Below are 144179 nucleotides of genomic sequence, written 5' to 3' on the forward strand. Positions count from 1 at the left end.
CCCCATGCTCAGATCTGCCCCCCATTGCTCAAATCAGACCCCCCCCCCCCCCACCCCTATGCTCAGATTAGAACCCCATGCTGAGTTCTATAATTAAAATCTCTCCCCTCTCCTGATCAGGCACTGGGCTCCTGCTAGTCTGCAGGTCTCACACGCTCTCCACGGTGATCCGGTGAGCACAAGGTCAGGTCATAGTGCGAGTCTCCACGTACTACGTTCTCACACTGTGTGCATCAGGACGGAGTGGAGAGTGAGCTGGAGCTGCAGTGCCCGATCAGGAAAGGAGATCTGAGCATGGGGTGGAGAGTGAGCCGTCTGACTGCTTCCCGGCTCCACCGCTAGAGCCGCACTTGAAGAAGCAAAGAGCCGCATGTGGCTCAACAGCCACAGGTTGGCCACCCCTGGTCTAGGGGCTGTTTTTGTTTAGGTGGTCTGGTGTCTCTATTTGTCTAGGGGGTCTGATCTGGTGTCTCTATTTGTCTAGGAGGTCTGGTCTGAGGTCTCTTCGTCTGGGGGTCTGGTCTAGTGTCTCTATTTATCTAGGGGGTCTGATCTGGGATCTGTGTTTGTTTAGGGGATCTGGTGTCTCCTATTTGTCTAGGGGGTCTGGTCTGGGGTCTCTAGGGTCTGATCTGGGAGCTGTGTTTGTTTAGGGGGTCTGGTGTCTCCTATTTGTCTAGCAGTGATGGCTAACCTTGGCACTCCAGCTGTGGTAAAACTACAACTCCCAAGATGCCCCCCATGCTTGGCTGCTCCCAGAACTCTATAGAAATAAATGGAGCATGCTGGGAGTCGTAGTTTCACCACAGCTGGAGTGCCAAGGTTAGCCATCACTGGTAGGGGGTCTAGTCTGGGGGCTGTGTTTGTTTAGGAGGTCTTGTGTCTCTATTTGTCTAGGGGGTCTGGTGTCTCTATTTGTCTCTGGGGTCTGATCTTGGGGCTGTGTTTGTTTAGGGGGTCTGGTGTTTCCCATTTGTCTAAGGGGTCTGCGTTTGTTTAGGGGGTCTGGTGTCTCCTATTTGTCTAGGGGGTCTGGTCTGGGGGCTGTGTTTGTTTAGGGGGTCTGGTGTCTCCCATTTGTCTAGGGGGTCTGGTCTGGGGGCTGTGTTTGTTTAGGGGGTCTGGTGTCTCCTATTTGTCTGGGGGCTGTGTTTGTTTAGGAGGTCTGGTGTCTCTATTTGTCTAGGGGGTCTGGGGTCTGTTTGAGACTCATCTCTGTACAGCATTAATCCAAACTTTTGAGTGAAGCGACTTCAGCTCTAGGATATGAAGTTTGCTTTGCTCATCCATAATGGTCAAAGAGACTCAGGAGGCGATGGGGCAAGAAGTATTAAGTCGTTCTATGGCGGTGCCAAAACACAGCCATATTGGATACCCTGCCTCTGGGAGTCCTCACTTTTCTACATCTCTTCCACTATGTGGTCCTCAGCACTGGTCCAGACCTACTACAATCCACATCATCCTGCAAGAAAATAAGAGTCAGGGAGACTAGGCCATCTTCTATTTCTTTTATTCAGATCTAAAACAGCGAGCGACGCTGAGAACGACAACGACACCAGAATTTCACAGTCACGTTAAAAACATTCAAATGTAACAAAGATACAAAAAGAAAAAGAAAAAAAAATTCAAGTCCACAAATATTAATTTAATAGTTAAAAACATAGAATTGCCCCGGGAACAGTTCCTTCCAGGACGTAATAAATACAGAAATTCATATTTTATACAACTCGACATGCGAAAGGCGGAAAATTCATATTGTTTTATTAAATTAATACAAAAAAGCCGTAAAAAGACGTTAAATACAGTTTGTAACCAGAGCGCTGCCGTGCACCCACACTTTAAAATACTCAGCAGGTTTTTTTTTTCACTTTTTTTTTTACAGTCAAAAAACTTCAATCTCAAGCCACAGAACATATGAGGTAAATAAATTAATATATTCATTCCACATAGAAGAAAAATAAAATAAAATAATCACACATAAAATAAATTTACTTCCCAAAAACAGAGCTTCAGCAGACGGCCATATATTGCACCATGCGATAAAATAAACCCATATTTTTTTTTAATAATATGTAATAAAAAACTAATTCTTTTGCATTTTTAAAAAAAAAAAATTGTTCATGCCTTCTTTCTGATTGCGGATAACAGAGTGGGGGGGGGGGAGGGGCACAGTTCTGAAGATGCAAAAATGTAAAAGGCTAAATAATAATTTTAAAAAAATTATAATATATATATTTTATTTTTTCCCCCACTAGTTATTCCCCAAAAGGAGGACCCGTCACTTCTCCTGACATGTCATTCTTAATAAATCATTGCATTCCTTATGTAATAACCATTCTGGAGCATCTTTCTTTATAGTTCTGAAAAGTGTCGACCCTTTGTTATTCCTCTTATCAATAAGTTAACATCTGGGTATTACCATTCATTCCCCTTGTCAAAAGGGGTGTGTCCCTGCCGTGTCTGACACCGCCAGAGCTGACTGATATAGGGACATGCCCCAAATTTATTCAACAATTTCCGGGAGGAATAAGAGAGGAACAGCACAACACAGTATTATGAGAAAAGATGCTCTGGAATCTTTATTTCATAGGGGAGACAAATATTTAGTAAAACACATGTTAGGAGAGGGGTTATGTTGCCATTCACTGGAACTACTTCAGGCGCTGCGGTAACCAGGCCCGGCCACTACACAATGGATGGCGCTGTGGCGCCTGTTTCCACCTGATCAGGAAGGGTGCTGGGAGTCAGACCCCTGCCAATCTGATATTGATGACCTATCCCAAGGAATGGCCATTAATATAAAGGTCCCAGAGAACCCATTTCAAGGAATTGTCCTATTATAAGAACTTATCAGTATAAGAGTCCAGTTACAGTACGATATTCCAGCCCCACCTGGCGGATAACAGAGAATAAGGACGTAGACGTGGCTGCCTTTTCCCGGGCACACAAGGGGTTACGCTTTCTGCCATGGCTCCCTGAATTCCTGTCGCCCTGTCTGCTGCTCTCCCACGCCGGGCCCTCAGTCATTCATCTGTGGAAGGAAATCTCAGAATGCCATTTAGTGGGAGGATTACGAGAAAAAATAAAAATCCTTCTGTTCACGTCCGCCTACCTCAAATTCTAATCTTCTGAGATTACAAAGTGGCGGCACTAGCCACCTATAGTACTATTCGGATGCAGCACAGCAACACAATGGCGGCACTATCCACCTATAGTACTATACGGATGCAGCACGGTGGATAAACCCTATATACAGTCATACAATACAAAGAAATCGATTGAGTGACGTACAGGCGACTGTACCTTCAACTAAAGGGGTTGTGCAGCGAAATACTATTGATGGCCTGTCCTCGGGATAGGTCATCAATATCAGATCGGTGGGGGGTCTAACTCCCGGGACCCCCACCCATCAGCTCTCTACCTCTACAAGCGAGAAAAAGCACAGGTAATTCTAAAACGGAAGCAGCCTTCTCGCATGAGCTACCGCTTCAAACAGCTGCTTGGGCAGCACGGTGGCTCAGTGGTGGGGTCCTAGGTTCGAATCCGACCAAGGACAACATCTGCATGGAGTTTGTATGTTCTCCCCGTGTTTGTCTGGTTTCCTCCCACACTCCAAAGACATACTGACAGGGACCTTAGATTGTGAGCCCCATTGGGGCTGTAAAGTGCTGCGGAATATAGTAGCGCCATATAAGTGCATAAAATAAAATAAAAATAAAATAATAATTGGCGGGATCTGATATTGATGACCTATCCTGATGAAAGGTCATCAATAGTCTTTAGCTGCACAACCCCTTTAGTGCACTTGCATAGGGAAACATAACGCAGAAAAAAACAAAAAAAAAAAACAATGTAAAATTAAAAAATTGTAAACTAAGAAACAAAATTAAAAAAAAAAAACAATCTAAAACTAAGTAAAATAAAAAATAAAATTAAAAAAAAGAAGATAAAAAAATTAAAAAATGTTATTCCTGAGAATTAAGATAGAAAAAAAACTGCACATAACCGGCCACATACACATTGCATTTAGACTTCTGTGAGGGGAGATGTAGTCCTGCCCCCCGAGGTTTAGGGTGCGCACCTAGGTACGGTTTGTATAGCTATAGGACATGGTCGGGCGCACTGTGAGTCAGGCGTCATATTAGGACCAATGACCAATCAGATCACTGGGTGCCAGTTATATCTGCTTTACTGGCTACTAGGAAGCGACACTGTTATTAAATCAGTAAAAATGGCCGCTGTCCGGGTGCGTGGTACTGGCTGCTCACATACGTGGCATCATATGGTGAGGCACGAGGATAGTGTAAGGAGTGAAGCTGCGCCACTTGTCCGTCCCATACATTATACTTTTCTACCTATGCAGTTCTAAAACGGCCGCCAGGTTAGGATCCAACATGGAGGCGAGCTGCGGGGGGGTCCTGCCCTCTCGGTCCTGGTGCTGTAAGTTGGAACGTGAGGCGAGGTAGGCGATGACGGGAATATGACCCTCTCGGAGAGCCAGGTGGACGGGGAGACAGCCCGAGGCATCAGGAGTGTTGACGTCAGCTCCATATTGGACCAAGACTTGCAGGGTGTCCAGGAAACCCATCCGGGCGGCATCGTGGGCTGGGGAGATGCCGTACGAGTCCTGAATATTTGGGCTGGCGCCCTGCTTCAGCAGCTCGGATGCCACCGGTGTACTGCCAAACATCATCACCTGAGGGGACAAAGGGGAAGGTTGTGAAATTAAGGGTCCTCACTACACAATCTATTCCTTATCGCCCCACACCCACATGTAGAAGGTGCTACAGAGTGCCCCCATAAACTTTACTGCCTGCAGGGCACCTACCTTCACACAGTCATACAATGCATGAGGAAACATTCCACTAGGGGGAGCTCTATCCATCCATATTCATACAGGAACACTACATAACCCGCTCGCTCCCTCCAGTGGCCGCTGTCAGCACTGATCTATCTAGAGTCTCTAGGAGATCTCCTCTATTTCGGGATGGAGAAGACAAGTATGCCCTAGAGCAGGGGTCAGCAATCTCCGGCACTCCAGCTGTTGTGACACTACAATTCCCAGCATGCTCCATGCATTTCTATGAGAGTTCTTAGAAGAGCAGAGCAAGTATGCATGCTGGGAGTTGTAGTCGGAGGCACTAGGGCATCGATGTCCATCTGGTGGAAGTCTGGGAAAGCAGGGCAACAAGCCTCAGATAAGGGGCACCTACCTGCAGGGCGGTCCTCCCAAAGCGGTTCAGACAGTCAGGATGGATGCGTTCCTGGTAGAGAAGTCTCTTCACCTCAGCCAAGTCTCCTTGGGCTGCGGCTCGTGTCAGGAGGTCTCCGGCACTGGTCTCGTGCAGCAACATGAGGAGCAATGATGGGGGTAGTAGTTCTGATCTGAGAGGACAGAGAACAAGTCAGGTCAGCAGTCATGAGGGATCATCATATGTCACACACAATCTACAGCTGGTCCTGTCTGGTACTGCACCCCACCCAATTCACTGGAGAGGGGGAGCAGCCCCCTGCTGACGCCGCTTATGAGGGTGGATTGAGGCGGACCCTGCTGCTGCTACTTATATCGGACCACTCTATTGATGGAGGGGCACTCTGCTGACGCTGTTAATGAAGCTAGGGGCACTATGCTGACACCACTCATGGGGGGGGGGGTGCTTGGCTGACACCGCTCATAGGAGGGGGGGGGGCACTCGGCTGGCGCCGCTCATAGGAGGGGGGCACTCGGCTGTTTTATGTGGGAGTGTGTCCACAGAAGTCTTCTAACTCCTTAAACATTAGCCTTAACATACACGGCAGCGTGCCCGGGGCAAGAATGCGGCCGTCCAGCGCTGAGCCCGCACCTGGCATGTGGTAAGAATAGCGCCCAGCTGTCCGGAGGCCGATCCAGGAGGAGCCTGCACCGCCCAGCACTGCGCCTATACATCCCATCCTGTACAGTATAAGGGCACTGGAGGTCATACCAGCGACCTACAGAAGCACTAAGGCTGCAGGGAGCCCCTCCTATAGCCTCTGCTGCTGCAGAACCTCTTTACGAGGAGATGTAAATCAGTGATTCAATGGATAAACCTGCAGAGCTAATATATATATATATACACACACACATACTGTGCCGCCCTCCTACTACATGTACATACAGGCTCGGACTGGCCCACAGGGGTACAGGGGAATCCCCCGGTGGGCCCCTGGTCTCCCACCCCCTGCACCAGTGGCACATAACACAGTAGACTTACTGCACTACATACATATATACAATGTACAGCACCACAACCAGCCTGTGTTCATATAAAACACTTGACGGAATGAATACCGGAGCCTGGTAACGGGATCCAGAACGCAGTTCAGTAAATACCGGACCCCCAGTCCTCACCGCTCTGATGCGTTATAATTTATAAAATAAAAAATGGCATCAACTTTGCAACTTTTTGGGTCACCATGGTAACAACCCTGTATAGTCCGACTCCCCCCCCCCATTCACACTGACCTATAGGCTCCGCACCTGCGGCTTGTCTTCAGGGGCCACTTCTACGTGGGCATATGAGGGTTGGGGGGCCCCTCGGATGCCACTGACGTCACGGCAGTCATACACCCTGAATGGAGAGGCCCTTTAAGGACGTACCCACAGGTGAAGATAAGGCTCTGTGACAGGAGCTGCGCCCAGTGACAGCTCCCCCCGGGTCCACACCGCACCCTCACCCGCAGCGGGCCCCCCTCACCTCACCTCCTTTGTAGTCCTGCGTTCCCGCCTCGAGCACCGGGTGAGCCGTCAGAGAGGAGGCGACCAACGGACGCAGCGGCTGCCGAGCTCTCACCCACCGGCTCTGTTTCGTTCTCTCTCTGTGTGTCTCTGACGTCACCGCCCCACGTGGTACGGGTGTGTTTTTTTTAAAAATGCAACTGTGTATCCGCGAGTCTCAAAGCCGAGGCCGTCGCTTGTCACCTCCAGCCACGCCCACCGCCGGCACGCTCGGCCAATGAGGACAAGCGAGGCGAGAGGGCTCGCCGTTGCTACGAGGTAACCTAGGGAAGGGCGGCCAGACCGGAGGTCATTGGCTAGCGAGGAAGCCAATCAGAGGGCAAAGCCGCACGTGGGCGGGGCTTGCGGTGTTTTTTTTAAACGCGGAGAGGGCGGGGGCTGCGTTAGTGCTCGGTGTCCCTGAGGCGCGGGGTCAGGCTGGTGTCAGCAGCCTCACCTCCCCGTAACCTCGGCTGCGGCTGTTTACGTTTAAAAATTCTCCTTTGAGGGCGCAATGAAGGAGCCAGCCCCCTGTACGATGGCGGCCGGGCATGCTGAGACATGTAGTCCATGGTGCAGTGGCAGAACTACAACATTTGTCACTAGAATAATAAACATTTTCCACAAGGCAGAATTTTATTTGGCATAGGACTGCTTTGTGATGCATGGGAGCGGATGACCAAATCAGAGTGGTCATGTGATTAAAGCATGTGACCACTCCTTAAAGGGGTTGTCCAGGATTAGAAAAACATGGCCGCGCCCTTCCAAAAATAGCGCCACACCTGTGGACAGGTTGGGTGTAATATGGCAACTGCTGTAGTACCCAACCCGTGGACGGGCGTGCGATGTTTCTGGAAGAAAGCAGCCACGTTGTTCTAATCCTGGACAGCCCCTTTAAGAATTTATTTAAAGGGCTATTCCCATCTCAAGCATGGATGGCAGATCACCAGGACTGCGGGTCCTGTCCATGTCCACAAGAAGAGGACACATGCACGGCTGAGTGAGCACGCTCCCATAGTGGAGGTGTGCCCTCCGTTCACTTTGGGGGGCCCATTTTGGAGGTAGGAGTGGGTTAGCCTGTGGACAAGGGTGGTGCTGTTTTTGGAAGAAAGTAGCTGTTTGTCTAATCCTGGACAACCCCTTTAACTGACGCTACTGCTGAGTGTGGGCATAATAGGAGGCCGGAGCGGTGCGGAGGCGTGAAAGGTGGAATTATTATTGAATTGGGATCACTGGCGTAACTATAGGGGTCGCAGCGGTGCGACCGGGCCCCAGTGGTACTGAACTTTTCCCTTTATAAGATGCAGCTTCCATAATAGATGCGCTAGTCTGCAGGAGGAGGGGGGGGAGAAGCGCTGTGAGCGCTGTCCAGTACTTACCTCTCCTCCTGCTCGCTCTTCTCAGGCCCCGCGCTGCGGTGTCAGGACGTACAGAGCGCGCTCTGACCTGACGCTGCAGGAGGTCAGGTGACTGAGAAGAGAAGACCGCCCGGACAGGGAGAGTGGCGGCAGGAGAGGTAAGTACTTTATTATTTTACACTCTGATCTAAGGTCTAATGGGGGCTCTGGAGAGGTCTCACTGGGGGGGGTCTGGAGGACTCACTGGGGGTCTGAAGTGGTATAATGGGTCTGACTGGGGGTCTAATGGGGGTCTGGAGGTCTAATGGGGTCTGATATGGGAGTCTGGAGGTCTAATGGGGGTCTTATCTGAGGTCTAATATGGGGTCTGACATAGAGGTCTGAAGGGGGTTTGGTCTGAGATGGGGGGATCTCATTTAGGGTTTTCTATGGGGGTCTGATCTGAAAGGAAGGTGTTTTTTTTTAATTACTGGCGCACAATATAAAGGGGTGTTTTTGTAGTGACGCTCTGTGTGGTACCGGTATTCTGCAGGGGGAATGTTTCTGCAGGATAACATTGGAGGCACAGCGGACACAGTATTGGGGGTGGTAGGACGGGGTGTTGAGAAGGTGAGGAGGATGATGGAAAAGTAGGAAAGTAAGATGTCTGTTTGTTAAACTCTGCAGAGATGAGACACGGCTGAAAGAAGTCACCATGGCGGTCTGGTCTGAAGGAGAGGAAAGAGAATATGTACATCAGAGGAGACATCACTGGATGGAAGAGGTACATATGTGGCGCTGTATGACCCTGTATGTTCTGTAGCGCTGTATGTAATGTTTTCCAAGTAGGTCTTTAAAGGGGTTGTCCTCTTTTTGTTGTACGAGCGCTGCCTTCTCTGCTCATCACTGCAAATGCTACGGAGAGCAGGTGAACAGAGCAGAGAAAGCAGCTCTCATATCAGCGCTGCCCTCTCTTCAAACAGCTGATCGTCGGGGGTGCTGGGGGACCCTGCCGATCTGATATTGATGATCAGTAGTAAAAAGAGGACAACCCCTTTAACAGTAGGACTGGAGGGAAGGGGGGGATTTCAATATTTGCCTTGGGCAGCAGAAAAGCTAGGTGCAACAGCGCTGAGTGTGAGGGGGTGGGGGGGCAAGCTGAACTCTTGCACCAGGGCCCATGAGCCTTTAGCTATGCCCCATTATTACTGAGAGGGGGCGCTATTACAGTTTTGGGCACTAGGTGGACCATGGGAGCACTATTAATGTGTGGGGTGCACCACTGAGGCCAGTGATTGACTGCAGAGGTCATGTGTTAATCTGGAGCAGTGGTGCAGAGTCTGCCACGTATGTCCTTACCAGTTCTCTGTTGTAGGCCGATCCAGAGGGTTGTCTGGTTTTTACCCTGAAAACTGGACAATTGCTTTAAAGTAGAGCTTATAGGTGGCATGGAGGGTGGCATTACTGCCCTCTAGGGCACTAAGGAAAGGGTGACAAATGAGGAGCCAAAAAGATGTGTGTGCGTGTGAAATGCTGCAGAAACAAGTCACGGTCTGGAGAAGCCATCATGGCAGCCTTGGCCGGGTGGAGAAGAAAAGGGAAAGTGAAAGCTGTAATCAGAGAACACAGGCTGTAACTGTACTGTACTCTCTCATACTGTATGCAGAGCGCCTTGTAGCACCAGTTCATACCGCTGTTGGGTCACTGTATGGTGGTATTCCGTAACTATGTGGTGGTACTATGCTGTCATGATCTGGCAGAATTATTTGCCCCTTGTAAAGTGTTATGTTGGTCTTGGTACAGTGGGTTTTGATCAGTTACATTATGACGGTAATATGTATAGTGATACTTGGGGGTAGCTTGTACCGCTCAGGCGATCTACACCACATGCATGTTTAACCCCTTCTACCCCGGAGGTTTTTTTGACTTTGCGTTTTCTTTTTTCGCTCCCCGTCTTCCCAGAGCCATAACTTTTTTATTTTTCCGTTCACATAGCTGTATGAGGGTTTATCTTTAGCGGGAAAAGTTGTACTTCCCAACGCCACCATTTATTATCGCATAGAATGTAGTGGGAAGTGGGAAAAAAATTGGTGGAATTGAGAAAAAAAATAAAAAAAGCCATTTTCCCAGCATTCATCATGCGGTAAAATTGACTTGTGATATTTATTCTCCAATTCAGTACGAATCCGGCGATACCGATACCGCATATGTATAGTTTTCCTTGGGAAAAAAAAACCACACAAAAAAAAGGTGAAAAACTTTTTTTGCTGTCATTTTCTGACCCCTATAACTTTTTTGTGGGCTCATTTTTTTGTGGGGCGATCTGTACATTTTACTGCTACTATTCTGGGGCGTGTACAACTTTTTGATCACTTTTTATTACATTTTTGGTGGGAGGATAAGCGACCAAAAACGGCAAATCTACCATTTTGAACCTTTTTTTTTTTTTTCTTCGCCTTTTTCTGTATGGGATTGATACTTTTATATTTTGATAGTATGGACGTTTACGCACGCAGTGATACTCATGAATGATGTGTATTTCTTTTTTGATTTTGATTTTTTATTCTCATTTTGGGGAAGGGGGGGTGATTTGAACATTTATAATTTTTTTTGTAAAAACTTTATTACTTTTTTAACACTTTTTTATAGTTTCAATAGGGAACTAGAACAATCAACCACTTGATTGTTGTTATTAGAGATGAGCGAATTTCATGTTATGAATCTGACGATTGCATGTTGAGGTTCCCTTGGGGGCCTACATTTTTTTTAAATAAAAATAACATTTTTAAAAATATAAAATTGAAATAACCCCTCTTTCCCCAAAAATAAAAAAATAAAATGGAATGGAAATGGCCGTACTATTAAAATCTGAAAATATTTCTTGCATATCCCGAATGGCATGACGGGAAAAAAAAGAAAAAATCAAAATGGCCGATTTGCCGTTTTTTTTCATCACTTCATCTACCCAATGAAATTGTATAAAAAGTGATCAAAAAGTCTTACGCACCCAAAATGGTATCAATGAAAAGTACTGGATTTCCCCACCCAAAAATGGGCCCTCATACAGCTCCACAGACGTAAAAATAAAAAACTTCTGGGGGTCAGATAATGGCAATGAAAAGAAAACAAAAAGTTATTTTTCCCAAATTTTTATTTTTTTAAGTACTAAAACAAATTTGGTATCGCTGTAATTGTACTGACCCAGAGACTGATGGGAACAGGTCCGTTTTATTGCATACAGAACCTGTTAAAGCGAAACCCATAAAATTGTGGTGAAATTAGTTTTTTCAAATCCACCAAATTTGGAATGTTTTTCCAGCTTTCCACTACATTGTATAGAATATTAAATGATGCTATTAGAAAGTACAACTTGTCCTGCAAAAAACAAAGCAAAGAGGATGGTACAGACCCGTGGCACAATACCGGCACTGATATGGGGGCACCCTGGACCATGGAGATCATCATCGCTCACAGATGCTCCTCTGATGGTCTCAAGTCTGGGGAAGGTCTCCTATGTCTAAGCAGCAGCTGGTGGGTATACCGGACTGTGCTCATGTTACTGCGGACCCGAGGACTACAGTCATCCTCCCTCATAGACTATTTTTCTAGAGCTGCCTGGACCCCCAGGTTTGCCCCCCACCAATGATTCAGATGGGCAATAAAAACCATTCTAGAAACGTACAAATATATACTGTAAAGTGGAACGTAGTGTGGAGCTGGGGGCGCTGTTGCATAAATGTCTATGAGAAATGGAAGGTCTTGCAATGGTGAGAAGTGGTACTGCAAGTTTTTTTTTTTTTCTTCCATATAGGTCGTCAGTATCTGATTGGTGGGGTTTGCACCCAGGACCCCTGCCAATCAGCTGTTCGAGAAGGCACGCAGTAGCACCATGGCTTTCTCTCAGCTTTTTCCCACCATACACTGGACAGCGCTGGTAACTGCAGTATTCTCTTCCAGTATTGCCAGCTCCAGCTTAATGAAGGCCCAGGCCTGGCTGCAGTGTATTCTGGGAAACTATATCTCCTTATGGAGAGCACCTAAACAGCATGAGGGGTCTTATAGGCCAGACGACGCTCCTCTGGAATTCTGGGAAGAAAGGGAAGCAAATGAGCTGTTAGCAAGCTCTGCCTCTAATGCCACCAGAGCCGAGCCTCTCTGGTGCGGCCTGCTGGTGACTGTCAGTATTGCACTGACAGTGTACGGTAATTTTCTTGTGCTGCGTAAGCAGTACAGGAGAATGATAGAAGTGATCAAAAGATTGCCTAATAAAGTCCCTTTTGGGGACTGTAAAAGAGTTTTTTTACATAAAAAAAACCTGCAAAATTAAAATCTCCACATTTTTGGTATCACTGCGTCTGTAACGACCCGCACTATGCAGTTATCATGTAATTTATCCCTGTACGGTGAACATCTATATGTTGAATGGCCTTAAAAATAAAAATAAAAAAAAATTCAGAATTGCTGTTTTGCTCTCATTTTCCTCCAAAAACAGAATAAAAAGCGTTATGTACCCCAAAATGATACCAATGAAAACTGCAAGTCTTCCCGCAAAAATCAAGCCCTAACACAGCTCCGCAGAATGAAAAAGAGAAAAGATAAAGTTTTGGGTCTCGGGCAGTGTTCCCTGTAAGGTGCGCGGCCGCGCAGCTCCCTTTATGCCTCCGCTCAGGACCTCTGCAGGCCCGCTGACGAACGGCGGATTATTAGAATAGGGGCTTTTGGGTCGGCAGCCCCGGGCCCCACGTTTCCAAGGGGCCCCTGGCTGTCAATCTAAAGCACCCTCTCTCTTAAAAGCCTGCAGTGTATTGCCAGTCTTCATAAGCAGGCTGTTACAGAACAAGCAGAATACTGGAGGGAGGGGGAGGGGTGAATGAGGAAGGTCAGGTGACCTCTGGACGTCAGGTCACGTTCTGACCTCGGGGTCATTTTCACAGACTATTCCCCGCAATGTAAAGCTGAGAGTCTGTTGGATGTAACTAAATATGGCCACTAGTGTTGGAGAGCGAATCAGGGGGAGTCCGGGCTCCTGCTCCCCCCAGAAGTTCTCCCTGTATAAAAAAAAACATAAAAGAAAAAAAAGAAGCTCTGTCCTCCTGCGATGGGGCAGCAAGGTAACGGCCCCTTCACCTAACCAGGCTTCATGACAGAAGAGAACACGAGTAAGTATATATATATACCCACACACTATAGTTATGTGAACAGCCCCGGGCCCATGGTACACTTAGTCCGTCCCTGCCGCAGCCCGGACTTCATGTAATGGTGTATGCCTGTTCCGTACTCTGCGGAAGCCCACCCTGGCAATGCACACTGTGTTCATTGCTGTAGTGGGTGGCCCTAGAACTCAGGGCAGGTACCCACCATACTGCCCACAGTGCCCGTTATCCAGTGTCAGGCTGTTCCTGTGCGGCGCTCCAAGCTGGCCCCGCCGCCTTCCTCATGCGCTGCTGCTACTGGAAGAGGAGAACATGTGCAGCGCAGCAAAAGAGGAGAAAAGAGGAGGGGATGGCGTCTTCTTAGACAGAGCCCCCCGCCAATGTGTTGAAGTGGCGTCCAAGATCCCCAAGGGCCAAGCCAAGTAATTGTAAGTTTTCATGTGGAATATGTTTGTCATACACATATAGCCTACACTGTGCCCCACAATATACAGTATACCGCTACACTGTGCCCCACAATATACAGTATACCTCTACACTGTGCCACACAATATACAGTATACCTCTACACTGTGCCCCACAACATACAGTATACCTCTACACTGTGCCCCACAACATACAGTATACCTCTACACTGTGCCACACAATATACAGTATACCTCTACACTGTGCCACACAATATACAGTATACCGCTACACTGTGCCCCACAATATACAGTATACCGCTACACTGTGCCCCACAATATACAGTATACCTCTACACTGTGCCCCACAATATACAGTATACCTCTACACTGTGCCCCACAATATACCTCTACACTGTGCCACACAATATACAGTATACCTCTACACTGTGCCACACAATATACAGTATACCTCTACACTGTGCCCCACAATATACAGTAGACCGCTACACTGTGCCCCACAATATACAGTATACCTCTACACTGTGCCCCACAATATACAGTATACCTCTACACTGTGCCCCACAATATACAGTATACCTCTACACTGTGCCCCACAATATACAGTATACCTCTTCACCGTGCTCCACAATATACAGTACACCGCTACACCGTGCCCCACAATATACAGTATACCTCTACACTGTGCCCCACAATATACAGTATACCTCTACACTGTGCCCCACAATATACAGTATACCTCTACACCGTGCCACACAATATACAGTATACCTCTACACCGTGCCCCACAATATACAGTATACCTCTTCACCGTGCCCCACAATATACAGTACACCTCTACATCGTGCCCCACAATATACAGTATATCGCTACACCGTGCCCCACAATATACAGTATACCTCTACACTGTGCCACACAATATACAGTATATCGCTACACTGTGTACGGGTTATACTGTTTATTGTACAGTATGGCGCAGGGGTTATATTGTCCGGCATGGTGTAACCTCCATACTTTTGCTGTACAGTACACATTATAATCCCTGCACCATGCCGTACAATATACAGTATAATCCCTGCACCATGCCGTACAATATACAGTATAATCCCTGCACCATGCCGTACAATATACAGTATAATCCCTGCACCATGCCGTACAATATACAGTATAGTTCAGATACCATGCTGTACAATATACAGTATAAGACCTGCACTGTGGGGTTATTGTGTATATTGTACAGCATGGTGTAGGGATTATAATGTACATCATATTGTATGGTGTATGGATTATACTGTATTACACAGCATGGTGCAGGGATTATACGGGATGGCGCAGGGGTTACACTGTATGCTCCTAAATATGACAATTATCTTAGGTTTTCCTATCGCCCACCGTTGATGGCGCTGTGCCCAGCTCTGAGCCGACCCCGCTCAGCAGCTGCCAAGTCTTAAAGGGAACACTGGTCTTGGGATATGGCGATGGAAAATATTTTCTTAAAAAATTAAAATAAAAATTGAGATTGTGCAAAAGTAGTAAAACATAAAAAGTTGGTATTGCAGTAATCATGATGACCCAGAGAATACAGTTATGTCCTTTATGCCGAAAAATGAACGTCACTAAATTAATAACAGACACTCGAAAGAGCTAATAAAAATTAATCAGTAAGTTATGTCTACCCCAAAATGGCGCCTCTTTCTAACAAAGCTAGAACCAGCCCTGTACCTCACATGGATCCAGAGATCTCCCCACTCATTGCTCTGCTCGATTCATTTGAAGCTGGCTGCTCAGGGGTGTGTCCTTTCTCAGGAACGGTGTGTCCTTTCTGCTGCAGCTAACGGCAGTTGAAGGATATAACTGAGCATGTGCGGCCATCTCAGTGAGCAGGACAGAGACATTTGAAGAAGAGCAAACAGCAGGTGGCGCTATACAGATAGATTTAAGTGAATAACTCAGGGGCTATAATACATTCTTAATTACATGTGATTACAGAAGAGTTCAGATCCAAGCGCTGGCTTGAAAAAATGTAGAATATTTTTCATGGTCCAAAAGGCACAAAACAGGCCGATCATTAAAAGGGTTAAAAAATAAATAGCTGCCTTCAAGAAAACCACAGACTTTCCCTCCCCAAACAGAACATGACATATTTAAACTACTTTCTTATCACTTTACCAAAATTTAAAGATTTATTAAAAGTAATAACATAATTATATCATTCCAAGTTTAAAAAGGCAAATATTATTTAATTAGATTTTTGTAGAATTATTTTAAGACAAAAAAATAAAAAATATCTAATATTCCATTTTTAATATAGGAATGGGAATTTCAACAAAATCCATCTTCCTTATTGCAGTGATCTCCGGCCTATAGTCTCACTGCTGATTGGAGACCATTGGCTCAGAGATTTTTATTCTTTTTTTATTTAGGAAAGGGCTGTGTTTCCAGACTGTGACCTGAGGAGGGCACCATTCATCTAAAATTTACATCATAAGTGCCCACAGCAAGGCGCAGACCCCTCCCGGTGACAGGTGGAGCGATCGGGACTCGATCAGTTACTGCAGAAAGATAGCCACTCGATAAAATAGAAGAGCCGCCCGGGTAGCAATCTAGTGTTCAGCGCTCGTTTTCTACACTGTATGGGAAGCAAAAATAGGATTCTTCTTTCTCCACATGAAAACGTAGGACAGGAGCTCCACACACACACACACACACACACAAGGATGGATTCTCGGCTGCATTCAGTTTGTGCGGAGCTGGTAATCTGCAGGAGGAAAGAAAAAAGTGAAAAAATAAATAAAAAATAAAATAAAAAATTAGAAAACATATGCAAAGTGCATTATACTAATGAGCCAGACAAAATTTGAGAACGTGGTGTTCAGAATTTTATGGATTGGTGGTGGGGTCCAAAGGATCAGGCAGAATGAAATCCAACCTCTTTTTTTTTTTTTTTTTTGCCGAGAACAGATATGGGGGTCTGTTTATCTTAACGGGGTTATTCCATCATTGATGTAAGAAATGAGAATCAGACATCATATAGCACATGATCATACCTTTCTAACAAAGCTAGAACCTGCCCTGTACCTCACATGGATCCAGAGATCTCCACATTCATTGCTCTGCTAAATTTATATCAAGCTGGCAGCTCAGGGGGTGTGTCCTTTGTGCTGCCGCTCTCTCCCTATCACAGCTAAGAGGGTGCATTTCCCTATGACAGCTCAGGGGGAGTGTCTTTCTTGTATACAGTACAGACCAAAAGTTTGGACACACCTTCTCATTCAAAGAGTTTTCTTTATTTTCATGACTATGAAGGCATCAAAACTATGAATTAACACATGTGGAATTATATACATAACAAACAAGTGTGAAACAACTGAAAATATGTCATATTCTAGGTTCTTCAAAGTAGCCACCTTTTGCTTTGATTACTGCTTTGCACACTCTTGGCATTCTCTTGATATGATAGAAACTTTTAAATACATAAAGGGAATCAACTCGGTAAAGGAGGAGAGCATATTTAAAAGAAGAAAAACTACCACAAGAGGACACAGTTTTAAATTAGAGGGGCAAAGGTTTAAAAGTAATATAAGGAAGTATTACTTTACTGAGAGAGTAGTGGATGCATGGAATAGCCTTCCTGCAGAAGTGGTAGCTGCAAATACAGTGAAGGAGTTTAAGCATGCATGGGATAGGCATAAGGCTATCCTTCATATAAGATAGGGCCAGGGACTATTCATAGGATTCAGATATATTGGGCAGACTAGATGGGCCAAATGGTTCTTATCTGCCGACACATTCTATGTTTCTATGTTTCAAGAGGTAGTCCCCTGAAATGGTCTTCCAACAGTCTTGAAGGAGTTCCCAGAGATGCTTAGCACTTGTTGGCCCTTTTGCCTTCACTCTGCGGTCCAGCTCACCCCAAACCATCTCGATTGGGTTCAGGTCCGGTGACTGTGGAGGCCAGGTCATCTGGCGCAGCACCCCATCACTCTCCTTCATGGTCAAATAGCCCTTACTTTCAAAGTTTTCCCAATTTTTCGGCTGACTGACTGACCTTCATTTCTTAAAGTAATGATGGCCACTCGTTTTTCTTTACTTAGCTGCTTTTTTCTTGCCATAGTACAAATTCTAACAGTCTATTCAGTAGGACTATCAGCTGTGTATCCACCTGACTTCTCCTCAACGCCACTGATGGTCCCAACCCCATTTATAAGGCAAGAAATCCCACTTATTAAACCTGACAGGGCACACCTGTGAAGTGAAAACCATTTCAGGGGACTACCTCTTGAAGCTCATCAAGAGAATGCCAAGAGTGTGCAAAGCAGTAATCAAAGCAAAAGGTGGCTACTTTGAAGAACCTAGAATATGACATATTTTCAGTTGTTTCACACTTGTTTGTTATGTATATAATTCCACATGTGTTAATTCATAGTTTTGATGCCTTCATAGTCATGAAAATAAAGAAAACTCTTTGAATGAGAAGGTGTGTCCAAACTTTTGGTCTGTACTGTATGGCTGGTGTCAGTTGAAGATTTTAACTGAGCATGTGCGACCACCTCAGCGAGGTGGACAAAAACTAAGGAAAATAAACAGCAGGTGGAGCTATACTGATGCATATTATTGAATAACTCAGTGGTTATACTAAATTTTTTAATTATAATCAATTCCAAAAATATTCAGATCCAGGGGCTGGTGTGAAAAATGTAGAATATTTTTTGTGGCACAACCCCTTTAAGCTGACCCTTTAAAAATGGTCAGGAAAGACCATCCCATACCCACAGTACGGTACATACATGTAACCACCGTTTATGACTGCTATTCATCTTTTTTTTTTCAGCTTTAATGTAAGTTCTGTGTTGGTGACCAGTAGGGACCTCTGGTCAGACAAACCATATATTGGGAGGTTTGGGGAAGTTTTCTGATGGTATCACATGGGTGACCGGCGTATAGGAGGCCTCGAGTTGGATCAGGTCTCTACAAGAGGCTGTAATTCTGTTCTCTGATCATTGAATATTGAACCCTTCTAATCCATACGGGTCACGTACCTCCACTTTGGGTTATGTATCTGACCCATGGAAGCGCTTGGTATCCACTTTTTTCAATTATCTTCATGTAACGAACCTTGGAGACAATGAAGATAGCAATTAATACAATTATTTTAGTTGTAACATAATGTAATAATGTAACATATTAACCCTTTTACTACCCAAAATCACTATGGATACTGGAAATAACCCTCCCACTGTGCTAGACCACCAGGGATTCTGACATTACCCCCTTCACTGCCCCAGACCACTCAGTATACTGACGTGAATGCCATCACTGCCCTAGTCCACTTGGGTGGATCCTTACACAAACTCCCTCACTGTCCTAGACCGCAAGGAATACTGGTATTAACCCCTTCACTAAGCAGGCAGCCAGGAATACCTGGCTGCTGTATGGTTAAATATTAGGGCACTGCACATTAAGGAGCATCTGTCAGCATGATTAACCCTAGTAAACCAGGTGTGCTGCCTGGTAGGGTTGATCATGAAAATTAAAATAATAACTATGTTATGTCTAAAGGTAGAACCATTGCAGAGATATCTAGTGATATGCAAATGAGCTGGTTTGAGCATGAAGGGCCTGGTCGAAGCCCTTGGAGCACCGCATACTTTGGAGCACTGCTTTAGTAACACCTCTCTGCTCTGGGCAGCACCCCCTCCCCTTGCTTGATTGTCTAGCCCTGTTAATTAAGGGGAAGGAGGGAGTGCCAAGATCAGAGGGACGTTACAAAAGCAGTGCTCCGAGGGCTACGGCCAGCCCATTGTGGCTCGAAACAGCTCATTTTCATATTACAAAAAATGCAGATATCTTGGGAACAGTTCTACGTACAGATATAACAAAGGTATCGTTTTAATCAGCATGTTCAACCCTACCACGTTTAATAGGATTAATCATGCTGACAGATCCTCTTTAACATTTATGCGATGCAGACCTGTATTATTTGGTTTAGATGTCCCTAACTGCCCTGCACACTGCCTACAAAGGGTTAGAGGGAACAGTGGTGCTGCTTTAAAGGAGGGCTGCCGCTGGTGGCCATGAAGATAAGCTGTGGGGGGGGGGGGGAATAATTCCCTGAACACATACCCTATATATTGTCACAGCATGTTATCAGACACCACTTACCTGGATTCCAGAGACTGTGAAATAAGGAATTTCGAACTTGACGCTGATTGGAGGTTTTCCTTCAAGATCTTCTGTCTCCACGCTGGGTAGTCCAAAGTGCGCCCTCATCAGGTACTCCTTCCCTCCCTGCATAATGACGACTAGTGTTAGAAAACATTAATTCACATTGAGCTCTGAGACATTCCTGGTGGTCCAGCGACATCCCAGACATTCCTGGTGGTCCAGCGACATCCCTGGTGGTCCACTGGGCTCAACTACTAACATACATGACATCTACTTGAAGAGCATCAAGTGATAAAAATACACAGAGTTGTGACAAAAGCTAGCCACGTACAGTAGATGCCATCACTCTTCATGATCCAACTGATATGAATGAAACGATAATGAATTAAATCTCCAAGTTCTGCTCACCGGAAACGACTTGATGGTCCACACGACCACATTCCTCTCAGGATGATATTTAGCATTGCCCACGCTGGTCTTAAATTTTGGAGAATCTGCATCACTTGGAACAGGAACTGAAATCTCCACGTTGTTTGCCACTGATTGTTTCTTAAACTGACCCTTTGCCTGGTAGAAGAGAAACCAAAGAAATAAGACCAGGAGGCTTCATGCAGTGTGTTACGTGAACGGGCTGGGAGACGCATCGTAAACCCCCCAGTATCAGACCACACATCACATCGCGCATCCTCCCCGTCTGTGGCGGTAAGAAACCATTCCGTAATTTCTCCACAATTTTATGGGGCCTTCTTACCTTCACCATGATTTCCAGTCGACTGTGGCTGAATTTCTCTATGACAGATTCGATCCAAATCAGAGGTTTGACCTGCACAGATTAAAAGACAATGGACCATAACTACATAATCACCACAGTGTATGACTGCCAAGAATTACAAGATTGTTGCAATGCTGGCCCGGGTGCACCCCTGTCTTGTTCATCTGCTTCAGTGCTCAAGGTCCTAGTGGCATGGACCCGTCTGCCGCTCTGTACCCTTAGGGTGGGCAAACCCTAATCTTCACCAGCCTATGGCTGGCCACCTTGGGGTAATTAGCATACCTTCCCCTGTGGGAGGGTGTCTGAGCAATAAGGATCCTAGTTTGTTAGTTCCTGATAAAGTGTGCTATATTTGTCTGTCCCAGTACCGACCTCTGCCTGTTTCCTGGATTCTGACCATTCACTGCCTGATCTGACCTGTGCCTGATCATCGTATTGACCCTTTGCTGTCTGCCGTGACGTCAGACTGTTTCCTGGATTTCATGAACTCTGCCTACCCTGACCTCGGCCTGTCCTTGACTATGATTCTGCCTGACGCCTCAGTGTTCTGCACCGGTGTCTCAAATCTCTATGGGTCAGCTGTCAACCAAACAGAGACTACTCCAAGCGGCCTGGTGGTTCCCCTGCAGCAAAGTTAAGATCCCTGTATAAGGGTTAAAGGGTGAAAACCAGAGGACTGCCAGGATAACGCCCTTAGGGGTAGCCCAAAGTCAAATATGTTCAGTTGACACAGTGGTTCCACACCCACTGCCATAATACAGATGCATCAGATGGGAATCTACGAAATGGAAGTCCAAAAATGAGTCCAATTGTACTCACTGACCCTTCTCCGCTGCCTTTTAAAAGTATTATTTTTTTTTTTCGTTTTACATTTCCTCTTTCATACATCTCACTTTTCCGCTGTGCTAACTGGATGTTACTAGAAGGCTCCTCCAATTATCACTAGAGGTCAGGGAACTGAATAAAAAAATCTATTGTGGCCATCTCTAAAGCCACTCAGAACAAATTTGCTACAGGAGACTAGATATGCAGAAATACACAACCAACAACAACAGAGGGCTGACTGCATAGTTACTCAAACTGGTACCTGCGTATTCAGACGGTAAGACATCAGCTCAAAATCGCCATCTGGAGGTATAAACGAGATTGTGCGATCATTCTCAAAACGGGAAAGACGGACGCACTGGTGGAATTTCACATCTTCAAGCTCCACGGTCTTATTCTTATTACCTAGACATCGAATGTGGGTAAATCTCAACGTCACTACTGTGCTGTGATTTCACCTTCAATAAAACACAAGTATACTTGCCGAAAGTCTCATTTTTTTGTCCGAGGATCAGACTGCAAAGGGTTGGAGTTTACACAAGCTCGCATTAACAGCTCAGTTCTTCGGGCATTATGGTGGTCATTGGCAGCGGCAAAATGCCACAAATTCCAACAACTTTTGTGGGCAAGGAATTTGGGTAATCCCATCGTTCTAGAAAGATCTCAGTGTCAATGCCATCACCAGTGAAGCCCCAGCTTTGACATTTGCTAAGATGATCCTTTAAAGAAGTTTTCCACCTACATTCATTGGCATATCATGGCTACCAAGCCACTATCTCCTTCAAAACCAATCCAGCTATGAGGCAGACTGGTCGCTATGGATAGACTTTTGTGGATGCCCTAGCAGGCACTCTTTCTTTGGGCCTCCACCTTTATGCTTAATACTCATGATGCTAGAGACCAGGGTCTTGGTTAGATGGTATCCACCTGTGACATGTAGTTCCAGAATGCTCAATGGTTACCCCTCAATTTTTTTTGTCGTGATGTCTGGTTCTGGTGGACATGCTCCATATTTCACAGCTCTGTCTCAGGCCTGGTGGATCTGAGTAGATTTCTATTTTTTCAACATGTAGACCCCTTGGAAACTCTTTGCTTCTCAGAGGTAAAGGGGTGCCTCTCAAGAGAGAAAGCTACAGCAAATGTGGGTGCCTTGCTCTACCTATATAAGCAATAATGCTTTTACACCATCCATCTCATCTCCTCATACCTCGTCAGTCAACGGATCTATTTTACTATGCCTAGTTGACTTAAAGGGGCTGTCCAGGATATTTATATGGATGACCTATCCTCAGGATAGGCCATCAATATCTAACGGGCAGGGGTGGAGACACGTGTTTGGAGACAGCAGAAGCCCCCATAAGTTATATGTTGGGCCAAACAACCTCATTCCAGTCATTTCCCTTGACTAATACTTACGTCCTGTTAGCTCGAAGAGGACCCTATCGTTCAATCCAAGCCTCAGCTCCGGCATCCCCGATAGGAAGACTTTGAGTTTCACGCTTCCCACTATCTCGCTCAGTAGAACACTGCCATTAATGTTCACCTGAAATACAACCATTTGGCCCATAACATACAGTACTAGAATGCAATTTACTAGCATCACAAACGAACAGGGTTGGTTCTTGGTAGGCAAGTCTTGATATGGAGAAATTACCACAACACATGACATTCTCATTTCTCCAAAACGAAGACTCCAATAAAATAAAAAAAATACTCACCAGCAAGTTGACAGACTCAATCACATCTATGAAGACCTCGTTCTTCTTGTACTTGAGTCCCTCAGACCTCCAGGACACTGCATTTGTCACAGTGGTGGGAACTCGAGACTTGGCAGTTTCCAGTTTATTGCCTTGTTGTGTGATGTATCTAGACCAGAAGAAAAGGTAGTTGAGCGATGAAGAAGACTGACTGTACGGACAACCACGTGATGACCTTCACACAAAACCCTTATGGGCTCCACATGAATCACTCTTGTAACTTGAAGGATGTAGAGCGTATATCCATACTTTCTAAGGTCTCAGATAAGTTACAGTCATGTGAAAAAATTAGGACACCCTTTGAAAGCATGTGGTTTTTTGTAACATTTTTAATAAATGGTTATTTCATCTCCGTTTCAACAATACAGAGAGATTAAAGTAATCCAACTAAACAAAGAAAACTGAAGAAAAGTCTTTTCAAGATCTTCTGTAAATGTCATTCTACAAAAATGCCTATTCTAACTGAGGAAAAAGATAGGACACCCTCACATGTATTCCCTCTTAAATTGGCTCAGATCTCACACCAGGTGCACATAATTAGTAGATCGTTACTCTGCATGTTGAATGAGGCTTGCCCTATTTAAACCTCAGACATTTAGTTTGGTGTGCTCCTGACTGTTGAAGTGAGAGTGAGCACCATGGTGAGAGCAAAAGAGCTGTCAGAGGAGTTCAGAAAAAAGATTGTAGCAGCCTATGAGTCTGGGAAGGGATTTAAAAAGATCTCAAAAGATTTTGAAATCAGCCATTCCACTGTCCGGAAGATAGTCTACAAGTGGAGGGCTTTCAAAACAACTGCCAACATGCCCAGGACTGGTCGCCCCAGCAAGTTCACCCCAAGAGCAGACCGCAAGATGCTAAAAGAGGTCTCCAAAAACCCTAAAGTGTCATCTCGAGAACTACAGCAGGCTCTGGCTACTGTTGATGTAGAAGTACATGCCTCAACAATCAGAAAGAGACTGTACAAGTTTAACTTGCATGGGAGGTGTGCAAGGAGGAAACCTTTGCTTTCCAAGAGAAACATCGAGGCCAGACTGACATTTGCCAGAGATAAAGTTGACAAAGACCAGGACTTCTGGAATAATGTTCTTTGGACAGATGAGTCCAAAATTGAATTATTTGGACACAACAGCAGAGGACATGTTTGGCGTAAACCAAACACAGCATTCCAAGAAAAGAACCTCATACCAACTGTGAAGCATGGAGGTGGAAGTGTCATGGTTTGGGGCTGCTTTGCTGCAGCAGGACCTGGTCAGCTCACCATCATAGAATCCACGATGAATTCTACTGTGTATCAGAAGGTGCTTGAAGAACATGTGAGACCATCAGTTAGAAAATTAAAGCTGAAGCGGAACTGGACCATGCAACATGACAATGACCCAAAACATACTAGTAAATCAACCAAAGATTGGCTGAAAAAGAAGAAATGGAGAGTCCTGGAATGGCCAAGTCAAAGTCCAGATTTGAATCCCATTGAGATGCTGTGGGGTGACTTGAAAAGGGCTGTACGTGCAAGAAACCCCTCAAACATCTCACAGCTGAAAAAGTTCTGCATTGAGGAGTGGGGTAAAATTTCCTCAGACCGATGTCGAAGACTGGTAGATGGCTACAAGAACCGTCTCACTGCAGTTATTTCAGCCAAAGGAGGTAACACTCGCTATTAGGGGCAAGGGTGTCCTATCTTTTTCCTCAGTTAGAATAGGCATTTTTGTAGAATGACATTTACAGAAGATCTTGAAAAGACTTTTCTTCAGTTTTCTTTGTTTAGTTGGATTACTTTAATCTCTCTGTATTGTTGAAACGGAGATGAAATAAGCATTTATTAAAAATGTTACAAAAAACCACATGCTTTCAAAGGGTGTCCTAATTTTTTCACATGACTGTAATTACATGTAAACTATTTCCAACCAGGTTCAGAGTGTGAGTTTAGATATTGGCAAAAGGATTCTTCTGGATCGGAGGGTGGGCAAAACAAAAAATTAGCTTGACACCTACATGGTCAAAAGTAGCTTCTCTATTGGTCTTCATATTCAGCCGATTCCATCTACATGGCTAAAAGTAACTTCTCGTTTTTTTTCTAAACCAGTGGTGCCCAACCATTATTCGTCTGAGGGCCGCACTAGACATGGTATAAATTTCACGGGCTAGAACCAGGTAGCTTTGCCAGAAAGAAATGTGAGGGGGCACGTGTAAGCATTACTAAAATACATAATACGTAGGCCTTCAAATCTGCATTGGAGGCTGCGTTTGGAGCCTCTGTTGCAGATTCTGTAGAAAGACTAGACAAAAAAGCCTTGTATGCAGCACTTTTGTGTCCGGTAAAAAGACAGGATCCCAAACGGAAACTGAACGGATCCCATCATAGTCGGTGGAGTCTGTTCAGCTTCTTCCCTGTGGGGTGACAGTAGGAGGGGGGAGCAGGGTCACTAGTGAGGTGACAGGAGGAGGGGGGGGGAGCAGGGTCACTAGTGAGGTGACAGGAGGAGGGGGGGGAGCAGGGTCACTAGTGAGGTGACAGGAGGAGGGGGGGAGCAGGGTCACTAGTGAGGTGACAGGAGGAGGGGGGGGAGCAGGGTCACTAGTGAGGTGACAGGAGGAGGGGGGGGAGCAGGGTCACTAGTGAGGTGACAGGAGGAGGGGGGGGAGCAGGGTCACTAGTGAGGTGACAGGAGGAGGGGGGGGGAGCAGGGTCACTAGTGAGGTGACAGGAGGAGGGGGGGGGGAGCATGGTCACTAGTGAGGTGACAGGAGGAGGGGGGGAGCAGGGTCACTAGTGAGGTGACAGGAGGGGGGAGCAGGGTCACTAGTGAGGTGACAGGAGGAGGGGGGGGGAGCATGGTCACTAGTGAGGTGACAGGAGGAGGGGGGGAGCAGGGTCACTAGTGAGGTGACAGGAGGAGGGGGGGGAGCAGGGTCACTAGTGAGGTGACAGGAGGAGGGGGGGGAGCAGGGTCACTAGTGAGGTGACAGGAGGAAGAAGGAGCAGGGTCACCAGGGACCTGTCACATGAGTCCACGGCTCGTTACCTATCCAGCGGCCCTGTCATGTTTCCCAAGGTCCTCAGGCAGCATGCCCCGCTCTCCTTACAACAGCCACCCCGGGAGCCGGCCCCTCCTCCTTCCAGCTCCCGCCGGCTTCCCCAGATGCAGGACCTGTATAGCTCCGGCGCGCGCCTATACCAACCAATAACAAAGCTCCTTGCTGTAAGGAGCTTTGCTATGGGTTGTTTCAGGCACAGTCAGCATCGCTGCGCTGCCTCTGCCGGTCACAGTGCTCACTGCGCCGATGAATGTGGGGGGAAAAGTCTAAGGCGTATTGGTACACCTTAGACCTTTTCCAGGGAGTATCCCGGGCTGCATGACACAGCTTCGCGGGCCGTAGGTTGGGCATCACTATTCTAAACTATACTTTACGTTTAAAATTATGTGGACATCACACCTGTATGGGTTTATTGGACGTCTCCTTCCAAAACCATGAGTGTAAAGATAAAGTTGGGTCCCTTTGGTGGCTGGAACAGCCTCCGCTCTTCTGGGAAGGCAGCCAACAGTTTTTTGGAGTGTGTCAATTCAGCCAAAAGATCATTTGTGAGGTCAGTCACTGATATTGGATGAAAAGGTCTGGCTCACAATACACCTGCCGTCCACCGCAAACCCATCACGCCATGTGTTTATGGAGCACGCCTTGTGCACAGGGTCACAGTAATGCCAGAACAGGAGAGGTTACCACAAAACTGGAGATGACAATTGTGTAAAATGTCTTTGTATGCTGTAGCGCTAACTTTCATTTTTGCTGGAGATAAGGGATCAAACTCTGAAAAACAGCCCTACACCATTATCCCTGCTCCACCACATTTTTCAGTGGGCACTATTTATTCTGGTAGGTATCCACCATACACAAATTCATCTATTTGACTGCCAGATAGTGGGAGGTGATTTAGCACTCCGGGATACATATTATCACTGCTCCAGAGTTGTCACGACAGGCTTTACACCAGTTAAGCCAATGACTGGCATTGTGCATGGTGCTCTTGGGTTTGTTGGCAGATGTTCTTCCATGAAAACCCAATTATGGAGCCCCCGACTCACAGTTCTTGTCCTGATGTCACTTCCAGAAACCGTATGGAACAGTGAACCAAGTGATGCAACAGCAGATAGGGAATTCTAAAGCATTTCAGTTCTGGGTGACCTCACTCTACTGACTTCTGACCCCATCTCATGGCAGACCTATTGTTATTCCTAGACACTTCCACTTCACAATAATAACACTTACAGGTAACAAAGGTAGATCCAGAGAGTCACAAACTTGTGGCAAAAGTTCCAGGTTTAAAGTCACTAAGCTCTTCACCACGACCCATATTACTGCCAGTATTTGTCTATGGAGAGTACATGAGTGCTTGATTTATGTACCATTTTGCAATGGGCGTGACTAAAACATTAGAACTCAATAATTAGGTGCGGTGTCCACATACATTTGGCCATATATGTATAATCTATACTAATATATCCATGTCTACATAGGGGATAAGAGTTTTGGTGATGTTCTATTACAATATGGCACATAATTGGACCGTAATTGTGTTCCTTCAAAATAAGACCATGTAGAATGGGAACGACCATCAACCACATGATGGCCATGTCCTGGTGGACTAATCTAGTCCACAGCTTTACAAAGGAGGTCTGAGATATGGGCAAGTGTGGGAACAACCCACCACTACACGTTGGGCACGTTCTGGTGGACTAGTCTAGTCCATAGTTCTACAAGAAGTCTTCTCAGATATGGGCAAGTGTGGGAACAACCCACCACTACACGTTGGTCACGTTCTGGTGGACTAGTCTAGTCCATAGTTCTACAAGAAGTCTCCTCAGATATGGGCAAGTGTGGGAACAACCCAACACCACATGTTGGCCATATTTTAGTGGACTAGTCTAGTCCATAGCTCTACAAAAGAGGTCTCCTGTGGAATGGGCAAGTGTATTTGCAAATCTACACCAGTCCAGTTGTCTGGATTTAGAGAAGTCCAGCAATGGAGTAAGGAGTGTAACAGTCTAAGAAAATTTTCTTGGAAAGGTCAATAACTTACTCTTGCAGAATTTTGCTTTCTGTGGTCTGAGGAAACCCAAAATCCATCACTTCATCCAGCAGCTCATAGACAATGACGAAGTTGTCACGGATGCTTTCTTCTTCCAACTCCTTAAAGTACTCAGTAAAAACCTACGTCCGGGAAGAAAGGATGGACACGTATAACCCATTGACCTCAATCCTAGCTGCACACGTGGACCATCCCCGATGGATGGCGCTAGTCCTCGGGTGTGATAGGCTTCAGTCTAGGGTAACTACTCTCAGTTGCATTCTCTTAAGTCAAGGGGAACATAAATCTTATCGTCCAGGATGGGTGGTCGTCTGATCTAGGTCTAGGCAAGGGATCAGCAACCTCTGGCACTCCAGCTATTCTGAAACTACAACTCCTAGAATCCTTCATTCATTTCTAAGGGAGTTACTAGAGCAGCCAAGCCGGTATGTATGCTGGGAATTGTAGTTTCACAGCAGCTGAACCCTGGTGTGGGCTAATTCACGATCACTTACCTCTACAACTTTATACAGGAAGGAATAGACCAGAGCTGCATTCGCGTTCTTATTGGTTAACGCAACCACTGAAGAGAACGTTAAGGACTACAACCCTACAGATGTCATAAGATTAGGAGTCTTAAAGCGGATTTGAAAAACATGGCTGCTTTCATTTACAAAAATAAAAAATAGTGCCCCACCTGTCCTCAGGTTGTGTCTGGTACTGCAGCCCCCCCAAACACTTACATGCAGCTGGGCTACAATACCAGACGTGTCCCACAGACTGGTGTGGAGCAGTTTCTGGATGAAAGCAGTCATGTTTTTCTAACAACCCCTTTAATAATAATTAAAGGGTAACTCCACCCAGGGTACAAGACCTACTGATTCTGTTGGGTTATTATATAAGATTTTGCTCAGTGCCCAATATTAGATGAAGAACCTTTAATTACTAAGGGTGACAACCACTTTCATGGAAAAGACAGGTTGTCACAGCCACGCCCCTGCTACCAGACAGTAAAGCGGGTGTCACGGAAACAGGAGCAGCTGCTATAGCAACCAATCAGATCCCAGCTCTCATTTTTTTCAGAGGTCCTTGGAAAACGAAAGCCGCAACCTGATTGGCTACCATAGGCATTCCCATTCCAATACTTTTTTTGGAACATTTGTCCTTAAAGGGGAACTCCACTTAAAATAATTTTTCTATTGAATGATGATTTTGGTGGGGCACAACAGCTTGGCTCCCCCTCATTTACAAAAAACAGAACATGAAACTGTATTTCTATGGCAGAGGAGGATTTTAGGCAGAACTCCCCTTTAAATAAAGGAGGCTCCAGGGTGTATCATTCTCTCCAGCAGTGGTCTCCCAGAATTAGAACTGTGGATTATTCCTTATACATGTTCCTGGTCTGGCCGTGACAACCCTTGCCCGCTTGGCATGTAGGGTACCTCCAGTTTTTGCCAGGAGCCTCATTTTGGCTGTTGGGTCAGTCTGCCACGTGACCATCCTAAAGGGGGTTGTCCACTTTTTCAAAGGGCAGGTCCCACGAAAACGACCAGCTGCAAGATTCCTCTAGAGCAGGCATGCCCAACCTGCACTGTTCAAGCTGTTGCAAAACTACAACTCCCAGCATAGCCTACAGCTATTATGGCATGCTGGGAGTTGTAGTTCTGCAGCAGCTGGAGGGCCGCAGAGCTCCATCTGCTGTGAAACTACAACTCCCAGTATGCATTCTTGCTGGGCTGTTCTCAAAACAACCACAGAAGTGAATGGAGCATGCTGGGGGTTATAGTTTACCGACCGCTGGAGGTGGCCGAGCGGTTTGTAACGCATCCAGGGGCATGCTGGGAACTGTAGTTTCTCAACTGCTAGGGTCCGGGCCCCTGCGCCGACACAGATACACCACGCGCTGGGTATAGCGGTCGCTGTGCGACGTCAGGAAGGATACGGTACAGGTTGCTGTGCTTGATCCACAAGAAGTGGACTTTCCCGTGGATGAGAAGCGGCGTCAGGTTGCCTTCTTCCTCCCTTTGGACGATCAGCGGCATAAAATGATCGATCTCCGCCATGTTGATGTCCCCCTTGTAATTGCGGCAGATGAGCGGCTGCACAAAGACAAAGGGTAAATAGACATGGTTACAAGGTGAGGTAGGTACTTACCGGCCTGTAGGAAACTTTATGGTCTTCCCCTTTAAATCCATAGTGCTCACATTGATTGGTTGCCATAGCGACTACCATACATTTCAATGCAGAGTGACCATTGCCTCCCCTAAGTTACACGGGTGTAGTGCTGTGGCACTACAGGTCCCAGCAAGCCCACAAAAACAGAGCTTCCCTGTAACGTGGCCTATTACAGTCCAGTGCCCATTATAAGCTCCTCGTATAATTTAAAAAAAAGGCGTCTTCTATGTCGTTCCTGTCACGATAAAAAAAAAAAAAAAAAAGTTTCTTCTTTTCTATAACGTTAATGGCTTTATGGAACTACATTTCCCGGCGTCCCCTCCCATTGGAGACCGCGGAGGGCATCATGGGAAATGTAGTCCCGTCACAGCCAGGGTGGACGGGACGCGCTCCAGCTCTGCACGCGACGTGGCAGCAGGGACACTTACCTTTCCCTTCAGGTCCAGGACGAAGACGGCGGAGGCGGACATGGTGACACTTGTGCTTGTAATGCGGGGGAAGGGGACCGAGCTGCTAGGAAGTGACTGCCACTGTGTCAGCTCCCTAATGGCTGCCACCTTCCTCTTCCTGTGTGTGCACCTGTCCTACGTCACCGGCTCAGGTACAGGCCAGGTGTGGGTGCTTCTTAAAGGAGCCTCCCCCCTGCAGGCGGGTGCGGTCAGCCAGGCACACAGGGGATCACTTTTCAGGTTTTTCAACCTTCAGCTACAACTCCCAGCATGGCCCTGATGAGCGCTGTAGTACCACAGGTTGCAGAGCAAACCGCAACAGCAATAAAAAAAGATAAAACAAAGCGTAGTCGCGGTCTGCTCATCCCATTTCCATCCAGACTTGGCTTTTTATAGTGTTCTCCCACAAACCATTGCAATTCCTTATCTGTTTGGGGGGGATTGTGGGTGAAGAGAATTCCAGAAGGGCAGTAAAGACTGACACTAGAAAGGAAGAACAGTGGCATAGCCTGTGTGCGCTGTCATGGCTGACTCTAGGAGTTGTCTTAGGTTTCGTCACCTCACGACGTTACTTTGGAAGGAAGCGTCTATTTCAGGGCGATCTGCAGACAGGATGTGTTTCGCCATTATTCTCGGCGTCACAGTTTGTGGAAGTAGGGGGCGTCACAAGACCCCCATCAGCTGCATATTACAGTGGTGGAAGGAAGGGGCAGGGGGTGTGACCTCCTGAGCGCCACGCTTAAAGGTGTCAATTAAAGGGACGTGTGGTGCCCTAATCCACATAAGGCTACATGCACACGACCGTATGTGTTTTGCGGTACGTTCTGTATGGCATCCGTTTTTTTTTTTTGCGGATCCATTGTAATAATGCCTATCCTTGTCCGTAAACTAGAAAAAAAATAGGACATGCACTATTTTTTTTTGCGGAGCAACGGAACGGACATACTGATGCGGACAGCACACGGTGCGCTGTCTGCGTTTTTTGAGGACCCATTGAAATGAATGGGTCCGTATCCTATCCGCAAAAAAACGGATCGGACATGGAAACAAAATACGGTCGCGTGCATGAGGCCTAACAGTACTGCTCTATGGTATATGGTGGGGCAGAGGCGTAGCTTTAAGCCCAGGGGCCCCCACTACCATATGTCATCCATGATACCAGTGTGTGTGTGTGTGTGTGTGTTAGCTATAGGGGGGCAGAGGGAGCAGTCACAGACAGGACCCCTCTGTGCTATGAATGGTACAGGGAGGGGAGGGCCCAGCCCACACCCAAGTGATTTGGAGAATCCAGTATGGCGGTTAGCGGCCTGTATGGGCACTGCTATAGCGCTCCATTGCACAGGATGATGGTCTGATGACAGAAATGTGGCGCAATTTGGGCACAAAATGCCACATCTTAGGCCCGCCCCTTTCCTGTACAGCCCCACCCCCATTGGGAGCAAGTCGGAAAATAATGTAGAAACTCCATTTGTGCCAAATTGCTCCACAATGGCCCTACTTTTTTACGTAAATTCTAGGTTCAGACGCATTAAAATAAAAACGGATCATTGGGGGTTTTTGTCGGTGCACGAAGGTATTTTTTGTCCAGGTCCGTTCTGTTTTGTTTTTTTGTGGCCTGTATGCGGAACCATTCATTTCAATGGGGCCACGAAAAGTCTGTTCTGCAAAAAAAAAAAACAACCCTCTTCTTGTCATCCCTTTTTTTTGCGGATTAGTGTTTTGCGTCCGCGTTACAGTCGTGTGCATGAGCCCTTATGAGATGTGCTACAAACTGGGTTTTTTTCTGGCTTTTTTTTGTTGTGCTTGAAACCGGTTAAAAAAATTAAAATAAATAAATAAATAAATAAAAGTCCCCTAAAATTCCGCATATAAAAAAAATAAATATTTTTTTGGTTTATGAAAAAAAAAAAAAAACGTGAAGGAAGTGTAACGGTCACGTTTACATGGCGGTTATGTTACGGAAAAATCCACAGCAGAAATTAGAAGCTGACCCTTAGATATCTGCTGTGAATCCGCAGGCAGAGACGAGAATCAGCAGGTCAGGTTTTTTTTATTTTTTCCCCATAACGTGGATTATTATTCCACGCCGCGCAGATTCCCATTGAAAACAATGGAACATGAGTTAGGTGGATTCCACTTGGACTTGGATGTGGAATACCCGCCATATAGTGGAATCACAAGTGGTCGAAGGGTGACAGAACACCCTCCGGTGGCCCCAGGCACTGTCCCAGTAATGGGCCCAAAAGTCCAGCAGAAGACAACCCACCCCAATTACAGAAGTATCATATAACCCCACCCCCGACTGGCACGGCACCGCAGACGTAACCCTGGGCCAAGCATAAACTAAAACCACAAAATAAGAGAGGAGGATCTGTACAAAACCTTTATTATCAGAGGAGTTCATTCCTGAAGACGTTTTTAAGGCGCAGGTTCATACAAACCGCAGGGAGCAATGACATTTGGTATCGTAAACATGGCGGACAGAAGTATATATATATATATATATATATATATATATATATATATACACAAATACATAAAACACTCTCCATGCAAATATATATATAAAAACTATAAAAAAAAAAAAAAAAGACAAAGGACAGTCCAGTTAACTTTAGGTAAAAATATGGCGTTGGCATGTGACCACGAGGGTGGGCAGGGTGGTGTAAAAGCAGATTCTGCCTTCAAGAGCAGCGCCCCCTAGAGTAAATATCTGGGAAAGCTGGGTGACAACTAATAGTTCTTACAGTAGTCCATCCATCTTTCCTAGACTTCTGAATGGTAAGTCTGCCTAGTCATGCCAGGATCTGAGACGACAGATATTTGTTCGTAACCAGCCCGACTCAGGAGTCTAGGAAAGCTGGGAACAGTCCCAACCCAGCTTTCCCAGAAGCAAATATCCAAGTCGGAGTTAATTTTTTCCCCCCATGATATAGAGCTCCCAATTCCCTGCAATGACCTGATTAAATTCTGTCTACCTGCAATCACCACTAGAGGGAGCTCCCTGCACTAATGTTTATACTCAATAATAAAAGCGTGCGCAGTGAGCTCCCTCTAGTGGTGACTGCAGGTAGACAGAATTTTATTAGTCATTTTATGGCTTATGCAGCGGATTTGGTGCGCTGTATCAGAAAGAAAAAAAAAAGATGGCGCTACAGAATGTTAGACCTAAAAATTTATATGATTAACCATAAAGCTGGCAGAGGGGTGTACAGGATTGGAGACACATGTCCGCCTGCCTCTAGAAGCAGCACCACGCCTGTCCACAGGTTGCGTGTGGCTCAGTTCCGCTCACTACAATGCAGCAGAGCCACAATACCACACATATCCCTTTGGGCAGGGGTGGCGCTGTTTGTTAAAGAAAGCAGCCAAGTTTCTCTACTCTTGTACAACCCCTTTAAGCAATTTCTTAAAGTGACACAACATTATGTATATACATCCTGTATCTTCGTGGCTGGACACTAGTATGGCGCCCTCGCGTCCGGCCCGTGAGGTCATTACATGCAGTGGTGACGTCACAGCAGTCTTTTCCCGTCCTCGTCTTTGTTCTTTTTGTTCAGCAGTTTCTGTAAGTTGGCGGACATGTAATAAGGTTTCTCTGTGGAGCCGTCGTTCCTTTCCAGATCTTCCACTGTGCAGGAGGGAATGGAGACGTGAAGACGGGGGTATGTAGGGTACATGGAGGGCACTGACGTGTAAAGAGGCACATGTTTGTGTGAGCTCAGGTCATGCAATAGGTAAAACAAGGCACTGGGTGTTGATGAGTTACATACAGGATGTGTTTCGTACACACGTGAAGAAAGGTACTGACAGGTTAACCCTTAGTTATCCCAGGCCTCCAGCCTAACCCCAGCTCCATTAAATCTATAGCCCACCCGACGCTGCCAAGTGCGGCGGTCTCTCTCCGGGCATGAGGTACAGAAGGAGGAGGGCTAGTAGTAGCAGAGAGGCGAGGTACGCTCAGCACCGCCGGCACCTTCAGCTTTGGCTTTCACTGGATTTTAGGAGCTCGGCGTCTTTTTTCAGCAAAATCCGGCTGAGTTCCGGAGACATGTAATATGGCCGCTCCAAGGAGCCATCATTCCTCTCCAGATCTTCACCTTGTTAAGCATCAGCCCAGTCACAGAGGCAGATAGAATGAAAGACAAAGAAAGGGGGTGAGAGGAGCAGAGAAGGGGGTGAGAGGAGCAGAGAAGGGGGTGAGAGGAGCAGAGAAGGGGGTGAGAGGAGCAGAGAAGGGAGGGAAGGGGCACGAGGAGGAGCAGAAAAGCAAGGAGGATCAAAGAAGAGAGGGAAGGGGCGCGAGGAGGAGCAGAAAAGCAAGGAGGATCAAAGAAGAGAGGGAAGGGGCGCGCAGAGGAGCGAGCGCGAGGAGGAGCGAGCGCGAGGAGGAGCAGAGGAGCGAGCGCGAGGAGGAGCAGAGGAGCGAGCGCGAGGAGGAGCAGAGGAGCGAGCGCGAGGAGGAGCAGAGGAGCGAGCGCGAGGAGGAGCAGAGGAGCGAGCGCGAGGAGGAGCAGAGGAGCGAGCGCGAGGAGGAGCAGAGGAGCGAGCGCGAGGAGGAGCAGAGGAGCGAGCGCGAGGAGGAGCAGAGGAGCGAGCGCGAGGAGGAGCGAGCGCGAGGAGGAGCGAGCGCGAGGAGGAGCGAGCGCGAGGAGGAGCGAGCGCGAGGAGGAGCGAGCGCGAGGAGGAGCGAGCGCGAGGAGGAGCGAGCGCGAGGAGGAGCGAGCGCGAGGAGGAGCGAGGGAAGGGGCGCGAGGAGGAGAAGGGAGGGAAGGGGCGCGAGGAGGAGAAGGGAGGGAAGGGGCGCAAGGAGGAGCAGAGGAGGGAGAGATGAGGAGCAGATAAAGGAGGGAAGGGGGCGAGGAGGAGCAGAGAAGGGAGGGAAGGGGCGTGAAGAGGACCAGAGAAGGGAGGGATGCAAGAAGAAGCAGAAAAGCGAGGGATGTAAGGAGGAGCAGGCAAAGAAGGTGCAAGGGAGAGCAGGTAGGGGAGTGGCATGAGGAAAAGCAGAAAAGGCAGGGAAGGGGTGCAAGAAAGAAGCAGAGAAGGGAGGGAACAGATGTGAGGAGGAGCAGAGAAAGTAGGGAAGGGGGGTGAGGAGGAGTAGAAAAACCAGGGAAGGGGTGCAAGAAAGAGCAGGGAAGAGACATAAGGAAGAGAAGGGAGGGGAAGGGTGAGGCGGACATGCAGATAAGGGAGGGTCGACAGGAAGAGATGGAGGGCAGGGTGCAGAGGGAGTACAAGAATTATTTAGAAACACAAAAAAGGGAGCAAGGATGAGGAACAGAGACAGGTTGGAGAATTAGATAGAAGTGGGGAAAAATTGAAAAAGAAAAACCAGGATTAGTATAGGATAGGTCACCATACCATTAGAGGATATGGGGGTACATCAGACAGCCCCCCTTCTTTAATTAGAGCCCTAATGTAGCACAGTGGTGGGTGCAGAGTGGAGAGCTGTCAGGACTTTGACGGGTGGCGGAGGGCAATGCCTGGCATTGTCTGGTCAGACAGGAGCCATCCAATCAGCTGCATCGTCCAGTACATCGCTAGTAAAGGGTTAATCCTCCAGCTCTCCCCCTGCATCAGTCACTGTGCAGCTGTACGATAGTGGGCCCAAGAAAAAACAGGGAGGTCTGTGCTGAAGGAGCCCCATGAAGAACGGCAGAGACAGAAGAGTGCAAGCTTTTCAGTCCAGCACTAGAAGTGTAACCAACCGGCGATACTTACAGAAACACAGGAAGAGGGTGTCCACGCACATCCCGTACACGCTGAAGAAGCCGTGGGCGATAAGGTAGGAGCCGATCACCACTGTCTGTGCGGAGAGAAGGGGGGGTGGTCAGGTCGGGAGCGGGTCCTGTAAGGCTGCATGTAATAGGGGGCACTCACCAGAATCGGCACCCAGTAGTAATTGAGAGTTGGCGCCGTGTCCTGAACGATCTGGATGCGACGAGTGAAAAAGAAGAAAGCCAGGATTCCTGCAAAATTACATGAAAAATAACGTTTTTCATAGAGAATTCTGGATTCGGTCATTTTCGGGTCATCATTTGGCTGCACAGCCATGTAGAATGTCATCTTGAGTTTCATCCAGTATTTGACTGTCACTGGAAACCATCAGCAAGCTTGTCGCTTATGTAATTAGTTTTGCTTACAGTGCCTAGTGTAAAGAAATTACAGAATGCACTGAAACAATTTCAGCTGCAGAATTGTGAATGCAGCTCTGAAGTACAATTTAATGCTGGAAGCAGTCAGCACATCACAAATTCAGGGTGCCATAAACATCTTCACTTTGTACTCTGGTACTGCCTGGGGGCACCTAAAAAAAAAAAAAAAAAAAAAAAAACAAAAAAAAAAAAAAAAACGGAGGCAAAAAGGGCAATCATGCCCTTCCCCCAAGCATAGGTTTCCCATTTTTCACTTTGGGTGAGTTCACAGTGCCCCTAGTGGGGAGGCCACTTACAGCCCACTTGTGGCTGTAATCATACACTTACCCACACAGCCCACAACCAGCAGCTTTCCTAGGAACAGCAGGAAGTCAGTGACTTTATCAAGGACTGCAACACTGCAAGAACAGAAGGGCATTACACTATCGCACCACCAGAGGGCAGTATTGTAAAAGCACATTTCAGTTAGCTAGAAATAGAGGTCAAACAGATCAGGCATATCAGAGTAATGAGGATATGTATACTGCATGTATATAGCGGTTGGTATATCAGCACTATGTTGTATTACATGCAGCTAGAGGCCACACATGAAATTCACTGACCGAATTATGTTTCGCATAAGCAAGAAGAAGGCGTTCCGGGCCGATGTGCAGAAGTTGGTCCCGTAAATGGCAATCTGGCAAAAGAGAGGTATGTTAATATCACGGCATGATGGGAGTTGTAGTTTGCAACCAGCAGTATTCTCCATCAGGCATCTTTAACTCCATGTCCAACGATTGTGCAAGTGATGCAGAAAATATATACATTGTACTACCACTGATGACCACTAGTGGCCACCACTAGATTAGGAAATTTGCCTATGAGTGCACAAGGGATAAGGCGGTTTACAGATTTGTGCCTCTTTCACCACATAACATCACAGGGGAGGTGCTTCACCGTAGCTCTCTTCTTACCATGATGTAGGCATTTCGATTGAGGAACTTGATGAATTTTTCGAGACACCAGAAACAGCACTTGAGACAACACAGGAGGAAACGGGCAAACTTATTATCCGCCCCTAGCAAGAAAAAAAATAAAATAGGGTAGTCATTAGGTATACCCTCAGCTTTGTAATAAGCCATCTTTGGACTGCTTTTCCAGTTTTTATGCTTGGAAACAGTCAGCAGGCAGGTCTTTATGTATGAAATCTTTAATTCCGACTGGTTGACGGATTCAAATATTCTGGACACAGATATGCTGAGAGGGGTGGTGCGTGAAAGAGGCAGGGGTCTCTTCGAATACCTGTGTCATGCACTGCCCCCCACCTTCAGGCCCATCATTATGAAGCCAGAGTGGCGAGTGTTGAACTTTGGAGGACAGCCCATGCGTGGTCACCATGTAATACTTCTTTTGCCCTGTGGTGGCGCTGAAGAAGAACTGAGGTTGCACCACAAGTAACACCGACTCCATGAGGATCCCAACTCTAGGAACCCCATGAGTGGACAACACCTTAAAGGGCTTCTGTCACCCCCCAAACAGCAATTTTCAGTATTGGACTTCATATAATTGCTAATGTACGCAGAGTCCATATATACCCCTCTTACCTCTGGCTGTGCTTTAAAAATTCTTTAAAAATAGTACTTTTGTGATATGCAAATTTCTTCACTACCAGCAAGTTGGGCGGTTACTTGCTGGTAGCCGCCGCATCCTCGGTCTAAAAAAAACGCCCCCTCCTCCACTTGATTGACAGGGCCAACGCTGCCCTCTCTGTCCATAAAATCCCGCCCCTGCGCAGGCGCTCTGAGAGAAGGACGCTCGCTTGCCCGCTCCTTCCTCAGTGCGCCTGCGCCAATGACGTCAGCCTACACCCGATGCTTCTTTTCCGGGTGTAGGCTGACGTCATCGGCGCAGGCGCACTGAGGAAGGAGCAGGGAAGCGACAGCTTCCAAAAACTCAATGCAGAGAGGAAAAAAACAACTGCACACAGCTACAATGTTATTGAACAACACATGGCTGGTTTCACACTGACATAAGGGGATTTCAAAAAGGTAAGGGGGTCGGTAGGGAAAGTTCCTGTGCCCACTGTTTGTCAGCAGCTTGTTGCTGCCTCCTATGGCACCCAGAATAGTGAAAAAAGGGCAACTCTATAATTCACCTTTTAGTTTGTGGTCCAGATATTCCAGCATGATCCTGATCAGCTGCACAATCGCAAGGATAAGAGACCCGAACGCCAGGGACCCTGTGTGGTATCTGAAGGGAACAGAGGGGTACCAGTGAGAAGAGGGCACCATGGCTTCTGCAGGAGGCTCTGCAGTCACGGATCCTACGGATCTTCACACTTAAACGTTATTCTCATCTCAGACATTGATGGTACACCGCTAGGATATACCATCAATGTCAGCTCTGGGCCCCGCACCCATTTCCTGAACGGGGCCCCTTGAAGTATACGGTGAGCAGCTGCGCATGCGCAGCCATCCTCCTTTCACCGATATGGGTATAGCAAAAATAGCCGAGCAGGCCCATAGCAGTGAATGGAGTGGTGGCTGCACTCCCCATTCAACGCCGTGGGACTACCGAGAACAGCTTAACGCATTCGTAACTCCCATAGTGGGTGGGGGCCGTTCTGGAGATGGGTCCCAGAGGCGCAAAGCAGGCTGCTGGGAGTTGTAGTTCTGTAACTGCTAGAGAACCACAGGCTGGAGACCATCAGTTGACCAATGCGCCAAGCCAATATTGGAGCAGTCGTATAACGTCTCACCTGAGAGCCCGGCCCAAGGAGGAGAAGATGGGGAAGGCCGGCATGTCGTCTGGTTTCTTGAAGGCCCAGTAATAAGAGGCAAAAGCCCCGGCGAGGGTCACCTGACCCAGGGCGATGACGAAGTTTGCCAGCCAGAGGAACATGAAGGCATTATAGATCTGGAAGATGATCAGGTACTTGTGGTAGTAGGTCTCTCCGCCGTAGAAGGCAAACTGGCAGGTGGCATCCGGGCAAATGCGGGAAGTGTTGGTGGTGTTAAAAGTCTGCAAGAAAGAAAAGAAAATGTCTACATAAGGCACAGAGAGGCCGGGTGAACAGCCTATATCCCGGCACGGAGAGGCCGGGTGAACAGCCTATATCCCGGCACGGAGAGGCCGGGTGAACAGCCTATATACTGGCAAGAAAATGCTCACCAGCTTCTGTATAGGCAGAAAAATGCTCAGCTTGTGGATGATCAGCTTATGCCTTGGTAGGAACACATTCAGTGACAGCCTAAGACACTGTGAACGGCCTATGTAGTGACAGACACCCGTCCATGAAATCCCACATGCCCAGCAAGAGGCACGTTGTGGGCGAACAGCCTATTTACTGGCAGGAACATGCACAGAGTACTTGGGAATTACATTTTTGGGTGCACAGCCTAGATGGCGGCAGAGGCATGTCCAGGAAATCCTGAGATACAGGATTGTGCCTGAGCATGTGGTAGATTTCATCCTGGGGTAACCTGAAATCCTGATACAGATGTTCCTGCAGATACACTGCCTGTTCACCCACTTGCTCAGGAAGATCTTCGGTACTAGCAGGAACATACCTGTATCTCAAGATTTCATGGACATGTCTTTCCCACTACTTGGGCCGTCCACTCACAGCGGGTCTCAGGATCTCATGAAGGGTATCAATTCCAATTTATAGAAAGAAAATAAATCACACTCAACTGATCCATTTGCTTGCAATGGGCTGGCAGCTGCCATCTTGCTTAAAAGATCTTGCACAAAATCCTGTGGGCTGTGACGTATGAAGTCATCTTGGGCTGCATGAGATTTTGTGCCAGATCTTCAAGCAAGATGGTGGTGGCCGTCCCGTCGCAAGCAAATGGATCAGGTGTTTTTTTTATTTTTTTTTATACTCTGTTATTTATAATCAGATGCCGCGATCATGTATGAACGCGGCATCTGAGGGGTACAATTGTAACGACCCAGAGTGGCATTACCACCTCTTTTGTACCTCCACTATCTTGGTTAGTGTAGCAAGTGTCACCATATATGTATTTATTGCCATTTCCTGCAATATGTGTATGTATTTCCTTGCAAAAGTAATGTTAACATGTAATGTGCCTGGTTCACCAGCAGATGGCGGCAGTCTGTGCAGAGTTAGTGTCCCTGGAGAGGAACCCTCTAGTGCCATCCCAGCCCTCTCTAGAGAGGGAGGAGTTAGTGTTAAGCAGTCTAGCCTACCCCCTCCTGGTGAAAGGTTGTGTGCTGGCTAGCAGAGCTCTATCTGCTCTGCTAGGCCCAGAGGCCCTGCCTCTGAAGTCTACATGGTTGCTTGTCCCCTCCTGGGCTTGCATTGCCTATACCCAAGCTAAGTATGCTTGAAGCCAGGAAGAAGTTCCTAGGATTAAAGTAAGAGACAGACTACAGACAGCTAAGCTAAGTTCCATCAGAAGAGGAAAAGTTCCTATTTAACCCAGCTAGTATAGCAGAGCTGAGAAAACTACAGATATGTTTACCTGCCAGAGTTTAGCCAATACCTGCTGATGACCAAGATACAGTTTGGAAAATGAATTATCGTTTATGCCAAGTAAAGCTGTGTTCAACGTTACTACAAAGTCTGAACTCCATTTATTCTACTTATTCATCACCCAAGTTCAACAACCCCTTTTTGCACTTGCTTTAGACCACTACATCTGGGATCCAAGGATATCCAGGTAGGAGCACCGTGACACGTGCATACAACACCTTCAGAGAGACACATTACCATCTACAAAGGGGACTCCATGTCCTCGTTGCTTAATTGCAACTGTCGTCACGATTACTTGCTCTATAAGAGGGACATATTTCGTAGAAACCTCCTAAGGGGCAAGGGATACCCCAGACGCCTGGCTATAGGTATCGCTGCACAATGATGGGGGGCGGCGCATTTACCGTTCCCTGTCATTGTAGCCACTACTTACAAAGAAATGCGCTTTGTGCCGAAAAGTGATTTTTTTTTGTAAAATTTGGCGAAGCAGCCGAATCAAATTTTCCATTATTTTGCTCATTCTTACCACTGACAGTACAGTATAAATGGGTGGAAGGACTTACCTCAGGGTCACAGGTTTTTCCAGCATAGTCACACTGCGTCTCATTGAACACTTTATAGACTGCATCATTAGAGGTAGAGAGGAATCTGTGGAGAGGGTCAAGGACAGATAATACGGGTCTGAAGGGACGTCAGTCCTCAGCTGTCCACATGCATGGACTTCCTGGTGAACTCGTGCTTCTACACAGGAGCCAATCTGAACGAGCAGTGCTGCAGTATAAAGCTTAGTTTTAAGATGGGGGGTGGCAAACCCTCTGATGGAAGGTCAATATAACAGGATTAGGATGGGGTCCAAGAGCATAAAAAAGGATACACTGCTGTGATGGCCCAATAGGCGATACAGAGACACACCAGAAAGAACGTAAAGAGGGGGAACACCAAGGAGCACATGACATGTCCGACCGCCCTGAGAAGAGAGAGACACGCAATCATTAACCTGCTAGTGGCATCCCACAGACATAGCAGAACTGAATTGGTTAGGAAACACTTTGATGCAGGAGGTGTACCTGCAGTCCTATGTAAATCCACAAATAACATCTTAATTATCACAAGCGGTACTTTGACCTAAATCTGCCAATATCTGCAATTTTTTGAGGATTAATCTTTTTTAATGGTCAGGTTCAAATCCCTTACTACCTGCATTCACCACTTTATACTTGGGATATAAACTGTATGCAGTAAGCTCCCTCTAGTGGCAGCAACAAGTAGCTAGAATTTTAATTCTACGCAGCTTTGTTTGAGAAAAATGGAGCTCAGATTACTATAAGGGGACTAATGAGCACAGATTGGCACAGTATTGTCCCCGTCGATAGCCTACAATATGCAGCCTGCGGATTATGTGCCACACCCAGCAATCTGGTCCTCACCTGCTGGATTCTTTGATGAGAGCAATGGCGATCAGGATCCTTTTCCGGAGAAATATCAGCAGCAGGATGATGACGACTTCCATAATACACAGAATGATCACTGGAGAGACAAGACTTAGTTGTCAAATGGGGCACAGCAGAACAGTATCCCCGCACGCTGGTCACATGGCACCACTATACCCCCCCCCCCTACTAAAACCCTGTTAGGTGGACTCCCACTCATCTGAACATTATGGGTGGGACTGTGGCAAAAACCCCCATGTAACTTGTGCATTTTGTGGGTACAGACTTCACAAGACAGAAATACACGTCGTGTCGTGGAAGCTGCGGCAGGAATCCAACTTTAAATATGGCACCCGCTTGCAAGCGTTATAGCAGCTGGGTTATCGGTGAGGACGCCGATCTCTGACATTTAACCCCTCAGATGCTGAAGTAAATTGTGACGGCATCCGAGTGGTGAAAATCCAGGAGTGCTGCTCGCCGAGATCAGGGAAGCTGTTCCTTGGTAATGATAGGCCAGAGCCTGGTAGAGGCTCCGATGCTTCTCACAGGTATATTCCAAAAATGTAGGCCTGCAGGCGGCAGCACTGCATTGGAATATACAGAATTTCTATGCAGCAATACATTAAATGCCATTGCTTAGTAGAAATGGCAATCTAATTGCATGTTGTTAGGCCCTTGGGTGCCTTAAAAAAAAAAAAAAAAAAAAAAAAGTTTAAAAAAAAAAATCAAATCATCCCCCTTTCTCCAGAATAAAAATAATAAATAAATATGCCCAAAATATTAAAATATAGAAATATTTATCCCAAAAATCAAAACCATTTTGCAGTTTTTTCATCGCTTTACCTCCTCCCATGATTAGAATAAAACATTATAAAAAAGTTATACCCCACACATGGTATTTATAAAAACGACATAAAATTTTTTAAATATTTCAGTATTAAAACACAATAAAAACTATATAAATGTGGCATTGCTGTAATCGTACTGACCCAGGGAACCAGACGGTTGTACCACACATGGAACACGGTAAAAGCAAAACCGATAAAACTGGAGTTTTCTAGGGTCCACTGCTGTCTTCTACAGACTTCCAGCACCGCAGGTAAACATCCCAATGACTAGGTGATGTGCTGTTTAAGTGGCACGTCACTGGGCCGCATGCTGCTTGGGTACATGCCATCGCTGGGGCCAGTCTTGAGCTGCAGCAGCGCATGCGACCACCATCCATAGTGATAGAAGAAGACAGCGGTGGACTCTAGGAGTCAGAACCAAGCATCACGCATCTGGTAACCATGCTTCACCAGACACCTCCTGCAGGGTGGGGTGGGGGGGGGGGGTTGGGTATTAAAAACAGATATCGGGCTGGAGAACCCCTTTCATTAGGGACTTAGGATAGGATTTGCCACTAAAGTCAGATAGGTGTGGGTCTCAGAGGTTGGACTTGTACCTAGCTCTAAAATGGGCCCCCGAAAGTGAAGTATAGCGCACCACGCATGTGCCTAGCGATATGCCACCAATGTCTTAGATAAAACAACCCGTTTAAGTGGTTTTTGGCATGAAAAACACATAACATATCTGCCATGTTAACACTGCCATCTAGTAAGTGCCCATGGGGTGGATTTTTTCACCCCGATTCCGCAGAACGCTCCATGAATATCGCAGATTTTGTTGTGGATTTGCAGCCGATTTTACCCTTCACATTGTGTAGATGCAAATTATTAAAATCTCATCTACTTTGTTGGTACTGTATTCAGCGGCGGATTTTCCGTTGATAAATCTGCACATCACGCGCTACATGTGATTGAAACAGCAAGGTGAGCAACCCGCTCATTACTCGTGGAATACAGCCTCAGCATACCTTCCAGGAAACCTGGTCACTCCGCAGCAGTACCCATCTCCCAGTATAACCTGGACTTACAGCATTTGGAACCTCAACCAGTATAAACCAGTCACCCAGCACCAGGAACCAGTGAATCTAGGCTTTCGTATAAAATCCAAATTTTTGGGAATTTTTTTTTTTTTTTTTTTTAGAAATGCCACTTACTGAACGCCAGCCACGTCTGCCGCAGGTGCAGGTACACCCGTAAATCGCTCTGAAACCCAATGTCCGTCAATTTGACATCAGACCCCGACGTTCCCTTCAGGCGGGCATATTCCATGTAACAATGGAAGATTCCTGTAGGTGCCGAGAGGTAAGTAGGTTGTGAGGTTGGTCATGGGGAAGAAGCAAGAAATTTAACAAAAAGATGTAAGAAATTACTCACCGTATCCCATCACCGCGATCAGCAACACAATCATCACCCAGACCATAATCCCCGCCAGAAACCTCAGCAGGACCACGAAAAGGAGGCTGATCAACATGGCGATGACAAGACCGCTGCGAATGAGTGGTATACAGGTTAGTTCCTGGAAGGTACTGGTTCTCCTTGTGGAGATCCAGATGGTGCAGGGAGTCTTACAGGCAATGCTCCCTGGGAAAAAATATGCAAATTAGCTCTCCTCCAGAAGGAAGAAAAACGTCTCTCCAGCACTACCTAGAGGTTTTGTACATAAATGTGAAGGAACTTACAGGATTATCCAGTACCACGACACGGTATAGTCCTCGAATATCTTCATGGCCACCTGCCGAGCCTCCAGCACCACGTTGGCTTTCCTGTATGGAGAGAAATATCCGGCACTTGAAAAGTCCTCCGATAGACACCTGCCAGGTGCCCGGGGCATGTGCTATGTGCCGTACTCACTTAGCTCCCTCCACCAGGTCAGTCACGTTGCGTTGTCTTTGGTCTCTTCCATCATCGAAGGTTGTTGAGTTTCCAACCATGACCACACCTTTTTTGATGTTAATAGCAGGGAAGCATCTTCTAGTGACTGGAAAAGTATGGTGAAATGAGAAGGACTTATCAGTGGGACACAGACAGGAGGAGGAGATATGTGACATGGAGTCTGCCCCTCCCACCACGGGGTGATACAGCCAGGAGGAATCCATGAGATTCCAGTTTTTCATCCCATATGCTGCTCTACCACCTTCTGCCACAAGGGGGCAGTTTGGAGTCAGTACTCACATGGTTTGCTTGGTGTGATCATGGCCGGACAGTCCCGGTCTCTCAGTACTTCCACTCCACTCTGAGAATAAAACAGAGCAGTGATTAGAGATATAACAACTCATCCTACAGGTTACTACTGCTGCCATAATGTCTCATCTAGTGCTACTTCCAAAGAGCAGATGGGCGGGGTGTGAGGTGTTGGACCCCCATCGATCAGATACTGTTGGACTGTCCTGAGGATAGGCCGTCAATATAAAAGAAATGGATGACTCCTTTAAAGGAGGTCCGGATATTAAAATGGTGTGGCTCAACCTTGGATCCCTAGAATGAGAAGGTCCAAAGGATCTCCACCTTATGTGGTAGGACGATAGTATCAGGCATCAATAGATTTTCATGAGCATATATTATATATAATATACTTCTACTATTCCGGAGGCCATGGAGTCCGATTGTTTACATCTCAAATAGGGGATCACTTGGGGTGCAAGTACCTGGACTGCCATAGATAAGTCTCCATGGTACATCAGAAGATCTATATGTGGTCAACACCACAAGTACCATAGAGGCAGACCATGTGGCCCTTTGAGTGAGAGAGGGTCCAGCCTTGGTTAGTCACACGCCATTTGCCACTAGGCGGTGAAGAATGGCTTACATCTCCCCTATCCAGAGAAACTTCATTATGGAACTTCATAATAGAAAGGCGGCAAAGGAAGAAACAAGCATCAGGCCCTTCTGTCTTGGATGGCAACATAATGGGGAGCCCAGTTTCATGGGGGCCCACAGTGGCCAATACCAGATATAACCAGACATCTTGTTACCTTGGTGAAGTCGTTGAAGCCTTCCCTGCAGAACTGCTTGTAGTAGTCAAAGTTATCCTGGGCGGTGGTCACGCTGAGATACGTGAGGAATCTGTCCGGACATTTCTCCACACAGATCTGTCAGAGAAGAGACAATTAGCATCGAGGTGTCACCTACAAATGTCCTCATGTTATCCTACGCAGGTGGGCGCATTTAGAAGAGGTGGGTGCAGTACTGCCCCCTATATCCTAGACAGGTCCACCAGTACCATCTGCTATGGATGAGCCTGCACGGGTTTCATCCAGTGGTGTCTAGGAGTAGACTATAGTGAAGGAGCCCTTTAAGATGGGGAAAAATACCCCTGGAATCTGATGATCTGGAGGTCCTGCTAATCCAGCATCCAATCAAGAAAAAGTCCCGCTGCCAGATTAGAAGGAACTTATCCAATGGTTAATGAAAGAAACTGGTCAAGACCTCGGGAGGTATTACACAGCATTCAATGGGTTTGCCAAGCATTTTGGTGGCCCTCAATATTAAAACTAGTAAAAGTTGGTTAAGGTACAACTTAAATGGAAGCAACTAACCAGTAATGGCCTGTAGTATATATCAACTGCCACCAAGGTATTGAAAATACAGACAAAAGAAAGGTTATAAAGCCTCCCACATGGACAGAAACCTCCTTAGTCATCCGAAGAGCCATCTAGTGTTAAAGTAACTAGAAGATAGGAAGGAGAGGATAGGAGGGGGATGTGGCTGCAGCTTTTTACTAAGGGCTTCACTGTAACAGTGTAAAGAGGAGGAGTGCCACTAGGGGGAGACATCTGGTTTGTCAGAGCTTAAAACACAACACTAGGAAGAGTCAGCCCACCCACCCACCCAGTATGGAGAGAAGACAATCAGGCCATACACAGCTCATAATGAAACACCTGATGCCCCCAACAGAAGGAAGTAAACATGGGTATGAAACTAGGATGTTTGTCTCACCTGTGTAGTTGGGCACTGGAATTCCAGCAGGACGAGGGGGCTGGCGCATTTCATGATGTTGAAGTAAAACAAAAATGGCTTCTTCCTGAAGACCGTAAAAGGTAAAAAATGGCTTTAATGAGTCCCGAGATAAATGACTACCTGCAGCCACCCCTAGGGGGAGCTCTCCTAAGACAGAGAAAAACAGCTCCCTGAATGGTAAACCCACGTTCACTAAGCTCCCTCTAGTGGCCAGTGAAGGCAGCTTCAATTTTATCCATTCTGATCAGCTTATTAGTAGGAGACCTAAGAGCACATAACTTAAAGGAGCTGTGGAACATTTTGACATTGATGGTCTATCTTCAGGATAGGTCATCAATATCAATCTCGGACAACCCCTTTAAAGCCCCTTAATAGATAGGGAAGGTGTTAAAGAAAATTAAGACCCATGATCCTACAAAGCTTTCAGCCAGTTGTGCAAACCTTATTCCGCGTAAGGCAAGGGCACCGACAACTACTCTGAGCACATTTCTGTCCTGTTGCGGTCGGGGTCAATGATAACCATTAAAGGGGTTGTCTCACAATAAAGCCCCAGCAGAAGCTGCATCAGACTTTACAGTTCCCCCGCAACTCACGAGTTTGGTTCAGGGTGGGGTTCCGGAGTAGAGACCCTCTTCCCCATGAGGTCATTGTGCCCCAATAGGTCATGGACAGGGGTTCTATTTATTAAACTGCTCCTTTAAGAAGACACATTTCAGATCCCACCGGCTCTTACTCGTTAGGGGTCCCGGCTTGTCCGCAGAACTGGCCCTTACTGTCCGTCGGGTAGATGACTTTCCGTGGATCTCCATATGTCCAGGCTGTGGGTGTAACATAAGGACATACATAGATAAAGGATATTAAACTGCAAAAGTATTCACACCCCCACATCTGTACAAGGACTTTGTCCCAGTTCCAGCATCCTCTCATCTCTGATTGTTGGCACTGAATGGAACCACTGCTCACACCCATACAAACCCAAATTCTGAGAGTTCACTATAATCTAGACAACCCTCTGTGAGCTTACTACATCAGCAGCACAAATCTCTGTTTGTTACAATGTATCAGCGCAGAGGATTATCCAGACTGGAGCTGCGAGAAGTATGAGACGGTTTAGGTTTGCGTTCCATTTACTGACAGCAAGCAGAGATCTTGATGTCATCGTAGTATAATGACTAGGAATGTACCATCTATCTCAATATCCAAGACTGCGTCTACTCACCGACAATCCCCACAGCCACGTATGCAATAACGGCGAGCACTATGAGTATACAGCACAGGATGTCCGTACAGCCTCTGCAACACAGAGAGAAGCGGCGTCAGAGCATAGCAAAGGACACTGATCATACACCTGACACACAGTATGGAGAATATACCACCTAAAGGGAAACTCCGTATAATAACGCACAGTTTAAAACTATATAAAGAACAAGAAATTTTGTCTTCTCTGTTCACATCCAAAGCAACAGCAGAAATGGTCATAGTTTCCTTTTATACTGTGTTACAATGTGACCGAGCTCTAACTATACAATGGTCATGCGATCTCCCACAATGCACTGCTCCAACGTAAAAGGAGGTGGTTTTCGGGAGCAGCTTTGAATGTGAATGGAGAAGAAAATAGTAAATCTCAGCCTCTCTTTGAATAAATATTGTGCAGAAGGTTAAAGTGTCCCGCCATATCGTGCCAATCATGTCGCTGACTATCCGCCTTCTTATTCTGTCCTGAATGATACATTTAACGGAAGCCATATTGGCTGTCACCCAATTGTCACGATTAGGCGGAAAAGGATGAGAGGGGGACATAAAGACATGAAGGAAGTTATCTGTCACACCGATCCTCCAAGGCGTCTGGTATGAGAGATATTTATGAGGTACTTAAGACGCCGTGAGACAGACGACCGCAAGAAATGGACGGTCGCAGCAGGAAACTCATTATGGATTTTTACATTAAAGTCTCTTTATGTGGCAGAGTCTGGAAGAGGATTTCTTCTTATTAGCAGCGGTGGGAAGCGGCCATGTTGTTTTACAGGCTGAACACCAATCACTTCTCACTAACATCATCAGTGAATAAGGATGATGCCATTATCATCCCCATCAACCCCCTTCCTCCCTCATACATAACTTTCCTCCATCATCATCATCTACCTCCTCTCTCCATCCTTCTCCCTCATCTACACCTTCCCTCCTTCATCTGCCTCCACCAAGATCTGCGTCCCTCATGCAAATCGAATGTCCACCTCCATCATCCACCTCCCTCTGCCTCTGTCTTCGTCAGTCAGCCATTATCCACCCTCACTCCCTCTTCCGCCTCCCTCCCTCCCTCCCTCCTCCGTCATCAGCCGCCTCCCTCCCTCCCTCCTCCGTCGTCGGCCGCCTCCCTCCCTCCCTCCTCCGTCGTCGGCCGCCTCCCTCCCTCCCTCCCTCGTCGTCGGCCGCCTCCCTCCCTCCCCCGTCGTCGGCCGCCTCCCTCCCTCCCCCGTCGTCGGCCGCCTCCCTCCCTCCTCCGTCGTCGGCCGCCTCCCTCCCTCCCTCGTCGGCCGCCTCCCTCCCTCCCTCCCTCGTCCGTCGCCTCCCTCCCTCGTCGGCCGCCTCCCTCCCTCCCTCCTCCGTCGTCGGCCGCCTCCCTCCCTCCCTCGTCGGCCGCCTCCCTCCCTCCCTCCCTCGTCCGTCGCCTCCCTCCCTCCCTCGTCGGCCGCCTCCCTCCCTCCTCCGTCGTCGGCCGCCTCCCTCCCTCCTCCGTCGGCCGCCTCCCTCCCTCCCTCCGTCGGCCGCCTCCCTCCCTCCCTCCTCAGTCGTCGGCCGCCTCCCTCCCTCCCTCCTCCGTCGGCCGCCTCCCTCCCTCCCTCCTCAGTCGTCGGCCGCCTCCCTCCCTCCCTCGTCAGCCGCCTCCCTCCCTCCCTCCTCCTCCTCCTCCTCCCTCCCTCCTCCTCCCTCGTCGGCCGCCTCCCTCCCTCCCTCCTCCGTCGTCGGCCGCCTCCCTCCCTCCCTCCTCTGTCGTCGGCCGGCCGCCTCCCTCCCTCCCTCCTCTGTCGTCGGCCGGCCGCCTCCCTCCCTCCCTCCTCTGTCGTCGGCCGCCTCCCTCCCTCCTCCTCTTCCCTCCCTCTTCCTCCTAATAGAAGACATACTGGGACGGGTCGCTGACCAGTACAATCCGTACTAATATATTACCTGTTGTGTATTGGGCCCTTAAAACTCGGATCATATTTCTGTGGTTCACCTGAAAAAAAAAAAAAAAAAAAAAAAAAAAAAAAGCTTTATTAATATTTTTAGTAGAAAGAAGTGCCCCCCCTGCCAGCTCTATGAAGTCAAGACAAGCGGAGAGATTGGCGCCCTCTACCTGCCGTCCTGCTGAGTCACTACCCATGTGCATGGTGACGGGTGTGATGCCGCCTTTCTTTTGGTATACGGTTCGCAGGGGCGGCTTGTTTGTCATTTGCTCTGAGAGCCGGGTGACCCCCCCCAGCAGCGCTATGTAGGAGTTGTCACTCACCTTTCCTAAATGACAGAACAGCAAATCTCCCTATAGAAATACATATCACTACGTAACGGCCATTCAGGAGTAGAGGAAAGTTGGGTGACAACGTTTAGAAATACTTGACCTTTTCCAGTTCAGGGTGCATAGCACTTTAAAATGTACAGTATTAAATTTAGTGTTGGCGGAGACAGCGTATTTCCCGCCCCTCCCTGCCGCTACATAACTGCTGTGCGATATCCCAGACCAAGAATTTTCCCCTTTGTGCAGCTTAGAACATTTAGCCAAAATTACAGAGTCACAAACGGAGCTGGGAGGGGGCACATCAGGAATAACCCGCTATTTGGCAGCCATAAAATTATACACTGCACAGCGAGACAGCCCAGTGCAGAGAGACATGCGAGGCCTCCTGTACTAGACATACGTAGAGTGCCCCCCCCTTGCAGAGAGCACCCCTTTAAATGCCTCCCCAGGGTGCATGTCCCTTTAAATGCCTCCCCAGGGTGCATGTCCCTTTAAACACACCCATTAACACAGCGGCACATCATTAGACTTGATATAAGCAGAGAGCATAGAAATCCGAGGTCAGTAGCAATGTTAAACCTGAAGGTACAGATCACGCCGCCATTGCCCACCACAATCAACGCCATCAGAGTGCTTCATTTTACAGTCTTAGCATGAAATAGTAACATTATTGATGCCTGCAGCCACCACAAGATGGTGCTAGTTACACAAATCTTTATACAGCAAAAAAATCTAATGCAGCTAGCTCCCCCTAGTGGTAGCTGCCAGGAGCCTCTGCAGGAGAGTCCTGCACAATGTACAGTATCTGGCTGCATTGACAACCCCCTAGACCAGTGATGGTGAACCTTTTAGAGGTTGAGCGACCAAACTGCAACCCAAAACCCACTTATCTATCGCAAAGTGCCACCACTGCCCTAGGGTACAAGTCTGGTTTCCATAGGTTTTACCAAGTGCATTGGCTTGTTAATGGTACTGAATCTCCCTGTGACTGTACCAAACATGTAAACTGGCACCATCTATATATAAACCAGCGGTGTAAAGTACTAGATGACAGCAGGGGCCTAGCTAAAGGCTCGTGGGCCCTGGTGCAGGAGTTCAGCTTGGGCCCCCCTTCCCTCAGTGCTTTGTGGCCAGGGAAGCACATTGCAGTCGTGCTGCCTGAGGCAAAAATTGAAATGAACCCCCTCCATGACAAATTCTTAACCTAATCCCTATGAAACTGGTATTTTCTTATGCAGCACAAGGGTCTTTGGGCCCCCTGGGGCTCCTGGGCGACTGCTACCTCTGCACCCCCTATAGCTACGCTCCTAGATGACTGTACTATGATCTTGTTCTACTACAGACACTGTGGTGTATACAAGACTATAATTACAGGGAGGAGAAAGCACTGTCCTGTCAACAGACCGCAGCCTGAGCGGCCCAGAGACATCGCATTACAATACTGTATTTACTGGGGGAACAGTATAAAACCGCCACCGCCTGGGGCAAAATCACTACGAGTCCTGACAAAGGACATCTATAGAATTTAACCAGTAATGACTAATACAAGACAAAGCTCAAAGATGACGCCTTATCATGGCTGAAGGGAAAGGACTCAGTATTGTAGTAGTTATATTCTTGTACATAGGAGCAGTATTATAGTAGTTATATTCTTGTACATAGGAGGCAGTATTATAGTAGTTATATTCTTGTACATAGGAGGCAGTATTATAGTAGTTATATTCCTGTACATAGGAGGCAGTATTATAGTAGTTATATTCCTGTACATAGGAGGCAGTATTATAGTAGTTATATTCTTGTACATAGGAGCAGTATTATAGTAGTTATATTCTTGTACATAGGAGCAGTATTATAGTAGTTATATTCTTGTACATAGGAGCAGTATTATAGTAGTTATATTCTTGTACATAGGAGGCAGTATTATAGTAGTTATATTCTTGTACATAGGGGCAGTATTATAGTAGTTATATTCTTGTACATAGGAGGCAGTATTATAGTAGTTATATTCCTGTACATAGGAGGCAGTATTATAGTAGTTATATTCCTGTACATAGGAGGCAGTATTATAGTAGTTATATTCTTGTACATAGGAGCAGTATTATAGTAGTTATATTCTTGTACATAGGAGCAGTATTATAGTAGTTATATTCTTGTACATAGGAGCAGTATTATAGTAGTTATATTCTTGTACATAGGAGGCAGTATTATAGTAGTTATATTCTTGTACATAGGGGCAGTATTATAGTAGTTATATTCTTGTACATAGGAGCAGTATTATAGTAGTTATATTCTTGTACATAGGAGGCAGTATTATAGTAGTTATATTCTTGTACATAGGAGGCAGTATTATAGTAGTTATATTCTTGTATATAGGAGCAGTATTATAGTAGTTATATTCTTGTACATAGGAGCAGTATTATAGTAGTTATATTCTTGTACATAGGAGCAGTATTATAGTAGTTATATTCTTGTACATAGGAGCAGTATTATAGAAGTTATATTCTTGTACATAGGAGCAGTATTATAGTAGTTATATTCTTGTACATAGGAGCAGTAATATAGTAGTTATATTCTTGTACATAGGAGCAGTATTATAGTAGTTATATTCTTGTACATAGGAGGCAGTATTACAGTAGTTATATTCTTGTACTTAGGAGGCAGTATTACAGTAGTTATATTCTTGTACATAGGAACAGTATTATAGTAGTTATATTCTTGTACATAGGAGGCAGTATTATAGTAGTTATATTCTTGTACATAGGAGCAGTATTATAGTAGTTATATTCTTGTATATAGGAGCAGTATTATAGTAGTTATATTCCTGTACATAGGAGCAGTATTATGGTAGTTATATTCTTGTACATAGGAGGCAGTATTATAGTAGTTATATTCTTGTGAAATTACTTCTTTACCATATAAGCTCCTGCCCCCCCCCCCCCCTCCTCACATACCATACGTCAGTTACAATATGAAGTGTCTTATGTGGCAGAGGGACATATCAGCACAATCAGGCACCAGCACCTAGGTTCCAATAAAACAAATCTCATCCAGTATCAGAGTTTTTTCAGACTTGAATACTTCTCCTTTACCTTCTCTCAGTTTCATTGGCTCAGTATCATAAGAAAAGGACAAAGTCCATAGAAACCTGAGGCCAAGTGTTCTGCCCGTTTCCTCATCTTCTTCCTATTAATGGCATTGTCTCAGATCTGCCATGGTTATATGCTCCAGTCCTATCCCTCCAATATGAACACAGAACCCCTGGGAAATATAAGCCACCAACTCAGCCAATATTAGTTACCCAACATTCCAGGAGAAAGAGAAATGCAGAGGAATGGATGGAGGCTTTACTGCAAGTACCTAGGCAGATTCAGCCATTCAGAAGTCAAGGATGGTCACCCATCTTTTCCCATCTTTCTGTAGATAAGCGGTCCCCAACCGCCGGGCCTTGGAAGATTGTTCGTTGGGCCGCAGTGATCAGGGCCGTCTTTAACGCGGTACTAATGAAGTGCTTCATTAGTACAGGAGTACCAGGAAGCGTTGAAGGATCTGTACTCACCCCTTCCTGGTCCTAGGCTCGGCTATCGGCTGTGCAGGGCTGCGAACAGCGCGAAGTCGCTCTGTGACCTCACACTGTGCGCCGCGATACACATCCGACAGCAGGATGAAGAGGATTGCGATGGTGACCAGGAGAGGCAAGTGTTTTTTTGTTTTTTTTATTTGCCCTGGGGCCTGACATAAGGGCTGATGGCTCACATAGGGGGCTGATGGCTGACATGGGGGGCTGATGGATGGCTAAAGGTTGGGGGGTTGATCTGAGGTCTGATTAACATTGGGGGTCTGATTGCTGGTCTGACCTAAGGTGTAATGAAAAATAGTTTTTTCTCATTGTTCTACTCTAAAACCTAGTTGCGTCTTATAGGGCGAAAAATACGGTACAGTGCAGCAGAGACCAGGTGCAGCAGAGACCAGGTGCAGCAGAGACCCTAGTCAGTTATATATTTTAATATGTACCTTGTGTTTTGTTATGCGTGTGAATCAGTCAGCGCTGACTAGTACCCCCTAAGCCCCACCCCATAACCCCCGCCCCCCAAAATTGTCTTGCATGAAACTGGTCCTTGGTGCAAAAAAGGTTGGGGACCACTGCTGTAGATGAGGATAAGTAGCAACAAAGTAATATTTTGTGCTGCTTATCTTCAATAAAAAGGTTCAGACCAGTAAAAGCCCAGCCTATTCAATGCCAGTTTCCCCATGATGGGACTATGGGAGATTGTCTGGGGGCCATGATGCTTCTCCAATGACCTGTTTGAAACAAACAAGCTGCAAGAGAAAGTAATTAAACCAATATTTACCTAGGAGTCAGTGGCTGAGAAGTATACATAAAGTAACTTAAAGCTGCATGCTTCAGTTGATATGCCTATCTCCTTCATTCACTATCTTGAGGAGAACCTAAGTCAGGAGCTTTTTGAACCAAGCAGACAGTAGATGAATGACACCCTAACAGATGTCCGGAGAAGGGCATCTTCAAAATCTATGGTTCCTATAAAACATCCTAACCCTAAGTTCCCAAATCAACTAATAAATGGAGTTCCTTTACACATCTCCTCCCTATCACACATTCATCATTGGAGGGTATTTGGGCCTTCAGATGTCTACTCCAGTGCAGAGGAAATTCTTCAGTTTTTCATGTGGCTATAGGGAATGTTACAGAACAATGCAAGTTATTTGTCGTGAGTCATGATGGAAAATGCTAACTTTGGGCTCGGCTGAAGGCCAAGAACTGGGAAGAATTAAGTCTCTTGTGTCCATGTCCTAGAATTTAAACTAGATGACAATTACAGGAGCCTTCAACCCAGTCAGATAATGAATGTAGCACTTGGCTGGAACAACTAGTCAGTTGGTTTGTGTGTCCCCACCAACTCATCACATAGCTCTAGCCCAACATTGACACCATCAACATAGGTTATGACATCAGGTGATTTTCTTGTTTGCCAAGAAGATGCCAAATTATTCTTTCAGGAGTACCTCCAGCAAGGACCAAAACCACCCATGAGCATAAAGTCTACACAGTAAGCAGTCTTCCAGCTTTGCTTCTGATAGCATTTTAGGTGTCAGAGAAACATGGTGCCAAACACAGAACCAGGTTGTGGGCACCAACAGTACATTGTGGCAGGAAGAGGGAGCTCCAGCTTCTGAGAAGTTTCATCCTCAAGCTTCGTGGAGCACCAACACATGACAGGTAAAACCAAAACTTGACCTGGTTCGGAGATCAGTTCTTCAGTGTCAGGGCCCCATGAGACATATCCGTATAGCTTTGTTTTCTGGACCACTCTGGGCGAGACATCCGGTGGAGATGTGAATAGTTTTGAGATTTATGGGTTGCCATCTCCATGATAGGTCACCAGATGCAACAGGCTACAGCCTGTTTAGGGCCAGTGTAGATATGCAAATCACATAGTGCCCAGCTTCAAGTTGTCTTAGTGACTCAATGACATTTTCAGATTCTGAGTCATCGCACCCGAGTCAGAAGAGTCACAACTCACAGATGTTTCACAAAGGACTTACGGCATAACCATGTACACTTTGGGTTTCCAGTTTGAAGACCTCAGGAGGACTACAGAGCGCAAAAAACTTCCTGTGACCACTTCAGTACATGTACAGAAGACAGGAAGACATGGGCAACCTGGCTCTCTAGTAAAAGACCAAACAACATCCAAAAAATAAAAAAAAATGGCAGAATTATGTAATGGTCTAAAAGAAGACCTGTCATTGGTGCCTACAGCAACCAATCACAGCACAGCTTTCATTTGTTTAGAGCAGAACACAAAATGAAAGCTGTGATGTGATTGGTTGCCATGAGCAACAAAGACCACTCTTCTTTTGGACATTTCCATAAGTCCTCCCCTTTGTTATATCCATGATCTGGCTTTCAGTAAGGCTAGGTTTACACGGCGACTTTGGCTGGACTCATTGTGCACGGCCAAAGATCGCAGTGTGGCACGATCTGCTTCACAACTAATGAAAGTGAATGGGGTTGCACTGTGACCCACAATTTGCCAAGAGCACGATATGACAGCTGAAAGATATCCAGCAATTTAGGATTTAGGGAGACTGTCCTGTCACAGTAACTTGTAGGTCACAGCACAACCACGGGCGTGCGCAACCAAGTTCATAAATCTGTCCCAAAGTATGAACGTGTACCATATGTATTAAAAGAACTGTGAAGAGCCCTCAACCATTTCCTAACTCCTTGAACCGAAGGCCCCCACAAGGGTGAAGGACAAGCACCCTCAGAGGCTCATTTGTGCGCCGGAGTTTACTTAGGCAGCATCTCCAGCACGACCATCAAGTCTAAGTTCTTGGTTAGAGAAATGACTTGGGTGCCACTGGTCTTTAAAATATTATACCTTCCAGCATTGACCATGAACACGTTTCATACCGTACTTTCTGTGCACAGGAGTCTTCCCATAAAACATCTGGAAACACTCAGTAATGGCAGATCCCCGAGCTTCTCTTTTATCAGATGCCAACAGACAATTGCTAGGATGTTGTGCTCACTATCACACAGCGGTTTATATTTTCCATTTGTTTCTGAGCAATCGGAGACCAGAAATGTTCCATCAAATGGGTTGTCTGGCTAAGAATACCCATTTCCAATAGGGGGGGCCTCCATTCAGGATCCTCAGCTATTAGCCAGAGTGGTTACAAGAAGCATCTCTTATTCTGGAGGACCTGGCATGTCAGTGAATTACAAAACCAACATATTGTTTTGATTAGTCATCATGTAATGCTTAATTTTACCTGCGGGGGCACTGCAGGAAAATCGAACACTTGCTGACAAGTTCTCTTGCAGATTAGAGGGGTCCCAGCAATGGGACAATATGTGATCATCTTATATTTAGTGGATCATGCTTTCAAAAACAGACTGTAAAAAGTAGACAACCCCTTTAAAAATACATTTCCCTCTGCCGGAACGATCTACGTCAGAAGTAATCTTCTTACGATGGCAACGGCCTGAGTTATAATACCGGAAAAAGCTTCTGAGTTCAGGGTTATGAGACAGCACTGGATTGTGGATTAGTTAAAGATAATCTACCTCTAGGTATCACTATCAGACATGTTGAGAGTTGTAGTATCAGAGCCACAGATTGAGGACCATCACTGTGGCTGAACGAACAATTATCCAACATCCAAATCCTAACAGTCCACTGATGATCTAATGTGTATCTGATCCCTCAACTAGCATTTTGTACTCTCCAAAATAAGCGCCGCCATAGCTTTCTTGTGGCCACTTTTGTCCCTCTTGTTACGGTAGTGGGTGTGGAACCAGTGTCACCCAACAGATTCTACTTGGAGCTACTCCTAAGGGCATTATCCTGGCAGTTTCATGTTTTTCACCCTTTAACCCCTGTACAAGGACCTGAACTTTGCTGCAGGGGAACCACTAGGCTGCTACCTCCTGCAGTAGTCTCTATGCAATTGACTGCTGACCCACGTGGTCAAGAGGCACCAGTGTGGAGCACCGAAGGGTCATGCAAAATCGTCAGGGACAGGCCAAGTTTGGAGCAGGCAGAGTACAAGTAATCTAATAAACAGTCTGAGGTCAGGGCAGACAGCGAAGAGTCAATACCGAGGGTTTGAAGGGCCAAAATCTAGGAAAACAGGCAAAAGTCGGTACACAGGTAAATAAATGAATATAGCACACCATTGCAGGAACTAGTAAGCTAGGAACCCATTGTTCAGGCACCTTCCCACAGGTGATGGCACTTTAAGTACCCCAGCCATTGGCTGATGAAGATTAGGGTGCACGCCAGCTGGCCCTTTAAGAGCTAGAGAGAGCATGCTTGTGTGCCTTTGGGCAGAGGAGAACAGCCTGAATGTAGGGTCAGAGCTAGCCTGGTGGCCAAGCACACTGGGAAGCAGGGGACAACGTGAGGAGGGTCTGCTCTGCTGGGAGAGGAGTTCAGAGCAGCACCGCTGTAACAACTTACTCCATGGAAATACATGTCTATTCATCCAAAACAAGGATGCATACTAGGAGTTTCACCTTTCTTGACGCAGGGACCCTTTGCAGTGAGCTGGTCATTGGGGTCCGGCTGCCAGAACCCCACTAATCAAAGGGGTGAACTGCAGGTGCCCTCACATTGAAGTCAATGAGCAACCACGTATCCCATGGTCTCTGACTGTACAAGAGATGCACTTTACAGCAGAGCTCCACTCTGGATACTAGAAGGGGGGCCTAAGTGGAGATTTTCATTTACCCTTCTAAGCTATGTGGACAACTCCTTTAAATGGGAAGTTGGGACACCTGAAGACAGGGGCGTAGCTAAAGGTTCATAGGCCCTGGTGCAAGAGTTCAACTTGGCCCCCCTTCCCTCAGTACTTTGTGGCCAGGGAAGCACATAGCCTTCGTGCTGCCTGAGGCAAAAATTTGCAATGGAACCACCGCATGCCAAATTCTTGACCTTACCCCCTTCCCTCCAGCCAGAGGTGCAACTTGACCAGCATGCACTCTCTATAATACTGGTGTCTTCATATTTGGCACAATGGTCTATAGGCCGCCTCAGGCTCCTCGGCCCGGTAGCGACTGCTACCTCTGCACCCCCTATAGCTATTCCCCTGCCTGAAGATCTGCTGATGGAGCTGTATGGGAAGTACCATGCTTTATACATAGGACATGTCCATAGATATTGACGAATCCTGTCCGTAGAGTAACTTCATGGAGGACACGTGTATACCAGTGGACAACAGTACCTTCCTCCACAAGCTGCAGTCTCTGACATCTGCTCTCTTGTCCTGAATTCCAGCACGGTTTATATTGGACTGGGCGGCCACTGTTAGGTTTGTCTTGTTTACCAAGGATGAAGAACGCCTTTCATTAATACGGTGGCCTTGGCATCCAGCAGAAGATGATCATCCAAAGCATCAAAGGCATAAATGACCCCCTGCCGAAGGAAGGGCCCAAGGCCAAAAAGCAAACTAGTAAATTTCTGTTGACGACCATCTCACATCCAATTTCAGCTTTAGCTGAAGCACAGGCCTACCGAATAAGGCTGGCCAGAGACAGGAGATGGTTGTCAGCTGACAACTATATTTGACTTGACCAAACAGGCATGTTATTTATATTGGGGGAGACCAAGGTAGGAAGATGCCTGAGCCCACTGGGCTTGGGAGATCTATTGTGATCCATGAAGACCAGGGTGACAGCCCTAAGGGGCACTTTCACCTGGAGGTGGCCCTGGTATGGAGAGAGCAGCATGACAGGTGCTATTCCAAGGAGGCCTTGCTTGAGAAAAGATTGCTTGTAGGTTCTGTGAGATTACTGATGAAATATAGGGAGTTGGTCAGGGCCCAGTAGGTTAGGAGTAGTATTCATGGTGTAACGGGCGGTCAGTGGATAGACTGAGACATAGGTCTGGCATCTGAGGAACGCGATAGATAAGACAGGCAGCAGATGTTATAATAGATTGAATTGGTGTCAGTCTGCTCCTTGGTAGACCCCAGTAAAAATGTATTGCCACAGTCTAGGGTGGGATGTGATAAAAGCGTGGAGAAGCAGGCTGGTCTTCTGTGTCAAGACAAGAGGGATGTGGCAGGTTGTGTCAAGTCAGAGGATTATAGGAAGGAAGACGACTTGTGTTCTTCACCCCCACAACTAGAACCAAGCCCTCTCCTTCCTACAAGGTAGCCATGGGACCTCCATAAAATGCTACCAGCCTGGCACATTGTACTGGCTATCTGACCAGGTTATCAGTCACTGCTAGTGGCCCAGGTTATCACATTGTACTGGTTATCTCACCTGGTTATCACACTGTACTAGTAACGTCAGCCCAGGTAATCAAATTGTACTGGTTATCTGACCTGGTTATCACACTGTATGAGTTTTGTCAGCCCAGGTTATCACATTGTACTAGTTACGTCAGCCCAGGTTATCTCATTGCACTAGTTACGTCAACACAGGTTATCACATTGCACTAGTTACGTCAACACAGGTTATCACATTGCACTAGTTACGTCAACACAGGTTATCACATTGCACTAGTTACGTCAACACAGGTTATCACATTGCACTAGTTACGTCAACACAGGTTATTAGTGTTGAGCGAACTTCTGTTTTAAGTCTGGCGTCTAAAGTTCGGCTTCCGGTTAGCGGGGAATCCCGATATGGATTCCGAATTCCATTGTGGTCCGTGGTAACGGAATCAATAATGGCCGATTATTGATTCCGCTACCACGGACCACAACGGAATTCGGAATCCTCCGCTAACCGGAAGCCGAACTTTAGACGCCGAACCTTAAAACAGAAGTTCGCTCAACACTACAGGTTATCACATTGTACTGGTTACCTGACCTGGTTATCACACTGTATGACTTATGTCAGCCCAGGATATCACATTGCACTAGTTACGGCAGCCCAGGTTATCACATTGTACTGGTTAGCTGTCCAGGTTATCCCACTGTATGACTTATGTCAGCCCAGGATATCACATTGCACTAGTTATGTCAGCCCAGGATATCACATTGCACTAGTTATGTCAGCCCAGGATATCACATTGCACTAGTTATGTCAGCCCAGGATATCACATTGCACTAGTAACGTCAGCCCAGGATATCACATTGCACTAGTAACGTCAGCTCAGGTTATCACATTGTACTGGTTAGCTGACCTGGTTATCACACTGTATGAGTTATGTCAGCCCAGGTTATCACATTGCACTGGTTACCTGACCTGGTTATCACATTGCACTGGTTATCTGACCTGGTTATCACACTGTATGAGTTATGTCAGCCCAGGTTATCACACACATCTAGTTAATGCGGTTACACCCTGACTGCTGGGAAGTGATATGGCTCCGGGTTATCAGATTTTGCAGGGTGGTATTTGCCGTTTACTTATTTGGGGCTGCATCACTTGTGCGTCACCATGTATCATGGCATTAAGAGAAGGCAGTCCCATGCAAAACCTCAAACAACACAACACCACCTTGAGCTCTGCTACATCCGTATACACTGGTTAGTAGCAGAATACAACACATCCCAGGATGATCTGCAGCATGTAGCTGATGGGGCAGTGCTGGTATTTCTACGCCATGAATGTGGGCACCAGACACCACCAGTGTCCTGTTTACACCAGTCCCATCACCCACATAAGTACCCACCGTCCGCCGCCATGACTTACCATGCTTCCCATAGTAATTCTCTTGATCCCCCATGCTGCCTGGGTCTCTCCTGCTGCTGCCCGCTCCCCTCTTACCTCCCCCGCCTGCCTTTTTTTCAGAGCTCTATTTTCTCAGCCTCTCTCCCCCACCCATGTCAGCTGGTCCCAGTCACCCAATTACACCTCTCAATCCCTTCCAAACTGGTCTGACTGGTGTCAGGTTCACAGAGGCGGAGGGGGAGGGCTGATCAAGGCAGGCTGGGAACCCAAAGCAGAGGTAGAGGTGGTGCTGATAGAGACCCCCTAAGTGGGAAAAGGCAGAAACAGGAGCGTGCAGCTGTTGTGTGGTGTCAGGCAGGGGCACTGACAGCGCGGGGGTGCCGCCATAATCTATGTAGCCCCGCCAAATTGTAGACAGCAGCTCAAGCTCACTGCACACTTTATACGGCTGTTCCCTCTGACCCCCCACCTGCACACATGCATGCTCGGCTCAACGTGTTCTCAATATGGAGACAGGAATAAGCGGATACCAGACTCCTCTGCCACCCCCCCAACTCCAGACTCCTCTGCCAGTGCTGGACCCCTTTGCCCACTCTGGATTCCTCTGCCTTTTCCAGACTCTTGTGCCAACCACAGACTCCTCTGCCAACGCCGGGCTCCTGCTTTTTTTCAGACTCCTCTGCCAACACCGGGCTCCTGCTTTATTTCAGACTCCTCTGCCAACGCCGGGGTCCTGCTTTATTTCAGACTCCTCTGCCAACGCCGGGCTCTTGCTTTTTTTTCAGACTCCTCTGCCAACGCCGGGCTCCTGCTTTATTTCAGACTCCTCTGCCAACGCCAGGCTCCTGCTTTTTTCAGACTCCTCTGTCAACGCCGGGCTCCTGCTTTATTTCAGACTCCTCTGCCAACGCCAGACTCCTGCTTTATTTCAGACTCCTCTGCCAACGCCAGGCTCCTGCTTTTTTCAGACTCCTCTGTCAACGCCAGGCTCCTGCTTTATTTCAGACTCCTCTGCCAACGCCAGACTCCTGCTTTATTTCAGACTCCTCTGCCAACGCCAGGCTCATGCTTTTTTTCAGACTCCTCTGCCAACGCCGGGCTCCTGCTTTTTTTTCAGACTCCTCTGCCAACGCCGGGCTCCTGCTTTTTTTCAGACTCCTCTGCCAACGTCAGGCTCCTGCTTTATTTCAGACTCCTCTGCCAACGCCGGGCTCCTGCTTTATTTCAGACTCCTCTGCCAACGCCAGGCTCCTGCTTTTTTCAGACTCCTCTGCCAACGCCGGGCTCCTGCTTTATTTCAGACTCCTCTGCCAACGCCGGGCTCCTGCTTTTTTTTTCAGACTCCTCTGCCAACGCCGGGCTCCTGCTTTTTTTTCAGACTCCTCTGCCAACGCCGGGCTCCTGCTTTATTTCAGACTCCTCTGCCAACGCCGGGCTCATGCTTTTTTCTGACTCCTCTGCCAACGCCGGGCTCATGTTTTTTTCAGACTCCTCTGCCAACGCCGGGCTCCTGCTTTATTTCAGACTCCTCTGCCAACGCCGGGCTCCTGCTTTTTTCAGACTCCTCTGCCAACGTGGCAGTGGCTTATCTGCTCTGAGAACAGAGGATCCCCAACGTTCCTCTAATGTATATGGTCACCTTTATTCACAGGGGCTCAGCAGACCGTATCACACACGATAGTCTTAGATAACACAGTATCACATATGATACACAGCTCCCCAGACGTTATCACGCATGATAGGCTAAGATACATCAGAGGTTTAGATACACCAGCTCAGCAGACAGCATGATACATGATAGGGTGATTCATTAGACTGAATCACATGTAATAGGATTAGATGCACATCTCTGAAGACAGTATCGCACATGGTAAGCCTAGATACACAGCTCAAGAGAGAGTATCACACATGGTAAGTTTAGATACACAGCTCTAAAGAGAGTATCACACATGGCAAGCTTAGGTACACAGCTCAGTAGACAGTATCACTTATGATAGGCTTAGATACACAGCTCAACGGACATTTTCACATATGCTAAGCCTACATACACAGCTCAGAAGGCGGTATCACACATGATAGACTTGGATACACAGCTCAGGAGACAGTATCACACATGATAGACTTGGATACACAGTTCGGCAGACAGTATCACACATGATGGGCTTGGATACACAGCTTAGCAGACAGTATAACACATGATTGGCTTAGATACGCAGCTCAGGAGACAGTATCATGCATGATGGGCTTAGATACACAGCTCAACAGACAGTATCATGCATGGTAAGCATAGATACACAACTAGGGAGACAGTATCGCACATGTTAGGCTTAGATACACAGCTCTTGAGACAGTATCACACATGATGAGCTTAGATACACAGCTCTTGAGACAGTATCACACATGATGAGCTTAGATACACAGTTCGGCAGACAGTATCACACATGATAGACTTGGATACACAGTTCAAAGGACAGTATCACACATGGTAAGCTTAGATACACAGCTCAGGAGACAGACAGGATAGAATACACAGCATCTAATATTAACCGTTTCCAGCCCTATATAACAGGACATGATAATTGGAGGGACTGCTGGCTGTTGTGTCCAGCTTTAAACGCCGCCATTTACTGTACACACGTGGATGCAGAGATATTTACCACCCCTTTAATGCTCGCTCTCAACAAGTTGTCACTCCTTTGGCCCCTCCCTCTCTTTATTTCCAGCCGTGCCCCCCCCCCCCCCCCGCCCCCCCGGCTATGTCTTTCACTGATCCCTGTGTGGTAGCTAAGCTTCATGCTGCGTTCACACCTCGCGTATACAGAGCTAAGCTACATCACATACATTTGTATATATGGTTCATAGTCCTTCTTTCATCTCTCTACACACACTGGCTTCCTGATGAGCTGAGCCAGCCTGAACAAGCAGAGCTGCAGTGTAAAGCATGGGAAGAAACATGTGACAGGAAGTGGATTTTGGACTGACACAGACTCCAATGGTCTGGAGTCACTGATGATAGTAAAACCAACCAGCGCCATCTGAGAGGACCCAGCACTTTTTAACATTACACAGACAGCTCAGGGGACAATGGTAATGCTTACTTTCTCCAGTGGTGGCGCTGCAAGACGAATGAGCCTCTGTGTGTGTCAAAGCTGTGCATGGGGCGGCTGCCAGTAAATGCCAGCAGATTAGTAGGTAACAGGTCACTGGAAATGCCGTACAGTGCCGACCTTACAGCTGAAGGCACATTCATATAGAGTTTTATACAATCATCGGCGGTTTGTAGGATTTTACGTCTGAAGCTTGTAAAACGGCTAAGGTAGCGCTAAAGCCCGCCCATCAGAGCCAGTGACGTCACCGAACACACTGCTGGGCGGAAGCCTCCACCTAGCAGTGTAATGATATAAACAAACAGACCTTGCCCTGCGCAATACAGCACAAGGCAAGGGAGAGCATCGGAGCATGTGGCCTGATCACAGCCGGATCTGGCGGCGCATGGTCATGTCCGGCTATGCCGGATTCGGTGAACTCCGTCAGGCTGTTCTTTTGCCAAAACACCCTGCCAATTTGAATCATCCCTAAATGTGTATTAGCAAAAACAGAAGGCAGTTAAGAGAGGGCAGGATCAGACTACGCATTGTTTATTTGTAATCTGTTACCATGGAGACACACAGGTCTGCACTAGAGCTGTAGGCAAAAAGTTTTAAGAAAACCATTTTCCAAGTGTCTTTGGAATGTTGAAAAGCTGGTTATAAAGGTGGACGTACCCTCTATGCATTTACACTATGGGGCCTACACTTAATGTAGATGGGATAGAAGTAGACTTTTGGCACAGACACTTTTGAGGTACTTTGCAACTATCTTTTACGCCCAAAATATGGCGCAATAAGTCACATAAGAAGACACCAGTATATTCCATAGCACATGGCGGGTTGGGGCCTTTCTACATATTTCGCACTGTTGACCAGAAGCTTTGAGCTAGGCCTCTGGTCAGGCCCGGCGCTACCATAAGGCAGACCAAGCGGCTGCCTTAAGGCGCACCCGGCGCAGAGAAGGGGTGGGCAGAAAAATGAACTTTTTTTTTTTTTTAAATAAATCAATTCACTTGCGTGCGACCGACGGTGCGAGTAGTCCGAGTAGTTCTTGCACCGCAGCGCCGCTGGGCGCCGGCCCCAGCCTGCGCAGCTGCGCTGCGTGCATGTGCGCGGCACCGGCGGCAGCTCACTCACAGAGCAGCACGTGAGTGAGCATGGCCGGTCACGGGGTCAGGTGGTGTGACTGGCGTGGCTCGCGGCGGCGGGCAGCAGCAGGGACTGGAGGGAGCTGGTGGTGACTCATGCTGTAAGCCACACACAGCCAGACTGCCGACTAGAGTGGTAGGTGAGCGAGCGCCAGTGCCATGGAGGGGGAGAAATGTGCCATGGGGGGAGATGGTATGCCATGGAAGGGGGGGAGAAATGTGACACAATAGGGGTCATGGGGGTGATGTAAAAAGGAGGAGGTGATGTGCCATGGAGGGGGAGAAATGTGACATGGAGTGCTGATTGCTGACATAGGGGCATGATGGCTGACATGGGGGCATGATGGATGGGGGCTAATGGCTGACATGGGGGCTGATGTCTGACATGGGGGCTGATCTGAGGAATTGAGGGTCTGATTGCTGGTCTGACCTGAGGTGTAATGGAAAATATTTTTTTCTGATTATCCTCCTCTAAAATCTAGGTGCGTCTTATGGGCCGGTGCGTCTTAGAGGGCGAAAAATACGGTCCTCAAACCAGCGATTGTCTGAAGCAGAGAGAAGATACCAGGACCACACAGAGGAGAAGCCAGCTGCCGCAGACGGGACCAGGGCCGGGTAAGCTGCGAGGGGGGGCTGCCAAAATGTAGCTTCGCTTGTGTTGGCAAAAATCCTTGCACCAGCCCTGCCTCTGGTGGCTGAGATCTGTGGCCAGGTGGATGATCTGAAGCCGTCTTAGACAACCCAAAATTCCGCCCACACAGGAAATGCTTTTCTTTTTTTTTAAATTCTAGAACTTAATCTTCAAACATCTGTTTCCTACAGAGTTAATGTGACCAGTCTCAAAATTTGTAAGGTTCCCACTGAACAGTTTTATCCTGAAGGGAAACAGGAAAGGTCGTCCACCCACTGCCGCCTTAATATATACATTAATCGTGTTAACCCTTTAAGGGGCTGGAAGACGAGTACCCAGACCATGGACAAGAGTGCGGCTGATTTTGGCAGAAAGCTTCCATATTTTTGTAATTTTGAACTACGTCATTTTCCTGTTCCGCACGTCCAGCCCAAGGTTAAAAATGACTATTCTTGTCAGGAAAACGGACAAAAATAGGACATGTTCAAGCTTTTTTTGAAGGACAGCAGACCGGAGATACGGAGGCGGACAGTACACGGGGTGCTGTCAGCAATTTTTGTGGCCCCAATGAAACGAATGGGTAAAACCAGGGGCGTACATAGAAATCACTGGGCCCCATAGCAAGCATCTGAATTGGGCCCCCTAACCCCACCCACTATCCACCCCTGGCCCGTCCCACCTCCTGTCCTGGCTCCTCCCATGCCACACCCCCATTAAAGAATCCCTAATGCCCCCCAAAATGCCTGGGGGGAAGGAGTAGGAGAGCACACTGTCCACTATGATCCTCCCAAACCCTTAATGCCCCCCAAAATGCTCAGGACAGTGTGCTTTCCTTCTACTCCTCTCCCCCCTGGCATTTTGGGGGGCATTAGGGGTTGAGGGGCTCATAGAGGACTCGGGGGGGGGAGAGGCTCATAGAGGACAGTGTGCTTTCTTCCTACTCTTCCCCGAACCTGAACATTTTGGGGTAATGGGGGCATTAGGGGGGCTCATAGAGGATTCAGGGGGGGGGGGGCTCATACAGGAAAGAGTAGGAGGAAAGGCGGGACATCATATAAGGATTTGTTGGTCTGCGGGTATCTGTTACTTCTTTACAATGTGCCCCCCTTGCCTGTCACTGCAGGGAGCTCCGCCAATATGCTGCATGTAGTACGCCATTACCCATGTGGAGAGTTCATGTATTAACTGTGCTCTTCAGATGAAACCCTAGGCTCTAGTATTATATGACCATCTGGTCATATAATACTAGAGCCTAGGGTTTCATCTGAAGAGCACAGTTAATACATGAACTCTCCACATGGGTAATGGCGTACTACATGCAGCATATTGGCGGAGCTCCCTGCAGTGACAGGCAAGGGGGGCACATTGTAAAGAAGTAACAGATATCACCCTGCCCCCCAGAGATTTGTAAACTAACACAGGCCTCAGGCAGCATAATATATAATATAGTCATAGTCAGAGTCGGCCGGGCCAGGCACTGCTGCAGGGAGTGCAGCCGGCAGTGACACGGCAGGACGAACGAACGGTACTTGTTCAACTTCTGAGTCTGAGTGACTTACTTCAGGCCAGCCAGCCAGGGACACAGTCGGTGCTTCAGAATCTTCCTCTTCATCACCTTAGCTTATGCACCCTAGCGACGGCGAAGTTCGAGCCGATTCTCCCGCCCCTTGCGCCACTGGCCAATCAGCAGCTGCCTCAACAGAATTGCTTTGTGCTGATTGGCCAGCGGCTCGAGCGATACATGCAGGCTGGCTTGATCCTGATTCTGCGTCAGCAGACTGTCAGGATCAGGTCAAATGGGGGGGGGGGGGGGGGGGCGGCTTGGCGGCGATTGCGGAAGATGAATTGGGGCTGGAGAAAAGCAGCCGCATAGCCGGCTGCAGGTCATGAGTGGGCGGAGCCAAATACTGTGGACGGGGCCTTCTCTGCGCTACGGGCCCCCCAGTGCCGCGGGCCCCATAGCAGTGGCGTGGTCTGCCTCTATGGGCGGTACGCCACTGGGTAAAACATCCAATCTGAAAAACTGCGGGCAAAAAATACGGTTGTGTGCATGGGGCCTTAATCAGATGTCAAAGTTGGTATCGGAGAACAGGCAGAACCAGGCAGGATTCATTATCACGGAGCAAGCAGGTATGTAGTCAACATACTGCACTTAGTTTGCCTAAGCTGACCACATGCGTCTTCGTAAAATATCCAGCCAGGCGTATCACTATTATACAGAGGACTACGCTTATTTGTATAGGAAGATAAGATCACAACAACTGTCCCACCCTGCAGAGCAGTAACCACAGCGTCCACTAGGCGACAGTATAATCATACCGGCCTACAGCTGTCATCGCAAAGATGACATCATCCATGTAACCCACATGCTGCCACCGCTGCGTTCTGCAGAATAGCATACTAAATAACAAACAAGTGGTAGTGAAGAGCCCCCAGCCTTTTCCAAACCATTTCCCCTGTTTTATAGGATGGACAACTAGGGTTTATCAAACCAACATCTACTGGAGCACAGAAAGCAGGGGTATATGGACTTAACGAGCAGCATACCTTACGGCAGAGATGTCAGACTCGTGGCCCTCCAGCTATTGCAAAACTACAATTCCCAGCATGCCCTGATAGCTGTAGTCTGTATGGGCGTGATGGAAATTGTAGTTTTGCAACAGCTGGAGATCCACGAGGTCCTTACGGTATTCAAAAACATCCAGATATGGGAGGAGATGTCCTACATATTGATGTTCCTCTAGGTTCTGGATACCTCAAAAGGTGGTCTATAGTTCCCGGCCTTGGTTGGTGTATAATAGAAAAGTAGAGTTCAACACACCCCTGAGATATCATATTATTAGATCTATCTATAACATACTTGTAGGTTCCCACAGATTAATTTTTAGATGTTCCTCTAGGTTCTGGATACCACAGAAGGTGGTCTATAGTTCCCAGGCTTGGTGTATAATAGAAAAGTAGAGTTCAACACACCCCTGAGATATCATATTATTAGATCTATCTATAACATACTTGTAGGTTCCCACAGATTACTTTTTAGATGTTCCTCTAGGTTCTGGATACCACAGAAGGTGGTCCATAGGGCCTGGGCTTGGTGTATAATAGAATGAGTTCAACACACCCTTGAGATATTGTATTATTAGATCTACCTATATCCTACTTGTAGGTTCCCACAGATGACAAGTCATTTTGGTTGTGGGATCAACAGGTTTTAGGTTCCATATTTCATTTGGACTGACACCTACGGGGTGTGGACCCTGTATATTTCAGCAGAAATGCTTGTGGTTTTACTTATGGTGATGACGTGTCATGGGAGATGATCACTGGGTAACAGCACATGATTCTCTACGTATACATTGAACCGTGTGTCATCCTTTTAAAGTTCTCCTTTCTCATGGCCAGTCTGCATCTACATCTTGTAGTACTTGAGTATTGTTGAATTCTATAACCAGTGCTGGGAAAACTTCCATGATGGACTTCATGGGGAGTAGATGTTGGGGCACACGTAGCAAACCCTCATACAATGGACATCCATGGCTCTAGAAACCATACAGATGCTAAAGTACTATTGTAGGCCGATGCACCTGGGAGGGCCGCACATGTGTGGGCATGGGCCAGTACCATGAGGAGCACTGTACATTGACTCTCTTATGGAGTCCTCTATGCCTATGAGCCCATTGACACCGGCTGAGGATCAGAAATGAAAAATGCTTGCTCCCGATCTTTGCTCTGTGTAAATATTCCACCAATCACTCAACAGGTGAGTGATCCGATTTTTTTTTTTTACGCGGCAATGAATATCGGCGTTTGTCAGTAACATATCGCCCCAATTAAACAGATGATGTGTTGTTGACAAAATGCAAACTGTATGGGGGGGGGGACAATCGTAAAAACAATCTTTTTCTCCCCTTTCAGTTTGCAATGAGCCATGACCCCTTAAATGGGCGATGATTAAATTGCGTATTTGTGATCGGCGAATGTTCAAGGCTGAAACAGCCCTGTATGAAAGGACCCGGAGAACATTGCCCAGGCTATGGCATCTCCTGACCAAGAGTAAGGGCAGAAAGAAGTATTGGTGCCACTGAACTTCGGAGTAAGTGAGGACCTTTGAGAATTAATGGGAGCAAAAATAAGAAAATCTGTAATGAAACTAGACCTTTAGGTACAAATGAGCAAAGAGAGGAAGTGAAAAGAGGAGGAGGAGGAGATGGAAAGAGAGACGGAAGGAAAACCTCAACAATAATAAGGAAACCTGAAGACCCAACAGAAAACACAACAATGTGAAGAAACACCATGGATATATGACCAGTATCAGCTAATATGGAGAAATAACAGAGGTTATATGGAGTAATAGAAGGAGATATAGGAGAGGTTAAATGGAGTAATAGGAGGAGATATAGGAGAGGTTATATGGAATAATAGAAGGAGATATAGGAGAGGTTATATGGAGTAATAGGAGGGGATATAGGAGAGGTTATATGGAGTAATAGGAGGAGATATAGGAGAGGTTATATGGAGTAATAGGAGGAGATATAGGAGAGGTTATATGGAGTAATAGGAGGAGATATAGGAGAGGATATATGGAGTAATAGGAGAAATAGCAGAGGTTATATGGAGTAACAGGAGGAGCTATAGCAGGATATATGGAGTAATAGGAGGAGATATAGGAGAGGATATATGAGTAATAGGAGGAGATATAAGAGAGGTTATATGGAGTAATAGGAGGAGATATAGGAGAGGTTATATGGAGTAATAGGAGGAGATATAGGAGAGGATATATGGAGTAATAGGAGGAGATATAGGAGAGGTTATATGGAGTAATAGGAGGAGATATAGGAGAGGATATATGGAGTAATAGGAGGGGATATAGGAGAGGTTATATGGAATAATAGGAGGAGATATAGGAGAGGTTATATGGAGTAATAGGAGGAGATATAGGAGAGGTTATATGGAGTAATAGGAGGAGATATAGGAGAGGATATATGGAGTAATAGGAGGGGATATAGGAGAGGTTATATGGAGTAATAGGTGGAGATTTAGGAGAGGTTATATGGAATAATAGGAGGAGATATAGGAGAGGTTATATGGAGTAATAGGAGGAGATATAGGAGAGGTTATATGGAGTAATAGGAGGTGATATAGGAGAGGTTATATGGAGTAATAGGAGGATATATATGGAGTAATAGGAGGAGGTATATGGAGTATAATGCTCCTCATTATCACTATACTATGTCCCGGCCTGTAGTACTGCTCTTACCATACGCTCCATCAGGAGGTGTCTTCTCTGTGTCATCCTCCATGTCTCTATACTGGAGTGCTGTGTGCTCCGGGTCTCCCCTCCTATATCAGAGGCTGCAGTCTGTAGAGCCCCCCCCCCCCCCGCCTCCATACAGGAGCTGTGCAGCCCCCTCCTCCCTGCTCGGATGAATTCCTCATCCCCTCTCCTCCAGATGTCACTTCTGCAGCAGCCTGGCCACGCCCATAATCTTCATAATGACACCACACCCTATAGGCCTTCCACCAATAGGAATGAAGGGGGAGTGCCCTTGGTCAGTCTCCTCTGATACAAAGCCCGCTGCTACCCTCTTCCAGTGTATGACTGATGCTCTGTGTGCTTATATCAATGGCCCTGGATGTGCACGTGCGGCATTATAGGGAGGTTTGGTTTACCGTTACATACTAGGCGGTTTTATATGTCATGCCTGCATGTATAATTCATGCTGGATATCTGAGGTGATGAGATCATCCCAGGGTGTGTGACAACAGTGGACACTTAAAGGGGAATTACTCAGATTTATCAAACTGGTGTAAAGTAGAACTGGCTTAGTTGCCCATAGCAACCAATCAGATTCCTCCTTTCATTTTTCAGAGCTCCTTTGGAAAATGAAAGGTGGAATCTGATTGGTTGCTATGGGCAACTAGGCCAGTTTTCCTTTACACCAGTTTTAATAAATCTGTGTGTACTCCACATGGGTGATGTGCAGTACACACAGGCCCCTATCAGAGGTCCTCCATCTGCACCCAAAGAGGAGACGCCTGTGGTGCCGTCAAGTATTAGACATTGTGATGGATCCCACCATTTACCCTCCTAACCAAGTGACAACATCCATCAAGATCAGTAGGTGTGCAATAGTACAGCATGAATGCCACTATTAGCTCCTCCCTCCTGTCACCCTGTGGTGGGAGGAGCAGACTCCATGTCACATAGCTCCTCCCACCTGTAACACCCTGGGGTGGGAGGGGCAGACTCCATGTCACATAGCTCCTCCCTCCTGTAACACCCTGGGGTGGGAGGGGCAGACTCCATGTCACATAGCTCCTCCCTCCTGTGTCACCCTGGGGTGGGAGGGGCAGACTCCATGTCACATAGCTCCTCCCTCCTGTGTCACCCTGTGGTGGGAGGAGCAGACTCCATGTCACATAGCTCCTCCCTCCTGTAACACCCTGTGGTGGGAGGGGCAGACTCCATGTTACATAGCTCCTCCCTCTTGTCTGTGTCACCCTGTGGTAGGAGGAGCAGACTCCTATTAAACCTGTTTTGTTTATTTGTAAGTACTGCCCCTGGTGGCAGAGAGAATGTAAGGCAGGTGTGGGGACTTGCTCTGGTAGACAGGACAAGCAGACGCAGAATAGAGGCAAAGACCAGTTTGTAACTCAAAAACTTCAGTGTTTTATTCACATTTAGGCCTCATGCACACGACCATTCCGTTTTTTGCGGTCCGCAAATTGCGGATCCGCAAAACACGGAAGCCACCCGTATGCCTACCACAATTTGTGGAACAGAACAGGCGGCCCATTGTAGAAATTCCTATTCTTGTCCGCAAAACGGACAAGAATAGGACATGTTATATATTTTTTGCGGGACCATGGAACGGAGCAACGGATGCGGACCACAACAACGGTCGTGTGCATGAAGCCTTAAGGTACTTTCACATTAGCGTTTCTCTTTTCCGGCATAGAGTTCCGTCCTAGGGGCTCAATACTGGAAAAGAACTGATCAGGCATATCCCCATGCATTCTGTATGGAGAGCAATCCGTTCAGGATGCATCAGGATGTCTTCAGTTCAGTCCTTTTGACTGATCAGGCAAAAGATAAAACCGCAGCATGCTACGGTTTTATCTCCGGCCAAAAAAAATGAAGGCTTGCCTGAATGCCAGATCTGGAATTTTTTTCCATAGGAATGTATTAGTTCAAAATACCAGAATGCTGGATCCGTCCTTGCGCAGACCGAAAAAAAGGTGAAAAAATTAAATGCCGGATCCGTTTTTTCAAATGACACCGGAAAGACGGATCCGGCATTTCAATGCATTTTTCAGACTGATCAGGCATTTTTAAGACGGATCAGGATCCTGATCAGTCTTACAAATGCCATCAGTTGGCATACGTTTTGCCGGATTCGGCAATGGAACTGCTTGCCGGATCACTCTGCCGCAAGTGTGAAAGTAGCCTTATGGCAACAAAACAGTACGACAGTCCATTTGCAGTTTTGGTGTTCGTTCACACCTAGACAGTTCATACAGCAAAAGAGTCACCTGTTATCCTAGGTGTTAGTTCACACCTGATCAGCATTGCTCAGGACAGAGCGGACATCCCAAACTCAGGCCTCCAGCCTAGCACACGGCTCAGATCCCAATCCAGCAATTGCCAGAGAGAGAGGTAATTACCACCAGCTGACACTGCTGGCTGCTTTTTTTTTTTATATAGGCCAGTTAAGACCCAGTCTGGAACGTGGGGAGTAGTCACCCACCCAGCACTTTGACTACTCCCAGTAAGAGCCGTCCCGGATCAGCTATTACAGCTATACCGAATAGCAAGGTGTCAAACAGCAACTGCTGCTGACACATGAAAACTGGCTCTTACTCCACCAAGGCCAGTAACCTCGGTGACACATACCTTCCGTCAACGACGGTCCCTTGCTCCTTCCTATATGGGTTAAGGAAATTCCTTATGCACAATATTTTAAGTAGTTCTTATTGTTTTTTTCTTTTCCACAATGCGTATTTGTAGTTGGGATAGATATAATAAAAGATTAAGACAGGTATAAAAAAACAAATATATATATATATATATACACACACACACCGTATTTTTCGTCCTATAAGACGCACCTAGGTTTTAGAGAAGGACATGCCTCATATCAGCCCCCAACCATATGTGATTAGCCCTCAGCCATATGTAATCAGCCCCGTCATATAATTAGCCCCCAGTCATATAATCAGACCCCAGTCAAATATATAATCAGCCCCCAGTCATATATATATATATATATATATATATATATATATAATCAGCCCCCAGCCATTATTTAGAAGCCTCCAGCCATTATTCAGCAGCCCCCCAGCCATTATTCAGCAGCCCCCAGCCATTATTTAGCAACTCCCAGCCTCAGATCACAAAATAAATAAACCACTTACCTCCCCTGCTCCTGGAGGCCGCCGCTCCTCTCCTCCAGCGCGATCTTCCTCCTGCTGTTGGCTGTGCTGTGAACTGGCGCGCACAGTGTGAGGTCACAGAGCGCCCTCAAGCTGTGCACAGCCTGGTCCTCCTTAGTATTCGCCCCATAAGACGCAGGGGCATTTTCCCCCCAGTTTGGGGGGGGGGGGGGTGCGTCTTATGGGGCGAAAAATACAGTATATATATATACAGTACAGACCAAAAGTTTGGACACACCTCATTCAAAGAGTTTTCTTTATTTTCATGACTATGAAGGCATCAAAACTATGAATTAACACATGTGGAATTATATACATAACAAACAAGTGTGAAACAACTGAAAATATGTCATATTCTAGGTTCTTCAAAGTAGCCACCTTTTGCTTTGATTACTGCTTTGCACACTCTTGGCATTCTCTTGATGAGCTGCAAGAGGTAGTTACCTGAAATGGTCTTCCAACAGTCTTGAAGGAGTTCCCAGAGATGCTTAGCACTTGTTGGCCCTTTTGCCTTCACTCTGCGGTCCAGCTCACCCCAAACCATCTCGATTGGGTTCAGGTCCGGTGACTGTGGAGGCCAGGTCATCTGGCGCAGCACCCCATCACTCTCCTTCATGGTCAAATAGCCCTTACTTTCGAAGTTTTCCCAATTTTTCGGCTGACTGACTGACCTTCATTTCTTAACCTCCTCAGGACCGCCGTACGCAGGATTGCGTCTTTGCGGCGGTCCTGTTGTTCTGGGTGGACGCGCCGGTGCGTCCTCTCGCGAGACGCGAGATTTCGTGCATTGCCGGCCCGCGCATGCGCATCGCGGGCCGGCAAAAGTTAAAGAAGTATTTCGTCACCAGCCTGCCAGCAACGATCATTGGCTGGCAGGCTGGCGATTTTCAAAAAATCGAATCAGAAGCCAGATAACAGATCATATTAGTAAATATGATCTGTTATATGGCTTCTCTGCTCCTCTGTTGGTCCTTTTCGTCGGTTGGATCCAGCAGAGGAGCAGACTTCACAGTGAGTAGCACCAACACCACACTTTAGCCCCAGATCACCCCCCTGCACCCCAATTAACCCTTTGATCACCCCTTTGATCGCCCCTGTCAATCACTATTGAAAGGAAAAAAAGTGATCAGTGTAAACTGTCACTTTTTTTTTTTCACTAGTATTGGCTGTTAGGTTTTAGGGATAGTTTAGGCCCCTTGGTTAGGTAGTTAGCGTCAGTTAGCGCCCAGCCCACCGCACCGCAGTCACTTTTATTCGCTGATTAGCGTATCGCTAATCAGCATTTGTACTTTTATAGTATCTGTAAGTGATCAAAACTGATCACGGTCAGATCTATAATAGTATTAGTGTCACTTTAGTTCGCCCTCCACCCAAAACGCAGTGTTTGCCCGATCAGGCCTGATCGGTCGCCCACACGTGCGTTCACCCACGCCCGCCCCACCGCAGTGACAAAAAAAATTTTGTTTTTTGATCACTGCACATTCACTTTACAAGCACTGCGGCGATAAAAAAATCAGTTTTGATATTTTTTATCAACCGCAGCAGCCTCCGGTACTTCGCTAGCCTCCCCTTTGTAAGACAGGTTTGCTTTTTTTCTTGGGTAGTCTCAGGGAATACCCCTAAATTTAGTAGTCCAAATGTCAAACAGGGGGTATTCTTCTGAAGAGGCCTAGAGGATTCTGACCCAGTCGGATGAGGAGTGGGAACCCTCATCTGATGAATCTAGCGGGTCAGAATATGAACCTGTGGAAAGCAGTGGCTCTCTGACCCAAAGTTCGGACGAGGAGGTGGAGGTCCCTGGCAGCACCAGGCGTACCCGGCCCCGTGTCGCTAGACCACAGGTTACGCAGGATCCGTTTCAAGAGCAGCAGAGTGGGGCTGTCGCTGCCGGATCACGTGGTGAGGCATACACCAGCAGCGCAGCCCTTCCTGGACCTAGTACCAGCACTGCCGTACAACATGGTGACGTGGCGAGCACCAGAAGGGCAGTTGAAGCTGGTACGGAGGCACGTGCACTAGTTACCCCGTCGCAGCCACCGCGCAGACAGGCCCGTAGAGCCCCTAGAATCCCTGAGGTGCTGGCAAACCCTGATTGGCAGTCACCAACTTCAGCCGCACCTGTAGTTCCCCCTTTCACCGCCCAGTCTGGAGTTCGGGTTGAGACGGCTCAAATCGGTTCGGCCCTGGGATTTTTTGAGCTGTTCTTGACTGCGGAGCTCTTGGACTTAGTCGTGGCAGAAACAAATCGGTATGCCACACAATTTATATCCGCCAACCCGGGAAGCTCTTATGCCCAGTCTTTCCGGTGGAAACCAGTCCAAGTTTCCGAAATTAAAATTTTTTTGGGCCTTCTCCTCAACATGGGTCTAACTAAAAAGCATGAATTGCGGTCATATTGGTCCACGAACCCAATTCATCACATGCCCATGTTCTCTGCTGCTATGTCCAGGACACGATTTGAGACCATCCTACGTTTTCTGCATTTTAGCGACAACACCACCTCCCGTCCCAGAGGCCACCCAGCTTTTGACCGGCTCCACAAAATTCGGCCCCTCATAGACCATTTCAACCAGAAATTTGCAGATTTGTATACCCCTGAGCAAAACATCTGCGTAGACGAGTCCCTAATACATTTTACCGGGCGCCTTGGCTTCAAACAATACATCCCAAGCAAGCGTGCCCGGTATGGGGTCAAATTGTATAAGCTCTGTGAAAGGGCCACAGGCTATACCCACAAATTTCGGATCTATGAGGGAAAAGATCAGACCCTGGAGCCGGTCGGTTGCCCTGACTACCTGGGGAGCAGTGGGAAGACAGTCTGGGACTTGGTGTCACCCTTATTCGGCAAGGGGTACCATCTTTATGTGGACAATTTCTACACAAGTGTGGCCCTCTTTAGGCATTTGTTTCTAGAACGGATTTGCGCCTGTGGCACCGCGCGAACTAGTCGCGTGGGCTTCCCCCAACGGCTTGTAACCACCCGTCTTGCAAGGGGGGAGAGGGCTGCGTTGTGTAACGAAGAACTGCTCGCGGTGAAATGGAGAGACAAGCGTGACGTTTACATGCTCTCCTCCATTCACGCAGACACGACAATCCAAATTGAAAGGGCAACCCGTGTCATTGAAAAGCCCCTCTCAGTCCACGACTATAATGCGCTCATGGGAGGGGTGGACTTCAATGACCAGATGTTGGCTCCCTATTTAGTTTCCCGCAGAACCAGACGCTGGTATAAGAAGGTGTCTGTATATTTAATTCAATTGGCTGCCTATAATAGTTTTGTTCTCTACAGTAAGGCTGGGAGAACAGGATCCTTCCTCAAATTCCAGGAAGAGATCATCGAGAACCTCCTGTATCCAGGAGGTTCCGTGGCCCCATCCACCAGTGTAGTTAGCCGTCTACACGAGCGACATTTCCCCAGTGTCGTTGCTGGTACCTCAACCCAACCGCCACCCCGAAAAAAATGTCGTGTCTGTAGCAGGAGTGGAATAAGGCGTGACACCCGCTATTTCTGTCCTGACTGTCCTGACCACCCTGCCCTATGCTTTGGTGAGTGTTTCCGGAAGTACCACACACAGGTACACCTAGCATAGGGATTGCATCTCACAGGACAGGCACACAGGGCTATTAGGGCCCTTTTACTCACAGCTGCTGCAAACCTCTCCTTTCACCTGGGATAAAGTGCATAACGTACTTCGCCACATCTTTGGGCGATTTGCGCTTTGCACATTGTCCCATGGGGAAGGAGAGGTTTGTTCTATAAAGGTAAAAAAAACTAAACAAAAAAAAAATTACCGGTAAGTAAAAAAGTTAAACGTTCAGTTAAAAAAGTTAAAAAAAAGTTTCTATGTTCTGTTCAACAGTTAATAAATTTATTGCGTTGCGGCCTGGTTTTTTCTTTTTTGTTTTGTTTTTTTTACCTTTCAGGTGGACCAACCGATCGACTAGCTGCAGCACTGATGTGCATTCTGACAGAAGCATTGCGCTGCTGTCAGATTACACGCAAGTCGGTGTATGCGGCGCTGCAAGACGAGATTTCTCCTCTGCAGTAAAAGATATGTTTGCCGAGGCATATGAGCTGAGGAGGTGGCGGTGTTCATATACTTTGGCAAACACTTTGTATATATAAAAAAAAAAATCCCGGCAATGATTTATTCATCCACATCGATTGATGTGAATGGAGAAATCTGGTTTGCCAGGGCATACGAGCTGAAGTGGGCATGGATGTTGGGCGGAGCTCCTATGTCCTGGCAGACGCCTTTCCCCTCCTTTTTCTTTTTTTGGCAGAGATTTTTTCATCCACATTGATCGATGCGAATGAAGAAATCTGTGCCGTTCATTTTTTTCTTTCAGCCTAGCGGCTGAACGGAAAAAAAAAATCTCATTACCCGTATGCTCAATATAAGGAGAATAGCAGAAACTCCTAATGCTGGGCATACATGTAATGATTGTGGAGACCCTCAAATGCCAGGGCAGTACAAACACCCCACAAATAACACCATTTTGGAAAGAAGACACCCCAAGGTATTCGCTGAGGGGCATATTGAGTCCATGAAAGATTGAAATTTTTGTCCCAAGTTAGCGGAAAGGGAGACTTTGTGAGAACAAAATCAAAAAAATCAATTTCCGCTAACTTGTGCCAAAATTTTTTTTTTTCTATGAACTCGCCATGCCCCTCATTGAATACCTTGGGGTGTCTTCTTTCCAAAATGGGGTCACATGTGGGGTATTTATACTGCCCTGGCATTTTAGGGGCCCCAAAGCGTGAGAAGAAGTCTGGTATCCAAATGTCTAAAAATGCCCTCCTAAAAGGAATTTGGGCCCCTTTGCCCACCTAGGCTGCAAAAAAGTGTCACACATGTGGTATCTCCGTATTCAGCAGAAGTTGGGGAATATGTTTTGGGGTGTCTTTTTACATATTCCCATGCTGGGTGAGATAAATATCTTGGTCAAATGCCAACTTTGTATAAAAAAAATGGGAAAAGTTGTCTTTTGCCAAGATATTTATCTCACCCAGCATGGGTATATGTAAAATGACACCCCAAAACACATTCCCCACCTTCTCCTGAATACGGAGATACCAGATGTGTGACACTTTTTTGCAGCCTAGGTGGGCAAAGGGGCCCACATTCCAAAGAGCACCTTTCAGATTTCACAGGTCATTTACCTACTTACCACACATTAGGGCCCCTGGAAAATGCCAGGGCAGTATAACTACCCCACAAGTGACCCCATTTTGGAAAGAAGACACCCCAAGGTATTCCGTGAGGGGCATGGCAAGTTCCTAGAATTTTTTATTTTTTGTCACAAGTTAGTGGAAAATGATGATTTTTTTTTTTTTTTTTTTTTCTTACAAAGTCTCATATTCCACTAACTTGTGACAAAAAATAAAAACTTCCATGAACTCACTATGCCCATCAGCGAATACCTTGGGGTCTCTTCTTTCCAAAATGGGGTCACTTGTGGGGTAGTTATACTGCCCTGGCATTCTAGGGGCCCAAATGTGTGGTAAGGAGTTTGAAATCAAATTCAGTAAAAAATGACGAGTGAAATCCGAAAGGTGCTCTTTGGAATATGGGCCCCTTTGCCCACCTAGGCTGCAAAAAAGTGTCACACATCTGGTATCCCCGTACTCAGGAGAAGTTGAGGAATGTGTTTTGGGGTGTCTTTTTACATATACCCATGCTGGGTGAGATAAATATCTTGGTCAAATGACAACTTTGTATAAAAAAATGGGAAAAGTTGTCTTTTGCCAAGATATTTCTCTCACCCAGCATGGGTATATATAAAATGACACCCCAAAACACATTCCCCACCTTCTCCTGAGTACGGAGATACCAGATGTGTGACACTTTTTTGCAGCCTAGGTGGGCAAAGGGGCCCATATTCCAAAGAGCACCTTTCGGATTTCACAGGTCATTTTTTACTGAATTTGATTTCAAACTCCTTACCACACATTTGGGCCCCTAGAATGCCAGGGCAGTATAACTACCCCACAAGTGACCCCATTTTGGAAAGAAGACACCCCAAGGTATTCCGTGAGGGGCATGGCGAGTTCCTAGAATTTTTTATTTTTTGTCACAAGTTAGTGGAAAATGATGATTTTTTTTTTTTTTTTTTTTCATACAAAGTCTCATATTCCACTAACTTGTGACAAAAAATAAAAACTTCCATGAACTCACTATGCCCATCAGCGAATACCTTGGGGTCTCTTCTTTCCAAAATGGGGTCACTTGTGGGGTAGTTATACTGCCCTGGCATTCTAGGGGCCCAAATGTGTGGTAAGGAGTTTGAAATCAAATTCAGTAAAAAATGACGAGTGAAATCCGAAAGGTGCTCTTTGGAATATGGGCCCCTTTGCCCACCTAGGCTGCAAAAAAGTGTCACACATCTGGTATCTCCGTACTCAGGAGAAGTTGGGGAATGTGTTTTGGGGTGTCATTTTACATATACCCATGCTGGGTGAGAGAAATATCTTGGCAAAAGACAACTTTTCCCATTTTTTTATACAAAGTTGGCATTTGACCAAGATATTTATCTCACCCAGCATGGGTATATGTAAAAAGACACCCCAAAACACATTCCTCAACTTCTCCTGAGTACGGGGATACCAGATGTGTGACACTTTTTTGCAGCCTAGGTGGGCAAAGGGGCCCATATTCCAAAGAGCACCTTTCGGATTTCACAGGTCAATTTTTACTGAATTTGATTTCAAACTCCTTACCACACATTTGGGCCCCTAGAATGCCAGGGCAGTATAACTACCCCACAAGTGACCCCATTTTGGAAAGAAGAGACCCCAAGGTATTCGCTGATGGGCATAGTGAGTTCATGGAAGTTTTTATTTTTTGTCACAAGTTAGTGGAATATGAGACTTTGTATGAAAAAAAAAAAAAAAAAAAAAAATCATCATTTTCCACTAACTTGTGACAAAAAATAAAAAATTCTAGGAACTCGCCATGCCCCTCACGGAATACCTTGGGGTGTCTTCTTTCCAAAATGGGGTCACTTGTGGGGTAGTTATACTGCCCTGGCATTCTAGGGGCCCAAATGTGTGGTAAGGAGTTTGAAATCAAATTCAGTAAAAAATGACGAGTGAAATCCGAAAGGTGCTCTTTGGAATATGGGCCCCTTTGCCCACCTAGGCTGCAAAAAAGTGTCACACATCTGGTATCTCCGTACTCAGGAGAAGGTGGGGAATGTGTTTTGGGGTGTCATTTTATATATACCCATGCTGGGTGAGAGAAATATCTTGGCAAAAGACAACTTTTCCCATTTTTTTATACAAAGTTGTCATTTGACCAAGATATTTATCTCACCCAGCATGGGTATATGTAAAAAGACACCCCAAAACACATTCCTCAACTTCTCCTGAGTACGGGGATACCAGATGTGTGACACTTTTTTGCAGCCTAGGTGGGCAAAGGGGCCCATATTCCAAAGAGCACCTTTCGGATTTCACAGGTCATTTTTTACTGAATTTGATTTCAAACTCCTTACCACACATTTGGGCCCCTAGAATGCCAGGGCAGTATAACTACCCCACAAGTGACCCCATTTTGGAAAGAAGAGACCCCAAGGTATTCGCTGATGGGCATAGTGAGTTCATAGAACTTTTTATTTTTTGTCACAAGTTAGTGGAATATGAGACTTTGTAAGAAAAAAAAAAAAAAAAAATCATCATTTTCCGCTAACTTGTGACAAAAAATAAAAAGTTCTATGAACTCACTATGCCCATCAGCGAATACCTTAGGGTGTGTACTTTCAGAAATGGGGTCATTTGTGGGGTGTTTGTACTGTCTGGGCATTGTAGAACCTCAGGAAACATGACAGGTGCTCAGAAAGTCAGAGCTGCTTCAAAAAGCGGAAATTCACATTTTTGTACCATAGTTTGTAAACGCTATAACTTTTACCCAAACCATTTTTTTTCTACCCAAACATTTTTTTTTTATCAAAGACATGTAGAACTATAAATTTAGAGCAAAATTTCTATATGGATGTCGTTTTTTTTGCAAAATTTTACAACTGAAAGTGAAAAATGTCATTTTTTTGCAAAAAAATCGTTAAATTTCGATTAATAACAAAAAAAGTAAAAATGTCAGCAGCAATGAAATACCACCAAATGAAAGCTCTATTAGTGAGAAGAAAAGGAGGTAAAATTCATTTGGGTGGTAAGTTGCATGACCGAGCAATAAACGGTGAAAGTAGTGTAGGTCAGAAGTGTAAAAAGTGGCCTGGTCTTTCAGGGTGTTTAAGCACTGGGGGCTGAGGTGGTTAAAGTAATGATGGCCACTCGTTTTACTTTACTTAGCTGCTTTTTTCTTGCCATAGTACAAATTCTAACAGTCTATTCAGTAGGACTATCAGCTGTGTATCCACCTGACTTCTCTTCAACGCAACTGATGGTCCCAACCCCATTTATAAGGCAAGAAATCCCACTTATTAAACCCGACAGGGCACACCTGTGAAGTGAAAACCATTTCAGGGGACTACCTCTTGAAGCTCATCAAGAGAATGCCAAGAGTGTGCAAAGCAGTAATCAAAGCAAAAGGTGGCTACTTTGAAGAACCTAGAATATGACATATTTTCTGTTGTTTCACACTTGTTTGTTATGAATATAATTCCACATGTGTTAATTCATAGTTTTGATGCCTTCAGTGTGAATCTACAATTTTCATAGTCATAAAAATAAAGAAAACTCTTTGAATGAGAAGGTGTGTCCAAACTTTTGGTCTGTACTGTATATATATATACACACTGTATATAATAAGCCATTTATATTATAGAACACCGACTCCATCTTGTTTTTAAAAAAACTTTTCCAAACTGCTTTAAAGGGGTTGTTTCACTTCATAAATGGTATTTATTATGTAGAGAAAGTTAATAAAAGGCGCTTCCTAATGTATTGTGATTGTCCATATTGCCTCCTTTGCTGGCTGGATTCATTTTCCCATCACATTATACAGTGCTCGTTTCCATGGTTATGACCACCCTGCAGTCCATCAGCTGTGGCCGTGCTTCCACACTATGGGAAAAAGCAGTAGCCTGTGTGTGCTCCCACAGTCCCGGCCACCAAATAGGCCGGATGTTTTTCCTATAGTGTGCAAGCATGGCCAAAACTGATGGATTGCAGGGTGGCCGTAACAATGGAAATGAGCAGTGATGGAAAAATGAATCCAGCCAGCAAAGGAAGCAATGTGGATAATAACAATATATTAAGAAGTGTCTTGTATTAACTTTCTCTACATGATTAATGACATTTATTGATGTTAGACAACCCCTTTAAGGACATTCTAATATAAGGTATGTGTGCGTGTGTGTGGAAGGGGGGGGGGGCTACAAGACTTGTTTAGGTTACAAAGGCTGGGCAATGTCCACACATCCCACCATAACCTGCTCTGTCTTGACATGAGGCTATCATGCCCTGTTCTCTATAATCTGAGTGTCCTATACCATAAATCTTTGACTGGCTTTGTGTTTGTGTCTTTGTGTATTAATAAACACTGAGGAAGCGGAAACCCGGACTCTGTTGTACACCAACTCTGTGTGTGCTCGATGTCCCCCGGCCGGGGAATCGCTTGATCCTCGACAACTTCATTTGTTACTCTAACAATAATTGGGGGCTCGTCCGGGATCCCCATCGCGCCTGCCTTGATTGAAGCAAGAAAGGAGCTCCCGAGAGGAAAGGAGAGACTGCGGTGAGTAAGCCCTTGTCTTACTGATCTCTCTCCTTCCTTCTCTAGGTGAGTTCTCTATTCAGTCCGGGTGGGAAACGGGGAATCTCCTCGCGTCGTTTGTCGTGTTTGTCCCTGTCAATACACTAGTCTATGTGTGTGAAAGGAGAGTGAATGGATAGGCCCCCCCCCAGAACGTTTAGCTTGGGGGACACATGGGGGCACATACACCTTTAGGATAGGATAGGGTATAGAGTTTTGTAGGCTTTGGTTGTTTTCTCCCCCCCCCCTCTATTCATTTTGTATTTGACAGGTAAAATTACCTCAGAAAGATGTCCAGGTTAATCTGGTTTGAAGCGGTATCAGCTGGAGAGTCGAGGTCTGTGCTGATTGGTCACTTTCCGTTGCTGGGGGAGAAATCCAAGCAGCTGATTTGTTGTTGCTGCGAACGGCGGGAATCTGAGCCCTTTATATGTCTCCACTTGGCTGAACTGCGGTGCCAGTTTGAAGAAGACCTAATCCGCGCCCGCCCTCCCTAATAATGTTTATTATTTTTTGTTGCATGCTTTATTAGTGGAATTTATCACTCAGCTCAGAGGCGTAACTAGAACTGACTGGGCCCCCCACACACACTTACACACTTCTTCACAAACCGCCTCCTCCTGTACAAACCCCTCTTATATGGATATTTTGTGACTTTTTATTTACTGTATTTACTGTCATTTTTAGCACGACTTTGTTTTTTAACATTTACAGTTGCTGTCGGAGTTTATATTCAACTCAACCCCTTTAAAACCTGCGCTGCAATTGTAATAGACCCGTCTGATTTACCTCTTCATATCCACAAGTATTTTAGCCTCTGTACCTTTCATACTGCAGCCATGGAGGCAGTCATACACGCACTCTCCACATACATGGACGCAGTCATACACGCACTCTCCACATACATGGACGCAGTCATACGCGCACTCTCCACATACATGGACGCAGTCATACACGCACTCTCCACATACATGGACGCAGTCATACGCGCACTCTCCACATACATGGACGCAGTCATACACACACTCTCCACATACATAGATGCAGTCATACACACTCTCCACATACATGGACGCAGTCATACGCGCACTCTCCACATACATGGACGCAGTCATACACGCACTCTCCACATACATGGACGCAGTCATACACGCACTCTCCACATACATGGACGCAGTCATACACGCACTCTCCACATACATGGACGCAGTCATACACGCACTCTCCACATACATGGACGCAGTCATACACGCACTCTCCACATACATGGACGCAGTCATACACGCACTCTCCACATACATGGACGCAGTCATACACGCACTCTCCACATACATGGATGCAGTCATACATGCATTCTCCACATATATGGACACAGTCATACACGCATTCTCCACATATATGGACGCAATCTCCACATACATGGACGCACTCATACACACACTCAACATATACATGGACGCACTCATACACGCACTCAACATATACATAGATGCATTCATACATGTGCTCACCATATACATAGATGCACTCCTACACGCACTCTCCACATATACATAGATGCAGTCATACACGCACTCTCCACATATACATGGACGCAGTCATACACGCACTCTCCACATATACATAGATGCACTCATACACGCACTCTCCACATATACATGGACGCAGTCATACACACACTCTCCACATATACATAGATGCACTCATACACGCACTCTCCACATATACATGGACGCAGTCATACACACACTCTCCACATATACATAGATGCAGTCATACACGCACTCTCCACATACATGGACGCAGTCATACACGCACTCTCCACATACATGGATGCACTCTCCACATACATGGACGCAGTCATACACGCACTCTCCACATACATGGATGCAGTCATACATGCATTCTCCACATATATGGACACAGTCATACACGCATTCTCCACATATATGGACGCAATCTCCACATACATGGACGCACTCATACACACACTCAACATATACATGGACGCAGTCATACACGCACTCAACATATACATAGATGCATTCATACATGTGCTCACCATATACATAGATGCACTCCTACACGCACTCTCCACATATACATAGATGCAGTCATACACGCACTCTCCACATATACATGGACGCAGTCATACACGCACTCTCCACATATACATAGATGCACTCATACACGCACTCTCCACATATACATGGACGCAGTCATACACACACTCTCCACATATACATAGATGCACTCATACACGCACTCTCCACATATACATGGACGCAGTCATACACACACTCTCCACATATACATAGATGCATTCATACACGCACTCTCCACATATACATAGATGCAGTCATACACACACTCTCCACATATACATAGATGCACTCCTACACACACTCTCCACATATACATAGATGCACTCCTACACACACTCTCCACATATACATAGATGCACTCATACACACACTCTCCACATATACATAGATGCACTCATACACATACTCTTCATATACAGGGACGCACTCATACACACAGTCACCACATACATGGACGCACACATATACAATACACATATATAGACACCCAGCTTTCCTGCTGTGCCTCTCCCGCATACTCTAATGCATCTGCACTTGTGCCATGCAGGATAGCAGGGAAGCTGGATGACATTTCATGATATAATTCACCCAGCTTTCCTACTTTACTGCAGGTCACATGTGCACAGTCTGGGAAAGCTGAATATAACCCCAGTTCCCATGACACTCACATCACTGGTGCAGTTGTGGCAATGCAACTGATGTTCAGCTTGCCGGGCAGGGAAGGTTCAAGCTGCAGGAATCGCGGGTAGAAAGGGGGTGGGGCTATTATAGCTCCGCCCACATCGGGCCGTCCTGTTGCTGGTCACCACTGTCCATCATAAGAACTGAGGAGGGGGAGAGGCGGAGCAATGTCACTGATGTCAGGTCAGAGGTGCAAGTGCGGGAGAAGTCAGCTGCTCTGACAGGGGCCCGGGGTGACGAAGTACAGTGACTGCTCCCGGGCCCCTTCTGAGCTCAGGCCCCGAAGCAGCTGCTTCCCCTGCATCCCTGATAGTTACGCCACTGGTAATATCTTGCCCTGAATAGTAAAGGGTGCTATAAATCCCAAGGGTGCATAGATACTGTTTACTGCAGACAGTACTCCTCGTTTTGTGAAGGGCTTGTCACAGACTGATGTTTGAAATGTGAACGTGTCTTGTTTAACATCCCACAGCAATCCAAGGCTGCGTTGCGTGAGGGAAAGGTCAGACCCTAGTTGGAATTCCTTAGCACTGGTAGCATGATCATCAGAAGGAAATGCTCTCATTAACTCATTGCTGTTGGAGATGATTTTGTGTAGTCTGAGGTTGGCAGTAGCGAGCATGTTCTGAGTTCTGGTGAGAAGGTCGATGGCTTCTTCTTCCGTAGGTAGAGACTTGAGATCGTCGTCTACGTAAAAGTTCTTTTCAACAAGCTGACGTGCATCAGACCAGAACTCTTGTTCGCCTTCTTGGGCCGTTTTTCTCAGTCCGTAAATGGCAACTGCGGGGGAAAGGACAATTACCGAAAACGTGTACTTTTATCCGATAGTCTATAACCTCGTCGTTGACATTATTATTGCGGTATCTTCACGGACGATGAAACAATGAAACATTTGTTGGATGTCGGCCATAATGGCAATTGGTTCTTGTCTAAAGCGGAGTAAAACTACTAGGAGGTTGTTGTTCAGGTTAGGCCCAGTGAGAAGATTGTCATTGAGAGAAACGTCTTCATGACGAGCACTAGAGTCGAAGACCACCCTAATCTGGTCAGGCTTGCGAGGATGGTAGACACCAAAACACGGGAGGTACCAGCATTCTTCTCCTTTTGCAAGAGGGGGTGCAGGCTCAGCATGATCTCTCTTAAACACCTTCTGTATAAAGTCGACAAAATGTTTCTTCATCTCCGGTTCAGGTTGCCCTCTAAATAGATGAACCGTAAATCTCCATGTTGTCTATTATTTTGAATTCTCTATTATTTGGAATTCTCCTCCTTGGGGTGCGAAATGGCGGTGCCACCCAGCTGTTGGAATCATCTTGGTAGAACTCTTTACTCATGGTTCTCAAAAGTTCTTTGTCTTTCATCGTGGCTGCTAACTTGTTGTCTCTTGTGGTTACCTCAAACACTATGTTACCAATGTTGTCATCCCAGAAGATAAATGCTTTCCTATCATCTAGTATGATACGCTCTTGCGTACCTTTGTGACACAGCTTTTCTTTCACACTGTAGTGATGTTGTCGTCGTGGAAAACAAGTAGTGCGTACATTTGGCAGAACGTGTGTTTTAAAGGAAGAAACTGAGAAAGGTTTCCTGGCGTTGCTAAGGCAGACATTGCCTATGATGACCCAGCCTAGATCCATACGCTGGGCTTAAGGTGCATCATGTGGGCCGTTGATTTGATGGCGAACCTTGTGCACCCTTAAAATGTCTCTCCCGAGAAACAGCAGGATATCAGCATTTTCATCAAAGGCTGGTATTTGGTTAGCTATGTCCTTCAAGTGAGAATGGTGCAAGGCAGTCTCAGGAGTGGGGATCTCATCCTTGTTAGTTGGTATCTGATTACACTCGATGATAGTAGGCAAGGGTATTTCCACGTTGCTATTGAGAGGAGCAACTACAAGGCCACTGGCTCTTCTACCCAATACTTCTGTAATGCCTGCACAAGTACCTAGGGTATAAGGTATAGCATCTCTTGCTATGTCTAACAGATCAAAGAACCTTGTACTTGCAAGAGATCGTTACTCTGATCGTCAAGAATGGTATACAGTCTTATGGCCCTTTTTGACTGGCCCTTTGTGTATACACGAACCAAGCATATCTTTGCACAGGATTTCTCACAAAGTCCTTCCCCACAGACTTCAGTGCATGTAGAGAATACTGGGGTGGAGGCAGCTGTTTGTTCAGTGTGCTCCCAGCCATGCTTTGCCCCGGGAGGGATGTCTGTGGATGGAGTAGAGCTTTCATAAGTGGATGTGGCTTGTTATGTATGGGGCACTTTGGCGATTTGGATCCTCAAATTTCTTGTTTTGCCCAGTTCTTTGAAGAACTGTAGCGGGTGCAGGTTGAACATCAGTTCTCTTCACTGATACTGGGCCCTTGCGGTCTCTGTGCGTTATACGTGTGTTTGTAAGTCCTGGAGGAGGTGGACTGAGAGGGTTACAGTCACCATAGAAGAAACTTGGGTCATTCTTTGAGTCCGCGATTACCCTTATGAAGTCACAAAAGTAGGAAAAAGGAGGAAAGGCAACTCCGTATTTTTTCTTGTAAGTTGATCCCTGACTTACCCATTTTTCTTGAATGCCATATGGTAGCTTAAGGACAATAGGGTTGATGCCACGAGGGGTGTCGAGGTAACTAAGTCCAGGTAGTAGGGTGTCAGCCTTAGCTAGTTGAAGCTCTAGTAGAAGATCACTGAGTTCTTGAAGCTTTAGATTGTCTTTAGCTGTAATCCTTGGGAAGCCTTGCAACCTTTTGAATAAGGCATCTTCGATGGCCTCAGAGCTGCCAAAGCTACATTCAAGTCTGTTCCAAGCAGCGTCGAGACCTGCAGCAGGATTGGAAGTGTAAACTGTTTTGAGTCTCTTGATATGTTTGGCAGACTGGGGACCTAGCCACCAGATGAGTAGATCCAGTTCTTCTGCAGCAGTGATGTCTAGCTCGCTGATTGTGGCTTTAAAGGTGAATTTCCAGCTTCTGTAATTCACAGGTTTGTCATCAAACGTGGTGAGGCCCGTCCTAGTGAGTTCTCTGCGAAGCATGTATTTAGCAAACTGTGACATGTCTGTGTTTTCAGACTTTGGGTATACAGTTACAGGTGGGACAGAGTTAGTTGCAGTGGCTGGTACACTGATGTTGAGTGACTTGGGCACATAGGATGGTGCTAAGGTGTTCAACACTGGATCTGGCGTACATTCCAAGGGTGTGTTGGTTTGTAGCTGTATAGTAGTGGGTTTGTTAGGAGGTAGCTGGTTAGTGCCATAGTAAGGTAGAAAGTCTTTTCTATCTGTACCAGTTTCCGCCGCTTGAGAAAGTGCAATAGGTGCAGAGAAAACACCTTGGTTGAGTGCTTTGGCTGCTGTGACAGAGTGATGGAGTTCTGAAGAGGTTCGTGATGAATCTGATGTATAAGATGTAACAGAGTGACTGCTACTGATACTTCTTTCTTTATCACTTGCGGCCTGCTCTAAGACTCTTAGTCTTGCCATGTCTTTGGCATGCTCACATTGTTTCTCCAAAACTTCCATCTGTGCTTTATTCCTTGCACCTTCAGCTTCCATCTCTGCTTTCCTCCGTGCAGCTTCAGCTTCCATCTCTGCTTTCTTCCGTGCAGCTTCAGCTTCCATCCGTGCAGCTTCAGCTTCCATCTCTGCTTTCTTCCGTGCAGCTTCAGCTTCCATCTCTGCTTTCTCTTGGATGAAGGCTGCCTGGATTTTAAAAGCTTCTGCATCAGCACAGGCTTTGATGAGTTGTTGGCTGAGAGTAGAAGATGTTGATCGTAAGGATTTGAAAGATCTTGTGGAGCACCTAGACAGTGTGGAGAGATGGGATCTGGATTCATGGAGATGTGCGATTTTTACTTCTGCTTTTGTCTTTGTTTGTATTACTAAATCGTCTCCTGCAAGATTGAGCTCATTCAATTCCTTTAATTCTTGTAAGGAATCTTCTGTGTTGTACCGCTTTAAAGGGAGTCTGTCATCAAAGTTTCACCTTTTTAACCCTTCCCATAGCTTTCTAGCAGCCTTACAGTTAATAAAAACGTTACCTTTATGAGCAATCCTTGACTTAAAAAAATGGCAAAAAACATCTTAGTAGAATATGCAAATGAGGGCTCGCAAGTGCCCAGGGGCGGCATTACCCTCGTAGGTGCCCAGCTAGCTGAGCCTTATCGTCGCTTCCCCCGCCCATTCTTTCCCTCTGCCCGCCCATCCTTTCCCTCTGACCGCCCATCTACTTACTTCTTGTTTCGCCGAGATCCCGCGCCTGCGCACTCAGTCCGTCGGCAGGCGCATGCGCACTGCGATGCCCATTCCTTGTACGGCATCACAGTAATTAATGCGCATGCGCTGGTTAACGGCGCGAAAACACCACAAAGGAGGCGGTCCATCGGCGCATGCCCATTAAGACGCACTGTTATGGGGGATCTGTGGATGACACTGTTTTGGGGGATCTGTGGATGACACTGTTTTGGGGGATCTGTGGATGACACTATTAGGGGGGATCTGCGGATGATGCACTGTTATGGGGGATCTGTGGATGACGCACTGTTATGGGGGATCTGTGGATGACGCACTGTTATGGGGAATCTGTGGATGACGCACTGTTATGGGGGATCTGTGGATGACGCACTGTTATGGGGGATCTGTAGATGACGCACTGTTATGGGGGATCTGTAGATGACGCACTGTTATGGGGGATCTGTGGATGACGCACTGTTATGGGTGATCTGTGGATGACGCACTGTTATGGGGAATCTGTGGATGATGCACTGTTATGGGGGATCTGTAGATGACGCACTGTTATGGGGGATCTGTGGATGACGCACTGTTATGGGTGATCTGTGGATGACGCACTGTTATGGGGAATCTGTGGATGATGCACTGTTATGGGGGATCTGTGGATGACGCACTGTTATGGGGGATCTGTGGATGACACACTTATGGGGATCTTTGGAAGACGCACTGTTATGGGGGATCTGTGGATGACGCACTGTTATGGGGAATCTGTGGATGACGCACTGTTATGGGGGATCTGTGGATGACGCACTGTTATGGGGGATCTGTGGATGACGCACTGTTATGGGGGATCTGTGGATGACGCACTGTTATGGGGGATCTGTGGATTACGCACTCTTATCGGGGATCTGTGGATGACGCACTGTTATGAGGGATTTGTGGATAATGCACTGTTATGGGGGAACTGTGACACACTGTTAGGCCTCTTTCACACTACCGTTTTTTTTTTCAGTTTTGCGGGCCGTTTTTTGCGTTCCGTATACGATCCGTATACGGAACAATTAAAGTCAATGGGTCTGCAAAAAAAACGGAATGCATACGGAAATGCATCCGTATGTCTTCTGTATCCGTTCCGTTTTTTGTGGAACCATCTATTGAAAATGTTATGCCCAGCCCAATTTGTTCTATGTAATTACTGTATACTGTATATGCCATACAGAAAAACGCAACGGAAAAACGGAACTGAAACGGAAACACAACGGAAACAAAAAACCGATCCGTGAAAAACGGACCGCAAAACACTGAAATAGCCATTCGGTAGTGTGAAAGAGGCCTTATGGGGGATCTGTGGATGACACTTATTGGGGATCTGTGGATGACACAGTTATAATGTGTGACATACATAGATTTACAGATTCCTCTATTAGCAGCCCTGGTCTGCTCCCCCCAATTACTGGAAAAAACTGCTAATTTGGACCTCAGATCTATACTCCAATGCCTCCCAATTAACAATGCAGACCACCTAAACAGTACCGTCTTCAATACTTTAGAGCCCTCTATGGCCCAGACAGCCATGCAGTAATTGAACGCAGAACGGCCACATCACAGGCACGCTGTTTGGTGGTGTCCTAAAAGTGCTGCAGACCTAGCTCATACTGGAGTCACACGGAGCACACCGGACACAAGGAGCTCACAGAGGGGGCACACACCGGGATCAGAGGGGACACAGGGAGCACACACAACTCACACTGGGAGCATAGAGGGAGCGCAGACAGGGAGTGAACACAGATGTCACAAGGAGCGCACACACAGGGAACTCACAGATCAGTGACCATCAATACTTGAGGGCAGTGCAGGGCTGCTACAATGAGAGTGACCACCAGCAGCCATGCACCCTCCTCCACAGACACTGCTGCATGCTTGGATGGATTTACCAGGTGCTTTCATAAGACAGTCCAGCAGCTGAGGTCAGAGCCAGCAGAAGGCCCAGTCATCCCAGTCTGATGTTTGGGCCTTGCAGCCTGGAGCAAGTGCAGGCAATGCCCACACAAAACGTCCGATGTGTGTGGCAGCAGGATTCTAATGCTGTGCAGTGACCGAGGTCTGGTGAGACGGGGAGACTGTGCGCGGTGGACAGCAGCGGAGTGCAGCATGTTAGAGTGCCGGTCACAGGGAGCATGTGGAGGAAAAAAGACTTTCACCATCGGCCCATTTAACTTTCAAACAGCAGGGGGCCCCTTTCGGAAAGGGGGCCCAGGGCAATTGCCCTGTTTGCTGGCCCTGTATATATATATATAGCACAGAGTATATGTTTCTCTTCTATATGCTTATTCTTTACCCAAGCCTCATTACCTGAAGTATTCTGCGTGTGAATTAGTGTCTATGGCAGGGATGCTCAACCTGTCGCCCTCCAGCTTTTGCAAAACTACAGCTCCCAGCATGCCTGGACAGCCTACAGCTGTTAGGGCATTCTGGGAGTTGTAGTCAGCGAGGCTCATAGTATTCAGAGCAACTACCGACAGCCCTATTGGCCGCAGGGGGTGTCGGTAGGAAGCCCAGTTTTTGCCCATATAAATGCCGTGATCTCACTGGATCACAGCATCTAAAGCCTTTAATTACCGCGATCGGCATTATTGCCAGTCACGGTAATTAGCTGCAGGTCTCTGCTGTTTGAAACAGCAGAGACCTGCCGGCCATGACGCCCGCTGCACGGGCGAGCGGGCGCCATGTTCACAAAACGCTCCAGCGCTGTACATGTACTCCGCTGGTAGCGAAAGGGTTAAGGACATTACAATATAAGGTGTGGGAGGGGGGTGGGTGGGCTACAAGACTTGTTTAGGTTGCCAAGGCTGGGCAGACCCTGTCCACACATTCCACCATAACCTGCTCTATCCTGACATGAGGCTATCATGCCCTGTTCTCTATAATCTGATTGGTCAGTGTCCTATACCATAAACATATGATTGGCTTTGTGTTTGTGTCTTTATGTATAAATGAACACTGAGGAAGGGGAAACTCAGACCCTATTGTACACCAACTCTGTGTGTGCTTGATGTCCCCCGGCCGGGGAATCGCTTGATCCTCGACAACTTCATTTTTATTTGAGGAAGCTACTCTAACCACATTTACACAACACATCTCCCATAGAAGATGCAGAGTTTGTGATCGCTCTCCGCTCACAGCCCCCTGATATCTCGCGCTTCCTGTCACATATTTTCTATTTCGGTCATGTCTACGCCTGTAAATGACAGAGACTCAGCTCTGCAGCTTCTGCTCTCACTTTTGCCCACAACATCTAAAGCTAGAGATACAGTTGCAAGGAAAAGTATGTGAACCCGTTGGAATGATATGGATTTCTGCACAAATTGGTCATAAAATGTGATCTGATCTTCATCTAAGTCACAACAATAGACAACTCTTTACTACTAGTGTCCAATAGGACTAATTACACCTATTAATCCTGCACCTACCTGATTAACTAAGACTTAACTTTTAATAATTTTTACTAATAGTACTTAAATTAATAACTAGATCTTGTTAAAACTTCCAGCAATCACTGGCCTTGAAGTAACAATTGAATTGCCCTGTCAGGACGTCGCCTGGCCAGGTTGCCTGCTAGTGAGTAGATACACACTAGTGCCTAGCTGGCTGCGCGCTGCCAGTATAGTGTATAGGCACTGTGTGATTCATTGGTACTGTAATAACAGGCTCCAGTGATGTACTGTTTTAAAATTAGAGCTTCACGCTGCCCCCCGACATGGGTTAGGGCAGTTAGGCCCTAACCCCTGAAGACGCCGGTACACGGCGAAACATGTCGGGGGGCAGCGTGAAGCTCTAATTTTAAAACAGTACATCACTGGAGCCTGTTATTACAGTACCAATGAATCACACAGTGCCTATACACTATACTGGCAGCGCGCAGCCAGCTAGGCACTAGTGTGTATCTACTCACTAGCAGGCAACCTGGCCAGGCGACGTCCTGACAGGGCAATTCAATTGTTACTTCAAGGCCAGTGATTGCTGGAAGTTTTAACAAGATCTAGTTATTAATTTAAGTACTATTAGTAAAAATTATTAAAAGTTAAGTCTTAGTTAATCAGGTAGGTGCAGGATTAATAGGTGTAATTAGTCCTATTGGACACTAGTAGTAAGGAGTTGTTATTTAACACACCACATCCTTGCACTTAAAGGGAAAGTTTAGTTTTTGAAGTACAACAATAGACAATCACAGTCTGCTTAAACTAATAACACATAAAGAATTAAATGTTACCATGTTTTTATTGAACACACCATGTAAACATTCACAGTGCAGGTGGAAAAAGTATGTGAACCCTTGGATTTAATAACTGGTTGAACCTCCTTTGGCAGCAATAACTTCAACCAAACGTTTCCTGTAGTTGCAGATCAGACGTCCACAACGGTCAGGAGTAATTCTTGACCATTCCTCTTTACAGAACTGTTCCAGTTCAGCAATATTCTTGGGATGTCTGGTGTGAATCGCTTTCTTGAGGTCATGCCACAGCATCTCAATCGGGTTGAGGTCAGGACTCTGACTGGGCCACTCCAGAAGGCGTATTTTCTTCTGTTTAAGCCATTCTGTTGTTGATTTACTTCTATGCTTTGGGTCGTTGTCCTGTTGCAACACTCATCTTCTGTTGAGCTTCAGCTGGTGGACAGATGGCCTTAAGTTCTCCTACAAAATGTCTTGATAAACTTGGGAATTCATTTTTCCTTCGATGATAGCAATCCGTCCAGGCCCTGACGCAGCAAAGCAGCCCCAAACCATGATGCCTCCACCACCATACATCCCAGTTGGGATGAGGTTTTGATGTTGGTGTGCTGTACCTCTTTTTCTCCACACACAGTGTTGTGTGTTTCTTCCAAACAACTCAACTTTGGTTTTATCTGTGGAACATCCAGGTGCTCTTGTGCAAATTGTAAACGTGCAGCAATGTTTTTTTTGGACAGCATTGGCTTCCTTTGTGGTATCCTCCCATGAAATCCATTCTTGTTTAGGGTTTTACATATCGTAGATTCACTAACAGGGATGTTAGCATATGCCAGAGACTTTTGTAAGTCTTTAGCTGACACTCTAGGATTCTTCTTCACCTCATTGAGCAGTCTGAGCTGTGCTCTTGCAGTCATCTTTACAGGACGGCCACTCCTAGGGAGAGTAGCAGCAATGCTGAACTTTCTCCATTTATAGACAATTTGTGTTTCCATAGACTGATGAACAGCAAGGCTTTTGGAGATACTTTCATAACCCTTTCCAGCTTTATGCAAGGCAACAATTCTTAATCGTAGGTCTTCTGAGAGCTCTTTTGTGCGAGGCATCATTCACATCAGGCAATGCTTCTTATGAAAAGCAAACCCAGAACTGGTGTGTGTTTTTTATAGGGCAGGGCAGCTGTAACCAACACCTCCAATCTCATCTCATTGATTGGACTCCAGTTGGCTGACACCTCACTCCAATTAGCTCTTGGAGATGTCATTAGTCTAATGGTTCACATACTTTTTCCACCTGCACTGTGAATGTTGACATGGTGTGTTCAATAAAAACATGGTAACATTTAATTCTTTGTGTGTTATTAGTTTAAGCAGACTGTGATTGTCTATTGTTGTGACTTAGATGAAGATCAGATCACGTTTTATAACCAATTTGTTCAGAAATCCATATCATTCCAAAGGGTTCACATGCTTTTTCTTTCAACTGTATCTGCTGTTTAAATCTCTTTTGCCAGATGCATGTCGTTTCAGCTGGGAAAGGAGATAAGCAGCTGCCAGACATCTGTGACTGCGCTTATCTCCAGACCTAGTGTCAGGACCGGACAATTCTGGGCAGATGCCAGGGCTCAGTGGACTTTGATGGCCAGTGGCTAACTCACTAAGCATGCTCTGCTCCTGCAAAATGAAGGCCGGAGAAAGCACACCTAGACCTGGGCCTAATCATCTGCCAGGGAAAAACAATGGGTGAGGGTTAAAATTCCTGCACTGAGGAGAGGGAACTCCCAGCAAATATCTTATGCTTGGCTAGCCTTTGTGGAAAGTTGGACATGGACATCAGATTTTAGTAGACATGTAAGTGACCTACAGAAAGGGTACTGTGGACAATTGACATTTTTTGACATTTTGGCCCTCTTGCTACTATGCAAAGCCATCAACTTGTAAGCCGTGTACCGGGGTGGGCTCCCCAGGATACAGCAAAGTCACGAATGAGGAAAACAACTCCACCACCAGCTTTTCCAAAACAGAATTTTACTTAAACGTGGTAATGAACACAATCACAAATGCTGGGAACATACAATAAAGATACATAAACCCCCGCCCGAAGGCTGAGAACTTTGTGCTGCACAGCACGGCGCCTTCCGATGTATGCAGGAGGAAAGTGTGGTAATTTACCTACTGGCGGGCATGACTAAACCTCCACACCTTACCTGTTATTATCCTAACAAACAAGAATAACTGTATAGGTGTGTGGTGCGGGCTAGCCTGCGGTGCAGCACAACAGCTTCCAATCTTACAGAGCTCAACAGTATTCCCCCTCCCATTACTGGTGTTGTAGCACGTGCCTGAGTATTCCTCCTGAGCAAAACGCCAGCCTGGCTTGAGTTTGTGGGAAGTTTATCAGCTCTCCAGTGTGAAATGTCACTTTAAGTTATGGAGTCCTTGCAATGAACAATAGCAACACTTGTGGCCTCACACAAACAGTAACCCTAACTAACTAAGTCTCAGTCTCTAGGCGCCAACACTCTTATGAGGTGCGTGCACGATCTTACCGACCCGGGTCTGCTCTGCATCCGCTGGTGACTCAGAACTGAACAAATGCCTCTCCAACAAGCATGTGGTCCTGCAATGTATGTAGCTTTGCTCCTCAGCATTCCTGAAAGCAATCCTCGTTCCTCTAGACAGGATCAGGGTCTTGGACACAATCAGCTTAACTTAGCTGCAACTCTGGTCACTGAGGTAGGCTCTCACACCTGGATGCTGTTGGATCCTCTGTTCACACAGTTCCTCAGTCTCAGCTCCCTCTAAGATGGCTGCTCTCTTTCTCTTCCTCTCCAGGCTCTGTGTAATTTCACCTCTCATGAATATGGAAATATAAGCAATCGGTTAGCTGTGTTAGGAAACAGTGGCATCTTGTGGCCAAACAGCAGAATGTCAGTCCAGATCATTTAATTTAATCTACAAAACAGTGTTCAGACAATAAGAGCTGTTTCTCCATCTCAAAAACTCCCTACTTTATTGTATTTTGAAGGGTTAACTTGCACTGTGATTTATGCTTTTGTGTGCACATAGACCATTTCATATTGTTGAACTGCATTTGTATGTTTATTGTAATATATCATGATCATTTGGACTGTTATTACACTGTAGCTGTACTGTGTAGAGGGTTAATGCACAGCCAGCTAATACTGAGAGACTTTATGACTTTCTACCTATGCAAAGATTTGGAGGTTTATGCTACTCTCACACCAGTATTTTTGCTGGATCCGTCATGGATCAGCAAATACGCTTCCGTCATAATACAACCATCTGCATCCGTTTTGACTTACATTGTGAGTTATGACGGATCCGTCCTGCTCTGCACCACATTGCGGACGATGGGGACACAACCAATTGGAACGGAATGCATTCAGTTCAGTTTTGTCCCATTGACAAAGAATGGGGACAAAGCGGAAGCGTTTTCCACCGCTATTAAGATCTTATGATGGATCTCAATAGCGGAAAGAGAAAGCGCAGATGTGAAAGTAGCCTTAGCTTTGTTGTTTGTGTCTGAAGACTTGTTTATGTCTGGAAAAACTGCTTATTCATTCCCATAGGCTTGCATTGAAGCGGTATACAAGCCTATGATAGACAGAAATTGTAACAGTGTTTCTGTTTAGGCTGTGCTTCTCCACACCACCCCTCCCACTAGAAGGCTCTAGTTAAGGCCACTTTCACACTAGCGTTAATATTTTCCCGTATTGAGATTCGTCATAGGGTCTCAATACCAGAAAAAAACGCTTCTGTTTTTTCCCCATTCATTGTCAATGGGGACAAAACATAACTGAACAGAACGGAGTTCTCCAAAATGCATTCCGTTCTCATACCGGAGAGCAAACCGCAGCATGCTGCGGTTTGCTTTCCGTCCTGAGAATCGGAGCAAGACGGATCCGTCATGACCCACAATGCAAGTCAATGGGGACCGATCCGTTTTCTCTGACACAATCTGACACAATAGAAAACTGATCCATCCCCATTGACTTTCAATGGAGTTCATGATGAATCCGTCTTGGCTATGTTAAAGATAATACAACCGGATTCGTTCATAGCGGATGCAGATGGTTGTATTATCAGTAACGGAAGCCCTTTTTCTGAACCCTGCCGGATCCAGCAAAAACGCTAGTGTGAAAGTAGCCTTAGCTAGAAACATTATACAAGGATAGCCCCAAGTGGTCTGCAGATAGGGACCACTGCTTATTAGGAGAGACTCTGCCAGACTGCATGCGTGACCAGAAGAAAATACTGAGATAGGGAGGCTCAGCCACAGACCCTGGGTTACCAACCCGTTGACCAGGGAGCCAGCCGGATGACTGAGCCACAGACCCAGGGCCACCAGCCTTTGGCCAGGGTACCAGCCTTCTAACAGAACGTGGGACAGCTAGCTCAGGCCTTTCCTCAGCATGGATCCTTCTTCTGCCCAGGTGGAGTCTGGAAAAGCCAGCCCAGTGCCTTGCCTGTATTGTTTTGCACTTGGAGTTTTTCCAGTAAAGATGCACACTGGTTTACTGCAGACCCTGACTCTCTTGACTTATTTCCCATTGGGGTGCACCACGCCTTTACATTCCTTCCAGAGATAAGCAAAATGTGGCGACACCTCAATGGTGTCTGTAGTACCCAGCGTTGTATCAGGCACTGCAACAGCAACATGACTCTGGTGACCAGTAGATCGGCGTCGTCCCTCTGCCACCTGGGATCGATATTGTCAGATTTCAACATGTTCAGTCTTATTGTCTCACGCAAGATCAGTGTTGCCAACTGTGTCTAGTGGCCACTTATCCTCAGAACTACACCATCGATGAATGCTTCTTCTGTGTATCGGCATCTTAAAAAAATGTCCATACTTGTTGGGTGCCTAGCGATGGGTACCTCCAAGGTGGTGGGTCCTTTGATCCTCTAAAAAAGAATCAAGACAGCGCATAATACAAATCTATGGATCTATTTGACCTCTCCAATGGCAGCAGAGCTCCGTAGTGCTCAGTACTAGCTAAAGGTATCTCAGTGCCCTGACCCCCAGCAGTGAGAACCTTTCCATGAGAATCTCTCCATGACATATCAGAAATGTTCTCTCCAACTTGAAATGTCTCCACCATTGACTCCTAATTGCCTAGTGTCTGTTACATGGGCGGCCTTCCTCCTTTCTTGGTCACCTATCCCAAAGCAAACGCTTGAAGATGCCTCAGTTATGTATACAGTCCCTTTTTTACGTTTTGCTAAACAGATGACCTCCTAAAAGTCCCTCTACATGGGTCATCATGGGTGCTGGTGCTCAGTGGCATACCATGCCTGCAGCCCAGGTAAGTCTGTATAGATTAGAAGGTCACTAATAGGGAGGGGCAGATGCCATATCACAGCACTCCTCTATCCTGTCTCATAGTTGCCAACATCTTTGTAGGCATTTAGGCACATAACCTCCCACTGTGGGGTAAATTTTCACAAACCCCACTCCCTTCCCCACCTTCCTGTCTTTTTCCAGGGGCTGTTGGCATCCATGTCCCCCTCTAGTAGGAGGACCAGGCTCCATGTCTCATTGCTGTCTCCTGTCTATTCCTGTTTGTTTTCTTTGTAGGTGCTGCCCTCTGGTGATGGGGGAAGGTACAACACTATATCAGTGTGTGCACACAATGGCCCACATTTACTGTCAACCAAGGAGAGCTTCTCACAGGGTGATAGTGGAGCAGTGAGTAATGGAACAAAATGGGAGCAACCTTTTTAGGGGTGTAGGTCATATAAAAGGGTATGGCTAAATATATTCAGAACCCCTAATGTCAGACCCCAGACCAGACTCTGAAAAATATTGACTCCTTATATTAATATCACTCCCAAGACTAGACCCCTGAAGGACTTTCAGACCCCTACATTAATTTCTGTCCCCAGACCAGACTCCCTAAAGATTTTCAGACCCCCTATAGTAATATCAGACACCAGGTCATACCCCTATATATAGTCAGAATCCCCATATAAATTCCAGGCCCCAGACCAGACCAGACCCCCTAAGTATATTCTTACCCCTATATCAATATCAGACCCCCAAAGTATACTCAGGCCCCTGTATTCATTTCAAACCACACCCTGAAAAAAAATTCAGACTACCTATACTAATATCAGACTCCAGACCATAGCCTCATGTATAGTCAGATTTCCCATCTAAATTTCAGACCCCAGACCCCCTAAGTATATTCTGACCCCTGTATTAATTTCAGACCCCAGCCCACACACTGAAAAATATTCAGACTCCCCATATTAATATCAGAACCCAGACCCCTGAAGTAAATTCAGACTGCAGACCAGATACCTTAAAGGGAGTCTGTCACCTCCATATGGCCATATACAGTGCTTACATGGCTCTGTAGCACACCTGTACAGGATTGTAACGGTACCTTTGTTCTTTTCTTTAGACTTGCACAAGCAGGAAAAACGAAGTTTAATTCATATGCAAATGAGCACTCGCAAGTGCCCTGGGGCAGCGTTCAGTGTGTAGGTGCCCAGGGGCGGCGTTCACTGTGTAAGTGCCCAGGGGCGGCGTTCAGTGTGTAGGTGCCCAGGGGCGGCGTTCACTGTGTAAGTGCCCAGGGGCGGCGTTCAGTGTGTAGGTGCCCAGGCTGCTCTGCCTTCTTTTCACTTTACTTCTCCCCAGTCTCTGCCTTTGCCCGCCCTCCAGGTCCTTTATGTCATCACTAGGTCCGGCCAAGATCCCACGTCTGCGCACTGCGTCGCCAGGCTGGGGCATGCGCACCGTGATGCCCATTGTGGGCACTGCATCGCTTCACCTAGTGGGCATGCCCTCGGCCAGACTTATCGATGAGGCAAGAGACTTGGAGGGCGGGCAAAGGCAGAGACTGGGGAGGAGTAAAGTGAAAAGAAGGCAGAGCAGCCTGGGCACCTACACACTGATCGCCGCCCCTGGGCACTTGCGAGTGCTCATTTGCATATGAATTAAACTTCGTTTTTCCTGCTGGTGCAAGTCTAAAGAAAAGAACAAAGGTACCGTTACAATCCTGTATAGGTGTGCTACAGAGCCACGTACGCACTGTATATTGCCATATGGAGGTGACAGACTCCCTTTAAAGATATTCAGACCCCCTATACTAATAGAAACATAGAATGTGTCGGCAGATAAGAACCATTTGGCCCATCTAGTCTGCCCAATATACTGAATACTATGGATAGCCCCCGGCCCTATCTTATATGAAGGATGGCCTTATGCCTATCCCATGCATGCTTAAACTCCTAATATCAGATCCCAGACTATACTCCCATATATATTCAGATTCCCCATATTAATTTCAGTCCCCAGATCAGACCCCTATATTAATAACAGACTCCATACTAGAATCCAAAGTATATTCAAACCCTATATAAATTTCAGACCCCAGACACCGAAAAATATTCAGACTCCCTATATTAATATCAGACTCCAGGCCCCTGAAGTATATTCAGACGCCTATTTTAATTTCAGACCCCAGACCAGACACCCTAAAGATATTCAGACACCCTATACTAATATCAGACCCCAGACCTTACCACAAATACAGAGTCAGATTCCGTATATTATTTTAAGACCCCAGACCAGACCCTCTATATTAATATCAGACCCTAGGTTAGACCCAGATATATATAACACCAGACCTCCTAAATATACAGTATTCAGACACCCTATACTAATATAAGACTGCAGACTAGACCCCATATATAGTCAGACCCCCTATATTATTATTAGTCCCAAGAACATACGCCCCTAAGTATATTCAGAACCTGTATATTAAATTCAGACCCCAGACCAGACTATATACTTATTCTACTTGTTCATCTATAGTGCCCCAGGAAATGATCACACACCTCCCACTAAATTTTTGCCCTTGGCGTCTTTCCTCCAACTGTTGTCAGTCCTGCCTCCTTCCTGTCCATTTCCTGGGACCACTGGCAACTATACTAATGCTGCATAGCATCAGGACCCAGTGCAGTGGTGTCTGGAGCTGAAAGAGAGCCATCATATAATACAGTATATAACCAGGTAATAAGTATACACCAACTAGGGACTGAATCGGGTGACCCCAGGTAAGCACACTGCGAAGAACATCTGTATTGTGAGGAAACTGCTGCATTTCTTCGAACGCCGCAACTATCAATGTCTGAATACGGTGCAGTTCTGTCAAAGTCAAATCTGGTTTCACATCTATATTCTTGACCATGATGCCAGTGTTGACCATACCCTTAGATACCCTGACGTCATTGTGACTGGGTATAAGGCTCTTCAGCTACCGCCACTGCACAGTTGGCATTCTGTTGGCAATAGAGAACAACTAGTGATGTCACCAGTTAGTTGTGATGATGTCACTCTGAACACTGGCTCATATGGAAAGCCTCCACTCCGCTGACATCTTCAGATGTGGGTCCATTGCTACCCCCCTATTTGTAGAAGCAGGTTGGGGCCTGTGGACCATTGTCTCTGCTGGGTTCCTCGGGCATTACCCAGTTAATGGTTACTCAGACAGTCCTAATCTGAAGTATTTTGTTATACATGGAGCAGGGCTGCAGGAGTAGTGCATTCACCGCTGGCATCCCTGGTGTACACAGTGGCCTTGGCATGGCATGCTACCCATGTGTCATCCATGTGGTCATATTAACTTGCATCATCCCAGAGCAAATGAAATAGAACATCAACTAGCTTCTGTTGGCCAAGAAGGAGTTAATCATTAGAAAGAGTCACTTCCTTTGTACTAAGCAGGTCCTGCCAAGTTCCGACAGTACAGCCAGCAGTGGTAATGAATCTCTTGCCAGCGTCATTGACGGCTTCTCCTGCCAACACTGCCCCAGGATCAATCTCATTTCCTATCCATAATCCTTCATCACCCACTGCAAGCAACCAGGATGAAGCTATGTAGGATGGGTGGACAGCATGCCGGATCATTGGATGGCACTGAAATAAGGCAGAACGGAAGCGCAAGAGGTCTGCTGTGGCACACAAAACCTTTACTGTGTGATGTACTGTACAGGACTCTTAAAGGCACAGTACTCTTAATGGTTACAGTGTGTCAAGTGAGGGCACATACTCTTGGCGGTTACACATCTACAGTCCAGAGTCACAATAATTGGCACTCCTTAGAGGCACAGTCCTTGAAACTACAGTCAGGGCCGGTGCAAGGATTTTTGCCGCCCTAGGCAAGATAAAAATTGCCCCCCCCCCTTATCAGATGATCTGCCCATATCATGACATCACATATGTTCCACCCCTTTCTCAGCATTTAACGTAGAGATCAGGGCGCACAGTGCGCGGCTGTGCGCCCTTGAGCTACCCAGCCTTCCATCCAAGTCGGCAGAGCTCTGCCTCCACCCTCAGCCTAAAGGTAAGCTCAGTCAGACCAGAGAGACAGCGGTGTCAGTCTCTCTGGTCTGCTGCGCCCCCACGGCTTCACTGAGGCTCTGGACTGTCTGTACATCATCTCCGGCCGCCGGCTCAGTGCTGTGCCGCCTAAGGGATTCTTACTAGAGCGCTCAGCCGCTCAGGCGGCGCAGCCTGAGGGGCGCGGCCGGCCGGCCGCCACTTAACCAAAGTTTTTTCTTTTTAAACCGCACGGTTCCGGCGCCACCTGCTAAATTGCTCCCTAGGCGGCTGCCTAGGTCGCCTTACAGATGGCGCCAGCCCTGACTACAGTTCATTTGTAGTCCCAAGGGTGTCCTCCGTGATCCAGCGGCATTGTCATAAACCTCGCTAGGCCACAAAGGGCCTATCTGCAGCGGTTACACTTGCCCCAGGCATTACTCCTCCTTTTGCTCCAGTGCTCCCAGGGGCTGATGCATATTCAATGCGCTGGCCCACAATGGAGGCGTGAGTTGTAGAGGATAGGAGTGGTGACTAGGTGATAAATACCTTTGCTGAAGTGAGACAACCTCTTTAACCCTTTCAGTAAACATTCTAACAACTTTAACAGTAAACCATTGCATTACAGTATTAACCCTTTAGCAGTAAACCAGTGGGTCACTGCACATGGACCAGAGTGTTGGCTCTTCTTCGTCCCAGTGGCATAAACCCTTACTGCTTGTTTTATCTGCAGCTGTCTCAGTGGCTGACCACTCTTCAGACCTGGTCTGTGACCTCTCATTCTGGGCTTGGTCGGTGTCATCTCATTCTGGTTCTGCGACCTCATATTCTGGGCCTGGTCTGCACCCTATCTTTGACTGAATTCTTCTCTATTCTCTTCCAGAGCTCCATGGTTTGGGTAGCCGCCCCTGCATTAAGGTGGCTATGTTCCCACACCTTACAGCTATAGGGGGTGCAGTTGTACCCAGTACCCAGCCCCTGGTACCACATCTCATTAGCCCTGGGAGCATGCTGGGATTTGCAGTGTCACTTTAAAATTAAACAATAGAAACTTTTCAGTGGCTCTGGTGACATCTTGTGGCCATTACTGGCATTGTCTTTGAAACAGTAATAGCAATGCACATTTTTGTCCCCTCGGGTTTTGCAGCCCGCTGACATGTTTTTCCAGCAAGTGTGTGATCAATTCACCTTTCCAACATTTGAATCGATTACTCGTGTGAAGGGAAAAAAAATTGGGGCGTGGGTCAACAAATGGATCCATCAAGATGCAAACAGGATGGTGTAAAATATAACCTTTATCCAATCCAAACTTATAAAATCCAACATAGTACAAGGCATAAACATCTTATGCGTTTCAGCACTTTGCCTTACTCATAGATCACTCACGCCCCTGTAATCCCACCTAATGTCCTGTGATCCCACATAAATGCAATAATAAGGAGACCTGAAAACCTACAAAACATTCAAAATGATACAGGAACATTGATACTCATCAGCCCTTCAGGTGCAACAAAAAAAAATAAAAAATTCCAAAAGAACTTCTCGTTCTTCCCCTCTTATGTGATGCAAATAAAAATCTTCTTCCCATTCTCCCAATTGTTTAGGACCCAATCCCTGCTACTATACACTGCGTGCAGAATTATTAGGCAAATGAGTATTTTGACCACATCATCCTCTTTATGCATGTTGTCTTACTCCAAGCTGTATAGGCTCGAAAGCCTACTACCAATTAAGCATATTAGGTGATGTGCATCTCTGTAATGAGAAGGGGTGTGGTCTAATGACATCAACACCCTATATTAGGTGTGCATAATTATTAGGCAACTTCCTTTCCTTTGGCAAAATGGGTCAAAAGAAGGACTTGACAGGCTCAGAAAAGTCAAAAATAGTGAGATATCTTGCAGAGGGATGCAGCACTCTTAAAATTGCAAAGCTTCTGAAGCTTGATCATCGAACAATCAAGCGTTTCATTCAAAATAGTCAACAGGGTCGCAAGAAGCGTGTGGAAAAACCAAGGCGCAAAATTACTGCCCATGAACTGAGAAAAGTCAAGCGTGCAGCTGCCAAGATGCCACTTGCCACCAGTTTGGCCATATTTCAGAGCTGCAACATCACTGGAGTGCCCAAAAGCACAAGGTGTGCAATACTCAGAGACATGGCCAAGGTAAGAAAGGCTGAAAGACGACCACCACTGAACAAGACACACAAGCTGAAACGTCAAGACTGATTTTTCTAAGGTTTTATGGACTGATGAAATGAGAGTGAGTCTTGATGGGCCAGATGGATGGGCCCGTGGCTGGATTGGTAAAGGGCAGAGAGCTCCAGTTCGACTCAGACGCCAGCAAGGTGGATGTGGAGTACTGGTTTGGGCTGGTATCATCAAAGATGAGCTTGTGGGGCCTTTTCGGGTTGAGGATGGAGTCAAGCTCAACTCCCAGTCCTACTGCCAGTTTCTGGAAGACACCTTCTTCAAGCAGTGGTACAGGAAGAAGTCTGCATCCTTCAAGAAAAACATGATTTTCATGCAGGACAATGCTCCATCACACGCGTCCAAGTACTCCACAGCGTGGCTGGCAAGAAAGGGTATAAAAGAAGAAAATCTAATGACATGGCCTCCTTGTTCACCTGATCTGAACCCCATTGAGAACCTGTGGTCCATCATCAAATGTGAGATTTACAAGGAGGGAAAACAGTACACCTCTCTGAACAGTGTCTGGGAGGCTGTGGTTGCTGCTGCACGCAATGTTGATGGTGAACAGATCAAAACACTGACAGAATCCATGGATGGCAGGCTTTTGAGTGTCCTTGCAAAGAAAGGTGGCTATATTGGTCACTGATTTGTTTTTGTTTTGTTTTTGAATGTCAGAAATGTATATATGTATATATGTTGAGATGTTATATTGGTTTCACTGGTAAAAATAAATAATTGAAATGGGTATATATTTGTTTTTTGTTAAGTTGCCTAATAATTATGCACAGTAATAGTCACCTGCACTCACAGATATCCCCCTAAAATAGCTAAAACTAAAAACAAACTAAAAACTACTTCCAAAAATATTCAGCTTTGATATTAATGAGTTTTTTGGGTTCATTGAGAACATGGTTGTTGTTCAATAATAAAATTAATCCTCAAAAATACAACTTGCCTAATAATTCTGCACTCCCTGTAGGTTCAGGAAAAACATTCTCAAGGACCTTTGGGAGTGAAAAATAAGGATAACTGGACTGTCTACATACATTTCATATAATACCCCCTTTTATAGGAGGCCCAGGGCTGAACTCACTCTTCTGCTTATGAAATGAAAATACTAAATTTCAATGCAATCGCCACTAGGGGGAGATTATTACAGCTTTGCACTGCTGTCAATAGTAACTATAGAAATTCTTTTGCACTGAGCTCCACCTAGTGGTGGCTGCAGGCAGCCAATTTTGTAATACACTCATTGAAAATAAATAAATAATGCACCAAGATAGAAATGTCAGATTGCTGCAATACTCAGCATGAAATTATGTCTTAGGCCTCAAATCAAACCCAAATCTTCATCATACCCCGAAATCAGACCCCCAAGCTTTATCAGACCTTAGATCAGACCCCCCCAATCTTCTTTTTTAGATCTGAAGTCAGACTCCCCCCAATCCTCATCAGACCTCATATCAGACAAAATAAATCAATGAACTTACCTCTCCTGCTCTGGAGGGCGCCTCCATCATAATGGAAGAGCTCATAAGTATTTGCTCTATAAGATGCACTACCATTTGTGGGAAGAAACTGCGTCTTATAAAGTAAAAAATACGGTAAATGATTCCATGTGTGGTCTGATTAGATACTTGGTCTTGCCACCAACCCAAAAGTAGCCTCTGAGAGCCTTTTTTTTTTTATAGGGGAAGCATTTTTACACCCTCTTGTAAAAATGCTTCCCCTATTAAAAAAAAGGCTCTCAGAGGCTACTTTTGGGTTGTGTAACCTCTTAGTGTGAGATTGTGGAGTGCTAGACATACCTCTACAATGCCCTTGATGACATTTTGCCCAGTTGATAGACTTTGAGAGGGAGTGCATAATTGGACTGAGAGAAGCAGGATGGTCGTTTTGACGAATTGCCCACCATCTTGGATGTTCTGACTAGATCTGGGGGTTTGCTGGGAGCAGTGATTACATAAGGGCACACACACAGGTTTGAGAATGGAGGCATCGTGGTAAGTACTTCAGTTCTGCCATTGCTGTGGAGTAACACATTGCCCCAACTGCTGTATGATGATCTGTGGAGCCATCACATAAGACGGTCGGTCACCCCTAGTAGTGATACGAGGGACACTAACATCTCATTGATATTTGCAGGACATCCTGCCGCCACATGTGCTCCTCTCATGGCAGGGCTTCCAACTGGCGTCTTTCAGCAGGATAATGCTCACCCACACACAGCAAGGGTTTCCCAGGAATGTCTCCTCCAGATTATAACACTTCCTTGTCCTTCCGGTCTCTAGATTTATGGCCAATCGAGCATTTATGGGATCAGGTGGGAAACCGGCTTCACCAACCTACGAGTGTCCAGGATCTACAGGCCGAGCTGTAACATCTGTGGGCAAATGTGCTGCAGGAACCAGGAACCTGTATGCCTCCATGACCAACCGTATCTCACCTTGTATCTGGGCAAGAGGCCGTATCTCACCTTGTATCCAGGCAAGAGGCCGTATCTCATCTCGTCTCCAGGCTAGAGACCGTATCTCATCTTGCAACCAGGCCAGAGATCATATCTCATCTTGTATCTGGGCTAGTGTAATGACCGGCGTCACGCACAGGGAGGGAAAAGGGAAAGCCCTGCCCAAGGGAGAGGGTAAGGTGGTGACCCCTGACTCACCTTGCAGCTGGCACCTGACTGCCCTGACGTCCCTAGACGGGTTCCTCACCCGTGCGGCGATCACGTGCCTAAACCCTGGCTTTCCCTGAAATGAGCCCTAGATAGTGAACGGGCCGGTGGGATCGCTAGTCCGCACCACTGTCACTAAGAGGGAAACACCAGGGAGAGGACAGACAATACAGACAAACACATACACCCAGGTGGGCGACCACAGCAGACCACAAAGGTCTAACAGGGATCCGGAGGGTAGCATTCTGGACCAACAACCAGAGAACGCAGCAACACAGCTCCAGAGGGTCAGAATAGATGTCCAGGCAGGAAGCTCTATATCTGGCAACCAGAGAAGTGTGAGAGGGGAATATAAGGAGGTTTGGGAGTGCTGGACAAGGAACAGCTGAGGAGAAGGAGCTACGGATCCCTGAGTGAGCCAAAAGGGTTTGCAAAGCAAACCCAGAAAGCTACCCTAAGGAAACAGCCCTATCTTACATAGAGCGCGCAGCCAACTGCTGCGACTTCCTGACCCCGGGTATAACAGAGTCAGCCGTGGTTCTTGACACCCTCGTGACAGTACCCCCCTCTCTACGAGGGGCCTCCGGACACTCAGGACCAGGTCTCTCAGGATGAGAGGCATGAAAAACCCGAACTAGCCTGTCGGCGTTTACCTCAGACGCAGGAACCCACATTCTTTCCTCGGGACCGTAACCTCTCCAATGCACCAGATATTGAAGAGAGCGGCGGACCCGACGAGAATTAACAATTTTGGATATCTGAAATTCTAGATTACCATCCACGACAACAGGAGGGGGTGGCAGCGGTGACGGTTCTAGAGGTGGAACATATTTTTTGAGTAACGACTTATGAAAGACATTATGGATTTTAAAAGTCTGAGGTAACTCCAGGCGAAAAGCCACGGGGTTGATGATGGCTACAATTTTGAAAGGACCAATAAACCTAGGACCCAGTTTCCAAGAGGGAACCTTTTCAATTTAATATTCCTAGTAGACAACCACATATAGTCATTCACTCCTAGGTCCGGACCTGGCGACCGTCTCTTATCAGCCATGCATTTGTATTTACCTCCCATATTTTTCAAGTTAGCTTGCACCTTCTGCCATACCGATGAAAGAGATGACGAAAACCGTTCCTCTTCGGGAACCCCAGAAGACCCCCCTCTTTGAAAGTACAGAATTGGGGATGAAAACCATATGCACCAAGAAATGGTGACTTGCCAGTGGATTCCTGACGACGATTATTTATGGCAAACTCAGCTAACGGTAAATATGATGACCACAACTCTTGGTTTTCAGACACAAAACATCTTAGATATGTCTCCAGGTTTTGGTTGGTACGCTCAGTCTGTCCATTCGACTGAGGATGGAAAGCTGAGGAAAAGGACAAGTGTACCCCCAAACGGGAACAAAAAGCTTTCCAAAATTTAGAAATAAACTGGGTACCCCGATCCGAAACAACATCGGAGGGGACCCCGTGAAGCTTCACGATTTCACTGACGAATACCTGAGCAAGAGTCTTAGCATTAGGTAGTGCGGGTAACGCAATGAAGTGTACCATTTTGCTAAACCTGTCCACTACTACCAAAATAACTGTTTTACCCGCAGACAAAGGTAAGTCAGTGATAAAATCCATTGACAGATGTGTCCATGGTCTATTGGGAATGACGAGTGGTAATAGAGACCCTGCAGGACGTGTATGTGAAACTTTTGCGCGCGCACAGGTAGAACAAGAAGACACAAAATCCAATACATCCTGACGCAACCTTGGCCACCAAAAACGACGAGACAATAGCTCCAAGGTTGCTTTACTACCCGGGTGCCCATCAAGTGCCGAATTATGATGTTCCTTTAATAATTCGAAACATAGTTTCAACGGTACAAACAATTTCTCTGAGGGGCAAGAGACCGGGGCGTCCCCCTGGGCCTCTAACACCTTCCCCTCCAGAACAGAGTGTACCGCAGAAACAACCACTCCTCTTTGAAGAATGGGCACCGGATCACTCACATTACCCCCTCCAGGGAAACAACGAGATAGTGCATCAGCCTTGGTATTCTTTGCCCCAGGATGATAGGTAATCACAAAGTTAAACCTGGTAAAAAATAGCGACCACCTAGCCTGTCTAGGAGTGAGACGCTTAGCTGATTCGAGGTACAGAAGATTTTTGTGGTCCGTAATCACAGTGACGGGGTGGACTGCCCCCTCTAAAAAGTGACGCCACTCCTCAAACGCAAGTTTAATAGCTAATAGTTCCCTATTGCCAATATCGTAGTTCTTTTCTGCTGCAGATAGTTTTTTAGAAAAGAAAGCACAAGGACGCCATTTGCCAGGAGACGGACCCTGAGACAGCACCGCCCCCACTCCCACCTCTGATGCATCGACTTCAACAATAAAAGGCTGAGAGACATCAGGTTGGACTAGTACAGGTGCTGAGGTAAACCTCTCTTTTAAAGAGGAAAAAGCAACTTTAGCGGCGTCAGACCATTTAGAAAAATCAGTCCCCTTCCTAGTCATGTCAGTAAGGGGTTTTACAATAAGTGAATAATTTTTAATGAATTTCCTATAGAAATTCGCGAAGCCCAAGAACCGTTGTAGTGCTTTGAGGTTCTCAGGAAGATCCCAATCCAAAATTGCCTGGACCTTCCTAGGATCCATACGGAAACCTGAAGCAGATAAAAAATAACCTAGGAATTGTATCTCCTGAACGGCGAAGACACATTTTTCAATTTTAGCATATAATTTATTCGTCCGTAGGACCTGCAGTACTTGTCTGACATGCACCTCATGTGTTCTCAGATCAGACGAATAAATTAAAATATCATCTAGGTATATTACCACAAACCTGCCGATTAGATGACTAAAAATGTCATTAACGAAATGTTGAAAGACGGCAGGAGCATTGGTCAGACCGAAAGGCATAACTAGATTTTCATAATGCCCCTCAGGGGTGTTAAAAGCTGTCTTCCACTCATCCCCCTCCTTGATACGAATCAGATTGTAGGCCCCCCTAAGATCAAGTTTGGAGAACCACCTAGCACCCGCAATCTGGTTAAACAGGTCAGGAATGAGAGGAAGAGGGTATGGGTCTCGGATGGTTATCCGATTTAATTCGCGAAAATCTAGGCAAGGACGCAGGCCCCCATCTTTCTTTTTAACGAAGAAAAACCCTGCAGCCACGGGTGAAGAAGAGGGTCTGATGTGTCCCTTAGCCAAGCTCTCAGAGATATAATCTTTCATGGCTTGTCTCTCTGGACCTGAAAGATTATATAACCTGGTCTTGGGTAATTTTGCGCCGGGAATAAGGTTAACCGGGCAATCATAAGGAAGGTGAGGTGGTAACTTCTGACAACCCTTTTCAGAAAAAACGTCCTCAAAATCCGAAATAAATGTAGGTAGGGTAGTTATGGAGGCGACTAAGCAATTGCTATTTAAGCAATTTTCTCTGCACTGCTCACTCCACTCCAATATCTCCCTGGCCTGCCAATCCACCACTGGATTGTGCGCTACCAACCAGGGAAGACCCAGCACTACCGGAGTGGGAAGCCCCTCCAGAACATAACCTGAAAGCATCTCGTTATGGTGGTCCCCTACCCGAAGGTGTAAATTATGAACAATGTGGGTGAGGTTTCTCTGAGACAGAGGAGCAGAATCAATAGTGAATATAGGAATAGGTCTCTGTAGCGTACAGAGAGACAAACCCATAGTGCGGGCAAAATGGGCATCTATCAAATTTACCCCTGCTCCACTGTCTAGAAAGAAAGAAATAGTCTCCGTCTTATCACCAAAAATAATAACCGCTGGCAACACAAATTGCGATGTACGTATGGAGGAAACGTATACCCCCCGGCTGACATCCTCCACACAGCCTGGGGTTAGTAGTTTTCCGACGGTCTTTTGTTTCTGAGGAAAGAAGGACAGACATTAATGAAATGACCCCTCTCCCCACAAAAAAACAAACCCCACGCCTACGGCGAGCCTCAGGAGGACGGACCTGACGAGTAGTTCCTCCTAGCTGCATAGGCTCGTCTAAGTCCGTACAGACTAACTGCTGCTTGGGAGGGGTTACCAATGGCTCCGGTTTTTTCAACCTGTCCCTAAGGCGTCTATCTATTCGGATAGAAAGGGACATAACCGCATCAAGGGAAAAGGGGGTCTCATACAGCGCAAGCGCATCCTTAACCCTTTCGGATAACCCAGAGCAGAACTGACTCCTGAGAGCCGGGTCGTTCCATTGGGTATCCGTAGCCCACCTACGGAAGTCAGAGCAATACTCCTCTATCGGCCGCTCTCCTTGTAGGAGTCTCCGTAATCTTGATTCAGCCAGTGCGACTCGGTCAGGGTCGTCATATATGAGACCCAAGGCCCCGAAAAACTCATCCACTGACCGAAGCGCCTGGGAATCAGTAGGTAAATAGAACGCCCAGGACTGCGGGTCCCCCTGAAGCAGGGAAATAACAACCCCCACCCGCTGTTCTTCATTACCAGAGGAGTAAGGGCGCAGTTTAAAGTATAATTTACAGGCCTCACGGAATGTCAAAAACTTGTCCCTTCCCCCAGAAAATCTGTCAGGGAGAGGGACCTTGGGTTCCGCAACAACCTGGTTACCAGTAGCAACCGCTGGGCTTGCGGTCAGTTGTAATTTCTGCTGTTCCTGGAGGACCGACGCCTTCAATCCTGCCACCTCCAAAGACAGGCCATGAAATTGTTTGGACAGAGCAGCAATTTTATCCATACTGGATTGTAAGTAGGTAAAAAAAATATATAGATATATATATTTTTTTTTTTACATACACAAAATAAGGGCCAGATATAATGTAATGACCGGCGTCACGCACAGGGAGGGAAAAGGGAAAGCCCTGCCCAAGGGAGAGGGAAAGGTGGTGACCCCTGACTCACCTTGCAGCTGGCACCTGACTGCCCTGACGTCCCTAGACGGGTTCCTCACCCGTGCGGCGATCACGTGCCTAAACCCTGGCTTTCCCTGAAATGAGCCCTAGATAGTGAATGGGCCGGTGGGATCACTAGTCCGCACCACTGTCACTAAGAGGGAAACACCAGGGAGAGGACAGACAATACAGACAAACACATACACCCAGGTGGGCGACCACAGCAGACCACAAAGGTCCAACAGGGATCCGGAGGGTAGCGTTCTGGACCAACTACCAGAGAACGCAGCAACACAGCTCCAGAGGGTCAGAATAGATGTCCAGGCAGGAAGCTCTATATCTGGCAACCAGAGAAGTGTGAGAGGGGAATATAAGGGGGTTAGGAGTGCTGGACAAGGAACAGCTGAGGAGAAGGAGCTACGGATCCCTGAGTGAGCCAAAAGGGTTTGCAAAGCAAACCCAGAAAGCTACCATAAGGAAACAGCCCTATCTTACATAGAGCGCGCAGCCAACCGCTGCGACTTCCTGACCCCGGGTATAACGGAGTCAGGCGTGGTTCTTGACACCCTCGTGACAGCTAGAGGCTGTGTCTCATCTTGTATCAAGGCTAGAGGACGTATCTAATCTTGTATCCAGGCTAGAGGCCGTATCTCATCTTGCAACTAGGCCAGAGGTCGAATCTCATCTTCTATCTGGGCTAGAAGCCGTATCTCATCTTGTATCCAGGCTAGAGGCCGTATCTCATCACCTTGCATCCAGGCCATATGTCATCATCTTGTATCCAGGCTAGAGGCCATATCTCATCTTGTATCCAGGCTAGAGGCCATATCTCATCTTGTATCCAGGCTAGAGACCATATCTCATTGTGAAACCAGCTGGAGGCCGTATCTCATTTTGTATTCAGGCTAGAGGCCGTGTCTAATCTTGAATCCAGCTAGAGGCCGTATCTAACATAGTAACATAGCTTATAAGGCTGAAAAAAGATATTTGTCCATCCAGTTCGGCCTGTCATCCTGCAAATTGATCCAGAGGAAGGCAAAAAACCCTGTGGGGTAGAAGCCAATTTTTCTCACTTAAGGGGAAAAAAATTCCTTCCCGCCTCCAATCAGGCAATCAGAATAAGTCCCTGGATCAACGACCCCTCTCTAGTAGCTATAGCCTGTAATATTATTACGCTCCAGAAATACATCCAGGCCCCTCCTGAATTCCTGTATTGTACTCACCATCACCACCTCCTCAGGCAGAGAGCTCCATAGTCTCACTGCTCTTACCGTCAAGAATCCTCTTCTATGTTTGTGTACAAACCTTCTTTCCTCCAGACGCAGAGGATGTCCCCTCGTCACAGTCACAGTCCTGGGGATAAATAGATGATGGGAGAGATCTCTGTACTGACCCCTGATATATTTATACATAGTAATTAGATCTCCCCTCAGTCGTCTTTTTTCTAACGTGAATAACCCTAATGCTGATAATCTTTCAGGGTACTGTAGTTGCCCCATTCCAGTTATTACTTTAGTTGCCCTCCTCTGGACCCTCTCCAGCTCTGCTATGTCTGCCTTGTTTACAGGAGCCCAGAACTGCACACAGTACTCCATGTGTGCTCTGACTAGTGATTTGTAAAGTGGTAGGACTATGTTCATATCACGGGCATCTATGCCCCTTCTGATGCAACCCATTATCTTATGGGCCTTGGCAGCAGCTGCCTGACACTGGTTTCTGCAGCTTAGTTTGCTGTTTATTAAAATTCCTAGATCCTTTTCCATGTCAGTGTTTTACCATTTAGTATGTACGGGTGACTTGCATTATTCCTTCCCATGTGCATAACTTTACATTTGTCAGTGTTAAACCTCATCTGCCACTTATCTGCCCAAGCCTGCAATCTATCCAGATCCCTCTGTAGCAGTATACTGTCCTCCTCAGTGTTAATTACTCTACACAGTTTAGTGTCATCTGCGAAAATTGATACTTTACTATGCAAGCCTTCTACAAGATCATTAATAAATATATTGAAGAGAATAGGGCCCAGTACTGACCCCTGAGGTACCCCACTAGTGACAGTGACCCAATCTGAGTGTGTACCGTTAATAACTACCCTCTGTTTTCTATCACTGAGCCAGTTACTTACCCACTTACAGATGTTTTCTCCCAGTCGGAGCATTCTCATTTTATATACTAACCTTTTATGCGGTACAGTGTCAAATGCTTTGGAGAAGTCCAGATACACGACATCCATTGATACGCCGCTGTCAAGTCTAGAACTTACCTCCTCATAGAATCTGATTAAATTAGTTTGGCATGACCGATCCCTCATGAAGCCATGCTGATATGGCGTTATTTGCTTATTTCCGTGGAGATGCTCTAAGATAGCATCTCTTAGAAAACCTTCAAACTGTTTACCCACAACAGATGTTAAACTTACCGGCCTAGAGTTTCCAGGCTGTTTTTGGACCCTTTTTGAATATTGGCACCACATTTGCTATGCGCCAATCCTGTGGAACATTCACTGTCAGTATAGAGTCCGCAAATATCAGAAATAAGGGTCTGGCTATGACATTACTTAATTCCCTTAGGATACGGGGGTGTATGCCATCTGGTCCTGGCGATTTGTCTATTTTAATCTTTTTAAGTCGCTGTTGTACTTCTTCCTGAGTCAGACAGGACACTTTTAATGGGGAATTTATTTTTACATTCTGCATGTCATCTGACAGTTTATTTTCATCAGTGAATACATTGGAGAAAAAAAATATTTAACAGCTTTGCTTTCTCCTCGTCGCTCTCTGCGACTCCCCCCTCATTACTCTTTAAAGGGCCGACACCTTCAGATTTATACTTTTTTTTTTTATCAATTGTCTTTTTATTTAATATTTTCAAGAATAAACATGTACATATAATGGAAAGAAAAAAAAAAAGAAACATGACTTTGGAGTGCATTATTCATGATACAAAGACATATCTAAGTGCATTTGAGCATAAGAATAACATACATCATGTTTATATGCATATATATCTTTACATTGAGCAAGTTTGAGAAAAAACATATATAATGGTCATGGATGAATATTACTATAGTATTAGCCTATAGGCTGTTAAAGTAACAAAATTTCTATATTTGCAATAACTATGCAAAATTATATAAAATTTACTGTAATAAAGATTTGGACATACAAGGGGGAGTGACAAGACTAGATACATTAGGGTTAGGATGAATGGGGTAAGGTGTAAAGTTCCTCAAAGACCATGTCCCATTGCTTCCATACTCGGTCAAATCTATCTATCGAGGCAAGCAACGTAGCCGACATATATTCGAAGCGTCTGACTTCTAACACACTGTCTATGAGTTCAGCTCGTGACGGGCAATCTGTCCTTTTCCAAAATCTTGCTAGCAAACGCCTAGCAGCAGTCAAAATGTATAACATCAACCTTAGTAGATGTTTCTTCAAAGGAATATGTGGCATGTTCAGTAAATATATGTAAGGATCTAAGGGGAACCTTACTTCAAATAGGCTATATAGCACTTCCTGCACCATAGTCCAGAATGGGGTTAGAATCCTGCATTCCCAGAAGATATGAATATGTGAACCCTCCTCCGTATTGCATCTCCAGCAACGATCCGAAATATCAGAACTAAACTTATGTAGTAATTGTGGAGTGTGGTACCAGAACATCATTATTTTGTAAGTGTTTTCCCTATGAATAGCACAAGTTGATGTCATCGCAGCTCTCTGCCAGATTAACCTCCAATCATCCACTGAAACTGAACGGCACAAGAGCGATTCCCACTTAGACATGTACGAATGGCGGATAGATGCAGGAGAGGCCGGGGAGGAGAGGAGCACATATATTTCAGATATAAGACCCTTAGTAGACTCTGAGAGCTTACATGTCTTCTCAAAAGATGTGGGGACAGATACCTGCTTTGAATGAAACAACGTATTAAACAGGTGTTGAATTTGCAAGTATTGATATCTAGTAATTTCCGTAAGTGACCTAGAATTTCTAAGTTCATCGAATGAAAGTAATTGTAGCGTTCTATAATCAATCATATCTGCAAACCTAAACATTTTTTTGGCAAACCAGGGTTTAAAAAAGGATATCTCTGACCCAACATTGAGGAGCGGCGTAAACAGAAAAGATGTCATGGAGGATTTCTCAGAGACCAGAGAGAAACCGTGTTTACAATATTGCCATATTTTGTATGTATGTAGCATTGATCCTAATAATTCTGGTAATTGAACTTGGGGAATTGGGGACCACAACAAAGAGTTAGGATGTATCGGAGCTATCCACAATTTTTCAATTTCCATCCACCTGGAATAAGCATAGAGTTTAGACCATGCCGGTAATCGTCTAAGATGTGTGGCCCAATAATATTTGGCAATATCTGGAACTGCCAACCCCCCTTGAGATTTCAGGGCCATAAGAGTACCACTAGCTATTCTATGTCTCCTCCCATTCCATATGAATTTAAATATACCAGCCTGCAATGCTCGTAGCTCTGCCCTTGGTACATGTACCGGAAGGGTCTCAAATAAGTAGAGCAGTTTTGGCAGAATAGACATTTTAACTGCCGCTATGCGACCAAACATGGATATGGGAAGAGACATCCATTGAGCCATCTGACGCCTAAGTTCTCGAAAGAGGGCGGGAAAATTATGGGAATATAGAGAAGAATACGTTACCGCTAGATTCACACCTAAATAACGTAGGGTCGTATTTTGCCACCTAAAACGATAATTTGATCGCAATGTAGCTAGGGCGTCTGCCGGTATGTTCAAGGGAAGAGCTTCTGTTTTCGAGGAATTAATCATATATCCGGAAAGTCGACTATATAGTGTTAATAAATCAAATAAATTGGGCAAAGTAATATGTGGGTCTGATAGAGTAAGTAGAACATCGTCTGCAAATAATGATATTTTATATTCAACTCGGTTAACCACTATTCCATGGATGTCTGGGTGGGATCTGACTGCTGCGGCTAAGGGTTCAATTTAAAGCACGAATAAAAGAGGGGAAAGCGGACACCCCTGTCTAGTGCCGTTTTTAATCAAGAAGGGAGCTGAGTTCGCATGTGGTAATTTAATTGTCGCTGTGGGATGGCTATATAATGAATGGAGGGCTGCAAGAAAGGGACCAGAGAACTTAAAAGCCTGCAAGGTGGAAAACATAAACGGCCAGCTTAAGCGGTCAAACGCTTTTTCAGCGTCTAGGCTTAATAGTAATGCCTGTTGTTGCTGCCTATTGGCAATATCTACCAGATTGATAATTTTTCTCGTATTATCTCCACCTTGACGGCCTCTCACAAAGCCAACCTGGTCTAAGTGTATCAATTGTGGAAGCCAATACGCCAACCGGTCTGCTAATAACTTGGTGAATATTTTTAAATCAGAATTTAGAAGAGCAATAGGGCGGTAATTTGCGCAATCTAAAGGATCTCTTCCCGGTTTCGGAATAAGAGTTATGTGGGAATGAAGCATGGTTTCAGGTATAGCTGTTCCCTGTAGGAATGAGTTAAAAAGCGTACATAAATGGGGTATGAGAAGAGATGAGAAAGTTTTGTAATAAGAATAAGGTAATCCATCCGGCCCAGGTGACTTGCCATTAGGTAATTGTGAAATTATTCCCTGAATCTCCTCAGCCGTGATCTGGGCATTAAGCGCAGACCCTGCTTCTGAAGCTAGCTTGGGTATATTACTTTGAGCCAAGAAGGAGTTAAATAATGTCTGGCGGTCAACTGGGTCGGAGGGTGTCTGTGGTGTAAGGGAGTATAAGGAAGCATAATATTTCTGAAACTGGTCAAGTATTGCTTTGGGGTCATATATCATGTCTCCATTGCTCGCTCTCAGAGACATTGGAGTAGTAGCCGCAGTTGACTCCCGCAACTGACGGGCCAAAATAGTGTGTGATTTATTCCCCCTCATGTAGAATCGCTGCCGCGAATATAGTAAGAGCTTACCAGTTTTTTCAAAAGCCATTTCACGCAATCGAGCACGTAGGAGTACTATACGCCGTAGCAAGTGACAGGAGCTATGGGACCCTAAACGGGTTTCTAATTGTTTTACCGGGCAAGGGCAGTATTATAACGGAGATTATAATCTCTCTTCAGTCTAGTGATTACACTAATACACTTGCCCCTGAAAACGGCTTTATGCGCCTCCCACAATATAGCTACAGATGGGGCTGAGGGTTGATTAAAAGCAAAGTATTCCTCCAGGGAACTTCCCAATTCCTGTCTAGTCGGTAACTTAGTTAGTAGAGACTCATTAAGCCGCCAGTGGCATACCCTAGGGCGAGCACCTTTTGGGTTAAACGTGACTGATATTGGCGCGTGGTCTGACCACGTAATATTTCCTAAATCAGCACCTGTCAACATCCTAAGAGCAGGTGTATTCCCAAAAAAATAATCTATACGAGTATGGGTCTTGTGAGGGTGGGAATAAAATGAATATGTCCTAGCCGAAGGATTATTAACCCTCCACAGATCATACAGAGCATATTGTCTGATGAGCTTTCTAAAGAGGCGTGATAATTTCCGTTGGGCTCTAGACGGCGGTGTGTTTCCGGGGGTCAATCTATCCCATAACTCTGAAAAAGCAACATTAAAATCTCCGCCTATAACAAGCGCTGCCGGCAGGTATTCCTCTAGTTCTCTAAAGACCCCCTTCAGAAATGAGATCTAATTCGAATTTGGAGCATAAATATTACATAGGATGAGTGGGGTACCGTGTAGGGAGGCCTTAAGTATTATGTATCTACCATGGCTATCAATCTTTGTGGATTCAACTTGTATAGGGCAGGTAGGAGATAAAAGAATAGCAGTCCCAGCAGTTTTTGTGTCAGCACTAGCCGAATATACTCGTGGGTAAGATCGAGCCGCAAATTTAAAGGATCCCTCCTTATCAAAATGCGTCTCTTGTAAGAAAACAACGTCTGCCTTTTGAGATTTACATTCAGTGAGAGCCAGACGTCGTTTTGCATTAGAGTTGAGACCTTTAACGTTTAACGAAATGCACTTAATCATTAGTGGATGTGATGTAACCATACTTGCCAATGACCAGAGAGGGACCCTGCAACGAGCATCCTCCTCCATGTACTGAAACTCGTCTCAATGTATTAACACTAAGGAACCTAGGGGAAAGAAACATAAGGGAAAAGGGAAAGACAAGGGACAACATATACGACATAGAACATGACATATAATTTTGAAAAATGGGTGTAATCACCCAGTCAAGACTCGATATAACGTGAGCAAAAGTAAAAAATAAAGCCCACGTCTGTCCCACCTCAAAAACCAGAGTGAGGGAAAGAGAGAGGGCAACAAATAGAGTCTCGTCGGTAGGAACCTGACTGGACGTCATAACAGGCATAGCAAGAACGATAGCCCAGGATATACCCGGGACTGATCGGCTCACAAGAAAAAGAAATGAACAATGTAATAAAAAACAATTACACTAATTCTTAGAGCTGCTGCTCAAAACAGTTATCTGGAGGCCTCAGAGGGGGTCAATCCCTCAAAAAATAAACTTTCAAGGAGGCGCGTCACGTAGGGGAGATCCAGATGCTCCCGCTTGGGATGGAGGTCGGTTTCTCTTCCGCTGAACTGTGTGCCATGATGGTGCAGGAGCTGGTGGAGGATCCGGGATCTCCCAATTATCAATTGTCGGAGTATTAAGGCCCAAAGAGGAACAAAAGCGGGATAAGTCTGCATGTGTGCGCAAAACTGAAGATTTGCCATTCTTTGTGGCAATTAAAGCAAAGGGGAAACCCCAGCGGTATGGGATTTTGAGATCTTTCAGACATGCTAAGAGAGGTTGAAGATTTCTCCTTTTCTGTAAGGTTAGCCAAGACAAGTCCTGGTATAAGTGAACACTTGAGCCTTTAAAAGAGATCGTGTTTAAAGCGCGGGCCTTAGCCATAATGGATTCTTTCAGGCGGAAGTCATGTAGGCAACAGATCACATCTCGTGGTTGTGACGTAGTGTTTTTCGGCCTAAGTGCTCTGTGGGCCCTATCAAGCTTGATGTTTAACGGTGCTTGAGGCGCCAAAATCAGATTAAACAATTCGTTCAATATAATGTCCAAATCCTCATCAGAATCCGATTCCAGCAGACCTCTAATCCGTATATTATTACGGCGTCCTCTGTTGTCTAGATCTTCTAGATGATTAGTGTTTTCTTTAATAGCTTGGGATTGAGTGGCTATAATAGACTGTAGCTTAGACACATATCTTCTAGTCTCATCATGCTCCGTTTCAATTTGATCTACACGTGCAGATACTTGCTGAAAGTCCACTCTTAAAGAGGAGATTTCTGCTTTAAAGGCATCATGTACTCCAGCCACCATTACTTTAAAATCTTCCTTTGTGGGCATCTGCTGCAATGCTTGCTGCAGGGATTTCAAATCTTGGGAAGCATAAGGGGGATCCTCTCCATTCTCCTCCCCAAAAGTTGCACGCTGACTCCACACATTTGTTTCTTCAGGGGGATGTAAAGGGATAGATGCTGTGTCTACCTCATTATCAGGGCTGTCTCCCCATTCTCTACGGCGTGCTGGTGTAGCCGCAGGCTGTCTGGCCTGTTTAGGAGCCATTTTGGGCGGCATACTGGCGCTTATAAACTGGGAGCCCTGTGGCCAGCCAGAGGACTCCAGGCTCAAGCTAGGGGTGTCAGCGAGCCGAATCGGCACAAAATCTGCGGCCAGAGGGCAAAGAGATGCTTCCCCCGTTATCACACTGGTGTTCTCACCTGCCGTGGAAGGAGAGGCGGGAGTTGCCGGCACTGTAATGGCGCTTGTGTCGCGCTGTTAGAGAAGGCCGCACTGGGAAGACGGGAGCCGGGAGCCGCGGGTAATGTACGTATCGAGGGTTCTTTCCCCTCGAGAGGACGGGCGGGTAGTAGGCTTCTTCAGGGGCAACTTTTTCCCCATGTGACGCGTCTCTTTTAGCAAATTTGGCCTAAGTTAGGAGCAGGAGCAGCGGAGCTCAGAGATCACGCCGCCATCTCAGTAGACGTCCAGGCCACGCCCCCAGATTTATACTTTTTAACATTTATATCATTGAAGAACATTTTAGGGTTAGTTTTACTCTCTTTGGCAATTAATCTCTCTGTGTCTAGTTTGGCCGCTTTTATTTGTACATAATAAAGCTTTTTATCGTGTTTACATTTCAGAAAGCCATATATTTTTTATTTTTCTGCCAATGATCTTGTATAGGGACTATTTTTTTGCAGGAAGAGTTGACATATTTTTGGGGTGCATGTGATTTTTTCTCTCATTCAAAGTTTTATTGAGGTTTTCAAATAAAGTAGATATGACATATAGAAAACAGCATATAACAATGTCTCACAATTGTATGAACAGAAAAGATCAGCCTCCAAGAACAAGAGGCAGTAAGGTATATCTTCCCACATGAAAAGTCACAATAAACATGAGCCAGTACATGAGTAAAAGAAGCAAAATGAATATGCAGGACAGAGAAAGCAATAGGGGTCCAACCCCAACAAGTCTTACACTCAACAGAAGGGGGGGCACAAAACGAAAGACCAAGCACAAAGAAGAAAGGAGCAGGGGAAGCGGGGGGCGGGGAAGGGCGGGGTAATACACATATGCAGTACAGACCAAAAGTTTGGACACACCTTCTCATTCAAAGAGTTTTCTTTATTTTCATGACTATGAAATTTGTAGATTCACACTAAAGGCATCAAAACTATGAATGAACACATGTGGAATTATATTCATAACAAACAAGTGTGAAACAACTGAAAATATGTCATATTCTAGGTTCTTCAAAGTAGCCACCTTTTGCTTTGATTACTGCTTTGCACACTCTTGGCATTCTCTTGATGAGCTTCAAGAGGTAGTCCCCTGAAATGGTTTTCACTTCACAGGTGTGCCCTGTCAGGTTTAATAAGTGGGATTTCTTGCCTTATAAATGGGGTTGGGACCATCAATGGTGTTGAAGAGAAGTCAGATGGATACACAGCTGATAGTCCTACTGAATAGACTGTTAGAATTTGCATTATGGCAAGAAAAAAGCAGCTAAGTAAAGAAAAACGAGTGGCCATCATTACTTTAAGAAATGAAGGTCAGTCAGTCAGCCGAAAAATTGGGAAAACTTTGAAAGTAAGGGCTATTTGACCATGAAGGAGAGTGATGGGGTGCTGCGCCAGATGACCTGGCCTCCACAGTCACCGGACCTAAACCCAATCGAGATGGTTTGGGGTGAGCTGGACCGCAGAGTGAAGGCAAAAGGGCCAACAAGTGCTAAGCATCTCTGGGAACTCCTTCAAGACTGTTGGAAGACCATTTCAGGGGACTACCTCTTGAAGCTCATCAAGAGAATGCCAAGAGTGTGCAAAGCAGTAATCCAAGCAAAAGGTGGCTGCTTTGAAGAACCTAGAATATGACATATTTTCAGTTATTTCACACTTGTTTGTTATGTATATAATTCCACATGTGTTAATTCATAGTTTTGATGCCTTCATAGTCATGAAAATAAAGAAAACTCTTTGAATGAGAAGGTGTGTCCAAACTTTTGGTCTGTACTGTACGTCACAGACGAGCATTACGAAACTCATCTGACCCCCGGAAAGTTTCCCATGGACCCCAGGTGCGAGCAAATCGAGAAGTGTCCAGGGGGGAGACGCAGATAAGATCCTCCATCCGCTGGTGTAGAGCAATTTCCTCGAACCACTCCTCCGGGGAAGGAGGTGTAGGTGGTGCATGTGATTTTTTGATCGTTCAATATTACACTTTTTTAGGGCAAGGGGATACACACTTTTAATGACATTAACCTGAGAGGATAGGTCATGTCATATTTTTATAGAGCAGGTCGTTACAGACGCATCGATACCTAATATGTCTATTTTTTAATTATTTCTGTTAAAGGGGTTGTCTTATGTCAGACAATGGGGGCATATCCCTAGGATATGCCCCCATTGTCTTATAGGTGCGGGTCACACCACTGGGACCCGCACCTATATTGAGAACGGAGCCCTGAAAGTCGTGGAGGGCGCACTGCGCATACGCAGCCGCCCTCTATTTATTTTGTATGGGGCCGCCACAAATAGCCGTGCGCTGGCTCGGCTATTTCCGACAGGCCCATAGAAGTGAATGGGAGCGGTGGCCGGTCATGAGCAGTGCGCTTCCATTCACTTCTATAGTGAGACCGCTTGGTGGTGGCCTGACACGAGTCCTCCAGCCACCACCTTGCGGGGCTCCGTTACTGATATAGGTGGGACCCATCTATAAGACTAGTCATATGCCCCCATTGTCTTTGATAAGACAATCCATTTAAGTTTTACACAGTGAAAACATTTATGAAAAGAAAATATATTTTTGTGTTACCATTTTTTGGGAGTACCTACGATTTTTAGATTGCTTGGCATTAGACTTTGTTTTGGCACTGTTTCTATTTAGTTTTTTTTATGGCATTCACCTGAGGAGATAGATTGTGTCATATTTTTATAGAGCAGGTCGTTACAGACGCAGCGATACCTAATACAGTGCTGCCCATAATTATTCATACCCCTGGCAAATTTTGACTTAAAGTTACTTTTATTCAACCAGCAAGTAATTTTTGGACGGGAAATGACATAGGTGTCTCCCAAAAGATAATAAGACATGTACAAGAGGCATTATTGTGGAGAAAAAAACATTTCTCGGCTTTTATTTACATTTGAGCAAAAAGTGTCCAGTCCAAAATGATTCATACCCTTCTCAAACTGTCACAGTCTGTGGGAAAATCCAAAGTTCTATACCATTCCAAATAGTCCAAGCTGTTCTAAAGCATCCTAATTACCCTGATTAATTGGGAACAGCTGCTTAAATCAACTCAACAGGTGAAAAACAGCAGCTCTCTGCAGTTGGTTTGTGAACAGTCATGGCCAAGACAAAGGAGCTCAGCATAGGCGTGCGCACGGGGTGTGCCGGGTGTGCCTGGGCACACCCTAATCACACCCCTGTGCTCCGCTTCCTGCACTGCCAGCCGCCCCGCACTAGTGTCCGACCGCACAGCTGCTTCATCATGTCAGAGAGTGTGACATACTACATACTGCTGGATGCTGGTCTCATCTGTAGTGTAATCCATCCAGTCCAGACTCCACCCCCACTGCTCCGCTGTGCTGTGCTCCGCCTCCTTGTCTCAGTCTCCCGGCGGCCGGCGTCGTAACGTCACTCACTCCGACGTCACGCGCCTGCTCCGCCTGCTTCTAAAGTGGGAGAAGCATGCGCGTGCGGCGTGACGGAGTGAGTGATGTCACGTTGCCGCCGGCTGCCTGCCTATTTTGAAATTATGTGAAGAGCGGGAGCCTGCCTGCCCGCCCGTGCCCAGTGTGCCTAACTGCCCAATGCCCTTGCATTTTTTGTGCACTGCCAGCAGTCTGCCACAGTAAAAAGAAAAAGTCTGGAGTGGAGTCCTGACTGTCCCCAGTAAGTTAGTGAAGTGTTAAGTGCTAGATAAGGATTATTAGATAGTAGTATACATACTAGTACATACTTTGCACAAGTTTATTATTTACAACTAGGGGAAGGGGAACCTGTCACCAAAAAAATCGCTTAGGGTACTTTCACACTTGCGGCAGGACGGATCCGACATGCTGTTCACCATGTCGGATCCGTCCTGCGGCTATTTCGCCGTGCCGCCAGACCGCCGCTCCGTTCCCATTGACTATACTGGGGACGGGGGAGGAGCTCCGGCGCAGCACGGCGAAAGGCCGCCGGACTAAAATTACTGCATGTCAGGCTTTTTAGTCCGGTGGCCTTCGCCGTGCACCGCCGTGCTGCGCCGGAGCTCCTCCCCCATCCCCATTATAGTCAATGGGGACGGAGCGGCGGTCCGGCGGCACGGCGAAATAGCCGCAGGACGGATCCGACATGGTGAACAGCATGTCGGATCCGTCCTGCCGCAAGTGTGAAAGTACCCTAAGCGATTTTTTTGGTGACAGGTTCCCTTTAAGTTGTAAATAATAAACTTGTGCAAAGTATGTTCTAGTATGTAGTACCTTATAGTGCTGCATAGTAGTGTCCTAATGCACTTTTTCTTCGTTTAGCCGCATTTAGGCTACATTCACACGTCCGTATTTTTCTACATCCCGATTTTCGGTCCGTTTTTTGCGGATCCGTTGTTCCTGAAAATGTTTCCGTATGTCATCCGTTTTTTGCGGATCCGCAAAAAACGGAAACATTTGAAAACTCAAATCCGACAGTATATTCTAACACAGAGGCGTTCCCATGGTGATGGGGACGCTTCTAGTTAGAATATACTGAGAACGGTGTACATGACTGCCCCCTGCTGCCTGGCAGCTCCCGATCTCTTCGAGGGGGCTGTGATCTGCACAATTAACCCCTCAGGTGCTGCGCCTGAGGGGTTAATTGTGCATATCATAGCCCCCTATAAGAGATCAGGGGCTGCCAGGCAGCAGGGGGCAGACCCCCCTCCCTCCCCAGTATTAAATGTGACCAGTGCGGCCTCACCTCTCCCCCCCCCCCATCATTGGTTGCCACTGCGGATTCCCAGTATTAATAAATGTGCCCAGTGCGGTCTCACCTCTCCCCCCCCCCCCCATCATTGGTTGCCACTGCGGATTCCCAGTATTAATAAATGTGCCCAGTGCGGTCTCACCTCTTCCCCCCCACCCCCCCCCATCATTGGTGGCCAGTGCGGATTCCCAGTATTAATAAATGTGCCCAGTGCGGTCTCACCTCTTCCCCCCCCCCCCCCCCCCCCATCATTGGTGGCCAGTGCGGATTCCCAGTATTAATAAATGTGCCCAGTGCGGTCTCACCTCTCCCCCCCCCTTCATCATTGGTGGCAGCGGAGAGTTCCGATCGGAGTCCCAGTTTAAATCGCTGGGGCTCCGATCGGTTACCATGGCAGCCAAGACGCTATTGCAGTCTTGGCTGCCATGGTTACTTAGCAATAAATAGAAGCATTATACTTACCTGCGACTGCGAGCTGCGATGTCTGACCGGCCGGGAGCTCCTCCTACTTGTAAGTGAAAGGTCTGTGCGGCGCATTGCTTTTAGCACAGACCTGTCACTTACCAGTAGGAGGAGCTCCCGGCCGGTCAGACATCGCAGCTCGCAGTCGCAGGTAAGTATAATGCTTGTATTTATTGCTAAGTAACCATGGCAGCCAAGACTGCAATAGCGTCTTGGCTGCCATGGTAACCGATCGGAGCCCCAGCGATTTAAACTGGGACTCCGATCGGAACTCTCCGCTGCCACCAATGATGGGGGGGGGGGGGGGGAGAGGTGAGACCGCACTGGGCACATTTATTAATACTGGGAATCCGCACTGGCCACCAAGGATGGGGGGGGGGGGAGAGGTGAGACCGCACTGGGCACATTTATTAATACTGGGAATCCGCAGTGGCAACCAATGATGGGGGGGGGGGGGAGAGGTGAGACCGCACTGGGCACATTTATTAATACTGGGAATCCGCACTGGCCACCAATGATGGGGGAGGGGGGGGGAGAGGTGAGGCCGCACTGGTCACATTTAATACTGGGGAGGGAGGGGGGTCTGCCCCCTGCTGCCTGGCAGCCCCTGATCTCTTATAGGGGGCTATGATATGCACAATTAACCCCTCAGGCGCAGCACCTGAGGGGTTAATTGTGCAGATCACAGCCCCCTGGAAGAGATCGGGTGCTGCCAGGCAGCAGGGGGCAGTCATGTACACCGTTCTCAGTATATTCTAACTAGAAGCGTCCCCATCACCATGGGAACGCCTCTGTGTTAGAATATACTGTCGGATCTGAGTTTTTCACGAAGTGAAAAATCTGATCTGTAGAAAACTTACTGGGAATCCGCACTGCCGCACTGGCCACCAATGAATATAGAGGGAGGGGGGCCGCACTGGTCACATTTAATACTGGGGAGGAAGCCTAATTTCCAGGAACGGAATCCGCATAAAACGGATGACATACGTAATGACATACGAATGTCTTCCGTTTTTTGCGGATCCATTGACTTTGTATTGGTCCAGGATCCGATTTTTGCGGAAAAGAATAGGACATGTTTTATATTTTTTCGGACATGCGGAACGGAACAACGGAAACGGACAGCACGATTTTTTCCAGGACCCATTGAAAATGAATGGGTCCAGATCTGGTCCAGATCTGTTCCTGAAAAAACGGAACAGATCAGGAAAGAAAAAACGGACGTGTGAATGGACCCTTAGCCTCCTTTTATTCAGCCGCTGCCCCCTGCTTCAAGTCAGGTTTGAAGTCAAGGGGGCAGCGGCCTAGGCATCTCCAATGCTGCTCTCCCCGCCGCCTTTATTGACACGCCAGATCTCAGTGCTGGGACCGCGCTCCCAGCCCGCATGCGCAGTAAAGGGCTGCTGTAGCCTGTAGCGCGATCCCGGCTCCGGCTCGTACACTCAGCTGGCTTCAGTTTCGCTACTGCGCTTGCGCCCGGCATCTTCTGTAACTGCGCTAGTATGTAAGGCGGGCACATGCGCAGTAGCGAAACTGAAGCTGGCTGAGTGTACGAGCCGGAGCCGGGATCGCGCTACAGGCTACAGCAGCCCTTTACTGCGCATGCGGGCTGGGAGCGCGGTCCCAGCACTGAGATCTGGCGTGTCAATAAAGGCGGCGGGGAGAGCAGCATTGGAGATGCCTAGGCCGCTGCTCCCTTGATTTCAAACTTGACTTGAAGCAAGGGGGCAGCGGCTGAATAAAACATTGATTTCTCAAGAAGGCTAAATGCGGCTAAACGAAGAAAAAGTGCATTAGGACACTACTATGCAGCACTATAAGGTACTATTAACAGCTTAGTAAGCGATTTTTTTGGTGACAGGTTCCCTTTAAGCTCACTTACATAAGGAACGCGGGGTCCGTCTTACAATAGTTGCCGGCCTCCACCCCCTGTTGGGGGTCAGTCACTGTCAGGGACACTGTTATGGGGGGGGGGGGTAGATATCTGTGGATGATCATGACACATATAGCACAAGATGCTGGCGCTGCTATATATGTGTGTCATCCACAGATCCCCCCGGCCCCCCATAAGAGTGTCATCCACAGATCCCCCCCCGCATCTGTGTCAGATTCCACACAGATGATCATGCCCCCACGTGTGTGTGTGTGTGTGTATATATATGGATACACATTAATAAAATGGGAATGGTTGGTGATATTAACTTCCTGTTTGTGGCACATTAGTATATGTGAGGGGGGAAACTTTTCAAGATGGGTGGTGACCATGGTGGCCATTTTGAAGTCGGCCATTTTGAATCCAACTTTTGTTTTTTCAATAGGAAGAGGGTCATGTGACACAAACTTATTGGGAATTTCACAAGAAAAACAATGGTGTGCTTGGTTTTAAGTAGCGTAACTTTATTCTTTCATGAGTTATTTACAAGTTTCTGACCACTTATAAAATGTGTTCAATGTGCTGCCCATTGTGTTGGATTGTCAATGCAACCCTCTTCTTCCACTCTTCACACACTGATAGCAACACCGCAGGAGAAATGCTAGCACAGGCTTCCAGTATCCGTAGTTTCAGGTGCTGCACATCTCGTATCTTCACAGCATAGACAATGGCCTTCAGATGACCCCAAAGATAAAAGTCTAAGGGGGTCAGATCGGGAGACCTTGGGGGCCATTCAACTGGCCCACGACGACCAATCCACTTTCCAGGAAACTGTTCATCTAGGAATGCTCGGACCTGACACCCATAATGTGGTGGTGCACCATCTTGCTGGAAAAACTCAGGGAACGTGCCAGCTTCAGTGCATAAAGAGGGAAACACATCATCATGTAGCAATTTCGCATATCCAGTGGCCTTGAGGTTTCCATTGATGAAGAATGGCCCCACTATCTTTGTACCCCATATACCACACTATACCATCAATTTTTTTGTTCCAACAGTCTTGGAGGGATCTATCCAATGTGGGTTAGTGTCAGACCAATAGCGGTGGTTTTGTTTGTTAAGGCCTCTTTCACACTTGCGTTGTCCGGATCCGGCGTGTACTCCACTTGCCGGAATTACACGCCGGATCCGGAAAAACGCAAGTGTACTGAAAGCATTTGAAGACGGATCCGTCTTCAAAATGCGTTCAGTGTTACTATGGCAGCCAGGACGCTATTAAAGTCCTGGTTGCCATAGTAGGAGCGGGGAGCGGTATACTTACAGTCCGCGCGGCTCCCGGGGCGCTCCAGAATGACGTCACTCTGGAGCGCCCGGGGAGCCGCACGGACGGTAAGTATACTGCTCCCCCGCTCCCCGCTACACTTTACCATGGCTGCCAGGACTTTAGCGTCCCGGCAGCCATGGTAACCATTCAGAAAAAGCTAAATGTCGGATCCGGATCAATGCCTTTCAATGGGCATTAATTCCGGATCCGGCCTTGCGGCAAGTCTTCAGGATTTTTGGCCGGAGCAAAAAGCGCAGCATGCTGCGGTATTTTCTCCGGCCAAAAAACGTTCCGTTCCGGAACTGAAGACATCCTGATGCATCCTGAACGGATTTCACTCCATTCAGAATGCATTAGGATAAAACTGATCAGGATTCTTCCGGCATAGAGCCCTGACAACGGAACTCTATGCCGGAAGAAAAGAACGCAAGTGTGAAAGAGCCCTAACTTCACCATTCACATAAAAGTTTGCCTCATCACTGAACAAAATCTTCTGCGTAAACTGAGGGTCCTGTTCCAATTTTTGTTTTGCCCATTCTGCAAATTCAGTGCGCCGATCTGGGTCATCCTCGTTGAGATGCTGCAGTAGCTGGAGTTTGTAAGGGTGCCATTTGTGAGTAGCTAATATCCACCGAAGGGATGTTTGACTAATGCCACTCTCCAGTGACATGCGGCGAGTGCTACGCTGTGGGCTCTTGCTGAATGAAGCTAGGACAGCCACTGATGTTTCTTCATTAGAGACAGATTTCATGCGTCCACATTTTGGCAAATCCAACACTGAACGAGTTTCACGAAACTTAGCAAGCAGTTTGCTAACTGTAGCATGGGAGACGGGTGGTCTCGTAGGGTGTCTTGCATTGAAATCTGCTGCAATGACCCGGTTACTGCGTTCACCAGACATCAACACAATTTCTATCCGCTCCTCACGTGTTAACCTCGGCGACATGTCAATGGCTGTAAACAAAGAGAAACTTGTAAATAACTCATGAAAGAATACAGTTACGTTAAAACCAAGCACACCATTGTTTTTCGTGTGAAATCTTCAATAAGTTTGATGTGTCACATGACCCTCTTCCTATTGAAAAAACAAAAGTTGGATTCAAAATGGCCGACTTCAAAATGGCCGCCATGGTCACCACCCATCTTGAAAATTTTCCCCCCTCACATATACTAATGTGCCACAAACAGGAAGTTAATATCACCAACCATTCCCATTTTATTAAGGTGTATCCATATAAATATATAAATGGCCCACCCTGTATATATATATACACACACACACACACATGCGCGCGCGTGGCGTGTGTTTGTGCTTTAGGGTGCACACCCTAATGCAATAGGCTGTGCACGCCTATGGAGCTCAGTGAGGGCCTGCGGCTGCGCATTGTGGCTGCTCACAAGTCAGGAAAGGGCTACAAGGCCATTTGTAAATATTTTCAAGTTCCAGTGGCTACAGTGCAAAGTATTATTAAAAAATACAAGATGTTCCGCACTGTGGAAAATCTCAGAGGACGTGGTCGGAAGCCAAAAGTGACACCCGTGCTGACCAGGAGGATAGTTAGAGAGGTGAAAAGGAATCCAAGGATCACCACCAAGGCCATCCTGGTGAATCTGGGCTCTGCTGGTGGCAATGTCTCAAGGCAGACATTCCAACGGACACTGCACAATGCAGACCAAGGAGGACCACTTCTCCAGATAAGGCACACAAAAGCTCGCTTGGCCTTTGCAAAAGCTCATCTGGTCTTCTGTGTTATGGTCAGATGAAACAAAAATGTAATTCTTTGGTCACAATGATGTTTCCTTCATTTGACATAAAAAAGGAGAAGCCTTCAACCCAAAGAACACCATCCCCACTGTCAAACATGGTGGTGGGAACCTAATGCTTTGGGGGTGTTTTGCAGCCAATGGACCAGGGAACCTAATCACAGTAAAGGGCACCATGAAAAAAGAGCAATACATGAGGATTCTCAACGACAATATCAGGCAGTCTGCAGAGAAACTTGGCCTTGGGCACCAGTGGACATTTCAGCATGACAATGACCCAAAACACACAGCAAAAGTGGTGAAGAAATGGTTAGCGGACAACAACATTAACGTTTTGGAGAGGCCCTGCCAGAGTCCAGACTTGAATCCAATTTAGAATCTGTGGCGGGAGCTAAAGATCAGGGTGATGGCAAGAAGACCCTCCAACCTGGAAGATTTGGAGCTCATTGCTAAAGATGAATGGGCAAAAAATAATATGTGGAGACCTGCAAGAAGCTGGTCTGCAATTATAGGAAGCGTTTGATTGCTGTAATAGCCAATAAAGGCTTTTCTATTGATTATTGAGAAGGGTATGAATAATTTTGGACTGGACACTTTTTGCTCAAATGTAAATAAAAGCGGAGAAATGTTTTTTCCCCACAATAATGCCTCTTGTACATCGTCATATTATCTTTTGGGAGACACCTATGTCATTTCCCATCAAAAAATTACTTGCTGGTTTAAAAAAAGTAACTTTAAGTCAAAATTTGCCAGGGGTATGAATAATTATGGGCAGCACTGTATATGTCTTTTTTTTATTTTTCTGTTATTTATAATTTTATATGACTTTATTATAGGAAAGCTGTGTTTTTTTTTTTTACTTGAAACCTAGGTATTAAAGCACAAAATGAAAATACAGATAATAGAGTAGATGGGTGTGAGCCCCCAGATTTAAGAACACGCACAGTGTGACCTGAAGTCTGGGGCCAGGATGCGGCAGGGTGGGCCAAATTCTATATCCACCCTCCCATCACTACAGAACATATAGGGTAATACAGCGCCCCATACCTCTTACATCAACATCTCTTTCCTCTTCTTCTACTCTCAGACCTTCAGACAAGACCACCATTTTTCTGCCATTTCTCGTCTCTGCAGTTTGCCCCAAAAAAATCTTAGTTTACTACTTTTCCATCATCTTCCTATCTTCTGGAGACATCATCCTACCCCCCCCCCAATACTGTGCCGCTGTGCTCCCCAATACTATACTGCAGAAACAGATAAACCCCCTGATAATAGTAGTACCATGCAGATAGTGCCCTTCAATAATTATTGGCACACAGTGCCCTAAAATAACTGTGCCCAGCAAATAGCGCCCCTGACACTAATAGTATAAACATAATGTCCCCCAGAAATAATTGTGGTAAGCTGATACTGTGCCAGGGTGCCCCCACAGTAATAGTGCTCCCAAAAGTCCCACCAATAGGAATAATTCTCTGCTAGAGCACACATAGTAGTAATAGTGCTCCTACAGTGCCCCCAACATGCCCCAGAAGTAATAATGCTCCCATAGTGCCCATACTAGTAATCATGTTCTCCATAGACCCCCAGTATTAATAAAGCCCATCATAATGCCCCCAGTAGTAATAATTCTTCTTATAATGTGACAGTACAAAAATCCCCCCTTATAATGTGTGCCAGTGCAAAAAATACCCCCTTTTAATGCCCCCAGTTGAGCTAATGCCACCATAGTGCCCCCATAATGTGCCAGTATAAAATACCCCTATATAGTGCCGACCAGTAAATGCCCCCATAGTGCTCCTCTCTCCCCTTCTTCCTAGTGCCGCCCCATAATGTACCAGTATAAAATGCCCCATATATAGTGCCCCAGTAGATGCCCTCAGTGTCCCCCATAATTTGCAAGTATAAAATACCCCTTCTTAGTGCCCCTTCCTAGATGACCCCATAGTACTCCTCTCCCCCTTCTCCATAGTACCCACCATAATGTGTCCCAGTATAAAATGCCCCTATACAGAGCCCCCCATAAAAAAATACCCCTTCTTTGTGGCCTTAGTAGAAGCCCCCATAGTGTTCCTCTCCCCCCTTCCCCCATAGTGCCCACCATATAAAATACCCCTTCTTTGTGGCCTCAGTAGATGCCCCCATAGTGCCCCCCAATCATGTGCCAGTAAGAAGTGCCCCTACAGCGCTCCTCTCATGTATAGTACCATATAAAAATAGTGCCTGCAGCCGATCAGATGAACGGGGAAGGGAGACGCTTCTCCCCTGCCCAGCAAAATCCATCTGTATCGCTGTCCAGAGGAAAGCGATACAGATGACTATGGAGATGAACGCTTCCACAATGGAAGCTTTCATCTCCCTGTGCCCTGCCCGCTGCCCCCCACTTGTCACCAACGCCCCCCCCCATGCTACGCCACAGGGCAGTGGCACTTGCCAGCAGAAAGCTGGGGCTGCCTGCCGCTGCTGATTTAATATGATATGTATACTGTAACTAGGCAGGGGCCCACCGAGGATTTCCCCGACTCTCCGGTGGGCCAGTCCGCGCCCGAACGGTAACATGTAATAGTGCACAGCAAATGGTACCAAAATGAAAGAATTTTTTTTCTTCTTTCAAATACAAGATATGGTAAATTAAATGGCCCTCATATGATTATGTGGAAAGTACAAAAGTTACGGCTCTTGGAAGACAAAAAAAGGAGAGAAAAAAATTAACAAAAGGGTTAATACATCAATAGTAATGTTCTAAATATATTATGAATATTTAGTAACAAGTTTTCAGATTTCATTTTTTTTGTAATTATTTTGGCTCTTGTAACATTCGTTTAGTTTGTTAGGCTACTTTCACACTCGCGTTTGTTGCGGATCCGCACCGATAATATAACTGCATGCATCCGTTCAGAACGGATCCGTTTGTATTATCTTTAAAATTGCCAAAACGGATCCGTCTTGAACACCATTGAAAGTCAATGGAGGACGGATCCATTTTGCATTGTGTCAGAGAAAACGGTACCGTCCCCATTGTGTGTCAGGACAGATCCGTTTGCCTCCGCATCGTCAGACGGTGCAGGCAGCGTTTTGGTGTCCGCCTCCAGAGCGGAATGGAGATGGATCGGAGGCAAACTGACGCATTCTGAGCGGATCCTTATCCATTCAGAATGCATTAGGGCAAAACTGATCCGTTTTGGACCGCGTGTGAGAGCCCTGAACGGATCTCACAAACGGAAAGCCAAAACGCCAGTGTGAAAGTAGCCTTACTCTGTAACGTCTACTTTTGTCTGTACCAGATGCGGACTGGGAACTTAAAGTGGCCCTGGAAAAAATCCTAAAAGTGGCCCCATGTAGTAGGTGGGTCGAAAATGACAGAAGGAAGGATAACAGATGTAGGCAGAACCCATAGATGTAGGTTGGGCCAGCAGAACCGTAGTGCCTAACAAAATATCGCCCCAGCAGAATCAAATACCACAGTGCAGCACAATATACTGCCCCAGCAGAACCATATACCACAGTGCAGCACAATATACTGCCCCAGCAGAACCATATACCACAGTGCAGCACAATATACTGCCCCAGCAGAACCATATACCACAGTGCAGCACAATATAATGCCCCAGCAGATCCATATACCACAGTGCAGCACAATATACTGCCCTAGCAGAACCAAATACCACAGTGCAGCACAATATACTGCCCCAGCAGAACCATATACCACAGTGCAGCACAATATAATGCCCCAGCAGATCCATATACCACAGTGCAGCACAATACTGTATACTGCCCCAGCAGATCCATATACCACAGTGCAGCACAATATACTTCCCCAGCAGATCCATATACCACAGTGCAGCACAATATACTGCCCCAGCAGAACTAAATACCACAGTGCAGCAAAATATACTGCCCCAGCAGAATCAAATACAACAGTACAGCACAATATACTGCCCCAGCAGATCCATATACCACAGTGCAGCACAATATACTGCCCCAGCAGAACCATATACCACAGTGCAGAACAATATACTGCCCCAGCAGATCCATATACCACAGTGCAGCACAATGTACTGCCCCAGCAGAACCTATCCTTAGGATAGGTCATCGTATCTGATCGGTGGGGGTCCAACTCCGGTGAGCTCTGCGGCCTATTTCTATACCAGTGACGTCACGTAAATAGGTCATATGGTCTAGCCACAGTTCAGTCCCATTCAAGTGAATGGACCTGGGCTGCAATACCAAGCACAGCCACTATCACATGGAGGGCGCTGTGCTTGGTATTCTGTGAGGAGGCCACGGCACTCGCCAGAGCTCTGGTGAGCGCCGCAGCTTCCTCAGACAGCTAATCGGTAGGTGCATCAGGGGTCGGACATCTGCCAATCTCATACTGATGATCTGTCGCCACCCCGCAGCAATCACGACATAAATTGGTATTTGCCACTGAGGATTTTCTGATCTGGACCTGTCCCGTGTGAATGTACCCTTAGGCTACATTCACACTAGTGTTAGAAGAATCCGGCAAGCAGTTCCGTGATGGATCCGTGAAAACATACAAAATAGAGCATGCATCCGTGCTAAAAACACTGACCTACGGACTGTGCTAAAACACTTATGTGTGAATACACACATTGAAAATGATTGGGGAACACCGACGTGTGAATGAGGCTTTACACTGACGGCTACAAATGCTCCCACAAGGGCACTTGAAGGGGCCCCAGGATGGCTCCTTTTGTGGCAGCCATATATACAGTACATGTGGTATTCATTTTGTGCTCGTTTTACTGGTTTTATACAATGGTTCTGTCTACATCTCCACACTCCGATGATCGCTGGTCACGGGGCGATAGATCCCTATGGCCGACAGACATGAATACACATCCTGCCCTATTGGATGTAAAACAAAGGGCCTGGGGTGCTCTGGGTGTAGCATACTCAGGGGCACGCCCGACATCAACAGACAATGGCCTTTTTTATGGAAACGAGTGCCATATAAAAAATAGACGTGTCGCCCGCAGCAGTCAGCCCTATGTAAGAGATGACATTTCTTGTCTCTGCCTGGTTGCTATGGCAATGTCTCGACTGCAGAATCCCTCCCTTTACATGTGTTTTAACTATTAAAGGGGATGTCCAGTCCTATGTATACGAAGCTGAACAGGTCTGCGACCTTCTATTGTACTTTGTGTTTCCACCCTTCATCAACATCTCTGCTTACTGTCAGTGAACGCTAACATTCTTGTTTACATCTAAAAGTTGAAAACAACCTATACTGAGATGGTCCTACTCACACAGCGGAGGGTTTTGTTTCAGTGTGTCAGTCTAAAAGCAATGCCCTTGTGAGCAGCAGAATGAATCTATCTCCTGTCCCAGAGAGTCCAGGCTGACCGCACACATTGTAACCAACTGCCAGCCGTGTGCAGGCCTAGGCTAGGGTGTGTGTTTCAGCCTCAGAGTGTAAACAAGATGGTTTGCATTCAATGACAGCAAGCATACTGTATATCTCATTACGGAAAGTATATTAGAGATGTTGCACAATAATAGGCCTCATCTAACGGAAAGACTAACCGAGTTGCCCATAGCAACCAATCACGGTGGAGCTTTCATTTTGGCAGAGCAGTTCAATGAATGAAAGCCGAGCTCTGATTGGCTGATTTCATTTACTTTGTGTTTCAATTCCTCATAGTCTTTAAAGGGGTTGTCTACATTCGGGGGCCTTTCAGACTGACGGCCCCATGTTTCCAGACCTGCAGAGGAAAGAATACTTACCTACTCCCCGACACTGGGTTCTGGCTCCTTCGGTCCCCTGCTGCCACTGACGAGTTGCAGTCCCATGTTTTAACACCCATTTTCACGGGGGTCACGGGTGCCGCAGTGGTGACGTGTCCCCATGTGTCACCCACTTATTTGACGCATGGGGGATACATCACCCCATAACACCAGGTGTTGACACGATGGACCGCAGCGCATTAGAGACAGGGGGACCAAATGAGAAGGAACCCAGAGTCGGGAAGTACGTTATTGTCACCTCCCTTCACCGGTCCAGCAATATGGGTGGGTGGTAGGTTCAGGCTGAAAGATGGACAGCTCCTTTAAAATCTCTGCTTGCTGGCACCAAATGTGAACTAAAGCTATCATCACATCTTCCTACTTACATGATCGAGACAGGTTTTCAAGCTCTGAAGTAAACAATGGGGGTCATTTATGAAGCTTTACTCCTCTTTTTAGCGTAAAACTGTCGAAAGACCCCTTTTTATTGTGACTTTTTAAGTTGCATGGGCACTTTCACGCTACGTTCAACACAAAGGAGTGTTGAGGGCATGGCAGCGGCCCCGGCAAATTTACTCTTTTTATGCCAGGAAAAAGGCATAAAAGCTGCCGAAAAACTATAAAAGATATTCCGACAGGCACAAGGACTACCAAAGATGTGCCTAATTTATGACACGCTTATAAATTAGGTGTATATTCCAGGAGGAATGCCAGCGTAAAAGGTACAAAAAAAGACCGCCAAAAAATGACCCCCAAATAGTAGTGCCATTCACAGGCAGCAAGCAGAGTCGTAAAAATGGTATTGATGGATGAACTATATTAAAAAGTTGCAGAACTTTTCACAATATGATTAGACGGACATATGTTTTGTTCCTCACCCGTTCCGCATTTTTGAGGAACTGGTGCAGACACATTCATTTCGATGGGACCGCAAAAGATGTGGACAGGACACTGTGTGCTGTCCGCATCCGTTGTTCCATTTCACGGCCCTGCAAAAAATATAGAGCATGTCCTATTCTTGTCTGCAATTGCGGACAAGGATAGGCACTTTCTATGAGAGTGGTGGCCATGTGCGTTCCGCAAAATACATACGGCCGTCTGGATAAGCCCTAAGACTGAGCTATTAGCCGTTACAATTTGTGTCTATGGCCGTGATTGGTTAAGTGGCTTGTGACGCTTATCTCTGAAAGAGGGGGAAAAAGTGAAGGAGTTAAATTCCACCGTTTCTGACTGGAGATATTGGGATGGCAGTGGGTTCGTCCACATATGCATTACAATTCAGGTGCTAAAGTGGAGAGCCCCCCTCCCCCAATGTGCTAATAGTCAGTATTATCAGTATTATCATATGAATGAAAAGTGCTGGACCCATGTGCAGCTATATGCGCCCCTCCCGTTCCTCTTCCTGCCCCTCACCTCCATCCTCTCTTTTGGGTTTAACCCCCCCAGCACCAGGCAAACCAGGCTAGATGCCAGGCTTGAGGGGCCAATGGTCATTTGGGTAATATGTCCAAAGCTGGGATGGACAGAGCGCCCCAAAAACAGCTGGTTGTGGCCCCCACCATCCTAAGGCCGCGGTCACATTGGCGCTCTTATTTCTGTTGTACTGTTCTGTTTATGGAGCATCACCTGTGACCAACACGGTGCCTAACAGACCACGTTGACTATACGTGGACCCTGAATCTGTAAAGGAGGTGCTTAACGGATGCTCTGACGCTGTCTAAGAGCTGGGGTGCTGTTACAGGGACACACACGCACTCTGTATCTCCTATAATGGAGAGAGACCACATGTTTATCGCCACATCACCACCTTGAACAGGGCCTTGGCGCTGCCATTGTCAGGACAGCTCAGATCAAGGATCTGACGGCTTTCATTTTAAGGCCAACTGCATGTGTTTGGTCTGTGTCCGATATGCATTTTTTGTAAATCTGATGCGGACCCATTCATTTCAATGGGGCCGCAAAAGATGTGGCCAGCACTCCGTGTGCTGTCCGCATCCCTATGTCCGTTCCACGGCCCCGCAAAAAAGATAGAACATGTCCTATTCCTGTTCGCTTTACAGACAAGGATGGGACATTTCTATTTAAATGCAAAAGAAAATGGCAGCATAGGGATCCATATTTTGCTGACCGCAAAATACCTATGGCCGTGTGCATGAGGCCTAACCCATACCATGCTTTGTGGTGTCTTACCTCTCCTGTCTTTCAGAAATAACACCCTAAGGCCTCATGCACACAACCATATGTATTTTGCGGTTCGCAAAACAGGGATCCGCAAAAAATACGGATGACGTCCGCGTGCATTTACGTATTTTGGGGAACGGAACAGCTGGCCCCTAATAGAACGCAATGCAGACAATGACAGGGCATGTTCTTTTTTTTTTTTGCAGAACGGACATAGGGAAATGGAATGCACACGGAGTAACTTCTGTTAAAATGAATGGTTGCGCATATGGTCTGCAAAAAAAAAAAAAAACGGAACAAGCACGGAAAGGAAATACGTTCATGTGCATGAGCCCTATGGCCTCCTTTACCTTTCTGTGTCCATTTGATGACGGTGAAAAAATGCATCCGTGTGTCTGTGTTTTACCCTCCGTGTGTCACATGTATTCCACGGACACTCAACAGCTGAAAAAAGCGTCTTCTATCTGTGGTCAGTGAAAAATGGACCAAACACGGATCCCATCCTTTATCATGGACCCATAGACTATAATGGATGCTTGGTCAACATCGCAGACCAAAGTAGTGCATGTCTCTGTGATTTTTTTCACTGACCCTGGTGTGAACAGACACGTTAGGCCTTGTTCACATTTCCGTGTCCATTTAATATCTGTGAAAAAAATAAAATCCGTCTGTGTTTTATTGCGTGAGGAATCTGTGTTTGGTCCTTGTGTCTGTTTTTTGCCCTCTGTGTGTTATCCATATTCCACGGACCCTGCTCACCCGAAAATTAATTTGAAAATCATCTACTAACGGTGGTCAGTAAAAAACGGACCAAACATGGACGCAACACAGAGGCTATACATGTTGTGGCCGTGTTTTCTCATGGACCTATAGACTATAATGGGCGTGTTTGGTCTGCATCGCGGACGATATTAGTGCATTAAAATCAATGAGTATGTGTGCTGTCTGTGGAAAATGTGGACGGCACACGTCACTGAAAAACGGAAATTTTGTTGCAGAAATCTCTGTGACTGAACATCAGCGGCGTTCATTTAATGTATGGATTTCTGCAAGGCCCATTCTGGTGAATGGAACGAAATTTTGGTCGTGCAATGTGTGAGAAGGCGCCTGGGGACAGGGATTTTTTTTTGGGAAAGGGGGGGGGGGGGGGGGTCAATCGCTGCAATCTATCCAGCCTGAAAAGACTGGTACCGGGAAACAATAGCTTGTGGTCACAATGAGGAGAAATATGCTAGCTTTAGGAAAAATGGATACCCCTTCGCAATGAGTTTCAGTCCATGTTCCAGCTGTTGCTTAGCAACGGAGAACATGACTGGTGGGTGACAACACCGAGGCTCATCCTTCTCGTGGTCACCCCGCGTGGTTGGTGGTCACTTCCTTGTCACTCAGCCACTAGCCCCCCATTGATCAGACTTCGATGGCATTTCATAAAAAAACACGATAGCAACGACCGTTAGTAAATCTATTGCATCTATAGTCTTCTTAATGCAATTCACCTAGACAAAGCCACTTTCAGTGTAATATTTTATTGTATTTGCTGACATATGACATATAGGGGATTCTATCGAGAATTC

The 144179-nt window shown here is 46.5% G+C and overlaps 3 protein-coding genes across 5 annotated transcripts; all 3 read right to left on the reverse strand.

Annotated features, from left to right (window-relative positions):
* Positions 1–4006: 4006 nt before the first annotated feature.
* On the reverse strand, positions 4007–6844 carry CDKN2D (cyclin dependent kinase inhibitor 2D). Its single transcript, XM_040415832.1, has 3 exons — positions 6722–6844; positions 5214–5385; positions 4007–4696 (listed from the first exon to the last, which is right to left on the reverse strand). The coding sequence occupies exons 2-3, from the start codon at positions 5352–5354 to the stop codon at positions 4352–4354; spliced, it is 486 nt and encodes a 161-aa protein (XP_040271766.1). The 5' UTR covers positions 5355–5385; positions 6722–6844; the 3' UTR covers positions 4007–4351.
* An 8967-nt stretch (positions 6845–15811) lies between these two features.
* Positions 15812–31409, reverse strand: AP1M2 (adaptor related protein complex 1 subunit mu 2). Its single transcript, XM_040414947.1, has 12 exons — positions 30839–31409; positions 30178–30334; positions 28751–28818; positions 28248–28378; positions 23132–23279; positions 22830–22956; positions 21676–21818; positions 20568–20639; positions 20225–20383; positions 19814–19939; positions 18691–18766; positions 15812–16409 (listed from the first exon to the last, which is right to left on the reverse strand). The coding sequence occupies exons 1-12, from the start codon at positions 30878–30880 to the stop codon at positions 16387–16389; spliced, it is 1272 nt and encodes a 423-aa protein (XP_040270881.1). The 5' UTR covers positions 30881–31409; the 3' UTR covers positions 15812–16386.
* Positions 31410–33368: 1959 nt separating this feature from the next.
* On the reverse strand, positions 33369–72731 carry SLC44A2 (solute carrier family 44 member 2). 3 transcript variants are annotated; one of them, XM_040414949.1, is made up of 22 exons: positions 72545–72731; positions 50937–50985; positions 48991–49064; positions 48505–48589; positions 47751–47835; positions 46787–46903; positions 45987–46047; positions 45666–45792; positions 45494–45577; positions 45189–45301; positions 44969–45100; positions 42925–43024; positions 42372–42464; positions 42061–42145; positions 39758–40020; positions 39155–39249; positions 37974–38077; positions 37623–37696; positions 37348–37418; positions 36746–36834; positions 36587–36671; positions 33369–34490 (listed from the first exon to the last, which is right to left on the reverse strand). In XM_040414949.1, the coding sequence occupies exons 1-22, from the start codon at positions 72585–72587 to the stop codon at positions 34375–34377; spliced, it is 2145 nt and encodes a 714-aa protein (XP_040270883.1). In that variant the 5' UTR covers positions 72588–72731; the 3' UTR covers positions 33369–34374. The 3 variants fall into 3 exon arrangements, with proteins under 3 accessions (XP_040270883.1, XP_040270882.1, XP_040270884.1); XM_040414948.1 differs by lacking the exon at positions 33369–34490 and adding an exon at positions 34499–34959; XM_040414950.1 differs by lacking the exons at positions 33369–34490; positions 72545–72731 and adding exons at positions 34499–34959; positions 62441–62575.
* Positions 72732–144179: the final 71448 nt, after the last annotated feature.

The sequence above is a fragment of the Bufo bufo genome, chromosome 1 (assembly GCF_905171765.1).
Source record: "Bufo bufo chromosome 1, aBufBuf1.1, whole genome shotgun sequence".
NCBI lineage: Eukaryota > Metazoa > Chordata > Amphibia > Anura > Bufonidae > Bufo > Bufo bufo.

What these genes read in the sequence shown, in the direction of transcription:
- CDKN2D (XM_040415832.1), bottom strand. Translation starts at nt 5,354, where the DNA reads ATGTTGCTGCACGAGACCAGTGCCGGAGACCTCCTGACACGAGCCGCA. An exon ending in TTGGGAGGACCGCCCTGCAG is followed by an intron (nt 4,697 to 5,213) that starts GTAGGTGCCCCT and finishes TTGTCCCCTCAG; the next exon opens with GTGATGATGTTTGGCAGTAC.
- AP1M2 (XM_040414947.1), bottom strand. Translation starts at nt 30,880, where the DNA reads ATGTCCGCCTCCGCCGTCTTCGTCCTGGACCTGAAGGGAAAG. An exon ending in TCCTGTATAAAGTTGTAGAG is followed by an intron (nt 28,379 to 28,750) that starts GTAAGTGATCGT and finishes TCCCGGACGTAG; the next exon opens with GTTTTTACTGAGTACTTTAA. An exon ending in GGACCATCAAGTCGTTTCCG is followed by an intron (nt 19,940 to 20,224) that starts GTGAGCAGAACT and finishes GTCATTATGCAG; the next exon opens with GGAGGGAAGGAGTACCTGAT.
- SLC44A2 (XM_040414948.1), bottom strand. Translation starts at nt 72,587, where the DNA reads ATGGAGGATGACACAGAGAAGACACCTCCTGATGGAGCGTATG. An exon ending in CAAGCCGGGACCCCTAACGA is followed by an intron (nt 47,836 to 48,504) that starts GTAAGAGCCGGT and finishes TACGGTCTTCAG; the next exon opens with GAAGAAGCCATTTTTGTTTT. An exon ending in CTCATCAAAGAATCCAGCAG is followed by an intron (nt 42,465 to 42,924) that starts GTGAGGACCAGA and finishes CTCTCTTCTCAG; the next exon opens with GGCGGTCGGACATGTCATGT.